Genomic DNA, 127,964 nt, shown 5'->3' with positions numbered 1-127,964 from the left:
AAAAAAAAAACAGCCATCATTCTTTCCGGGCTGGTTGCTTTGGAAACAAGCTCACAAAAGGGAGTCGGCACACAGGAGGTCAAAGTTCAGGGGGGTCGGGGTGGAACGGTGACAGCGCATACGTGGTTGGGGGGCGGGGGACGTTTGCAAGGAAATTGGTCCCAAATGGAAAAATCTATAGAAAACGTGTCCTAGAAATGAAGAGGTCGTGCATTTGGGGAAAAAAAATGACCTCGTCTCTGCATGCACGACAGCGAAACACTGGTGTCACTGTGCAAAAATCAGGTGCCTGCTGAGCGTCTGTGAGCAGATGTTGCGCACAACAAAAACTAAAGAGCTCATAAACCGAAATGTCAGACCTTCACGTGCGATTTGAGCAGGCCGTCGAGCTTCTGTCACAGCACACCTACCTACCTACCTACCTCGCTGCAACAACAGGACGAGGCGCCAAGCAAATATTCTTAGCTGAACGCTCACATTCCCAGAAACATCAACACCCCCTCTGCGCGCCGCCTTTTGCGCAAATGAGGTGACAGCTCGCGCGCCGGGCAGCAGCCCGTCTCCGAAACACTGCGTGCCATTGTTTGAGGCTGCAGGTCACTTATTAGTCCTGTTATTTTCATTCAGGCCGAAAGCAATTCAGCGACTGTGGGTGGTGCGTTTGGCGCCTTGGGTTAAGTTGCTAGATGATAGACGACTAAACATGTTGTGTTTACATGGTGTGTAAAGTTAGGGGGAAACAGTAGACTTAGTCAAACACTTGACACTTCACATTAAATGAAACTAGTGGTAATGACGTATCTTTCTGAAGAAGAAGCTATTAATGTCACAGCTGTTTTTAAACATCCGAGGTGTTTCTTTTTGCAGCTGCACAGGTTCTTGTTTCTTTTCAGCCTAGGCCCTGCGCTGTCCGATACGTCTCAAACGCTGGTTCCAGAGGGAAACCCGAGTTCTCTGTCCACCAATGTATGAAACCCCCTTCTTTTCTCTCCCCAATCCGTCTATTATCAGTCATCCGTGTCGACCAGAAGAGGGGGTATTTTACGGTAAGCCTGGGCCCCCCTGTCTTGACAGGGGTAGTAAATTGATAGCAGGACTAGTGGAGCTGAGTCAACAAGCAGAGAGATGAGGGAGAAGGAGCTTTTTTTTTTTTTTGAAGGGGGGAGGTTTGCCTGAGGACCGCGCGCTACTCCTCTGGGCTGCTGGGAAGCATAAAGGAAATCCTGGCAGCTGTACTCTTTACTGGAAGATGTAGCTGTGACCTCTTCGCCGCGTGTGCGTCAGAGTAAGAGAGAAGCTGCATTCGACGGACATCACTTCCTCCCAGCCAAATATTCGCCCCTCCAAAAGCTACGTGTGAGGGGGGAAAGGGGAAAAGAAAAGCCTTGTGGGTAATGGAGTGAAAGAGTGGAAATGAGCGGCGAGAGAAAGTCTCGTCGATATGGGAGATTGCAGTGAAGAGTGTGTGGTGTTAAGGAAGGAAACGGGTGGAGGCAATGAAGGAAAACGGCAATGTGATTCATTTTGTGCGCAATTTCTCCTTTCCTCTCTCATTCCACCTTGGTCTACTTCCGTGTGCCGGGCATCTGCACGTTACTGCGTTCGTCATTAAAAAAATAAAACAAAAAAAAAAGAAACAGTTTTCCACTGTTGATTCATGGCTTCTTAGAATTGCCTTCTTCACTATATGTTTTGCCTCAGCAGACCGGTTTGCTCAGTTTCACAATAGGGCCCAGGCTCAACGGCTGGCAGGCGCACAAAGGCTCTGCCTCTTTACTAGGGGCTGCAAAGAAACTGAAGGAGGGTATTGTTGAGATGCAGCACGCCCCTGCATTACGTCAGCCCAGACATGCATGCATGCATGCAAAAAAAAAAGAGTTTGTGCAAAATGAGCCTGCAGACTCACGTGTTGCACTTATATCACAATAACAGCCACTTATGCATCTATGCGAGCTGGTATTTTTTCCTCTTTCCCTCTATTGCACTGTTGCACACACGCACAAGCATGCAACAGAAACAATGACAGATGAATCCCTGCTAAACTGGGTCACCAAACCTATTTATGTGGCCCTGTTTGTCGCGTGCCTTCACTTCCTGATAAGAGTGGATGGGACTTTTTATACCCCCAATGATTAATAGATGAAGGGAAGTTTTACAGCTTTTCCTCTGGAGACTTCGTAGTCCACATTTTGAATTGTGTGCTGCCTTGACTTGTATGGAAAAACACCGGCGGTATTTGTCTGGTCTCCCAGTGACTTTTCATTTGTGCTTCCAGAGGAACGTGTTTAAACCACTCCTTAGAGTTTTCAGTTCAAGGGCTACGACACAACATCGAATGCTGTGCATCATGGTGTGTCATGCGAAATGAGGAGACTTGTCGCACACAAGGAGCCTGTCTGCCGTTGTCAACATAAACACAGAGCCACTGTGAGCCCTCGCGGCTAAAACATAACCTCCATTCTGCACTATTCACTGAGTGGCAGTAATAAGTAGTAGCTGGAACGGACAACACCCTTGAACCACAAAGTAAGTCTATTTTTCCTTGGATGAATATGGTCGAGATAACCTCAGATTTCCCACTAAGCTGGGACTATTTCAGTGTTTCCTTTTATGTAGCTAATGTAGGCAAATATGTGGTTTTGTAGTGAAGGGAGCCACTGTGTTTGATGCGGCTTTGTGAAATCACCCATCTGCACTCCGTGTACAGTATCACCTCTCAGCCTGAGGCTGGTTCACCGAGACACGTCTTTTCTTCGAGTCGACAGGCCTGACAATGCAAAGCATGCAGGTCTCATGTTGTATACACAACTCTTGCAGGGATATTTTTTTTCCACCACCACTCTGAAGTGAAGTCTTCTTTCATTTTGTCAGACGGTGCATCAGGGACTCCAACGAGACATTGCACCTCCATGCTACTGACTTAAAGAGTTCTGTGCATGATTTAGTACCCTGACTTCATGATTTGAAGTTTAATTTAAATTTTGTGCAAAAAAAAAAAAAAAAAAAAATGCCATCCTCTTCTTCAGCTCATCCATTGAAATTCCTCTCCCTTAGTTTAGCCCGTGAATGAGGCATTCTCCATATCCATGGCGACCACACTCCAGACTCTCTGGAGTTTGCATAGAAATGAGAAGTATTAATGAAAGAACACACACACACTTCTCTCTTTCTCTTTCTCTCTCGTTCTCTCTCCGTCCAGTGTGCCAGAAAGCGCAAACATTCCCACGTGATGATGGAGTTTGCTCCCTCCCTCAGCGCGCGCACAATAGCGCACGCCAGCGCACCTCCTCGCGTCTAAACTCGGTCAAGACTCAGGTCTAGTCTCAGTCCACACGCAACGCGCAGCTTTGGAAGGAGCTCCGAGGAACACGGCGGCCACTTTTTATTTGCCCGTTTCCACACCGGGAAAGGAGTTGCCCCCACAGCTTTTCTTTTTGTACTCCCCCCCGTTTCAAATGGGATTTACATGCGCCCGCGGAACTTTGGCTCACTTTTCTCCTCTGTGACTTTATCGGACCCAGTTTCGCTGTCAACATGCCGGAGCGACTCAGCATTTCGGACTTTGTGGTCTTGACAAACGAGGATTTAACTTCGCCGGGGACGTCAAGCTTTCAGTCGAAAATGAGCGACTGCCGGAGCACGGTTTCAACCGTGGAGGAGGTGAGAGGGGCGGCGGAGCGGTGCACCTTTGTCTGGGTTTACCTGTCCATGCTGCGCCTGTGTAGCTGTGGCGCTGGCAAAAAAAAAAAAAAAAAAAAAGAGAAACGCCTTGCTTTACACTCACCTAGATATGACCTTGTTGTATTTCTTAGAGCTTTTCTAGCACTTTAAAGAGGAACCATAACTCGTTTTCATTAAACTGTGCATCACTGTTTACATTCACACATCTGTAAGAGCCAATGCAAACGTCAGCAGAACGTATGTACAGTACACTGAGCAAAAACAGGTGTTGTGCTACGCACATAAATGCATCCAGATGCATTGCCCTGATTTTTGGGGTGTCATGCTGTAGATGCTTTTAACACATAAGGGTTAACATAGTTCATAACTTAGTCACTGTATAGGAGTTTTTTTTTCACCACTGTTATAAAATTGTTTGCATCTGTCACTAAGCGCTCGTACAATCTTCAGGATGGGCCTGATGTTAGCAGTCATAGTGAGTTTGCCTGATGAAGCAGAAAAGTCAAGGTTATGTGAGGTAATGTGGCACAGGCAGAGTTTTCTTGGCCTCGTCTTCAGTCTCACGGGAGTCAATCTGAGGCAGGATGCAAACAGAATACACACACGGGACAGCGGACTTGCCAAAAAGAAGTACGACCCTGTGACTGATGACCGGGGTGGGATTTGTGTGTGAGTGTAAGCAGAGGCACACATGTTTGCCCGTGTTTACAGTCAGGTTCAGCGAAGGCCAGTTTGTGCCTTTTTGTGTTTGAACTGGCACCTAGGCCCAAGGCTTGTTTGAGGACTCCGTGTGTGTGCGCACTTGTGTTTGTTTGAAATCTCACAAAGCTCCTCAGGCAGAGGAGGAAACGCACAGAGGCTTCCATGAACCCTGCCATAAAACAAATAATTCAAGCGTGCACAACAAGTCAATCCTTTCTTGTCTGTCTTCCTTGTGACACAACATTATGGATCAGTGTTCCGCTGTGGCCCAGATGGATTTCTGTTTTGGGTTAGAGTCTCAGCGGTTTCACTCACCGTGGAATTTTCTGTTACAAATTGGAAACCATGGAAAATCTTTGCTGGAATGAGGTACATCATGTTGGAAATGATTTCTGATCTGACATTTCGAGGGAAATAATTTATGGAAAAAAACTGAAAGTAATTCATGCTCTAGTCCTGATCCCAGTCTGGATCCAGTGTACTGAATAGTGCAATTGATGCCTTATTCATGGAAGGTCTTTACAGAGGATCGGGGAGAGGTGAAGGAACTTACCTGGCTAAAAACTATATGGAGAATGCAAAAGCCAGACTTTGATAAAGGCAGCTGTCTGATGCATCCATCTTAAGCTTAGGCTTATATCCTTGTTTACCGGCATGACACACTGGAAAATACATAGCTGGAATTGCTATTTAGGGAGGGTCATGCTGGAATCCTGCACATGTGCACACAGACAAATGTAAGCGCAACAATTTCTTCATACATAGATGGACGCGGTTATTATGTTTAGTCTGCTCTGCGAGGGCTAGCTTGATTAATGGCCAGGGTACCGTGTGGGCATCTGTGCTTCTTAGAGAGACAGGGGCACTTTTTACAACTTCACACACTCAGCTGCTTGTTACTTATTTCTCCTAATTAGAGGCTATGATAAAGGAAGGAAGACAGACATAAGGATTGGGTCTTGCAATTTTTTTTTTTTTTAGAACATGGCCAATCCTTAATGTTTAGTTTAATATGTCGACATGGGATAGTGCAGGTTTCTTCTGGCGGGGAGGGAGGGTGCCATAATCATGCCTAGTTTGTCTGGCAAATACGGATCACATATCAGTTCGCTGTGAAACATAAAACGGCAGGCAGGAGTTGCGCACACACACCCTTGGAGCCGGCATGCAGGCACAAAAAGCACCGTAAGAGACACTGTTGTTTCTCAAGCACACTTATGGGTGGAGCTCTTTATCCTCTCCACAAGGGATGATGGCATTGTTCTCTGACAGTTTGTCTCGACCGATTGCGTTTATTTCTGTTTGTGTGCGTGTCGCCGAGCCTTGATTAATTCAGTATTCGACAAACGCAACCTGTTTCACTGACCTGCACCGTCTTGTTTACGCTGCCACTGTCTGCCAACCGTCGTAGGAGGAAGCGGAGGAAACTGCAGCAGCAGCAGCAGCATCCATGGGGAACTCCCAAATCCAGTCTCAATTAAACCACTTTCTCATTCGCTGAGTACAGTGCGACATTACTCAACACCCACACCTCTTTTTAATTAATGAACTAACACTCAGGGGGTGGATTGGACCGGAAAGGGCTGGTGTGTATAAACAACACAGCGTAACAAGGCAGAGTCTCTCTTAAGTCCAGATTACTGGCTTGTTAAAACTATTTTTGGTGACGTATAGGTGGGGTGAAGCATGTCTCGTTTGCTGAAACACGTGCCGGCGTGAGAACAATAAACGGGATGTACAGTAGTTTCAAACCTTGTTGGTTTGTGTGACTGCATCGCGTCCACTTTGCGTTTCATATTTCTTCCCGTCGAGTGTTACCGCAATTTGTTGTCAGTGTGTTGAAAGTTTTGATTAAGCCTGGGAAGAGACAACTGCAATCAATGCCGTGACATAATTCAGGGATGTACGTGACGCTGCAAGTCGTCTGGGTAAACGCTTACACACCCATTAGTCACACACCGTGAGAAAAGCATCTGACGCAGTTTGTCAGTTGAATTTCTTGAAAAAGTAGTTGCAATGCACCCGTGTGAGTTTTCTCAACACCAGTGACATTTTCCTTTGACTGCCGAGGCTAAGTTGGTCTCCATAGTTTCAATGCCATTTCGGTTTCCTTTCATCGCTGGAGCTGACTTCTGGTTGACTCCCCAACCAATGCTGAAGATGTCCATTGGCGAGCAGTGGGGAGCTCATATTTGCGGCAAATAATCCCCCCAGCAAAGCTTGAGTGACTGTAATATCATGCAGCGTGCTAGTGGCGTGTAGTGTGTGCGGGCTTGTACGTCTTCCTGAAGCCATCAGCGTCTTCCAGGCGGGAGTAGGCCGAGGCACAATGTTTAAGATGTGCAGCTATTTTAACACCTCACTGCCACCGTGACAGCAACACGTCTCTGAGCCAAAAGATCCTCGTTAACAGCAAACTAATCTGCCTACCTTCTTCGTCTTTTTGAATTTTATGTCCCGCTGTCAGGTGCATGCAAAGCTAGCGCTGGTTACATATTGTAAACCCTGCATATTATGGACGTAAAGTAGTATATCAGAATCAGAATCTCTTTATTTGCCGAATGTACAGTGCACACAGGAATTTGGTGTGTAGCAGCACCGCATAACATTAAATAATAAGTAATCTTAGCAAGAAAAAAAGGAAAAAGGCAATATGTACAATTTAGACAAACTGGAGATATACAGTGATGTGATGACCGTAATATATCCAGGCAAGAAGTGGCTGTTGCTGTGAATGGTACATGCGGAAATGTGGTGCGTGTACTGTTTTAAGTGTGTTTGGGAATGATGGAGGTTGAGGTCTGGGAGGGTTTGTCCAGGAGAGAGATGGTCAAAAACTGTTCAGATGCCTGGTGGTCCTGATGGTCCTGACGGACCTGAACCTGATTGTAGTAGAAGTGCTATCGTGTGTTCTTGTCCTGAAGATATTTTTACAAAAAAAAACCCATACGCAGCCTCAAGACATTCCTCTTTCCCTCCTGATTTTAAATGTCACACTCTTATCTTTGTCTCTGTCCCGATGCAGTCCCTGGAGATGGACCACACAACTCTGCAGAAGATGAAGAAGATGATCAAAGCGATACACACGTCTGGACTCTGTAAGTGTCGACATATCACATTCATGCAGCTAGCTAGGGGCTGCACCCTAACCCTAACCCTAACCCTAACCCTAGCTAACCATGGCAAACTGTATCACCTGTCCAAACACACTGCATTAACACATTACAACCTTACACGTTCTGTCAGCAAATTGATAGCACCAGTACTCCTCCAAATCTATGAAGCGTGACATCCCCTGCAAGTGATGTACGTTAGCTTGCTGGCTGGTGATTTCAGACAAAGGTCAGCCTCTATTATGGCTTGATGAGCTCTCCATAAGGGAGCCTCCGCATAATTCATTGTACAAGCCTGGTTCAGATGACATCATCATGCTTGTGAGGGCAGTGTTTATTAGTGAGGCCCCTTGTTATGGGACCCGCTGCGCGTGGGACGGCGGTGATTGCGTTTATGTAAAATACACACTCACACTTTTGTGGCGCATGCATGTGTCCGGTTAAGGTAAATGGCATGTGCGGTTTCGGCAACAACAAGCTGCTCCGTCCAGAAACCTAAAAATCCTCCTAAGTGACTATTTCCTGAGTTTCGGTGTCATGTAGCTCCACGTCATCGCAACTGGCCACGGATCCGTCAGATGTGATCACGCGTAAGATGTGTGTGTTCGCCTCAAAAATGCAGTAGAGAAACAGAGGCGCCGCGTAACATATCCTGAAGTTGTTTTCTTGAACTCGCTAAGAAGCCTGCTTCTCATTTTGAGCCATCAACTCATGGTTTTTAGTAAAAGTGAGTCAGCGAGGGAAGCTGCCCAGAATTAGGCAACCAGATGCAGTCAGCAGTGCTATAGCATCTGAGGCGAAGTCCTCCCTTTGTTTTTGTGTTATCTAAGTAGAATCATATGGGTTGGTTCCAGTAATGCTGCCACCCCCTCCGACTTTCACTCATTATATTTTGCCGAACCCCTTAATCAGTCCTGATGTTAATCATGGAACGGCAGTCTGACTCAGAGTTGTCCTCCCACTCCTCCCCCATGCTGGTCCGATGAGCTCTTTACTATGCTGTGCCACACAAGCATAAAAAAACAACAAAAAACAAATACACGAGAAAAGAAGAAAGTGCAGGGAGATATTCCCTGTTCCCGTAAGCGCTGAGTACCAGTTTTCTGGCAAAGACGCTGTTGCTTCCAAGTCTGTGTGTGTTCTGGCAGAGCAGTGAGAGGACAGAGCTGCACTGGTGGAATATGGCAGCTAAAGGTCAGCTGTAAAATCACACTCTTAGCCACTCTGTGACTCAGCTGTTTTGCTTTGCTGTTGGCGACAACATATATGTTGTAATGCTTTTTTTTTTTTTAATGACAGCGCAGTCGTAGCAGCTCACTTCTCCTTGGATTTCGTGTTTTCTGTCCTGCAGTGCGTCTGCTTTTCATCCTCAGTCAACAGTTCCGCCGTCGCACAAAATGTTCCGTGTTTGCTTTTCAGCCATTTTGAACCGGGGTGTCAGTCTGCCTCTAAACTTTACCGTTGCTAGGTCTTGGAGCGGAAGCAGGAGTGGAATGCACAGACTTAGTTTTGCCTCCGCAGATACCTGCTCCGTGTATTTCAACTTTTAAGTGTAGAAGTTTGTTGATTGAGATCATGAATTCCATTTCTTTAAAACCAACGTGGTGCTCATTTGTTCCCCATCATCCCTTTCCCATATAAACTTATCCCACCGAGAGCCCACTAAGGTCACGACCCTTCAGATCGGGGGCCTATGATCCCAGGAGGAACATGGCTCTCCGTGTGTTTGCCTGTCTCCTGCTTCAGGATGGGTGTAAACCGGTACTAATTTATCCCACATGCTTGTCTTGTTAAAGTTTTCCCAAGGCAACAGGGCATGTCTGCATCTATGCTCGCTCACTCTGCGCGTGTTGTTTTTTCTTTTTTAGCACACGTGGACAACAAGGAGCAGTATATCGAGGTGCTGGAGAACCTGGGGAACAGTCACCTAACCCAGGACAACAACGAGGTCTCCACGGGCTTTCTTAACTTGGCCGTGTTTACCAGAGAGGTCACGGCCCTCTTCAAGAACCTGGTGAGTAAAAAGCGAAAAAAGTGTGAGGAAACTTTCCTTAATGTGACTCAAATGAATATATTTAAGGGTGAAGTCAGGAAAAAATCTGGTTTATTTATTCAGTACCGCAGCAGGTGGAAGACTCCGCATAAGATGTTAAGTCTATGTGTGCATTCAGAGCCTACGGCGTGTATGCACACATACATGATGCATGGAGGAAGAGGGGTTTTCAACAGCTGCATGCTCTGCGCCTTCTGGCTGCAGATCCCTCCCACTGATAGTTTCTATGGTGACGATAATTCGTCCCAGACCTCCACGTGTGAGTCAGCTCGCGCACATTCGCGTCTCGCGCACTCCTTCACAAGTGTCAGCTAGAGAGTGAGGACCTTACAAATATGGAAAGGAAATGAGTCCAAAACAACCAAGAAGCGGGGCGGTTTATGGTGCTGCACCGCGCAATCAGCCTGAGCACACCTCTTAAGCCAATATATGTAATTGCATACTTGTCCTGTTCAGCGTGCATTGATCCGTGTCCCCCTGCGCGCGTGTTGACACTGGCTGCGAGTATTTTCCTTATGTCAGTCTCTGTATTATCTATTATTTACCTCAGCTTTTGGATGCCAACCAAAACAATCCTTCCACCGCGCAGGCCTCTACGTCAATATATCAAGGTTAACTTTGCAGTCAGCTCACGGAAGTGGCTGCACGTTATTTATGTTAAGAGCTCGGTTGTAATTCCCCCAGAAACCGTTGGAAAGGCTGCAGTGACATTTACAGTACAAACAGACTTTGTGAATTTGGACAATGGTCAGCCGACGACCTGCAGCCTTTATGAATAATGCATGTGGTGGCCAAGCTGCATGCCAATATAATGAAGTTATCCGTTCATATGGTGAATGTAAGCGGTAGCAGTGTGTTACTGTAAAGTTCGACCTGATGAGATTCAGATGGTTGGTTGTGATTCACTCTTCCTGCAGCCACAACTGAGTTATTCAGACCGGAAATTAATCTCAATTTGCATGTTGGAAACACTTCATTTAAGTCATTTCATCAGACTCCCACTTGGAGAGATTCTAGTGGTGTTCGTGTTTTCATTTGATGACTCATCAGTACAAAATGAATGCATCACTGTGTTTTTGAATGACCTACTCAGATTCCCAGAAAGGCCATACAGCAGATACAGTAGAAGTCCATGGTCCTCTATGTGTGTGTGTGTGTGTGTGCGTGCGTGTGTGTGTTGTTGCCTTCCCACAGATTATCAGTGGCTAGATAAGGGCCACCTGTGATGTTACACATAGTGTTTGAACTTTATTCACTTATTTTGTCGTTCTCTTTCGTTTTTTCAGGTGCAAAACCTCAACAACATCATGGCGTTTCCTCTGGAAAATGTGCTGAAGTCAGAACTCAGAGACAGCAGATTAGTGAGTCTGGGTTTCGTTTTTACCATTTTACAACTAAACACAATTTCAACCGTCGCAGGCCGGAACGGTTCACATCGCGGCTGACGTGTTTGAGGGCGGCGAATGATCAAAATATCACAACGTAATATCATTTGTTTTGGGTGGATTCCGTCTGTAAGTCGATAATGCGGTCTGTCTGTGTTGTAGTCACTGCTGAGCCCACTGAGATCTTGGATAATATGAGGTTATTTGCGCAGATTAAGGCGTAAGGCCGATCTACGCTCCGGAGCTGAAGTTGTCTGTCTTACCCAGTATTTGGCCTTTTGATTTGTCATGCCAACAGACTATTGAGTAATAACAGGCTAATGCTGCTGTGAGCTCCCGTCACTGCCCTGTCTTTTAAACAGCTGATTCGACAGCTGAACATTTCTTCATTATAACTCTGAAGCCCTGCCAGATATCATAAGAGTTGGTATAATATGAGTAATCATGTGTTTATGCATTCACTGTCTGACTCTGCCCACATAAGAAGGCAGCATGAAGTGCAGTGTCATTCGTTTTTTATTATATGTGTTATTAATGAGGAACTTTCTCTTCTCTTCTCTTCTCTTCTCTTCTCTTCTCTTCTCTTCTCTTCTCTTCTCTTCTCTTCTCTTCTCTTCTCTTCTCTTCCCTTCCCTTCCCTTCCCTTCCCTTCCCTTCCCACAGGAGCTCAAGAAACACATGGAGAAGAGCTGGAAGGATTACGACACGAAAATGTAATTAACCTCACACACTTGTTTTGCTCACCTTTGTAACCGTGTCCTTCGTTTGCTGTGAGCCGTCTTTGAGAAAAGTACCTGAACTATTCAACATGTTGGATGTCTTCAGGAGAACCCGCGTTACACGTCCTCTCCTAATTTGCTCGGTCACAGTCTCTCAGTTAGAGTAGCAGCGTAGGTTAAGAGGATAATAGGTCTCCTCCTTGGGCATTTGCAATTACATTACAGTAAAACAAAACTAAGGCACTTTGCAGCCATAATTTAATCTCATTCTGACTGTGGTTTAAAGTGCTTTATAATATTGTAAAGAGATCACACCTCTCCCTTATTGCGTCTCATCTCAACGTCCTCACTTTTGAGAAGAAGAATGAGTTACTGAAAGTGTGTGGAGCAGGCAGATTTAAAAAACTTGGACAAGCTTGTAAAGCGAGTGTTTTTTTGTTTTGTCTCTCATTCTTTTTTTCTTTCTTTCCCTCCCTGCCCCCATCAGAGGGAAGCTGGAGAAGGAGAGGAAGGAGAAGACCAGGCAGCTGGGGCTGATCAGGACGGAAGGATCAGATGGAGGGGAGGACATGGAAAGGGAGAGAAGGAGCTTCCAGCTACAGATGTGTGAGGTGGGGGGGAGCAGTGCCAGTCAAAATACCAAACCCCAGACACCTTTCGCATACCTGAGTTTGGCTCTGTTTAGTTCACACGGGTGGTCTGACATGTGGATCCCTTATTCTGTCCACGGCTGACTGGAATCCCAAGTTTATTCACTTTTGTGTCCAGTGATTCCAAGATGGATGGAAAAACATCTTGGAAAGTTATACATGAGCTTAATTCGCTGAGCCTTGTGCAGCTGGGTCATTAAATTTAAAACAAAAAACAAAAAAAAAACAAATGGAAATTTGAAAAGCAGAGATCCATGACCTGTTGCTGATTGGGCTGGATGCATGAGAACGGCGCTGGCAGTCGTTTTACATACAGGTGGTTCGGTCTCAGCTGGGTACACCAGTGCACATGCAGCAGGAGAGACCCACTGAGGGGGGAAAAAAGGGTCTAATCTCGCCTGAGAGCAGCTGCTGAGACAAATAGGAGCGGCAGGGAAAATGGAATTTCCACTTGTTGCAGTCCGCACCAAACCATCCGTCTCTCTCGCTTTCTTTCCCCCCGCATGCACTCAAATGGTCGGAAAATCGCGGATACACACAGAACAAGAACTCTTTGCTGAGCCTCGTCTGCTACACAGAGAGAGACTGGGGTTTTATGGAAGACGACGTAGTCACTCCTTCCACAAAGAGCTAAATCTCCTTAACCCCTTTTCCTGCCTTTTAGAATACAGAAGACGTGATGGACATTGTGCACAAAATGCCCGCGCCACATTTTTGCGTGTTTTGTTTTTGCAGTGAAGACTCTTTCCAGATTCACTTCACAGGGTTTAATTACTGACAAGTGTCCTGAATTGAGGCCATGACCTTTGAAACAACATAAAACACACTCAGCCACAAAACGAAACACACGATCTTAAGTAGAGTAGAACGAAATGAAATCACAGGTACTGAAAAAGTCTTCTTCATGGCTTCATGTTTTTGTGGACCCGTCGTGCCTTTCTTTGCACAGCTGCTTTTTTTAAGAGACGCCTCTGAATGTCTGTGTTTATTCTTCCAGTATCTTTTGAAGATCCAGGACCTGAAGGTTCGTCAGGGCCCCGATCTTCTCCAAAGCCTCATTAAATATTTCCAGGCCCAGCTCAGGTTAGTCTCAACTAAAACTTAACTTTTTTTGTCTCCTACCTGTGAAATAAGAATCTGAAGAATCTCACTTCCTTTTGCACATGCTCGTTACTGTTAACCATTTACTCTGTTTCCTCGTACCGAGGGTTATATGTGGGGACGGAGCTGTTTTTACAGCTTCAGCATGTGATATTATGGTTGCTGCCAACTAGGATGTTTGAACTGTTGTACCATACTGACTGAGCATATCTTCCTTTTCTGTTCTCAGTTTCTTTCAGGATGGCCTGAAGGCTGCAGAGAATCTTGCTCCCTTTATCGAGAAGCTTGCTTCTTCTATCCACACGGTAAACTTAGCAGCTGTCTACCTGCATTATGTATTTACTTTAACCCAGCTTTGCTATCATTTCAGAGAAACATTTTCCATGATTAAGACCTCGAATGTCGTCATGAGTGTCTCAACACGATGTTATCACAGAATAGCCACACAGTCATATGCCTTACACAATGATGTTATCATGCCACCAGTCCACCCAACTTCCCGCCCCCCCACACACACTGTTCTTCTAAACTCAGCTTGTCCTCTCTCAGAGATGAATAAACAAGAAGACCCTTACAGTGAACTCCGTTCCCATGCTTCAGTACCTTCTCATATAACAACTTTTTTTTTCAATGTTCCAGCCAAAACCTCAGCCTTCTGTAACCTTCCCCCAGCTGAACCCACAGGCAAAGCCTGTTATTGGAGTGTGCTCCAAAAGGTGAAACTGAAAGTATCGCCCATTTTCATAGTTTCCTTCAGTGCACACAGACCCGTTAAAACATGCCAGACCTCAGCCTTAAGCAGGAACTTCAGATAGCGTCTGTGCTCTGATTCCCAGGAAAAAAATATTAAAATATTTCGGTGGAACGGTTAAACGGTTAAACGGCCCGATTGCGCTTGCGAGGCCAGTCGCTCTGGTCGTAAATACAAAAAAGCAAACCCTCCACGGAGACTACACGCCCAAGTGTGAAGCTCTGCTCTGCGTCGTTGAGGACATTTCTCAAAGCTCACATGTATTGCCATTCCACACCCGAAAAGAACAACAAAAACTATTGTATATGACCTAATGAACATGGAGGAGCACAAAAACGGCTGTTCTTCTAGAAACAAATGATACATTTCTTTGTTGCAATTTGCTGAGACCGTCTCTATTATGTGTGCTGTAGGTGCGCCAGGACCAGGACGAGGAGGTGAAACAACTCACTCAGTTGAGGGATTCTCTCAGATTATTCCTGCAAGTGGAGGGGAAAGAGGTATGCTTACGTACAGCTAGACAAACTCACTTTGGCACGTGTGTCATATTATTTCAAACAAAAAAAAAAAGTCCAGCAGCTTAGATTTCTAGCTGAGCGTATTACTTTGTCGCGCCGCTATTGTTCTTCTGCGTTGTTTGTAATTTGCACGATTGGCGGAACTGACCTCTCAAATCTCTGTTTGTCTCTCAGGAGTACATGAACAGGAAGAACTCTGGCAACGGGTACAGCATCCACCAGCCACAGGGAAACAAGAAGTATGGGACGGAGAAGTCTGGCTTCCTGCTCAAGAAGAGCGACGGGTGTGTAAAAGTGTTAGGTAGCCTTAAGTGTCCGGTCATAATAAGCCGTTGCGAGTGTGAGTATTCCCCCACGCTGTTGATAATAAGAAGAAAATGTGTATTAACCGTGACATGTGATGTAAATAATCGCTGTTTAATGGCTCCTAGCACATTCACAGGAGAGACTTTTTTTTTTAAACTTGGAGGCTTGCTTACATTTCTCCCCGTTAATTTTCAAAGTGATAAACGCAGCGTACGAACAGTGCGACCAGAGGTGCGTTAAGTGTAAGTAACTACTTGAGGGAGCTATAACAGCTAGCAGTTGTCTGCTCCAGCTGGTCTTCATTATTGCGAGATGAAGATTCAAGCAGGGGCCCCTCCTCTGGAACTTATTGGCAGACCGGCTAACTGAGCAGATCCAGCATTTGCGTCATCCACACACACACGTACACACACGTACACACACACTCAGAGAGAGGGAGAGACACTTATAAGAAGAGGGGATGTGGTTCAGTAGGGCGAATGGGAGACGGGAGGAGAGCAAACGTTCCCCGGGCCTCTGACACAAACCAGAACACGCTCTCGGCCGTTTTACCCGATTCAGTCAAGATGATGAAAACAGGCAGCGTGAACAGGAATAAACTGGGTCAGCAGAATGTTTCGATTATCATTACTCAAGAGAAAGGGTTAACACTGCTTTCGCTTAATGCAGCGCCAATGTGAGCGTCCACATTCTGTCTTGCAGGATCAGGAAAGTCTGGCAGAAGAGGAAGTGCGGCGTCAAATTTGGCTGCCTGACGATATCCCACAGCACGGTGAGAGCTAATAAGTGACGCTGCGCTCTACGGACGATGTGTGGCGGCAAGCGTGCGGATCGAACCGCGTCTGTCAGCTGAATTCTGTCCTGTTTGTCTTCAGATCAATCGACCTCCAGCCAAGCTGAACCTGCTGACCTGTCAGGTGCGACCGAACCCGGAGGACAGGAAGACCTTTGACCTGGTCACTCGTACGTTCATTCTTAACTTTTGACCCTTCAACTTTCCCCTCGACAAATCATCATTAAAGACTCCGAAGAGGCATCTGCAGCACAGCTGTGTGAAAGCGTGCGTCTTCGGCCCCCCCCACCCAACCCCACCCCACATTTGATTTTGCCATAAACGCCATCCGTTCCCTGTGATTAATATAAACTATGAGGCTAAAAGAGGGGGTGGTTGTGTACGTCATGCTGTTTTATGTCCTTTTAAGTCACACAGACTTCATTTCCACCATCCCATCATCTATAAAACCCTCTTCACTTCATCCCCATTACTAAGGGAATTTATTGACAGTTTTTAACGACCGTTTTTCTCTCTTCGCAGATAACCGAACATATCATTTCATGGCAGAGGACGAGCAGGAATGTGTGATGTAAGCATCCCTGCTTCTGTAGGCAGTGTAATTCCCTTAAATTCCCTGTGCAGGTTGTTACACGTCACGTCTCATAGTTTAGCTTCGACCTGTGACAGAGAGTTAAGAAAGGTCACTTAGAAAAAGCTACAGTCGCACTAAGAAAGACAAAAAAAAATAGTCCCGAAAGAGGGGAATTTAACATCTTTAAGTTAAATTTGAATTTGTTGATGTAAGCGGGGAAACACAGGCAATACTGAGAATGTACAAAAAGGGAGAGGAACTGAAGGACACAGAAAGAAAAAGATCTCCTTTCAGTGCACCCTTCCCCAGCTGGTTCTGGGTGGGACTTTTCTTTCTAGAAGCAGTCAGCAAGCAAGGGAGCTTTGTGTGTTCTTATGTGGCTTTCAGATGGGGGTTGCTTATGGAGCTTTTGTCCCCTGCCCTTCCCTTGTGTGTGGGCCTCCGGGCAGCTTCTTTGATGTAGTGTGCTGTCAGTTTAGGGACAAAATGAAATGGAGGGAAATGTCCCCGAGCTTCCGAAATGAAAGGTTCAGTTTGAATCTAGGGGGTAGTGAAACTGTGAGAATGATGATGACTTGACAAGTTACCAAAAAAAAACAACAAAAAAAAAGAAAAAACACAGACATAGTTTAGTACTTTTGATCTGTTCAGAAAGAAACCAAGAAAAGAAATTCTCTTGTGGCACAAACTCAAACGTCCTATTTAAGCCATTACTGAACGCCAAAGTTGGATAATGGTTTTCGTGGATGTGCTTGTTTCTCCTCTTTAGTTGGGTGTCAGTGCTGCAGAATAGCAAAGAGGAGGCCCTGAACACGGCGTTGGGAGGAGATCAGCTTCACCTCCAGGACAGCGGGCTCCAAGAACTGTCCCGATCCATTATCGCCGAGCTTCGACAAATGCCTGGCAATGAGGCCTGCGCTGACTGCGGAGCTCCAGGTCAGCTCATTGCTGTTAATGATTGAATGTAAAAATCCATCAGGGGATTTTTTTATGTTTAATTTAGGTACGGAAGCCCTAAGCGGCGTTCATACATATTATTTCCTCCGTTTTCCCGTGATAATGAGTTAATATCCTCTGTCTTCTCGAGATCTCAAGTTATTTATCTTAGAAAACAGAGCTCGTTTTCCCGAGATAAAGGCAATTAACTCGTTATCATAGGAAAACGGAAGAAATATGTGAACACATGGCCGCTTAGGGCTTCCGTACTTATGACAATAATTGATCACTATCAATATTAACAGGTGGAGCTGCGGTTTTATAGGTTTGTTTGTTGACCTTTTTTTTTCTTTGTTTCCGTGTATCTTCAGATCCAACGTGGCTTTCGACCAACCTCGGCATCCTGACCTGTATCGAGTGCTCCGGCATCCACAGAGAGCTGGGTGTCCACTACTCTAGGATCCAGTCTCTCACTCTGGACCTGTTGAGTACATCTGAACTACTGGTATTTAACACACGCACACTGTGCACATGGTTCCTGGGCGGTTTTTTACTTTGCCTTCGTGTCACATATCTGTGGTTGCATTGTCTTGTCTTTCCAGTTGGCAGTCAGTATTGGAAACACCAGATTCAATGACATCATGGAGGCAGGCCTTCCGAATGACATGGTCAAACCACTGCCGCAAAGTGACATGTGAGCACTGGATTTCTTTTGAAGTGTCATCTAAGACAAATAGCTTTTCATAAATATTGGTTTCATTGACACATCTCTCCCTAACAACCAGGAATGCCAGGAAGGAGTACATTGTGGCAAAGTACGCTGAACGCCGGTACGTCCTGCGCAGAGGAGAGGAATCAAACCCCGGCCGGCTGTATGATGCCGTGAAGAGCCGCGACCTCACTTTGCTTCTGCAGCTCTACGCCGAGGGAGCTGACCTGGTCAAACCCCTCCCACTTCCCGAAGGACAGGTGAATGTATAGTAACTCACTCCTATGAGTGGATTTCCACCACGCCTCCCTTTCTTCTAGAAAAATGTCCCGTTAGGGCGTGAAGGCTCATTTAACAAGCCCGCAGATGTCGTGCGTCTTGTTTGAATGACAGCCACTTCTCAGCGTGGCCGCCCAGCCGTTTTGCATAGACCTCCACGCACATTTGTTGTGATCTGAGGACCGTGGCTGAAATACTTTAAAATAAGAATAAAACCCTGCTAAGGTCACACCGTGCTGCATGCAAGAACCGTGTGGATAGTTACAGTATGGTTTATGTGGGCGTGTAGTCAGACTCTCCCACACTCTCCCACATCTTTTGGCCTCTAATCCATTCTTTCCCTCCCATGTGTTTTTTTCCCCCCTCATCCTCTCATCTTGTTTTTCCCCTCCCCTCCAACGCCTCGTCTTCTCGCCTTTAATGGCGTTCCACCCCGCCGCCGTGCGCTCTCCAGTCAAGCTTTAGCCGCTTGACTTCCCCGTGCGTGCCCATAAGTGTTCTTGTTTGTTTGTGTTGGTTGAGTTTCATTTATTATTTCAGCTTTTGGGTCAGAGCTCACGTCTCAAGAGTGCAAATGGGACAGGCTCATTGAATTACGTGTCCACTTCTGTCTTTTCCCCCTGCCCCTCCTTCTGCACTCCACATAAACTGCTGAAGCGTCGAGAATGTTTTTGCTTTTTAACACACACGAGGTGCTGCGCAATCAACCTCTGACATGAGACCCATATGGTTACATGTGTTTAGGCCCGAGTTTCAGACACGGGGTGCTGTCGTGTCAGGCCGTCAACTGACTGTACAAGTGCACAAGTTGGAAAGGAAAACATATTTTTTAGAGATGAATATCTCTTTTAAGGTAAAGAATTTGATCTCATTTGTCCACTCTTCTTCCTGTTTCAGGGGATCAAAGAGACAGCGCTTCATCTCGCTGTCCGTCTGGAAGAAAGAAGCTCTCTGGGGCTGGTGGACTTTCTCTGTCAGAACAGGTCGGACCAGTTGTATGATTCACTTCTACTTGGAAATATCATGAGGCTTTCTTGGGATCTTTTGCACCGTTTGCTTGCTTGGTCTAGTTTTTTTTTGTTTTGTTTTGTTTTGTTTTCCGCAGTGTTTTTATAGCTCTTCCACAATAAACAAAATGTGTAGTGTTTACAACTGTGGTTCCACCAACACAACACAAAATTGCTTCGTCTGCTTTCGTAAAGTTTGACACCATTCGTCTATAATTTTCTCTTGTCTATTCGTAAAAAAAAAATCGTTTTTTGCACAACTGCTATTGCTTTTTATTTATTTTCATTTCTATTTTACATCTTACACACGTTTTTCTTTTACTGGCGGTCACTTATTTTTATTTTATTTTATTTGCTTGGTCACAGTAGCTCAGTTGCACATTTTTTATATTTTTTTCCAACCCCCCCACAAATTTAAATTTCTTTAAAAACACATTAACATGAATCCAACATATTTTAGTAAATGGATGAGGTATAGCTTAATATTGAATGTAAAATGATGATAATAATAATGTATAAATAGCACTAGGCCGTGTTTAATATAGAACACATATATTAGGTGGGGGTTGAAGACCCCTGATGTGGTGGATGATAAAGTCTCTGTGAGTCTAATCTAATATATGTTCATTCTGCAGCAACTGTCTGGAGAAGAGGACGACAGAAGGGAACACGGCTCTTCACTACAGTGTCCTGCATCACAAGCCTGAATCTCTTAAGTTGCTGCTCAAAGCGAAAGCTTCCCTTCACACAGGTCTGTTCTGTTCCTTATATCTCCCATTCACTTATTGCAATGAGTAGCATCAATCCCTTTCTTTCTCCTGCAGTGAACTCGGGAGGAGAGACCGCGCTGGATATTGCCAAGAGGCTGCAGCACGCAGAATGCGTGGAGCTGGTGAGACCACACGTTCCCTTTTGAAGCCTGTAAAGTTTTGATCCAAATACCCCACAAAGCACACAATGTCAGCTCAATTGAGGACTCAAATTGCAACATTAAAATACCTACCAGAGAGACAGCTCCAGAAACAAAACAGCACAACTTCCACAGCTGGAAATACTACCTTAAAACAACTCCCTGTGCAGCAGAGCAAAGCTAAGGACTCGCTCCCAGGACAAGGAATCCTATCCTCACAAACTCCCGGAGTGTAACATCTATAAAGTGGTTTTATTTTCTTACCGGCCATCTGCCCTGCTGAATCAGACCTGCCTTGTGTAATATCCTGTGTGATTGTGGACAACTTTATTTCACTGGACTGTTGTAAGGAAATTGAAAATAAAATTACGCCAGTTGTTACACACTTAGCCCATTTCCTGATTGGCGCTAGCAATTTTAGCTCACACTGAGGCAACAGTTTATCTAAGAGCTGCTTTTAGCTGTTTACTTCCTGAAATATGCGCTGACCTCAGGATCACACTTCCACTTTTTCCACAAATACCCACAAATAAGATTGATTTTACTCATGAATTCCTTTGTATTCATCTTAACAGCTCAAACGGAAATATTTATCTGCGCCTAAAATACTTACGTTTCACAGAACCAAATGGGTTTAATTGTATCTCAAACTGCTTTTGTGTGTCTGTTTTAGCTGGAGCTGGCCCAGAGTGGGAAATTTAACTCTCAGATCCATGTGGAGTTCACGTGGGAAACTCAGTCTCAGGAGTTCTATGACAGCGAGGATGACCTGGATGAGAGGGTAAACAACACACACACACACACACTGTGCCAGTCCCATTATTGATTTTGTGTTTTAGCCAAAACAAAGGCGGTGGAAAGTTTGGAATCGTGAGTTATAGGGGTTTTCATTTCCACTCCTCCTCTGTCAGAGGCTTGTTTTCATGCGCGTGATATTTTAGTGTTTGCACTCGTTCTAAACCTAAAGTGTGTGTGTTCCTGAAAACTGTGGTGAAAACTCCAGCTGAGGTGCATCTCCTGCTCAATACGCATGTAAAAAGAATTCTCCTTAAACCTAAAATTGGCATATTGCACACATGACCCATGTCAAATTCATATTTAAAATGTGTGTAAATGTATTTTATATTAAACTACAGTGTTTTTTAAAATTTTTATTTAATGTACCACTGAGCTACTGTGACCATGCAGTGTCCCTTGTGGATCAATAAAGTCCAAATCCTAACATTTGAATAATTTCCCCCTTCTCTTAGGTGAGTCCATTATCCAAACAACGTTCCCCCCTGTCTCCGAGTCCAAATGGAGGCAGCAGCTCTTCCTTTGCTCGCCTGACTGGGAGTAATGGTGCCAGCGCTGGTAAAAGTGGCAGGCCCTGTCAAACCTACGAGAATCTAGAATTCCTGTATAAAAATCCTCCATTCAATAGCGCCCCCTCTGGAGCATCAATGCCGCCGCCGCCACTTCCAGTAAAATGCATCCAAAGAGGTGAGCCACCTTCGTAAACAAATCAGCTATAATTTTCATTTAACCAGTGCAGAGTACCAGTTCAGTCGTCAGATTTAAGTAGTCAGTGTGTGTGTGTTTTTTTTAATTATTAAATGGCTTGATTAATGTCTGATATAAAAATACTGACTCATTCTCTTCGTCTAATCCTTAACATCCACAGGTCGCTCAGACCCCCAGATTTCAGTGACGGTGAAGGAGGGGAACCCCCTTCCACGACGCTCGTCTAATATAGTCGTCCATTCATCCAGCCCCCAGACGCAGGCGAGGCACAGTCCTCCGTCACCCAATACAGAGAACCAAGGCCAAAGCGGGAGACCCCCTAAGTCTCCCAATGGACAAGGAGGTCTGTTCAAGGCCCAGAGGCAGAGCTGGGACGGCCAACCTGGTACCAGTCCAGGGTCTCAGAGCGGTGTCCCAGTCAGGTGAGGAAAAACTATTCAGTTCACGCCGTGTCTTGAGATGAAAATTTAAATACACTCATTACTGCAAACGACAAAATTTCATTTTACTCCTGTGTCATTTTTCCAGTTCAGAGAAAACCACATCGTACCGTCGCACCAGCAGCGGAGGAAGCAGCCAGGGGAAGGGCAGCGTTTTGTCTCCGAGCTGTGTCGGCAGCCAGGAGGAGCTATACTGCAGCTTAGTCGGGAATAATGCGGGCCTTGCTCCGTCTCCCGCTCCCACTCCAGCCCCTGCTCCTGCTCCAGCTCCAGCTCCGACTCCAACTCCAGCTCCAGCTCCGGGCCCCTCATCTTCACCTACCGTGACCTGCGCCCCACGACCCCGTCGGAACGCTATGGTACAACCACACAGAAAGCGCTTTGTGTTTCATTCAGTGGTTGTGGTTTAGAGTTGTCCAGCTCGGTCTTCGTCTGCAGTGCTTTTTTTTTCTGTGGAAAAGTTTTCACAGTCAATACACATTTGCCGTTGGCTCACTGTCAGTTCCCTCCGTGTCTCCTCCAGGTTTCCGGCAGCAGACCACATCAAAAGCGTGTCAAGGCTTTAGTGGACTGCCGAGCGGTCAGTTCGGAGCATCTTGCCTTTTACAAAGATGAAGTCATTGTGGTCACAGCCACTAATGACCCCCACTGGTGGGTAAGTGTAACTGCAGATTCTTGGTTTCATAACTATTTCTTAAATAGAAATATATAAAACAAATTGTGCCTAAAATCACCCCCTTGTTTAATGATAAAGTATTTTTATATTATGGACCCTCAACAGTTTACTGAATAGTGAGCAGGAACTGAACATTTCCGGTTCGCTTATCACAGTCATCGTTTTCACTGCCTTTTATTGTTCTGTAGGATTGTTTGCAGAAAGTAGCACACATATTTTTTTTTTCTTCCAGTGTTGAATGTTTTAGGGCATTGTACATTTAAAAAAAAACTCGGCACAATAGCAGAAACAGGGTCGTTTCTCTCACGGTCGTGCCCTTTCCTTATGTGAACGTCGTACTTTTGCTCGTCCCAACAGGTCGGTCACATAGAAGGGGAACCGTCCAGGAGCGGGACGTTTCCCGTCAACTACGTCCACAAACTTACAGAATGAAGGAGACGCACTTCATGATAGAGAAACGGATGTGTCACCAAGTGGAACTTATCTACAGTATTCTTTCCATGGATTCAACTCAGACTAGTGGGTTTGCAAACATTTCCTCCTGAGGATATACTGGCCAAGGGATATCCGAAGATGCAAATGACTGTTTTAGGGCTTTATACTCTTTTAACATGTATTCATACTAGGAAAAAACAAAGAAACCGAATGCTTACACTGCCCTGTAAAGCATTATGTTTGTTGTCACTATTGAAAGGTACAAGTAAAGCATTTGGTGTTGGAATAGAATAACGTCCATTTAACCATTAATCCACCATTTGTATAGCAGTCGATACTGATCCAGGTTGTACATAGAGACAAAAATCACCTGCAGGGCAAAACCCTTTAAGGCACTTTAAACCAGAAGGAATCTTGGCAGAACTGTAAATGTGTACATAGCTAGCTCATGAATAGGGATTTAGCTGCTTTTTGTTTTGAACGGAAACTGTCTAGTCTTTTAAATCACAGTATACTAAGACTTGGATGTGAGGTTCAAACCTGCCCAGCATCCGCCGCAGCCTGCCCAGGGACCTGCCTGCCAGTCTGTCTCCGACATAACGGCGGGCGTCCGGGCAGCCCAAAGGACACATATGAAACTTAAGCTCAGCCGTCTTGACTCTGGGCATAGCTCTCTGGCTGCACGGAGAGTGGAGGATCCAGTTTCTTCTGGCACCGTGCATCGGTCTCTGGAGAATCCTGATTAACGTCGGTGTGTTAGGGAAGAAAAAAAAAAGAAGAAAAAAGACTCTACGCCCTACCAGGAAATGGCACTTAAAGAGAGCTTGTTAGTAGCAGCACCTCCACTCACTGCAATAATTTGTTCCTTTTGAACATAGTCTTACTTACTGTAACCAAGTGTCTCATTTTAGATATTCACAAGCACACTTGCACTTAATGCACACGCATGGTAGCTTCCAGGATTCAGAAACTTTAAGGGAGGAAATCACATCTGGGAGTGGGAGAGGTGTCACTGCTCCACTTGTTATACCAGAAACAAAAGCCAAAATCCAGATCTAGCACATTTCACAGAAATTCCAACATGTACATACTTGTCTCTTAAGACTGTAACATATTAATCGATGGTACACATGACATATTTCTACCCCCGTTATATATTTCTAAGTACTGTCAATGCAGATAGTGTTACTTCTTGAAAAAAATTCATTTTTTTTTTGTTTTTTGTTTTTTTTTAGTCTTTTAAAGTGATGTGTAAAAAGGGATACGATAGTTTTGCCTAGAAAGGATCCTCTCGCACTGACACCAGACAGCAGTGGAGAGAGGTTCAACAGTTTCACTTCCTTGTTTCGCTCTTCTCATGTTGATGATTAAGCAAAGAAATCATGAGACAACCAGGTCACCAGCCGTGGACGGCTGCATTAGGCCACAACTGTAAGAGGGAAACGCTTAAACCGTAGAAGATTAGTTCATTTTAGTGAGCGTATTTGTAACATACTCATTAAACATGGTTTAATAAATGCCAAGCTGTCTTTCGTACTGTTGATTTTTTTTCATTAGGGGTACTTCGCATGAATGCACAAAGCAAAGGTACTAAGTCCTTTTAGGCTCCGTACAAACACATTGAGTCTGGGTGTGGGCGCGTATAAACCTACATCCTAGAACTTCGACGCAATGTTTTTAACTCACTGTGACAAGGGGTTTAGAAGCCATTACAACCTTTTGCACAACTACAGTGCGGAGTACTGTTAAATTTATTAACACACCAGTTTGAACTTAATTAATTCTATTCTTTCCCCTCTTTCAAACGTAGAGTATTTGCCTTCGCGTACCTAAACCCCTACCAGCACATCTCTCTTGGCAGTTTTCCCTGCAGCTCTCTGTCCTTCCAGGCTCATTTTTGCCTCCATCCGGATGTCACTTAGCCCTGACCCTCCGTCCCAGAGATGATGAAATTCCAACCTGTCACTTACATAAGTAGTCTCCTCAACCACGACCAGGATGATAACGCAGCGTGTCACAACCTATTCTGTTCTGCACACGTCTCCTCGCATTTGGTCCGTCTGCTAGTAGCGATAAACGCGGTGTACACAGAAACACTCAACCCAAATATTACCTCTCAGGCATCCATTCACTTACGCACGTTTGTGCATTTATGATTTATTTATGCGCGCATATAATTTAATGTAATGTACACTCTGTGGAATTTATTAATAATCCACGAAATGCAGAGTAAAGCTTTCACTAATCTCTGAATCTATTTGATTCCTGGGTGGAAGAGAAGAGTGGCTTGATCTTTTCCTGTGAATGAAGTTTGCAAATGGGTCTCTAATCTCTCTTTACCATTCCAATAACCAAGATACTGAGAGTCCTATAACCCCTTACCGCCACTTAATGCTTTTTTATTATGGGAGTAGCAGCGAAAACATCAGTTTAACAAATCCTTGCAACTTGGAAGTGGGGGTGAATTTCCAGTAATTCCGCGCTTTTTATTGGAACGCCGGGTTATCTAACTTCCATTTAAATGAATAACCAGCTCAGAAGGAGTTCAAATGGACTAGCAAATGACTATAGGCCATTATGACCGGAAGCAAAGTAAGGCATGCTACAGTAAATCTCTGTACAGTTTGTTCCTTTCTGGCCTGCAGCTTCTCTTGACGTCAAAAAGCAGGTTTTGTGCTGATTAGGCCCTGCTGCTGTTGTGGGTTGCTGCAAGGTGACCCCAACAGACTTCTCATGTATCTGCAACACATATAAAATCTGAGCACTCCCACCTCATATATAAGAACTTTATGATGGCATTTTCCAGAAAAATTGCACATTTGGATTATCCAAAAAAATTTTGCAACATTTGTTTGATTTATTCCATTTATTCTAATAATTAAGCATATCTTACAAAACCTGATGTTTAAAATCAAATGTTTACTCGTCTTGCACACCGTAGCTCTGTGTTCAAGTAAACAATAGTGTCAAGAAAACTCTATAAGTGGTAGCAAATATAAGCATAAAACAGGGCATAAACATTCATTATTTTTCACTTCGCAGCAGAAAGCACAAGCCTCTTTCACAAACGGTGACAGTACATCAGAGTCCGGGGGTTAGCCGACAGCTGACCTTTTCTGTAATTAGCGCATCGGCTGAAAGTAAGTCATCATCAAACCCATCATTAAGCATTACACTTTGTAACATTTGACTTAACATTCGTACTAGAGTAGAATAGCCATAAATAAAGGTATTAAACAACCTGTTTCAGGAAAACTAAATGTTGTGTTCATGACAGACACCTATCATACCACAAACACAAAATAGCAACACATTCAGAGGATAAATAAATATCAGAGGTGTTTCTTTTTTTTTTTTTTTGGACCTGTGGTTGACCAGTATTTGTGTCCGTAAAGGGTGTGAGACGTCCCCCTGTACTTAAATTCGAGGGGTATTAAATACATAAAAGATCTTTTTTTGCCAACCACAGGTTCAAACATAATGTATGTGATTATACTGTATAGTCAGCAATAAGGGGAAAAAAATGCAACAACAACAAAAAAACATATAAATTGTAATTAACATTACATTCATTCTGCGTGTGGGCCCAGAGATCTTTGGGATTTTTTTTTTATTAACAGAAAACACAAAGGTGCAGTCCCACATCAGTGCATGACTAGATTGTTCTTTTCCAGCTGAGATATAAATGTTTCTGTATGAGGTCTATGAGGGTCACCAGTTTATCAACGTCTAAATCGTCACTGTCGTTGTTCATGATTGCCAATGCACAAATACTGCATAAGGCATATTAAAAGCAATATATAGGCCAGCTGTATATTCAGGTATAACTTTAAGCTATATACATAGGACCATGACTACATCTTTAAGGCCTACGAGACCCCTTTATTCTGCAAAAGCTTAGCAACTATCTTAGCTGAACATGGTTTGGTATTGATGTGCAAGATGGCAAGCAGTAGTGACCTCGGCTATGTGGAATGCTTTTACAGAGTTGGTCAACATTCGATGCTAAGGTCTTTATGGCTATGAGCTGCACAACGCTTACATTGAACCTACAACATTTTTCTTTGTTTTTTCTTTTTTGCTTGTATGGGTACTTACATAAAGTTTGGAATAGGTATCATTGGACCCTATATTCTCTTAAATGGTTTACTTTGTAACATTTGAAATTTTACGAGCCTCTGTGCCTCCGCCTTGGTGCTTCCTGAGTCACAGACGACATTATTCAGCTGCTTTCACAGGCTAAGTGGTACTCTCCATGAGCTGAACTCCGTGAATTCACTTCAAAATTATGTGTGCCCCTTTAATTGTGCTCCCAGTGGCCATGGACAAACAAATCATTTAAGCCCTTAAAGTCAAAATTACAGAAAACCAACAACTATGTGGCCTCATTCTCACAGATTTGCATCAATTACATTTTTTACCACATGCTTTTAGTTTTCCCATGCGCTTTATATTTTTTTTTCTCACTTTGCCTGCAGGGTCTCTGATACAGGCAGCTCGGCCTCAGAGCAATTCATCTTTTGCCATTCTTGACTTGACAGAGACAAAGAGGTGCTTCTATATAATCTCAAATTATGCAGTAATATTTCTCTATCGCGTGCTATCTTTGCAGCAAGGGAACAACCAGATCGCCTAAGTGCACACAAGGATTTTATGGAAACCTACAGTAGGCAATTATACAATCAAATCATGTGCGTCTTTTGTAAACAGCCTTGCTCTTTTGTTCTTCAGGGAGATCAATTATTATAAGAAAAAGCAAACAAAGCACCACAGAGGATTGTGCATGTGCAAAAATCCCCCTTCATTCTCTTGGAAAGCAGCACACATGGATGGAAAACCAACACGCACGCCTGTCTCCGTGCATGCATTTTTGCAACAAATGCTGCGATTGCTGAGATTGAATCTTTGCCTTTCTGGCCTAAACTACAACTGCCAAAAATAGATATCCCCCTGGGTAGTGGCTGTGCATTCTACGCACACAAATACAGCAGTGAGGCAAAAGGATTTGTGAAACACATACGTGAATACATGGTCATTGCTTAATCCTAAGAGAAGAGAAGAGAAGAGAAGAGAACTGGCTGAGACGGAACTGAGAACTAGGCCGAGACAATGAAAGTGAAATGTACTTAAAAAATTAGGTCATCGTCTGCATATGGGAAAAGATCTTTCTATGCATGGAGTGGGGGAGAAATTTAAAATATCTTCACATATTTCACACGAACAAATACTCAATGAACACAATTCAGGTCGAGTGATAGCAGTGTTGTTGTGCACACTATATACTTGTTGTACCTTTACATAGCTTGCTATTGTCACACACAACACCGAGACACAGTCTGCGAATAGTGACAGCCTACCCTAGCTTACCTAGCCTGCATGCATGAGTTAAATCAAGCTCAGCCCCTAGTCATCAAATAAATGGGGCAGCATTCATAACAAGCTCCTATCAGTAATATTTGCAGCTAGCTCTAATAGATTTTTAAATAAATGCAGTAGCTCCTAAATCCTTCAGGAAAATCCTTCGCCCATCTCACAGCGATGTAATTACAGCACTCCACTGGATACATTCTGGACATTTGTGGAAGAGGATTTAGGACACAGGGATGAAAGGTTGCTAGGTGACTGGACAAAAAGAGGCCACAGGTGGAATTGTCCCAGATGAATCTCTCTCCTGCTGCCTTGCTTTTACTTGTTCACACTGCTGAAAACAGGTGCTGTGTTAGTGTATGCGTGGTGTCAGACAAGCCAAGGCACGTTTCCTTTCTGTGTGGCAGCCTGCTACATTTCATAGTTTGTGCATTTTCTTTCTGTCACACTCTTCCCTACTGCTGTATCCTTGGTTTTACATAACAGTGCAGTAATATTTAGCGTGACATCTAATTTCGTTTGTCGACCATTCCTCTTTAAATGCGATGAAGTGGCAATGCTTTCATTTAACGTACACCCACTCACTCAAAAGTAACATTACATAATCCTCCTTGGCTCTTTGTACATTGCTGCATAAGTTAAGCACAGCAGAGCTCTCAAGGTGTCACAGGCCAGTCTGAACCTCTCTTCCCACATCACCTGAAAATGACTCATCCATGCACCATGGATGCTATCTGAATCTCTCCGACCACACCAAACTGCATGCAGCATAGTATCTGTGAGAACAATGAAATCACACTGACATTCTGTACACATTGCACTAGTACAACCTTCACTGGTTTTCTAACCAGATAATTTCCTCAGAACACACTGAACAGGAAGCTCCTTTGTTAGCATCAGTGATTATTGTAGGCACTCTAAAAGCCCTTGAGGACCAGCCTCAGGATACAAGAGCAGAACGGTGGAAACTGGAGAGCAGCCATATCAGTATGTGGTAACCATAGAACGGAAGTCTGTCCTTCCAGTTATGTAAAGCACATGTTAAAGGATGGATGGAATGCAAGCCTCTGTTGTCCTATTTGAGCTTCACGGGCCACGGGAGGCACGTGCGAAGTCCAAGCATGGAGGAAAAAACGATGGTGGGTCGATGCTTCTTGAACTTGAGGCCTTTCTTCAGCCGCTGGCTGTTCTCCGCCACGTACAGCTCCCCCTGCTGGGCTGTACTAGATATCCGAGACACCAGCTCCCCGTGAACCACCACCTCCTGCTCCGATCGCACAAACACCTCCCGAAGTTCTTCCAGCCGTCGCTCCATCTCCCTGATGACACGCTGACGCTCCTCCACCTCCAGGAGGCGCCTCCGGGCTGCTTCGAACTCCATGCTGGAGCTGGGGGTGACAAGTTTAGAGGAGGGGGCCGTGGCAGATGTTGACGGGGGTTCTGAACCACCCAGGAGCGCCCCTGTCACCCTCCGGAAGTCTCCCATGGAAATGGAGCGCCTGGTTGCTGGAGATGCCAGTGCCAGGAGGGCAGAGGCAGATGCTGAAGGTGGCATGTCTAATGGAGGAAGAGGGGAAGAAGGTGGTGATGGAGATGAGGAGTCCGGCTGGTGGAAATCCGGATGCGGGTACGTGCTTTCAATAGCTGCTGCCATTTCCTCAGTGGTGTCCTCATCATGGGTTTCTGTGTTGCCTTGCCGTCCATTCATAGCCAGTGTCTAACCGTGCTGCCGCTGTCCTTACTGTCAGTGTTGATGTTTTCCTTCCCGCTTTCCCGTACCAGAGTCAGGAGCCGCCGAGCAGAGAGTGCAGAGATGTGCAGGGATGCAGCCTTGGAACAGCTCCATTCATTAATAAGAAATCTGAGCTGGGCTTGTGCTCTCTCTGCGTCTGAGTGGTTGTGATGGGGAGGGCGCCTGCTGGCATTTCATTGGCTGCCGAACTCCTGAGCATGTCAGCTGATGATTGGGCAGCCTGCCTCTCTGCTGCTGCTGATGCTGGCAGGCTGTCGTGTCCTCCGCATGCCTGTTTTGCCTCATCTGGATCTCTGCTTTGATCAGCTCTGCTCAGTCGAGTGAGACAGAGGGAGGAAAGACATGCAGATGTACCAGGTCCCCCTTTTTGAAGTGATGCTATTTTACTGGCTTCAGTGTATCCGCTACCCTCTGTCTTGCCAGCTGGACTCTCCATTTTCCCTCTTTCTCAGGCTCGTATGGTTGCCCCTGGCAACGCTGCCTCGAGATCAAATGGCAAAAGCAGGAGGGAGGGAGGGAGGGGTGATGTTCTAGTTTTTATCTCCCTTCATCACCTTGCTGCTTGGTATTATCTCCCCTTCCCGGTACTCCTGTCTCATGTTCCCTCTCTCATTTTCCCTATTTGGTGGGACATTGTTGCAAACCGTGGAGTACATCCAAAATCATAAACGGCAGAAGGTTGTCGGTGGAGGAATGACTCACCGATGGTTTCCAAAGCAACCGTATTTTCTGGCATAAGAGTATTTAGAATTTTGAATTCAGCTAGCAGGTTTCTGGCACGACACACAAGGCATGTGTAATAGTGGTACCAAGATATAACCACAAATACTACGGCGTGTAACTAAGAAACACATTCATTTACAACACAGATATTACCTCAATCTTTATGCATTAGTTACTAAAGAGAACATCTTAACCGAGAACTTTAAATTAGCTAAACAGCTTTCCAGGGAGTATTGATTTGGACTTTAGAATTTTTCAGCAGATTTAAACTTTTAGCTGGCTTTAGCAAACAGGAAACCTGAGATCTTTTTCAGTCCATGTTTCTTGGTGAATTAACACAGCTAGAGGAAGAGGAACTGACTTTGGTCCAGACAGAAGTCATCTATAAAAAGTTGCAGGGTTGTAAATATTTCTCCTTTTACGGGAAAATTCTGTGTTCTGATTACAGGTACTTCATCACCCCTTTACTTAGGTTTGAGCGCATTGCTGCAGTTTTCTATTTCCCGCTGAATAAGATCGATCTGTGTACCAGCATGCTGAAAAATGACACCGTACTCTGTTCTGTTCTGCATGGTTTCGGAAAATCTTTTAATTTCCAGAGCTGCCACCAGAGGATCTAAATTAACGGGTCTACGTAAAACATTTAGAAATACTCGAAAAATGATTTCTCCAATAACCTGATATTCTCTGACAAGTCTAGAACGTAACGACCTAGTCTGCCATCATCATAACATAATAGCTAGACTTTTTGACTCTTGCTGTATTATCTCATTTGAAGCTCCGCTTACCCTTGACTTCCCAGACAAGTATTGACTGGTTCTGCAGTGAGTGGGTAACATGATCGAGATGAATGCAATTAAATGCACCGAAAAATACCCACATGCACTAAAAGTCCAAAAGGGTAGCACTGGTGCTTTCGGAGCTCTAAGTAGGCATGCTTTAAATAACCCCCTTCTGCCAGAGTGAATCAAAACAATCAAAGCTTTTAGCAGGTCAGAGGTGGGGGTGCATGTATGTACTTGCATATCTGAGTGTTCACTTAGCTCTTTGCTTTTATCTCTGGATTGGCATTGCATTAGCGGTGGCACAGGCTGTTCTCTCCCTGCTTTTAGCTTTACTGATCTCCAGGGAGGAGAGGGAGAAACGCAGGAAGTTACAGGAAGAGAAGCAAGAGGACGAGATTGGACTTTAGGAAGAACAGATGACAGAAAGCCCTAAAGACGCACATCGGATCTTTGTTTAGAAATCTGGGGCAGGGTAAAAGACCTTTGAAATACAAAGATGGCTTGTGTTGAACAGCATGAAATTAGAATTCAAAGGTTGTCCACATATAAACTTGCATAACGACGCGTCATTTGACTTCTTGAGTAAGTACAGATTTTAGGGATCAACTCAAGATGCTTCAGAGGAGTGTTTCTTTCAACGTGATTCCCATTTTTGGAAGACTATTTGTTGCGCAACATCTCGTACTTTTACAACCACTCCGGCGCTCTAATCCCACATGGTGCCTTCAGCGGAGTTCACACGGAACGCTATCATCACTGGCAACCACCGAACAGCAAGAACAGCAAACTCGAGGACGCTTGAACAAAAAGTAGAGCCCCACGCACCCATGGGTTGTGTTTAAGTGCGTTATCCTCCCAACACACAATTATCTCTCATCCCATTCCTTAAATCTCTCTCCTCTCCCTTTATAGCTAAAATTGTGCTGAAAGCCCGTTCTCAATCTCTCATACTGAACCCTCTGTTGCAGATTACATTAATCTGCGTGGTGTGTTTGCATTTTGCGTGCGCACATGTGGAGGAACGAGAGCATCTGTTTGCCTTCACATTATCCTTGTGCTATCTGTTTCGGGTTAAAATGGAGCTGGGGAAACCTGCTGCAGCTCACGTAAGTCAGTCTGTGCGACCAAACAATATCTTTTCTGACATTTCCCAGTTTATAAAACATTCGTTACAGAAAATCTGACCATGGTGTAGTTTACTGGAAACAAGCGTATTTGAATTAGCAGGAGATAAAATTGACCATCTTGTGTCAATTCAGTGCTCTGCTAGGAATCTTTTTGACCTGGATGTTACTTAGATATTTACCACCCAACTAGACCAGACCACCACCCCCACCCCATGAAGGCAGCAGACATCTTCAGCATGATGTAGCCTGACAGAAGCACAAAGACAATGGAAAACGGTTTAGAAATAACTCAAAACACATGAAAAACTGCAGAAAAGGTGCTGACCTGGCGTCCAACTCCCTAAATACTAAACCGATCAAATAACTGTGGGATGATCCACAGAGGCCCCTGCGCTCAAACCATCCCTCAACAATATCCTGTTACCAGACACCACAGGACACCCTCAGAAGTCGCATGTCCATTCTCTGATATCACAACTGTTTTGAAGGTACCAGAGAGACCAACACACTATTAGGTCATAATGTTATGCCTGGTCGGTGTATCACAGACACTAAGCCTAAACATAAATTGTGTGGGTAGAAAAAGTAGCATTGTTTGTGCATGCGTAGGAGTGAATGAATAATGGGATGCTATTGTCTGTTAATGTACACTCCACTGCAGAGAGGGGATATTAAGTGGTGTTAATATCAGGTTTTATTAGCAGTTCATGAGAACCACAGGAGACGCCATAAACATCAGCCAACATTAACACGATCGACCGGAGAGAAGAGAGAAACTTCCACTAAAATATTAAATCCCAGACAGTGTCTCTTCTACAGCCAAGATCAGAAAAGGGATCCACTCTCACACACACACCCACACAGGCACCCGCTGTTGTAATAAACCAAGGACAATTCAGCATTTGACCAGAGCTGGCCCAGCTGGCAGCTGCAGTAGGCCGAGGAGAAAAGGACCAGCGTAAAAAAAGACTGCAGCACTTTCTTCTGTTCTGAGACAGAGGACAGTGATGATGCCGTCTTTCCACCGTTCTGTAATCAATATGAGTAGCCTCTTTCTGCTGCCGCTGCAGGCTGGGTCAGTCAATGTGTGCGCTTGTAAAAAAAAAAAAAGGCAGGAAACCATTTGCTGCATTGTCAATTACTGGCTCTATGACGTCAAAGGGCAGAGAATTAAAGCCCATTTAAAAATAATTAAATACATTTCAATAAAGCATGCACGTCTGATGTCTGCATTTAATTAATGACATGGCGGTGCACATCTTTCAGCCGGCACCGCCTGTGAGACTGCTGTTATGTAATAGAGTGCAGGTGCCTGAAGAGGCAGGTAACAGGAGGTAGAAATATGCGGCGATACTATGAGTTGACACTCACTGTAGGGCAGAATTTGCTGTAAAGCTCGAGGGTGTTAGCGGGCTGGAAGAAAGAGCATGAGGATGCTTCGGGATGACACATAACACTACATTCAGACGGAGACATATAGAGGGGCATTAAAATACACAGCTGTCCCCAGCATGAGAGTATAAATATAAATAGCTATAATTAACGTGGGATTTATGTGATTGCGTGTGTAGACCGACTGCTCCATTAATAAATAGTTTTAAAGGCAGTGTTGTGATTGAATGAAAAACAAATTAGGGACTGCGTCGTTTGTCTTAGTCAGAGCTGAGTTTGTTGACAGAAAAGCATTTAAATAGATGGATGGGTTACACTCATGCGTGAAAAAAAAAAAAAAAAAGAAGCTTGCACTCTATCTCCCTCCTGTGACCGACTGTGGAAAGGCGCCACACTGTGGAGCCAGAGGAAGACAGGAAGGAGCTGAAGGTCAGATGAGGAGCACGGCGATGATGCACCGACCCATCGTTGTCCCTCTGACACTTATTTTAATACCGCATCTTGGGGTATATGTGGTGTCAAGTTTAACTCATTCATAAAGGCACTGAAGCAGGGGTCTTCAACGTTCTTCAGGCCAAGGACCCCCCAACTAATGGAGAGATTAAGTAGGGACCCCTGACCTACTACGTGTTCTATAAAATGTTAATTATAATTAAATAATTAAATAAATAAATAAATAACATAAATCAATGTTAAGCTATTCAAAAAGAACACACTGTACTGTGTACAGGAGGCTTAGATTGACAGGTCTTGGCTAGTGTGGTGCTCTGTGTGAAACGCTGTTGAGACATCTCCTGTATCACTGAATGAGTGAAGTGCTGACTGAAAGGTTCCTCCATTTATCCCTTTACTACAATATGTTGGATTCATGTTAACGTGTGTTTAAATAAATTTAAAATTTGTCTGGGAAAATGAAAAAAAAAAAGGCGGTCGCGGACCCCCCGCTGAAGACCCCTGCATTAAAGTAAGGTAGAATTATGGGAGAATGCACCGTTAATAACAGATTAACACCGAGTTAAAGACGCGTGTCAAAAAAGGAACAGGACACAGTTTGTCATAGCAACTCAATTTTTAATATTGTAAGATATAAAAATCTTTATCTTTATCATACAATAACATCTTACCATAAATTTAGTCAAAGGAGGGAGGAGTTTTTGCCACCAAACAAGAATTATAATATAACTTTGATCCCTTTTGAGGTAAGACAGCTGGTTCAGAGATTATTCAGCCACACAGGTCTTTCCTTCTACACATGTACAGTATATTCTGGCTGTGTTTTTTTTTGTTTGTTTGTTTGTTTTTTTGGTCGTGTTATCCATGCAAGACATTCTGCCTCACCTTGTAGGCCTAGGCACTGAGCTGAAAGCAGGACCTACCCTATGAAGCGACTTACAACGAGACACATGGATTTCTCTTCAAGAGGTTTTAAAGTCGATAAAATGTAAACAAGTCGCGTAACCAACGGGATCAACGGAACTCGGATATCCTGAATGAAGGAGATAGCCCACAGTCAGGGCGTGGGATATCACCAACCAGTGATTCGACAGAGATTTTAAGGAGTGCTCAATTCCATACAGTCAGCCCTGACGCCCATTTACATTTCTAAAACGGAAGAAGAGACCTGTACAGCGTCGAGTCCACAGGCTGGGGTGTGCTCAGCATGTCTTTCACTATTTTATGTCACCACTTTCTTTGGACAAAAAGAAAAGAAAAGAAAAAAAAAACTAAACAAAACGACCAACAACAAAAGCAGCCAACACAGGAAACGGCATTCAATATGCATTATCCAAGAAACACGGTGGGAAGAAACCGAGAAAACAAAGCAAATACAGAATTTTAACATGCCACATTGTTCCTTGGGCAGGTTTTCTTTCACAGAAAGCCACCTATTTTACTATTTTCTGCAGTAATAAAAAATAATAGACATCTGAAACGGTTGCCAGCAGAGTGACCAAGCGGGAGAGGGGGGAAAAAAAGGGGGAGAGGAGCGAGACGAAGAAGCCACAGAACACCATCACGTCACCGGACCATGCACATGACTCTGCAGCATCCCCGCAAAACAGTACAGACACACACTGCAAGTCATGCAACACGCACACACACACGCACACACACACACGCTGTAAAACAAAATACAAGCAATAGATTGACATTAACCGAAAAAACATTGACATTTCCCAGAATTCCACATATTCTGGCTGTACTAAAGCCAAAGAGGCATATATGGCAGAAATGTTTAATATTCATATTAATAACGCTCTCTGAAAAAAAAAAAAAAAAAAAAAAACACTTAACAGCAGTTGGACAGTACTGTGACGTTGTGCTGTCGGCACAGTTTGATTTGGCAGCACAACCGGTAATATAAAGCTCATCAACTCTACAAATAAAAAAAGGAAAAAAAAGATAAGAAGAAGAAGAACAGGAAGACGGAACACAAAACAGGCAGAAGGAAAAGGCGTGCAGCAAGAATGACAACCAATTACAGCAATGATGAGGAGGGGGAGGAGCAGGAGAGGAGACTTTCATTGTCACTATCAAAACCACGGCCACGTCGACTCTGTGGCAGGTCATGCACGGACACGCTCACGCACTCACACACACACGCACACATACACGCCACTAATACATTTGCCAAAATCCTGCAACCATTTTTATTTATTCATTTATTTATTCCACCCCCCTCCCCCCCCTTCGCCATGCCCATCCGACTTCATGATCTTTTCACCAGTCCGAGGAGGTCGGCTAACAGCGGCCGACGAGCCAACACGAGGAAAATAATAGCAAGAGCAGGACAATCGACGTCACAAGATGGGGGCAGGACCACAGTCAGTGTTCCTTGGCTGGTATTGGCGGGAGGACGCTAAGTCAACCCGAGCAAGCTGACTGGGTGGTTTGGAGCCAGGAGGTGTGATTTTTGATCAGACTGTTTCCGTGAGCTGATCGGCTGTTTTTGAGTCTCTACAGGGAGGTTGAGGGAAGCTTCTTGACACGCCTCTGAGCAAGGAAGGAGCTCTCGATGGGCTTGAGCTCTGGAGTGGGTTGGGAATTCTTCAGGGCGGAATAGGTGGCGGCCATTGCACCCTGCACGCAGACAATATAGGTTTTATGTGTTGTTTTTTTACTCTGTTGAGGTTTTAATAAAGCATGCACTGCACTCTGACTAATGTCTCTGCAATCTCAGAAAATGCTTGTTTTGCTACTTTGAATGAAATCACTACAGATCATCCTATAAAGTCAGTTTTGCATTTAGAGAATGCACTCTGTTACCTTGACCAGTTTGGGGTCCTGGTGTGGGAGCTGGCTGTTGGGTAGTTTGTCCCTCTGAACGATCCAGGGGTGCCTGAGAACCTGCTTAGCGGTCAGTCTCTGATGGGGGTCCACATGTAGCATCTTGGACACGAGTTCCTAGAAAGCAAAAAAATAAATTAAAATAAATATCGTGGCAGTAAGAGACCAATAGCACCTCTAAGGCATAGGTCTTCAACAGGGGTCTGAGACCCCTAGGGGCACTGCAGAGGTACTGCAGGGTGGTCGCAAAAGCTTTGTTTGATAAAATTATAATTAAATTATATTTATAATTAAATAATAACTACACATATACACACACACATATATATGCATACGTGTGTATATGTATATATGTGTGTGTGTGTGTGTATATATACACATTTTTATATATATATATACACATTTTTATATATATACACACACCCATATATATATATATAATTATAATTTAATTTCTTTAAATATACATATAATATGAATCCAACATACCAACCAACAGCGCACCTTCACATAGAGTCACACTAGACATGTCAATCTAAGCTTCCTGTACACAGTAGGCCCCGCCCCTACTGTTGCTGAGCCAATCACAAGGTTGCATATTACACACTGAAAAATCTGAACCTGTGTATTATTTGAATAACTTAATATTGAATGCAACAGGGTGATAATAATGTGTATATATAAATGCTGAGTATAATATAGAACACATATAGTTGGTGGGGGGGGGGGGGTCTCTTCAAAATCTCTCCATCATTTTGGGGTCCTGCTCTAAAGAAGTGGAACAAAGGAGCTAAGTGAGATAAATCTGGAGCTTTACCTTGGCAGCATCAGACACAGTGTCCCAGTTTCCTCCAGTCAGACTGAAGTGTCCGTTGCCTATCCTGTTCAGGATCTCATTTGGGGTATCCTCAGGACCGTTGGCAAATGGAGTAAAACTATTGGGGAGAAAGTAGACAGGCAAGAAAGTGAATACAAAGAACAACAACAGTTGTAACAATAGTGTTTAACAATAGTTAAACAAAGGAGTTCAAGTGTTGCTATTCACCCAGCCAGCATAGTGTACAGTAGGACGCCCAGACTCCAGATGTCGCATCCTTCATCGTAGCCCTGACGCTTCAACACCTAGAGGAGCACACGTTTTATTTTATGTTTAACCTATGTCTGATTTTAAAAAGACAGGTGTGACTGGCTGCATGCGACTTGCTAACCTCAGGAGCTACGAAGTTAGCAGTGTAGCACGGGGTCATCAGCAGACCGTTGTTGGCGCGCAGCTGCTTAGCGAAGCCGAAGTCACAGATCCTGATCGACTCAGGATTCCCAGACTCATCGACGTAGAGGATGTTGCTGGGCTTCAGGTCTCTGTGCACCACCTGAAAAGCAAGAGGATACGGGGAGGAGAAATTAAAGAAAGATATTCATAAAGCTAATTGAATATTATTAAATTATTTAGGATTTTAACAGAGCGGGTTGACTTAAGATTTCACTCTTTTCATGTCCCCATACCCCCCAAAAGTGTCTTGCAATATGGCCTGCACCCCCGAGTAAATACTAAAAATATCAATATACTTTTTAATACAGTGTGCTATAATGATTATTGCATTTTCAACCCCACCCTTTGCCCAATCCAAGGGATAAAAATGGAAAATATGATCCATTAGAGAACAGGTATTTGAGTCAGAGAACCGCATGGATTAACTCCACAAATGATGAGTTGCCCTCATAAAACAATAATTGTTCCAGTTAATTAATACAATTACTGTTGGAAATTGATTTTACATAGAAGTTTACACCTGTTTCTACTCTGGGATGACAATAAGCAGACAGGACTAAACACCCTAACAGTTGCTGTGTGTTCGTTTGTGCTCACCCCCTGCGAGTGCAGGTACTCCACAGTCTTGGTGATGGTGTGGAGCACGGCGCTGGCCTCCCTCTCTGAAAAGAACTTCTGCTTGAGGATCCGATCCAGCAGCTCTCCCCCGCGCATCAGCTCCGTCACCAGGAACACCTGCTTGCCGTTGTCGTACACCTGAGGCAGAAACACAAGCGTTGTGGCGCCGCCGACAGATTGCCGCGTATAGAGAAGTGGAACAGTGAATGCAGACTCACATCCTTCAGGGTTATGATGTTGGGGTGCTGTCCATATCTGAGCAAAATCTCGATCTCCTCAGAGGGGTCTGTACTGGTCTTGTCAATCATCTGGATGTCGCAAAAGCAAAAGCGTTTTTTAAGTTTTCAAAAGAAATTAATAAAGACTTTAATTCAGTTGTTGGGTATGAGTGTAAGCAATCATTCACCTTGACGGCGTACTCGGTGTTGGTGGCTTTGTGGACGCATCGTTTACAGACCGAGAATGAGCCCATGCCGATGTCTTCCTTCAGGACGTAGCCGTCGCTGAACAGCAGGTTCTTCCCGTGTAACTGCTGCAGAGGAAAAGTCGATATATGAAGAGAGGCGGCGGAGGTGTGACGGACTGACAGCGTCGACGAGGAAGAGGGACGCTGATGGTCTCAGGGAAGCGGCGGCGTCTATTTCTAGAAGCACTTCCTCCAGTGTCTCCGTCAAACTGCCTCTTTCAATCTACCACAGGCAGTTAATTAGTGCTTCCGCCTGCCGTGGAACAGGATCAGGAGCCGTGTTCCTCTCTTAAACGCTTTTCCTTCTCCTCTTGTTCCTGTCTGACTAACTCACGCATCAGTAGTAGTAGTAGTCAGAACTGTTTCAAACCACACTGAGATGTAACCTCATTTTAAGAACCCGTCGAACCGATGTACCTCACAGTGTATCAACATGTCCGACTCATATATTTATTTTTTTTATTTAAGGAAAAAAAAATGTCCGAACTAACAGCTGACCTGGACAACTGGGTGCGGAGGCTGCGCTGGCTCCTCTGAACCTTCATCCTCCAGCATAGTCGATGCAACAAAGCTGAAGCCTCTGAAGAGCTGGTGAGCCCCGGCACTGGGGGGAACCCCGGGGGAGTCTGTAAAACAAGAACAGAACATTGATATCTATGCCTAGGAAGAGATGAGTCTGAGAAAAAAACACTTGAAACCAAACTTATGCATTTTTAAGAGCATGGCTGGAAGGAAATTTGATTGCACCTTAAAGGTGATCACCACTGTGTCCTGCATCGATCCATTTTTAAGCTAAGGGAGGAAAGTACTTATACTACTTGTACTTATACTACACAGACTGAGTCAATGATTCCAACAGAAGCAGGAAAACTTTCAGCATTGACCTCTGACCTTTAGGTGTGCGGGAAGTGAACTCGGAGTCAAAGTAGAAGGTGTCGTCCGGACGTGCTACCGCTGGTCTGAATGGAGGCTTCACTTCTCTTCTGAAGAGTTTCTAGAAAAAAAAAATAATAAAAAGAACCTTTGCTCTCATGTTTTATGTACAACCTTTTTCATTATTGTTATTGTTTTTTTTTCTTTTTAACTTTAAATATCCCCAACAGCCAGACACTTACATTCCAGTCTATGGTGGAGAAGAAACCGTGTCGCTTAATCTCCTCTGCACCATCAGGGCCGGATCCTATAAGCAAAACATCAACATTTAGCAGCATCAATCACAATTAGTGACAAATATCACCTGTTAACCTTCCCCATAAAACCGTGTCAGTCATGTCCCTGAGCTGATACCAACCCAGTCTGTTGGCAGGGTTCCTCTTGAACAGAGCCCGGAGCAGAGACTGGGCCTCTGAACTTAGGAACTGTGGCATTCCTAGACGTGCCCTGCAGGGAGAGACAGACGGCACACAGATTTAATTATTATGATGGATATTGTGGTTTTTATAATAGCTAGAATATGCGCCGAAAAGCCTTTGTGTTGAACTGTTCGTGGACCGGGATGACACTCACTTCAGAATCAGATTCATAGTCTCCTTACGGTCCTTCCCTTGAAATGGCAGCGCTCCTGTCAGCATCTCAAACTGGGAGACAAAACAAACATCTTAATGCCCAAACACAGTAGCGAAGTAATATATTTACGATAAAAGTGCTGCTTATCGTACAGAAACGAAATCATCAATTTCATTTGCTATTCTTACCATCAGTACCCCAAATGACCACCAGTCGGCGCTGTGGATGTGCCCCTGTCTGTTCACAACCTCCGGTGCCATGTACTCCACGGTACCACAGAAGGAATAAGCTTTCTTCTCATGATCAATGGCTTCTTTACACAAGCCAAAATCTGGAAAACACATCACAGAACAGAACATGAAGCTACTTTTAATGTGATGAACATCCCAACTATCTCTCGACTATATCTTGCGACTTTTAATCACTGCCTGTCCCCCTGACTTGTACTGCATCCTAAGGTCACCTTTGGTGCAATGGCAGCAGGTCCCGGGGGTAAATAAATGGGGACTATCATGGATGACGATAAGATAAAGTATAATAATTAACTTGGGGAACATATACGGGCCCATATTCAGATATCTGGAGCCAGGTAGATAAGGCTGTCACCAAGCTGTGAATAATGAAGGTCAACGGGGTGGAGGAGAGGGAAGGGCGTGTGTCCCATGGAAAGGAAGGAGCAGGAGACTCACCTGTGAGTTTGATATGTCCCTCCTCATCCAGGAGAATGCTAGAAGGAAACCGTGTTAAATGTTAGAATGATCAAAGAGGATGTGGACATTTAACTCATCGAGACATCACACGCTGTATAGGCCTAAATTCACGTTATCTGTGCCATGTTTCACTCTGCTGTAGTCCAACAGGAAAAGAAAAAAAACAACTCATTGCACCAGTTTAAATAGAGGGAACTTCTGTGAGCGATGCAGGGTTCATCATCTAAGGAGGGTCGCAAAATAAGGTACTGATGTCTCAGTGCGTAGCTAGTGCAACTTAAAACCCCTGTAGGGGTTTGAGAAACTGTTTATTTAATATCAAGACTAAGCCGATCAGGCATAACATTATGACCATGTGCCTAATATTGTGTAGACTTCCCTTTTGGGTAGTGAATTTGGAGGCCAATTTAACACCTTGTCCTGTGCATTTATTCTACCTGGATCTGAATTCTGCTACTTTTAAAGAATGTTCCTACTTCAAATTGTCTATATTATATATTTTCTTTCTTGGGCGCAAGCTCAATGTTTGCTGCAGTGGTGCAAACACTGAACAGTTCTGTTTTAATGCTTACTTTTCAGGTTTCAGGTCCCTGTAAATAATGCCCAGGCTATGGAGGTGGTCCAGTCCGAGGGCCAACTCTGCTAGATAAAACTTCACATCCTCCTCTGTGAACATCACCTGGGAGGCATAAGATACACACAGAGAGGAGAGGTGAGAGGGGGGAAAACACAGAGTAACGTAATGAGAAAGAACAGGATATCAGAAATAAGACCAATACTTCTCAGGAAGCCAGATAAATGACTTGACTCGCGCTTGTGAAAAAGATAGAAGCCTCAGGCTATCCAGGCAACACAATCTAATGAAAGGCCCTCACCTCTTTAGAGAGTCTGGTGAAAAGATCTCCTCCTCTGAGGAAGTCCAGGATCAAGTACAGCTTCCCTTCGGTCTGAAATGCTACAAGTACACACAGGTTTCATTCACATGTGTTTAAACTGGGAGTCAGGAAGCAGGAATAAGGCAAAAAAATAAAAATAAAAGCATGAGATTCAATACCACGGACAGCATCTAGATTTGGGAAGTAAAGTGATAGAAGAGCATCAGGTTGACTCACCGTAGTGCAGTTTGACAACAAATGGGTGGTTGACGTCAGCCAGGATGTCTCTCTCCATCTTCGTCCTCACACGATCTCTGACTGAAGGGTGCAGAAGACTAGTTCAGCGTGCATGTATACATCTCTAACACGCACTGCGCTTGAAAAAGAGTGTCATGAACCATGTGTAATGCTTTTTTATTAGGAATGAATTCAATTTTAGAAAAGCGGCCTGACAAAAACTTCACTTAACCCGCTGCGGCCGAGCAATGGAGCGCAAGTATTGTGTTGGAAAAATAAATGAGCGGTACTTGGCTGATTCATAATTGTAGAGCGTGAAAGGCCACGCTGGGTTTCAGAGTGGTGTTTCTGTAGTAATTCATTTTTGGTGGCTGACTAAAAGCTCCAGTGTGGGGGTTTTTACATATAAATGAACATCTGCCAGATACAAGCCCCAGCAAAATGAGTTTGTGCGATGTTGATTGAGCTAATAAGCAGCTGTTAAATCTAGTGAACCGCTGTTTCAGAACGGCTTACAGCGGCGACATTAGGCGCACGGCTAACCATGCATTCTATATCAACTACAAGTGATTAGTGTGCCAGTGCAAGCAAAGAGCTGAAAAAGGGCAACAAAGATGACTTCACCAAGTAGGAGTATGGTGGAGCTGACAGATTAGTAAGAGCTAGGAATGAAACAGAACTAAAGAAAAGTTTCTGATATTTTAGATAGAAAATAAAACTTGTTTGAAGGAAAGATTACACTCTTTTTCTTAGTGATGAGTTCTGAAAGCAGAGAAAGGATCATGCATACTGTATGTCAAATGCGCCGACAGTGTAATTACCTTCTCTGCCAAGAGGGGGAGGCAAATGTGATGAATGGAAGCTTTAAGTTCTTGATCATTTATTTGGTTTTGCTGTTGCACTTTGCACAAACTAAATCCACGGCATAACACACTGATGAATCCGTGAATTTAATAATAAAATCCTCCTAAAATAACAAAGCAGAGCATTCTTGGAGACTGTGAGAAGAGAAACTGATGTCTCTCTGTGTTTGTTAACGCGATGAGACCACACCAGCTTTTGTCAAGAATGAAAAACCCACTGAAAGCACCGGTGGTCGTAGCATGCTCACATACTACTGTATGTATTTGTGTTTGAGTAACAGGTACAGGAAGAACATACACCCTCTTATAGGAAACTGGGTGCACCACCACTTGAAAAAAAGAAGAAAACAAACAATGAAAGCACCAAAAAGCAAAAGAGAAAGCTTCTTGAAATGACTGAAATTAGAGCTGTAAAGCCACATCTCTACAAAGAACAATCATATCTTAAAGTTCATGCATAACCCACAAGAGAAAACTACTTATTTTTCCCCATTTTAAAACAGAGAAAATCATCTTTTTTTTTTTTTTTTTTTTTTTTTTAATTGGGGGACTTTTGTCATTTTATTTGCAAACTGTATTAGATCTGCTATAGGGACACTCTTCTGACCCTGACCCTGTTATACTGCGCCACTGTGGTCATGTCATTCAAGCACATCTCTTCTTTCTGTACCTTTGAGCGTGGCCTTCTTGAGGACCTTCATGGCATAGAGCTGGTTGGCATCGGGAGGCGTCACCTTTCGCACCAGGAACACCTGCAAATAAAACACCAATGGCATATTTGCAGCTCGGGGGGCTAGAGGAGCAACAAAGGCTCAGGAAAAGAGATACACAAGAGCAGACAAAGAAGAGGCCGAAAGCTCAATAGTGGGTCTGTGTTACCTTCCCGAAAGATCCCTGCCCCAACACTTTGAGCAGCTCAAACTGAGAGGCATCGGCCTTCTCTGAGCCCTCCTTGACCACATGGGTGATGTTGATCTCCTTGATGTCACCATCTTCCTAAAGAGGGGAAAATGAAGGAGAGGAGGTATAATCAAGCAGCCAGTGATCACACAACCATGGCAATTTTTTTTGTGAAGGTTTTGCAAAGGGCAGAGAATGTGTTGTGTAAAGAGCAGCTGTTTCACACGGGTGTGCCCTGCTCCACATAGCACTATAGCAAAATACTAATTCAGAAAGAGGAAGTACAATCAAATATATGCATGTATGTATGAGTTATTAAACACAGTGAGTATGCGCTGTTTTGCTTTTTGTTTTTTTTAACACTGTTTCTGGAAATGATGCCAAATGCAACATTAAATGGAAATGAATCGCTAGAACAGCAAACCACAAGTGCATTCTTAGAAAAGATTAAAAATTATCAAGTGATTCATGCAGTTTTTTTGTTCTTCTTTATGTTTCTGAAAAGGAGCTGAAGCCTCATCAAGAGACTTCACAGGCTCCTCACAGGGTGGAGCACCCTCAGCACAGCGAACGCTCACTGCTGACCTGGTGTCGCCCTCACCCGCAAGTCATCAACACCCAGGAGAAAAACATCAAACTGTCAACAATGAGCCTCTTTCTAGAGGCTGGCTTTTTCAGTTTCAAAGAGGACCACGATGAGGCTCGGTGTTTATATTTGCCCTGGAAAGGAAACACAGTTTTTTCACTTCCACCTGAAGAAGTTCAGAGCTCCTCACAGTGCTAGGTTTCAAAGTTCTTTGCTAGAAAGGTCCATCCTCACGTTTTAACCTTTAAATTTGTGCTCAACAGGCAACTGATGTAGGCCTTTATCACCTGCAGCAAGGGTGCTGCCTGACATAGTGCTTTTCTTTTCATAAGAAATTTCTATGCAATAAAAAAAGGAGAAACATTTATTGATAGAGTTATTTATAGGTTATTATGTTATTATCTTACTGGTTAGGCCTGCTACAGATCTAATTGGGCAGCATGTGGCCTGAACTAAAATTAATTTGCCACACTTGACTGGGGAAAAACATCTCCTGATCAGCTGTGCCTCAAAAAAAAAATACAAAATAAATATATAAATAAATAATAATAATAATTTAAAAAATGAATAAAAAAATACATTATGTGATGTATTAACTATTCAAAATAATCAATTTAACTCAGTCATCGTTGTTTCTTTTCTGAATGACTGAATGATATGAATGATTTAAAAGGATCACTTTAGGCTTCAGTGATAAACTTCTCAACTATGTCAAACATTTAGCTGATTGATCGATCAGTCGACAAAAATCTTTTTTCGTTTAACTCTTGTGGATACCAAACAAACAAACAAAGAACATGTTTTAAACGTTATCTGGTTTTTAGCTTCTGAGAACAGTTTCAGCTAAAGAGCCATGACCACAGCCCAACACAGCCTGGGACTTTATTTGACAACAGGAAACCAGAGCTGGTTGAGCATGCGGGGGTTCAGCTGCACCTTCGTTAAACAACCGACGATAACAACGCTTACAGCGCCTCACCTGCACCGTTAATAAAACCAGCTGCTCGACCGAAACTGACTAATCCCGATGACATAAACAGCTGCTTAGAGGCTGACTACTCGAGATGTCAACATTCAGAGGCGTCAACGTTACCGTCCAGTGGTTCCTCTGTGCAGGTGAAGTGTCGGTGTCAGAGTCGGTGTCGTTGCCTGTTGCCGACGTCGATGACTCGCAGCTGTTCAGCTGACCAGGGCTGCCGGTCAAGGTTTTGTTCTTTCTGGACAGGTAGACCAACAGCATTCGGCCCAGGTTGAACTTTCTCTTGCTCTTCTCCATCGCGGCAAACTGTTTTATCGCCCTACCCACGTCCATAACGAGGCAAACGCCGTGCTACCTCACATAAGTCATCTCAAAACCTCACCTCATCACACCACAAGCACACTTTAAACTCATCTGTGCACTCATGTTAGGATACGTCCAGTGGACTGCAGGTAAATATGGAAAAATCTCTCCGCCTCGGCCCGTTATCTTTCCTCCTGCAGGGGCCTCCTGCTATAACTTTTATGAATGCTTCATCTTCGTTTTCTCTTCCATTATATGTCCTGTCCTCCCTTTCTGTCTGTGCCCGTCTGATTACACCAGTGTGTGTGTGTCCTCGGTGACTGACTTCAGCTGAAGTGAACTGGAACTGAAGCAAGCAGGAAGGAAGAGCCTGCACTAATTCTCACAGTCCTGCACCCAACACACACCCTCACAAACACATCTGTGGCTAGGAGAGCGAGAATTACCCTAAAGAGCGACGGGGAGAGAGAGAGAGAGACGGAGACAGAGAGACGGCGAGAGAGAGAGAGACGGGGACGGAGAGAGTGAGACAAACTAAAAGAGAAATAACACAAATAGGTGGAATCAGTGACTGAAGAATAAAGCAAAAGCGACTTTGTTTCTCTCTGATTACAAAATCATCTCGACTTCGCGTGTTAGGTTTATCAGCAACTGCCCAGACTCAAAACTCCTTTACCCACAATCCAACAGAGTGGAAGCCAGAGGAAAAGAGAAGGACGCATGGGGAGAGAGAGGATGATGCATCCCGTCGCCGTGTCAACACAGCAGAGACGATTCGCTGCCTGTGGATGACGGAGGCTTTCCTGTCTGTGTCCAGGCATGTTCTTCTCTTCACTCTCATAATAGTCTATTTCTGCTTCTCCCGTCCCCTTCTAACCGTGGCCTCCTTTTCTTTCTTCCATCCCTCCCCTTATTGCTCTTCATACAGTAAAGAGCATAAGCACTACTGAGCTATCAGCAGACCTGCTTTAAGCAAGCAACTGATTTAGATCTGTAATAATAATAATAATAATAATAATAATAATAATAATAATAATAATAATAAAAGGTAGGCTTTTAATAATTTTTTCGTCAATGAATCAAATTTCCAGAGGGTTAAAGGCGTGTGTCAGTCTGAAGTGGATGAAATGCAGTAGTAATGTTTGCTTAGCCAGCGAAGAGCTGCACATTGACTGATGTAAAGCAGCTGTACAAGTGGTGAGAGCTTACCTGGTTTCTAACATTGGCAAAGTCCTTCTCTATCCAGGTGATTTGAGATTCATTCTAGAAGACGTTTGAATAGGTTTCAGAGAATTGTTATGCAATCATTCATTTAAATTCTTTTCAGAGTAACACACATGTACTGGATACCCTTGCAGGTACACAAACAAACAGTCAGAAGTGGGGTAGCGGAGGGTGAAATGGTGATGGTTACCACACAAGTGGCAGGAAACCTCTTTTCCCTCCCTGTACTCACTACTTCCTCTTTTCTTGAGTCGATCTCACTTCCTTCCTGCTTGTTAACTCCAACATGCTAGCTGAGTTTCCCAGCAGAAACGGCTGGTAAACACTTTCTGAAGTTAACCGCACGGATTCGGATTCGCACAAAGGTGCCCAGAAATCCAGAAATGAACCGGAACATGTGGTCAGTCGACCGTGTTCGGCTGAAATGAGTCAGTGTTATTTTATGACCTCAGCATGGCGGTGACACCTCTGCTGACCAGTTTCATTTTTATTTTGTCAGAGCAGTACGACTGCTTTGTGCAGAAATTAACAGAATGAAACACGAAGCGCATAATTGCGTTTGCACTGCGTCACAAATCTATTGATCATGTAGAAAGATAAAAGTTCCAGTAAACCAGCAAAACTAACTTTTGACAATTTAGAGTGAGAGGAGGCGATAGATCCTCAACTCACGTCCTCCTCGCGTTTCCTCTCACTTGACAGCCGGCAACCATCACATCCACCCTCGCAGAGGTATCCCCTTCCTCTCTTCCTAAAAATGTCCTCAAATAGCCCACACACACAGCTGCCTGATGCTATGGGCAATCCCCCATTAGCCAGTTCAACAAAAAAAAAAAAAAAAAAAGCAGACACTTGCCTCCCGTATGCGAGGTTTGGTGCGGAATATGAACCTCCACATGTCCAGATATTTCCATGTCACCGATGCTGTCACTGGTGTCAGTAAGTCTTTGACACAGTCCCTGTCTGTGTCAGTTAGGCAACTCCTTCTGTATGCAACACCACAGGCAGTGACTAAGATACAATCTGCATGCACGCACTAAAATAGGAAGTTATAAAAATTGACACGGGCAGCAGAGTGATTTGTGCGGAGAAGGTGTCGGAGGAAAAGGTCCCACAGCAGCAGGAGGAGGCTCTTGGGAAGCGTCTTTTCCTTCTTTTCGACTAGGAAAAGGGATGAGGGTCAGGGAGGGCTGAAGCGACAGAGAACACGCTCAAAAGAAAGATTAACATGCAAAAAGAGAACTGAATTAAGTGAATTCACTCAGTTGTTACTTAATCTCTTATTCAGTTTTTTTCTCATTCAGGATAATTGTTGTTTTTGTTTTTGTATGAAGATGTTATTTGTCTATTTATATGAATTTGTTCATTTTATCTGCACTATAATTGTGGCTATGTAAGCGTACTTTAAAATGACCCCAGGAAGAATAGTTGCTGCTGATGCAGTGACTAATGGGGATCAGAAATAAAGAGAGCTACTTTCATGCTCAGGCAATCTATAATAATCTCTGAGAGAAAATGAGAGAAGTGCCCTCACACACTTGCCTTGAACAGGGAAATTCTAGAGAAAATCACAATCATGTTTGTGGTTTTCCTGTAACCGGCATGTAACCGACCTCCACAACCTGCAGAAATGCTGAACAATAAAACTTTTGCTTCAAGATTTAGACACATCTGTGGCGTTTAGAAGTTCACTTCGACTGAAAACGCGGACCTTTTAGTGGCTTGCGTTGCGGCAGGCCAAGTGTAATGCTCTTCGGTAAACACAAGGGGCCAGTACAGGTCTTCAGCCGACCCAGTGGACAGTGCTCAAAGAAGAGTGTTCAAACAGGGGAGGCTTAGCCAAGTAAGGGCATGCTCTGACATCAATTGCAGTGAGGGGAGAAATAACAAGAGTGAGGAGGTGGGAGGCGACACGGGCTGGAGTGGTGCCCCAAAACTGTCCAGTCACCGCAGCAAAGGTCACGCAGCTTTAAACTCGACAGCAGCCATGAATTTATCAGAGGGCCTCAAATACAAAATAAAATAAAAAGACAGTAAAACTCTAACTCGCTCTTTGTGATGGTTAACATTTAGAGAAGTGAGTCATAAAAAAAGACAAACTGGATGTGGTGAAGGAGAAGGAGAAGTTCATTCACAATGTGAGCCAATGCATGTGGACGAAAAACGCGCGATAGTTTCAGTACTCGTCTCCGTGTCCCTCGCTCCCCTTTCCCGGAAAATGGCGCCCGAAGCACCTGCACGTTTTCAAACGTCTGACAGCCCCCGACTGCTGGCGCAAAGAGTAGAAGAAAAAGAGACAAAGTCCAGAGTGGGAGACGGCATAAATGTTGAGTGTAGGTGGACGGAGACAGGGCAGTCTAAACACTTGTCCAACGAACCGTGGCTCAGTCTCATCACTGTGAAAACAAATATCCCGCACCAGACTTAGCCAGCGGGAGCGCACATAACACACACACATACGCACGTTCTCCAGACTGTAAGGACACCTGATCGGATCATGCATTGATTACTCTTTTCTTTTGCTGGACCCCACACTGCGACTATACCAAGTGGCTGCGGTCCCCGCAACATAACAAAGATAAACACACACACACACAGGCAGATGAATTAAATCCACTACATAAGTAACCGCACGGGGCTACTTTCACCGATGACGCAATTCCAGCTGAAAAGCAGAAGTACTGTCACGTTTTTGAAAAACAACATGTTAAATAATTCAGGCCATAAATTACTTTTGTACAAACTTTTCGGATTATAGATAAGATATAGAACTGTGGAGTCGGTGTATACGGGTGATATCATTACAATAGCTCATAACAGCTATACATTTCCCCATTCTTATAATGGGGAAATAATGTGTTTAATTATATGTTTAAATCAGTCATTATCTAATAAAATGAGGGCGGATAACTTTACCCCAGCTGGAAGGATGTTATGGGAGCAAAATATGTAGTTCACGAGTACATTAAAATGTATTGTGTCCCCTTAAGAGAGTGAATTTTTTTCTTCTGACTCATCCTTTTCTTTTGAGAGAGAATGATGGTAGAAACTGTGACTTGTATACATATATATATATATATATATATACCTCTACACCGGGACCCATACATGTTCACTGAAGTCGGAATTTTAAGTGATCCAAAAGTGTCTATCCAGACATGTCTCCAGAAAGGCGCCCAAATCTGTCAGGTGGGAGACAGGAACGTCTCTCTCAGTTATTGTCACCCCGAACCTCTCGTCTCCTCTCCCATAATATCTGCGAGTGTCACCGTCTTTTGGATGGCAGGGCCGATCCACCGAACTGCCTGTTCTTCCGTTCGGTGATCTTATTTCCTCTCTTTCTGATGAGCAGACAACGGCCTTTCCATCCATGTGCTCCTTCATTTTGTCCTGTCCCACGTCCCATTAGTTCCCTCACCATGTCCTCTTTTTGTCCTTTCCCAGCACTTGCTGTTACAGTCATGACTGACGGGTATGTATGAAAACGCCTCAAAAAGGAGGAAGGAAGTGGGGGAAAAAAGGCAGAGGAATGCTGCAGATGAAATCCTCGGACAACCCGTTGAGGTTCTTTAATGCCAGCGTGGCCTGGGGCGGGCGGTGGGAGAACAGTTTTCAAGGACATCATAAAAGAAGATCCAAACAGACGAAGAGTCCAGGTTCAAGCAGGCGGACTAAACCAAAGGCTCACGGAGAATTAGCAGAATATCAAAGAGTTATGGTCTTAATCCTTGGCTGCTTAGCGTGATTATCTCTGCATTTACCAGAGAAACCTGAAGACAAGGAAGTTTCGAATGCAAAAGTACATTAAAGAATATTTCAGACTTTTGCTTCATCGTGAACAATATATACAGTACATATATTTTTTTGATCAGTGCAATTCACAACAACATGAAACAAGACATAAATGCATATAAGAAAGGGAAGTGTGACGAAGCGGTTGGGTGGTTTGCAACTACCGGAATGTTTTGACCCTTGATCCGTCAGTGAAGGGCACCTCTGGGGTTAATACCCACCCTCTACCAGACTGTGCCATCTGTCCCATCTGCTCACACAACAAAAACACATATGCACACAGCCCCTTCTGTAACTTTGAAACCAGTTTAATGATGCACAGACGTACAAGAGCAAATTTCTGGCGAGTAAACCACCTCGACTGGCACGGATGCAACTTCTCTGCTAACCACACAAAAAAAAAAAAGTAGAAGGTGGAAAGCACAGGAAATGTACAGGAGGTGGAACAGGATTAGCACAAATGCTACAGGAAATCCTGTGTCGGCATTTGTAATATTAATAGCAGGCAGAGAGGATAGTGGTAAGATGATCGGCAGTTCAGCGCCGGGCCAAATGACAAGAGGCCATATAATGGCCTTGTGTAACATCCACAGCGGCAGCCATGGTCAATAAAGAAATAAAAGAAGAACAGAGATGGCTGGAAGGAGCTCGAGAGGACAAAACAGAGGGATAAATGAGAGGGATAGAAGAGACAGAGGGAAAGAAGAAAGAGAGGATGGCGCTAACGTACACATTGAGGTCATTGGAGTTAAATCACAGCTTGCTGACTGCAGAGGAAACGTATAGCTCTCTGCAGACTGTTGCGGTACCATTGAAGAAATACAGAGAAACACATGTACATTCACAGCGAGTACAACCCACAAACACGCACAGCCCTCGTTTCTCGTCGCTCATCCCCGATTTCTGCGTCGTCACGTTTCCACTCGTTCTCACAGTTCAATCTGTTTCGCACCAGTCACGGCAGTCTAAAATAGCAACTTTGCAATACTTCCTGCTTCCTCCCTCTCCTCCTCTTTCTTTAAATATCCGCTGGCCCGCCCACCAAAAACAACAAACAAACACTGGCTCATGCATCTTTCATGATGTTGCCTATTGACGATCTCACTCCTTGTTCCACAACACGTCCAGGAACCACTCCAGTTCGTATCTCGAATCCATCGGCCAGCGCAGTGACGATAAGAGGAAAGCTGCGAGCAGCCACGTCCGCGCTGTTCTCCGCTGTGGCCTGATAAATGTCAGCAATAATACATGCCATTTCACATGATGCAATTGTTTATGCAGTTATGCATGTACCGGTGAAAGATGCAGATGGCATTTAATGATAATATGGCTTTAAATTTAAAACACAGGGTTCTACAAGGAGCTATGGATCAAGACCAGATCTCTGAAAAACTCTCATATTATAGAAAAGTAAATATGGAGGTAGTTTCGATCCGCCAGTGGATTCTGATTGCTAATTATGAGTATTAAATTAAAATACATTTTAAGTTTACGTGTAACTACAGTGTATTATCCCAAATCATCCAAGAGACAGCGTATTAATTTATATCAATGCTGCACTGATCCCTTTTCCCCCCACTTGGTGGAAGCAGACCGAGCTGTAAACTAATCATCAGCAGCCTGCCAATATTCAATCTCATTAGCTCTGTTCTGGTCTCCCTGGTGGGAGGTATCAGGCTCACGATCTATTCACTAATCATTCTGTCTGCTGCTGATGGGTCTGATCAGGTAGTGCAGAGAGGGTTCATCAGGCTTTTCAGTTGCAAACAGCTGCCTTGCAGCCATTCATGAGACCACTCAAAATGGCGCTCCTTCTAGAGCTCACTGTTGTGTTTGAATATGCAAAGAACAAATAGGTGAAAACTTTAATAAATTAATAATTTAATAAATGCTGATCTGCGAAAATTCAAACCCTGACATTGTTCAACTGTTTGTGCACATTCTGCAGTTTAAGTTGTTGATTTATTCAAACTCATAATTGCAATCAACAATGATTTGTTTTCTTTCGTTCGTCTTTGTTGTGTGTGTGTGTGTGTGTGTGTGTGTGTTGGCGGTACTAAGCTGTCCTTTTCCATTTGCCTTCAAGCCAAAAATGTGAATACAGTGGTGATGCAACAAAATCCTTTACACTGTTTTCAACAGATTCACATCAAAACCCCCCCAAATTAGCAGATATGTGACCCAAGATTGCCCTAATTCTCCCCTCGGGGGCCATTAAACAACAGCATAAGAATGGGGCGCATCAAGAATATGTCAGTAAAAAAAATTTTCCTGTTTACAATGAGATTATATAAAAAAAAATTAAAAAAAGATACAAAAAGTGAAATCCTGCACGGCATCATCTGATGGATAAACGGATTTGTGGCTTGACCGCCTCACTGGTGGACTATGGACTATAACTTTGAATTTCCTGAATTGCATATGACACCGTTGTCGTGGCAACAAAGGTCAAAGGTTACATGCTCCTGGGTGCAACATTTGAAAGTGCTGAGAAACAAGAAGTGAAGGGCGGTTAGAAAAAGGAGAAAGCGGACAGAGGAACACACAGTTGCATGACTCTGAAAAAGATAAACCAACACCATGGAGGAAAAGAAAATACATCTGAGGTTTTATTAAATCAAGAGAAAATGAAAGAAAGCGCAGAAAAAAAACACGGTCAGCATCCATATTAATGAGTATTATAAAGGATGAGAGGAACTGGTCGGAACACTTTCCTTAATCGACCCTCAGAGGGAGAAGCGTGAAACTATGGCAACTGTGTTTTCTCTGTATCCATCTCCCAGCATCCTCTTTGTTAGAGGTGGTACACAAGAGGCAAGGCCACGCTTCCAGGTAACATTTGCCAGCCTCCATTTTCACAAACAGAGCACTGCTGTGGCTTTATACTCTACTTCAATATCCAATTTGACGCCAGCAGAACCCTCTCCTCCACATCAACCATGCTGGCATGAGAAGGGACTCTTTGACGTTCACTCTGAAGGTAATACATTATGATGGCCTTTAAAGGTTGGCGATGTAGCCCTTACATCACAGACCTCTCCGAGTACACAGACTTATCTATAACACAATGCGCACACACCACATGATTAATGGGGCTGACTTTCTGTCAGAGCTTCCCAGTGTAATCACCACCATAACCCCGTCTGCGTACAGTATGTTTGAGTGTACGTGTGCATATATACGTTTTAAGGCCAATGGATTTATGAATGAAAATCCCTATTAGCATACCCCTGAGGATTTATGAGAACTGTGTGTGTTTGTGTGCATCTGCCCCTGCATGTCTATGCATTATAAACCTTTCTTCCCTTTGCAATCAGGGCTTAGCGACGCCGAGGGCACAGTAACCATGACAACTAGGCCAATAGCAGCCATGAATGGATGGAGGAGGAGATGAAGTGAGTAGATGGATGGATGATACGTTTGATGGGCATCTGGTTCAAGTGTAGTATTCAGACACATGATGAACCTAAAGCACAGGTCTGCGGGAGTACTGCAAGGGGGGTTCGCAAAATCTTTGGTTGATTAGACATTTTTTATATATATTATTTTTTAAGTTTTCCCCATTATTTTCCTCCACAAATTTAATGAATGCAAAATGATAATAATAATGTTCATTTACAAATAGCACTAGGTCGTGCTAACAGGTAACAGGTAGGGGGTCCAACCGCTCCATCAGTTTGGGGTTCCTTAGTCTGAAAAACGTTGAAGACCCCTGACCTAAAGGACAGCCAAAATGATGTGAAAGAAGCAACCATGGTAAATGACAACATTACTTTCCCATAGACTAATGCTCAAAAGTGAAGCCAAAGAAAGTAGAGCTCCCCCTGGTGACTGACTGCAGTACTGGTTGTAAGCGCCACCTCGTCCATGTTAATGGATGGACTTTTTTCAAATTTCAAATGTCAAATTTTATATATCTATAGTATAGTTTCAGTCACTTTAGGTAGTTCATATAATACTGGTGCATATTCAAGAGTCAGTTTTTCTGAGAAAAGTAATTTTAGTCAGTTATGTGATGCCATAGAAACAGGATGTGACATGCTGATCACTACAAGTTGCCATGCCGACCTTTCTGTGAAGCGGTCCCATAGGACCATGACAGCTGAATTTTTTTTTTTTAAAAAAAATACATACAGCCTATAATCAAACACTTCCTTGCAACTAGTGACAGTAGGGGAGAGCACAGCATTACTCAAACGGAAACGCGAACGAGCCCGGCTATACTGTGGGCGGGTGATCAATAGCGTGGCTCCACTCTCGAACCGTACTGCACAGACTCTGACCCCGGCATCACTGGGAAAAAAAGAGCCAGTTTGGCCAGTGCAACGAAGTGGGGACAGATTGTCCGATTTTACATCCAGTCTGATGATCTTTTTCACACTGGACTTCTTTGTATCAACGTTGCTCTGTATCCAGATCTCATTTCTCTGATGAGCAGTGTTATCATAGAGGAAGATACAGATATTTGACTTCAATAAAACCGCATCTTTCTTTAATGACTGCTTGTCTTCCAAATTAATCCTTTGAAATGATCCAAGGAAACTGTTCAGAGATAAAAAGATTAGTGAGATGAGAGAATAACAGATGTGTACAATAGAATCCAAAGATTTAAGACACCCTCCTATCACAAGGCAGGCTAGGTAATTGAGCTGTAAACCATTTCTTCCACCCCGTGTTTAAAAGCGTGTGTGCACCCAACAGCACCCCGAGCCACTGAAACTGCTACCAAGCATTGACATCAGGCTTCTGTTGATGACGAACCCAGATAAGAGGACATCAGCTTGACAGAGACTCAAACCGCACACGCATGCACGCATGCACACACACACACAAACACACACACACGCACACCAACAAACTGAACGGAAACCTCACCAACCATCCCTGATTTACTTCCTCCTAGTCTCGCTGCACACACACATAAAAATGCACTCACGCTGCACACATGCCTCCTGGGCCTGCAGAGGCAATCATAACAAGGTCTGTTAGCTACTGCAAAGAATAAGGAGCCATTTTAATTTGTGTTAAAACCTTCTGGAGTAGCTCAATTAACCTGGTGCATAAACACAACTCCATGACTCACACTCGATAAGACGCGAACGATGGTGTGTGTGCGCACGTTCGCCTGCGTGCGCCTGCATGAGGACAAGGCTTAGTAATAGATTTTTAGCTTTTTATTGTAGCTAAATGATTGCGCGCGGTTTGTGCACGTGTGTGTGTGTGTGTATGTGTGTGTCGACTCAAAGTCCGGCTTGCGTAATAAGGCCGATTTTCCATTCCACGCTCTCGTTAACTGACTAACTTGCCGCGTAGGAGAAGGAACACTGAGAGTTGTTTATACATAACAGATGAACCAAACACGGCTCCGACTATTCGCTGAAAGCTATCGATTTGCCCGACGTCATTAAATCAGGCGCCACAATGTCAAACATCCTTTTTGGCGGAAATCTCGTTAGAAAGACAAAGAAAAAATAAATAAATAAACCAGCATTCACAACAAAAGTCTTCCAGTCAAAATTGATTTTTAACTCCGGCTTTGTTGTTTTATTTTTTTCGATGATGAAGAAGTTTGGCTCCAAAAGTTTGCAAGAACAAAAGCAAGAAGGAAGAAACTGAACGGAACACAGTCAAGGACACGGGCTTAACAAATCGTTAAATAGCCGGGCTTTATCTGGAGCACAAGACATAATGATGAATTAGACGTTAAGGAGGAGCGCTGAGGAGCAGTGATGGAATATGGAGGGCGGGGAAGAGACGAGGAGGATGATGTACTGGAATGTCCGGAGTGAAATGATGAGAGGGAGGGAGGGAGGGCGAGAGAGAGAGAGGGCATCTTCAAGCCTCGGTGCCTTTTCTCATTTAGGAGTTGCAGCGTGTGTGTACGCGTGTCCATGTGCGTATGTGTGTGCGTCATCAGGGTTCCCTTCCTGCCGTCATCCTAAGTGCTGCTGGAACACCAGAGTCCATCCGCAGTAACAGAAACCAGAGACCAATTCCACTTGCTATAATCAGCAGGATTTTTATCGCCCGCTCGAACAAGAATTAAAGGCATAAGGTGGCGGGTCTGGTTGCTCGATAATCAAATGAGCCAGGCCTTCACTGGCTCACAAAATGACGCATTCAATTCCATTATAACGCGTGGTGCAAGGCGGCATGGGGGCAAAGATGGAGGAAAGAGACGTAAACCGGGCCGGGTTTCGCCACAGAGAGCTGCAGCCTCATAATATCTTCACGGCCCGCTCTTAAACAGTTAATCGAAACGACGATGGCTGACGCTGTGGGAAAAAAAAAAAAAAAGAATCTTGCTTAAACACTGATAACCGGTAAGGCAGTCATAAATCAGACCGCATTATCGCCAGCCACTTGGGGAGACGTTTCCACACAGTTTAAATGTCTTCTACTGCAGAACATATGCTGTGAAGAAGGAATATAATTAGCTTTGAGAGAAGCAACACACTTCAGATAAACAGTAACGGTTCTCCACACAGCAGTCATGCAAAAGACAAAAAAAAAAAAAAAAAAAGATTTGTTGGTTGGCATTTTATGAGTGGGCCTGTATCAGATCTGTCTTCAACAAGCACGACCACAACGTATCTGCTGCTCGTGGTTCCAACGCACTCTACTTGTGTATAGCCTTCTTTAACGGCACTAGCGTGTCACACTAGCGTAGCAGTTGTCGCGGCACTTCAAGAAAGGGAAATAAAACTTGGAAAGGGAATGAAAGAGGGAGACAAAAAAATAAAGCACAGAGACGCCTTTCACTTACTATTCCTTGCATTTTCATTCCATAATCGTCACTTATTCAACTCCTCTTTTCTCGTAAAGGTCACTCGCTCTGAAAGAAGTGACACTTCAACTCCTTGCTCTGACTCTCAAAGCCATGAAATGGTTTATTAACACACACAAACAAAAAGCACCGCTTTTTAATACTGTATCACACGTCAAGATCAACTTTCAGGAAGTGGCTTTCTTGCGCAATGCTCTGAGAGCATCGGCTAAAAGTCGATAACGAGAAACATCAACCATTATATCAGGCACGGGGAACGCTATCTTCGGCGCAAGGTTGATGACCCAAGTTTATTTCACATCAAGCGGCACCTGAAACACAAGCGTGATTACTTGAATTTGTGCGCATTCATCTCCATGGGGGGCCCTTTCAACAAGCACCCATTCAGCTCTGAAACCACCTTCGCACACATGACTAAACCAGAATTAAGTTGAATGCAAGTCGTTTTGTGCGTTTGTATTTCGACAACCCACACGAATCAACACAACATTGAGAGCAGTAGCATGAAAAAAAAAAAAATCTTTGTCAGCACTTTTACAAAGACAGCAGGAGCCGCATTAACATTCCTGGCTTATTTGATTAGAAGCATCACGACCATTAATTAGCATTTCAATTCATTCAAATGATATCGTGCGAGAGCAGAGAGGACAGCTGGTCCTATCAAAAGGACGCTAGGACGAGCAAAGCCGAATGTGCAGAAAACAGTAGTATGTTTAGTTCGGATTCGCTTACAAACAAACACACAAAAAGAATTTGTCGCGTATACGGTCTCCCAAATAAGTCTTACATGCGATGAAGTAAAGAGAATGGGTAATTGTTTCCCTGTCCAGTGCCATACAGTATGCTGAGCTACATAAGGTCTCAGATGTATATAGCACAGTGCCAATTACAGCAACCGGCCATTATAAAGACTCATAATGTGTAGTCATGCATAGTCACTGGGAGTTACAAAACCCTGGCTGCTCAGTGCTGTTTCAGCACCACGCCAAAGCTACATGGCAGCAGGCTTGGCTTTTTTTGGGACCATGTTGATTTTCTGGCTGACGGCAGGAACAGAAAAGAACACCGTATGTGACGCCTCGATCCCAACGCAGTATCTCTCAAAGCTGTAATTTCTTTTCCGAGACAAACGAAAACTAACATTTAGAAATACCACACTCTTCTGGAGCCGAGAACCAGCGAGTTTTCTCTCCGTCGGCCGCCCCAAAGACATTTTCCTCCAGTGGAAGTGGCTCTCTTAACGCAGCCCGACACGACCGCAGCCCACCTGTGGCTTCAAGAGACAATCAGCTAGTGGTTTTTCCCAGCAATCACTATGTGACTCGAAATGACCGGGAAAGGTGTCTTGGACAGGCTCCATCTCATTTTAACGTTTCTTAAAACTGATCTAATTGGATGATACCCATTTTCTATCATTTCCACAGGCAGATGATGGGGTGTGGGGATCACATTTATGTGCAAATCAGGTTAAACTGAAGTGTGCTGTGGTTAATCATTTGCGTGGGCACTGGGCTTGTGCTCACTTATAGTGGAAGTGGAAAGCAGGGGCATCATGTGACTGGTGTGTATCCTGTGCATTTCAATTTTGAACTATAATGGAGACGAGACATCAAGGGTTAAAACAAACCGTCAAGGAAAAATAAATGATAAGTGGATCATAGCAGAACTGCAAAGAACAATAAGCTCCGTCAGCTCTGAGGCCAGCACATACTCCTGCTGCAGAGGCTTGCTAACCGTCTGAGTCATGAATGAACACGAGGAAAAGTGTAATCTAACGCATCAAGGAGCGAGAAATGATGAGCAGTCCAAGAGAAACAAACAAAAAGAAGGAAACATTCTTGTTTCTGTGCTATATCTGGTCTGTGTGCATGGCTGTGTGTGTGTCTGTGTCTGTCCTGTCACAAAGTATGATCCAAAGAAAAGTTCCTAAGCCACTGAATGCTAGAAGGACAGAAAGAAAAAAAAAAAAAACAATGCTATAAAAACACAAACCCTGGAGCTCAGTCAGTCACCAATAGCTCAGTCACTCACCCCCGTTGTGTATCTGTGTGTTTGCGTCTGTGTCCCAGAGTCACATCTGTGATGGGCGCCACCAGTGTCACCTCTGAGCCTGTGCCACAACGCTGCCATCAGCAACTTCCTTGACTAAAAGTGGATTGAGTATTTTATAATTTTCCCCCACGGATGCACCCTGTTCAGTCAAAGTCACTTTTTGGGAGGAAAGGTACACAGAAACAGCCACAGTTTACCCAGCACGACAACGGTTAGCATTAAAGCAACCCAGGCAGCATGTTAGGGGATTTTTTGCAAAAGGAAGAAGAAACGGTGTTCATGCTACATTTTAATAGATGCAAATTTCTACAAATTTAACCCATTTGAGGACTGACGTCATCACACATGTAACACAGCGGCATGTGGAAACTGACTGGACGATAGGCGGTAATAAGTGAATTTCAGGCTACCTCCTGAAACCCAAAGTAATGTCATCAGATACAGGCTCTGCTCTATTCACTCCCCCTCTCCTCTGTTTAATAACCCCTCCCTCTAACCCTGCAGTGGAATGTGAAGTGTTTAGCTCCGCGGAGCTCCAAGGCGTGTCCAAACCTTGTTAACACAGGCCTCCGCACACTAGGAATCGCAGCCAAGCAGTTGCTAGCGCGATGCACAGCTCTTCTGGCAAGATTTCATGCTCTTTTAGGAGCGCAGCAAGATGGTGGTCATATTTTCTAAGAACTGTTTGGCACTTCCTGCTTCGTGCTCTGAACACGAAGAAACAACAAATCGATGGTTCGGGCTGGAGGCGCAGCTCAACAGCTGTCCTGTGTCCACATCATCATTCCTTCTGTGAAGTTTTATTGTATTTGTTTAGCATTTATTATGCTCGGGATACCCAGTTGAGCATTCATGCCCTTGTTCAGTAATAACGTGTTGCACAGTTACAGACATTGACGGCTTGGAGGCGCCTTGCGCAAACATCAATCTTTTGCTCTCGAATGCAATTTGGGGAAACAGAATTGCTGGTGGCTGAACCTCACGAACAAGGGTTTTGGGGGCAAGTTTTTAATGAAAGAGGAAGTTTCATAACCTGACAACACACCATTGGGATTTCATCATCTTCAACCCATACAGAAACAGAGACAAAAACAAAAACACACATACCAATTAGATGGTCCTCCAACCTACCATAATCATTTGGTTGTTGGCAGTCAGGCAAAGTGTATGAATATAGGCCTGTTCAGACCTTGCATTAAGATTCAATCTGGGTGATCTGATCTTGTAAAAGACAGGTGTGAACACCCCCGGGATGCAATGAGATCGCTTTTGTGAATCACATGTGTCTAGGTGTGTGTTTGCTGAATGGCACTAGTATTGTCAGACCCTACGTCACTGTTACTCGTCTGTCCATCCCAGCCTGACCGAAGTATCTGATTGGCCCAGTAGACTTACATCAGCGTGAAAATGGAAACCAACTTGTTCCACCCACAAATCTTATTTAGTTTTGGGAAATGAAGTAAATGAGTCCCCCATTACAGGTTTGTTGATATGATCACATCATGGTAATATTTGTAAATAATTGTTGGCATTTATTGTAACTTGGCAAACCGGAGCACATGGAACAGATGGTCGAGGAGTGGTATTAAGACAGTGTCAGGTTATTTATTGTATACGGGAAAACTGTGCTCCATGTGCAAACTTCAGCTTTCTGGCACTCCATGTAGGCTGACAAACATATTCTCAAAACATTCTGGTGTGAATATAAGCTTTAGAAGTAGCTCAAGGGGAAATCTCCACTCCTCTCCTGCAAAACTGCCCTATGCATTTTTTTTTTTTTTTTTTTTTGCATAAATCATGGTAACCAAACCTGGAAGGGGCAAAGAAGCGGAGCAGTTTAAAATGATAAGATGCATCTCATCACAACACAAACATCCCCTGCAGGTAGGCACGCCAAGAGAAAAGGAGACATCTGAAGTAGGAGGAGGAGACTAGAAAAGCAACTGAGAATGTAGAGAAGGAATGATTTTGCTTTTCTTTCTCCTCTGCCTTTAAACCCCCCCGGTTCTCTGAGGAGAGTTCAGTGAATTCATCATATTAAGAGCCCTCAACGGAGCAATACATGCAGCATGCCCACTATGGATAAAGCTCCCTTTAACAGATAGAGAGAGCGGCTTGGAAACTACGTTCATAGATATATTTGGTTTAATGACACAAGTTTGATCAATCTCCTATCTCTTGCGTGAAAATTAAGCAATAACCAGTAGATGGTTAGCTTAGCTTAGCATAAAGACCGGTCAACATTTAGCTAGTCTCTGCCTACAGCTTCAAATACAATCATACGTTTCTTTTTTCCAAGCCATCGCCTTGTGATGACTCAGGTTTGCCATTGACTTCGTCCTGAATCTTTATGCTAAATGAAGTCGCTAGCGGCAACGAACACTGAGTGGGATGTCGTTCATATCAGATGGAGAGGAGATATAAAACAAGAGCAAGAGCTTTCTGCGTCTGACCTTTGAACTTTATCATTTTGCTCGCTTCTGTCCTTTCTGCTTCTTTTTAGGTGCGCCGATTCGTGGAACTCAACAGCCAATCAGAGAGATCTCATCGGCGATAACTCATTCCGCTGCCAGTTCAACATGCTGAGTCGGCTGAAAAGCCGCCACAGAGGTAAAACTAGTGCCAAGTGTGCTAGTTTTTCTGATGAAAACATATTCTCCTAAAAGCTTTTAAAAGTGAGTTCTCCCCGACAGCCTGACACAGAAAAATGGGTGACCGTTGCTTCGGGGTGTCATGGCTTTTAGAGACGAATTAATGACTATACTGCCTAGTTACCTTAAACTATTAGAATACTTACTACCAGCAGTTAACAAAAACCTAGATATTATTAAAAAAAAAAGGTCATGTTTATAGGTCTGAAACAACATTTAGAAGCACTTCTCCCAATGGATGCAAAAATCTTTCCTTTTTTCGTTTTCTATATTTCATTATGTTTCCCGTTTTCTATTTCCCCTCTTTTCTCTAGCCCAAATCTATCTCCAACTTCTATCTATCTCAAGCAGATGTGTCCGGGCATTTGAGGGGAGTTCTGCTCAAGGTTACTTCTTTTTAAAAGGAATTATTCCCATTGCCGTTGTCGCCTCACTGCTTGCACTGGAAGTTTCAGGCTGATTTGGAGACTATTTTGATTCTTTTTTTGCCGCAAGAAAAATAAAACTGAACTGGAAGTCCTGATTATTTCTGCAGAGCATATATGTCTGTAGTTAAGTGTGTCCGTCGGGGCCTAGGCAACGCCACATCAATGCACAGTTGCTCTGTCTACGACATGCATATGTAAACACAGGGGCTTACACTTGCACACATGCCACAAGGCTACAAGGCTTCAAAGCTCTCGACTCGGCAGCTCTGCAACTCTCTACGACAGCCCAGAGGTCAAAAAGCTCATCACATAAACTGCAATCCCTTCCCACACACACTCGCTCACTCCACAGCTAAATATTTAATCTGTAGTGGGAAAAACAATCAACACTATTGCGGCAACGAGCACTTCTTCTGATAAACACACACATGAAGACAAATATTGCACACATGCAGGTCTGCGACTGTTGACTTGACCACATGAGCGCAGTGGCCCCCGGATCTGCACACGCTTCACACACATCTTGCCTAATAGACCCAGAGCATCTGTTTGAAATGTTATTCTGCCACTTCCTCCTTTTTGGGCGAGGCTTTCTTCAGTCACAAAGCTTTAAACAGTGTGACTGCGTCCATAACCGACTGACCTAGGGATAGCTATGCAGGAGCAGCCTCTGTTTTCTCTTCCTCCCCCCGTGTGCTCCACTTCTGCAGTCCTCCTGTGCCGTTCACTCCCTCCTCCCTCTATTCCCCCTCTACTCACGCTCCGCTGTGCCCTCTTGTCACTTGGCCACTGAAGCACAAGACACCTTCACGGAGCGGCGGTAAAGTGCTATTATGTGCATTATGGACTACCAAAAAAAAAAAAAAAAAAAAAAAAAAAAATGTCACGCGCACCAACGGAAAAGGCATCACCCCCTTCTGCTTTCTGCCCTCAGACTTTGTGGGTATCAGGCAGGCATATGGACGCACAAAAGTAAAAGAACATGCACATTGAGCTTTGTAGATTTCATAGGAAAGAAAATCACATCATAGATAATGTTCAAAAACACTACGAATGTAGAGTAGGGGTGGGTATTAGCAAGGACTTCATGATACGATACGTATCACGATGCTTGAGTAACGATGCGATACATTATTGCAAAATTATGATATTTCGATATATTGCAATATTTTACATAGTTCACTGAGAATTTTTAAAAGCAGCTTAAAATACACATTGCATATATGTACATCATATGACAGTGACAATTCAATCGACAAACTGAGTTAAAAAACAATATTAATCCAAATGGCCCATTTCTGACTTCTTCTTTTAAAATCGATACTAAGACGTTCAAAATCGATGCTGTATCATTTTTCCCACCCCTAATGTATAGGCATAAGGAATCAGTCAAAATATGACAAAAGTGCCCAACACAGTCCCCTAAAGGCCTAAACACTAATCTTAATTGATACCAACCTTATAAACATTTAAAAATAACTAAAGTAATAAGCAAATTGTATTCATTCTGTTATTGAATTTGATTTTAGTTGATTGAATGAGTAATAGTCAAATTTTGAGCAAAAAAGGACACATCCCATCTCAATCCCTGCCGAGCTGATAATTTCATCCAGTCACCGTGACATCCCACCATGCTCCATCCAGAGACATCATTTCTTTTGTGTCCCAGGTTGGTGCGCGCGTGTACATGCAGTTCTCCTCCATTTCTTCCTCTCCATTTTCTCTCATCTCAGCTCCTTTGCCGTTTTTCGGCTTCCAGTTAATAACACCTCGCTTCTAGAGACTGCCCTGCGCTGCCCTGCGCTGCCCCCTTTGTGTCTACGGTAACGGCACAAGCCGCGTTCTCGGGATGTCTCCGCCATTTACAGAAACAAGGAAAATCATGAATTATCCAATTATAAACCCCGCTTGCTTTCGCCGGCTGTCAGTTGCTTTGATGAAACCATGACAACCAAATTCTCCTCACAGCGAGGGAGGCTCACAACTTCTTGAGGGTTAGACGACTGCAACATCCACTGTTGCAGTCGGCGGCAATCAAGCGCAAGGGAGGATCTCGACGCAACTTCTTTAATTGCAGGCCGCTGTTAATCAGCCGCAGCTAATTCAGTGCTTTCATGACGGGAGAGATTTGTGACGGACGATTTAGTAGAGTATGAAAAGTAAAATACGGTTTTTAGTTTTAGTTTGATTATAAGTTTTGCTATGGAGACGACACCCAGTTAATTAACATCCACACTGGAGGGGACACTTATCGCTCTCCACTGAAAATGCATTATGTAAAGATGCACTTGTCACTTATATCTGTACCGAAAAATGCCTTAAAGCTGTTGAGTGACGACAGCTAAGTCTTTATAAAATGCTGAACAAAAAAAAAGAGCATTTAGTAGACATAAAAAGGGGGTATAAAGGTGCTAAGATGTGAGGCATAGAGGGAAGAATCATGACACTTGTACATCAAATATCATCTAATATATCCAAATATCACATTTAAGCTACTGTATTTCATTAGGTTTGGTTACAGATTTTCTAAGATTTGGTTGAGATTAATCAAATCCACTGTCATGTACACCTTCCTGCACTAGTCAGGAGCAGGCTTCTGTGGGTTGTTTTTGGATCAAAACGCATCCACGCAGTCCTGATAAAGCCAATATCTCAATTTGAAAGGAATAAACTCTCTCTCTGTCACACACACACACACACACACACACACACACACACACACACACACACACACACACACACACACACACACACACACACACACACACACACACACAAACAGGTGTACGAGTAAAGATTTCTCAGCCTCACTAATAATCTACTGATAATGAGTGACTCTTGCTACTTCATTTGGACTATCCATTAGTAGGCCAGGCTAATGTATGCAGATGGTTAAATTACAACAGGCTGAATGAATTAGCTCCCGGAAGGTGCGAGCAGATTCGCACTTTATGTCGGTTTTGCCGGGTCACAGAGTTTTCGGTTTGGAGGTGCAATGAAATGACTTAAAATGTTTCATTATCGGCTCTGTGAGTGAAAGTGAAGGGTTTCCTTTCTCACTGATGAATGTGCGCAACATCGCGCGTTAGGTTCGGAGCCGGTCCATTCATTTTCATTCCCCTTCAGAAATAATGTCACACTTTGCCTCACGAGCTCTGCTACTCCCCTGAGGGACCGTTGACTAACAATTGTCTCATCAGTTCTTGTGGAGAAGATCAATGAGACATATAATTTGCGAAGTCGGACACCGCAGGTTCACAGATTCAAAGACCCTTCAAATGTGTCGCTTTCTCAAATATTAAGTTAATAATTTCACGGTCTTTTCTGGCCATTGCATAGCCAATTTTCTGCCAATTGCCAACAGCAGAAACAATACAAATTAAATACCGCCTTGCTCCATTCCCCGTAGATCTTATGTGAGGTCACACTTCCCTACTAGGCTAATTCATTTCCTCTTGACAGTACTCTGGCTGACAGCTGACCTCTCACCACATATAATATGTGATGGATTATTTTTCCAAATCACCTCACTGCAGCATTTTTTTTGTTTGTTTTTTTTACAGACAAGATCAACACATGCCTTGTTTCATGTTTTTGAGAGTCTCCCTCCCAGAAACCCTCAGGGGGAATGAGGTAGACGTGATCCGCTGCTAGAAATAAGCCAAATGCCTCACTTTTGTGGGAGCAGATCAGTGAGAGCCTGGCTCTCTGCCAGGGAGTAAATTGCTGGGTAATATCATCCCCCTGCGACGAGACAGATCAGTTGAGCACCCTGCGAGGTGACTGCGCACTGCTGTGCGATCACCCCGTCAACGCACCACACCAGCACACTAGAGTCTTCATTTTTCAGTGCGAATAGTCTTTTTTTTTTTTTTTTTTTTTTTATAAATACTTCAGCATAGATTACTAGTTTTTAAATTATTTAGCTGAATAATCATTAGCGCAACAAAAAGAAACTTTATAAGAAATTATTCAAGTCTTTTATGTCACAGAGGCTCCTAACAATATTTGTTTCAAGCTATTTGTGTCTAGACATAAGGATGTTATGTGTCTGAAGGAGACATTTTATGCTTTCTCAGCTTGTGACTGATTTTCAATACATTTTCAGACTGAAGCTGTCTCTTTGCAAACCTTTGTTGCTTGTGGACCCTTTCCATAAAGGCACTTCCAGACCAAGAGCTCCCCCAAGAGCTACACATCTCAAAGGCACCACCAGTCACTAGCTGGCAAATGGTTTAACAAAGTTATCTAGTTCAGTAAAACAATGCTGCATGCAGCCTTGATAAAACATGGACTTCATGGTCACATTGTTCCTCAGTGGTTCGTTAAATGCAGTTAAATGCAGATAAATGTTTTACCAATGAACGACTAATTGCAGTCGTCTGTGCTGCATTCTTTGAACTGAACAATCAATGTACACTTGAGCCCTGGATGCATCACAAAAGAAACTTAAGAACTACAATTGTTCAAAGTTGCTGCAGTGTGAACGCACAAAGTACAGAGTACACTGCTCATGTTACGAGAGCTATGAAAGTTATTTCTGTTTGAAAGCATCTACTGAAGCAGTATTGTCTTGAAATCTCATGACCATGCTTGACCCAGGTCTATAAATGGCGAGCCATTTTATTGAATACAAAACCACCATTCTCAGATAATTTAATCTGAACATATTTGTAGAAGATAATAACATTGAAATATGGAAATCAGTGAATGGAGAAAATGGGTTTGGCTCTCAGCAAAACAGCCAGATAAAAAAAAAAAAAAAACAGGCTGCAACAAAAATCTGGGCTAAAATCATAAGCTGCCAGTGTGCCTTAGCCCCCGCAGCCACCCGTAGCATCATGTCAATGGATCCAAATAAAAATATCAAAAGACAAAAGCCGAATTACCGGCCAAAAAATACGGCTTGACTTTTACAACACAGAAAGCCAGAGAGAGAGGAGAAGGTAGAGGGCTCATTAGCGCCTTGGTGGTTTTCCCCAGGGGCAGAAGCTGATTTAACCTCACTACCACCTAATACAAACACCCAATTACATACACACCATCATGGGGACCATAACGTCACTGCTTTAAAGCTTGTGTCATGATTTTATAGAGTTTGACCAGCAAGGACCGGTACTCTCCTTCCCTCCGTTCCCTGTCGCTGCCTCAATTTTCTACCTCTGACCCCTCCCCCTCATCTACCACCCTCCATTCTTCCCATTAGTTCTGCTGGAGCCAGGTAACTCCCATGGCTAGAGTAGATAACAACAGCCATTATCAGATTCCCAGCATTTAAACTGTGGCTCAGTATTGATCGCTCTAGCGCCTGGTTACAGCTGCCCTGTCTGCGCGGTGCCACAACGGTCTGGGGCCGAGGTCTACAAGGTAACATGAGGTAATATTTGAAAAAATGTATTGAATTATTCACACCAGATTCAAGTCAAAATCCATTATCTCACAATCTGCATCCATACGAGAAAGCCAACACCATCACAGGATAATCCATATAATATCCAGCAGCTTGTGTGGAGAACATCCTAATTAAAAGCATTACATAAATGATCAAATTACTGCAATGCTTTCAAATCAATTATCACAACATGTACAATCGAAGCTCTGTCCTGGCCTCAGTCATATTTTGATTATACAATTAGGGATGTAGCAATCCATTACGCTGCCTCGGTAGCCTTGACCTTATGAGGATCTGCAGAGATGTCACCAATCCAGTTTCTTTTTCGGTGTCAGGGTTTCTGTTACCAGCTATCTTTGTTCTGACATGACAGGCCGCTAACTGTTTTAGTGACACAGCAATCTCTGGGCGCAAGTTATCTTACATAAAGATGATTGAATGGCAGGGAGGTGGACAGATATTAGATTTCGGGAAAACAGAGAACTGGTATTGGATTTGGAAGCGATGAGCTCATCGCGCCATGCGACATTTTCTCCTGTCCAAGACGCTTTTGCATGGATACGTCGTTAACACAGGACGCCTTTGTCCTTTTCTTGCCGTCAAATTTTTTAATGACTTTCGACCCGCGTGCCACTTGTGTGCCAACTCCTTTAACCGAGACACCAGCACACTCAGCTCCCCCTCAGTCACAGCACATTGTTCCGAACTGAAAGAGAAGACGGCAGGCTCTTTAGAGATTCTTCCCCTTGAGAGCGAGGGCAGAGAGCGAGAGAGAGAGAAAAAAAGGAGGCTAGGAGAGGAGGAACCTTTCCTTGTCCTCTGCTACATAATCAGACAGTAATAGTGTACAGGGAGAAACTGGATCACGTTTCAGGGCTGGACAATAAAGAGCAGAGGCCTAACAGGAGGAGAAAAAAAAAAGGGCTGACTCAGTGAGCTTAAGTGTGTTTCTGTACGTGCCAGCTTGCCTGCATTGGTTCCTGTACAATGTGTTACCTTGTAGGCAGACCAGATGAGGACATGCACTATGTGTAAAAAAAAACACTATGACCTTATTCTATTGGCACTGCACGCAGCAGCCAGACACTCGCTCAACAGCCCCACTCAGACAGTACCCAACACATTAGACTGCACCCGGCCATTACCCTCGGAGGGCTGTCATTGCAATTGCAAAACGACACACACACACACATGTCCAAGGGCCGGACGCGTAAGAGGTCACCGGCGCTTTCTTTTCCAACAGTCTCCAAATTAAGATTCTTCAGAGGAAAGATGAAATAAAACCAAAGAATCCTAATCTAATTTATTAGACTGAACACTGAGCCACATTTGTGCGTTCGTGAGCGTGCGTCATTGTCCCCGAGATGCCACGTACCTTGACAGAAGTTGTGTCTCCATCCTCGGCAGTGCTCTGGCCATTCTGTCAAGAAAGCAGATGTGACAAACAGTCAGCGTGCGTGAAAGTACATGCATAACAAGTGGCTGTGCGAGGGAGAAAGAAAGGCAGAGAAGCAGGGGGAGATACAAGAGAATATTCTTAAAGACCGTGTGGGTGGGATACAGTCCACTGTATCCAGCACTTTGCTCCTCTGCTGGCAGAACTAATAATCTCAGGCTGACACACAAATGTACATCCTTTGTCGGATCTCCAGAAGGTAACTCTTATTGGAAAGTGTAATCATAGTCATTTGGAAAACAACTGCATGCCCATGGCTGGCAAAAGTGGGCGGCTACCTTTTATCGTAAAGTGCCTCATTGTGTTCACAAAGGCAGAACGAGGGAAATGGTTAAGTACTGGACGGGGATGACTTTGTGATACAACTGTGGTGTAATTTTTAAAAAGCGGGGACCATTACAGTGTCAAGTTGTGTTAGCATCACTTGTCATTACCTATTTAAAGTCCACAGAGGCCAAACAGCCACTGCTGCGGAAACAAATAAGACAGATTCTCTAGCTGACTCATTGCATTTAGACATGTAGTAACACTACAGACGTGTGGATCACATTTTGGAAACACAACACCTTTACTAGTTTTCCTTTTTTTTCCCAGTTTTGCCCTTGGATCCTAAAGGCCAATTATACTGAGAGTACAACTAATGCTAATGCTCAAAGTCCAGAGATCCAAGGCCGAGTGCATTACAAACAAATAGGGATAAAGAAATGAAATGAATAATGTTATCAGTTACCTATGTGAAAACATGCGTCATTGCATCTCGGCACTGACACACAGCTATTTATCAAATACTAAACTAAATACTGCAGTACTTAACGAAACCTCCATATTCACAGTTTCCATTTTCAAGGAGAAGAAGCAATTTGACAACTCAACGCGATCCATACAGGACAGAAATGGTCAATGAGTGCAACCGGGCAGAATCGCCGTTCGTCACAGGCTGCTTCATGGGAACGGAGCCCGTGATAAAGTCTTTCATATCCTTGTACTTTGTGCCAAGAAAAGGGGTGCTTAATATTTGAGTGATGCTGAAGTGGCGTCTCAGCAATTTAGTCTTGCACTTACACACATATGGATAAGGGAGGATTTCACACTGCAACCTCTGCGCCTGAGAAAAATCGTGCTAAAAAGTCTCAAAATTGCAGTTCCGCAAACGGCCACTTGAGGCGCACACAAAAAGCAAGTCAATTCCCACAGACCTGCTTAAATTGCTCAAAATCATGCATTGTTAATAGTGTGGCCCTCTTGAGCGGCCACTCACACTTGGGCAAAGGCAGACACTGGTGATAGCTGGAGACGCCACACTGTGTTTTAAAACTGCTCTTCAGGGAACCTGTGGGTGACCTCATGGACAGTTCATCCATCTCTGAACACAGTCAGTGCTGCAGCTACAGAAACGCTTGATTCTCAGCTTCACAAAATACCGAATGGTGTCTTGGCCTTTTCATGAGAAATAATGGTGTAGCACATTAAATAAATAACTGATCAAAACCGAAACCAGTGATCAAGGAAACATTACTTGGCTAATGGTGAGAACAAACTAAGTACCCTCCCTGTCGCCTTTCCGCTTTTTTCTTTGTTTTTCCATTACAGAGGGCCGGTCTTGGCCACTTCCTCCATGCCCTGTTCCTCTTCCCTCAGAAGGCACAGAATAAGACAGGCAGTCGACACAATGACAGGCAATGGCCTTAACAATCAAACACTAAGCAGAGGGGGCGCAGGGTTTGCAGGCAGCGACGACACGGCCACTTTGCTAAGCTATTGTGTGCTGAAGGAAACGAGACCCTCTGAACAGAAAGTATACAAACTCAAATCTAGTTTACGGCGCAATTCTTCGCCGCTCTCAAGACTGCACGTACGTCCCTATTCTCTGCTTTTCTGCGACGAGCGGCAACAACAAAGTGGATGGTTGCGCTACAAATGCAGGCACGTTTACAGACACACAGTTCATCTGGTTGGACTTTAATCGAGATCTCATGGGAGGGAATTTAATTTAGCCAAGCTGAGCCAGTCATAAAGGTTGCAAGAGTCATAATGTGACATGGCATTGGAGAAATGGAAGCAATTTAGCGGCGAGGTGGAGTCTGAAGTCGACCGCAGATGTGTTTAAGGAATGATAATAAAACAAAACAAGAGGAAATGTGTGTTGTAAATGGACTTTTTTTTCATCTCACTTTTTTTTTTTTTTTTTTAAATTTAGCCATCTATGGTTAGCCCTGATTAACCCCGTAGGTTAAAATCCTGTGGCAGGAATCCTAAGAATGCAAGTGTAACCGAGTTTGGGAGTGTGGTCAGCATTGTTTTCTTGGCATTGCTGCTCAACACATTTTCAACCTCATTAGCTCTGCATGGCTGATCCAAGTGGCCCAGTTAATGGTGCCTTCCGTCCCCTGGGCTCCCTCAATGAGAGCGCAGGAAAGCGCGCGCACACATACACGCACAAGTCAAAAACATTCACAAACTAATGTGACTTCCAAGTAAAGTGAACATACATATGCATGTACAACGAAACAATCAATATGCGCAAATTCAACTGCGGATATCTGCAGGCTGAAAGCATGCCGTGAACAAATTTACACTCCGTCCTATTAAGCGAGCCCGGCAGCAGAACTTAAGGATTTCTCTCAGGACTCCCATATGATTGGGCACAGTACACAATGCCTGATGATTGGTGTGTGTTTGACAGATAGGTTCTTAACAGCGTGATTATAGCAGTGACGCCCTGTAACTAGGCAACTAAGACATACAAAAACCATTCTTTTCATTTTTTCCTATCTCCGGGTGCCTGTAACACGATCTGACCACATTTCTCGTAATCTCATCAGCCAAGCGAGTGCTAACAGCTCCATCACAAAGACAGAAAAAGAGCAAGAGCCGCTTCTACTGTTTTTTTTATTTATTTTTTTTATTATTATTATTATTATTTTTTAGCGTGAATCTCTCAAACAGTCACAGAGAGGAGAAAGTGCACCACATCTCACAGTCTTGGCTTTAGTGACTGATTAACTTTTCAAAGTCAAGAGGAACGAGAACTCACTTTCCCGAGGCACGTATCATGAAAAGGGTTGTGTTATCACATGCCCACCCAGCACTCCCTTCACTCCCACACCAGTGCTCAGGTGTTCCGTGGGTCACACCCAGATTATCTGCAGCTAAATCCACGAGCACTAACACACACACACACACACACACAACAAAGCATGAGTGTTAGCTAACTCGCAAACCCACACACACTTGCAGCCACTTAAAAAACAGTGTGTTGCAGACCACGCCTGCCTAGCAAACATGGCACACATTCCATCTATTAACCCTGCTTCTTTCTGTCTCCTTGGCTTAGGCAACCCTGCTCATAAGCTGTGGCTTGCACCCTCCTGGTCTGTATATATATACAGTACATTCCCTTTTACTTTTCATCTAATGGTTGAAAGGTAAAAGAGTAAATTAAGTTCGGGCCTATTTGGGACCACAACTGGACTGAAATACCACTGACTCCAGAGTGAGAAGTACATTTTAATTGGAGGGAATTCTGTCAACTTTTAATACATTGCGGATCACCTCACCTGTCAAGTTTCCGACGCCAACAGGCACAAAGTGGGCATATCCACTACACAGTGAAAGGAAATGCTGACAGTTGGTTCTTAAGGGAGTATGGAATCATTCTGCACATGAATATTTGCAGGCAAGGAAGAAGATTTTGGGGCGCCGGGAGAGTGAAAGCCCCGTCATGTCCAGTTGGAAAGACGTTTCTCGTGAAAACACCTTAAACAAAGCAACTGTAGTGGTTTTAAACTGGCAACTAAGTGCAAACTGTCTGGTCACAGTTGCCGAACCTCATCTTTGACTCTATTCTCACAACTCAAGTGGCTCCCACGACTGAAACGAAGGAACAGGAAGTATTGGCCAGATATCTGTTATCTGTTATTTGGATATGCACTGGCCACATGGAAATCCCCAAAACATCTGCAGTGGCCCCCCCACAGGCCAAATCATGTGACGACAGCCGACGGGTTCCTAGACTGACCTGTATGCAAGGAAACCGTTTGTGAAGCGTGTCAAATGCCATCAAAGAATATAGGTCTATATAAACCCAAATCTCATATTTGAGTGCCCCGGCATACACCACAATATTTTATGATTTCCCGAAGCAATTAAAAGAACAAATTAAGTACGCAGCTGCTTTTGGCCACCCACTTTTGTGATTTTATTCTCTTGCTCCTGATTTTTACGTACCGCTCTTCGCCTTCCTAATTGCCCCTCAGGGATAAATATTTTTCCGGTTCTGATGCTGATAAGTAACATCTATGTTTCAGGATCTGTACTTACGAATTTGCTCCACATAGCACACCTGTACTAGATATGCACAATACATAAAATCGGACATAAGCATGATTCAGAAGTTTTGAAGGACCTGCCTTAACCAAGGTAGTAACAGTGGCCGATTCAGGTGTTTGTGACTCAGATGTGACAGGATAAGCATATTTGCTTTAGTGCCTTTTTATCGGAGATGATTCACCAATGATAAGTTCATTCACAACAGATGAGGAATCAAATGGCTCAATCAATTTGTTATTTCACTCGGCACATTTCATTCTTTGTGGTTTTGCTGCAGAATCAAGCACAAACGCTGATTTACTGATCTCTGTTCGTGACACCTTCTTGGCTCGCAAACACAAGCACTCACATAATGAGCGACGGAATTCTCGTGAGCTGGTGTATGCACGGCACGAGTTGGGCTTTTTAATCTCCCGAATGCTCCCGAATCTCCCAGTCCAACCAAAGAGAGAGTGCCTCTGTCCGTCCCATCTGTCCCCTACGACTGTGGACAGAGTCTGTTTCTCCATTTTTTATTTTCCCATCTCCCCAACATGTTCACTCGCACGGCCCACAGTCTCACTCACACTTTGTGCACAATCAATCTGAACCCTGAGGCGTCTCTCACTGCCATCAGGAACCAAAGTGTGCAGCTGGGTGGTAGGCTGGTGACAGAGATAAATGGCTAAGATCCCAATCTGACTGGCACTGATCTGTGTGATCCAAATCGTTACATATACAGGATTTCGCCGGATGATGCTGGAACGTAGAGGCTAGGATATGTGACAGGCCATGCTATATTTTTATCGAAAATCTGACAAATTTGCTTCACAGTGTTGTGACTATTACACGGACCAAAGGCCATGTATTTTCACAGAAGCAAACTTAGCGCTCTTCGCAGGCTCCGCACCACCATCTGTTCGGCTGCGATATGCTACTCAGCCAACTCACACGCTGCCGAATACTGTAAATAGTGGAGTCTGCTGAGCAAACTATGTCCTAAATGACCTAAAGTTCTCCTCTGTGTATGCCGGGCAGGTTTTTTAATTAATCACACGTGCCACTAATTTTATCCCGCGCAACTAGTGTACCAAGTGAGTAATCAGACATCTCTGTATCCTTGAACGTAGTGGTGCTCTTCGCGTTGACGGTTTCAAGACCCATGCGCTCAGTTTAAGGAGCAAATTTGGGTTCTGAATGCAAAACCCCTACCATTTTCCCACTTTAACCTTTCAAAGTTCAGCCTCCACTCCCACCTAATCAGAATGATTACACGGGACGAGGAATAGGAAAATTAGCCTAATGTTTAACAATCACGCTGATCCCTTTCGAAGCTGATGGATGGCATTGTTAAACACTGTGCTCAGAGTTATTCATTAGCAAAATCGGCTACGCAAAACACATGGATATCGCGTGCTCGCTTCACCTGATTAATTGGCACACAGATTCAAATGAGCCAATTTGTACACAGCCTTGAAGCAAGGGATGGGGGGTGTGGTGGGGGGCGCCACTGGTTGCTTCCACTATCATATGTATACACTCATCAGAAGCATAATGTCGCATGTTGCATATTCATGAGGAGGGAACCAGTCTGCGGCTCAAGGAGCAACTGAAGTGTTCATGAATACATTACAATCGAGAGGGGTCTGGGCACAAACGTCCCTCTCATTTTTACTATAAATGTACGATCTCTGAAGGGCTTCGAGATCTTTCATTAAAGTCCGTACTGGAGAGTGTCCCCCCTCTAACAGCTGAGGCATCAACAAACATCTCAGGGAAGTTAGTGGGAATAAAACAGCCTTATGCAACAGATGACAGCGGGAAGAAGATGCAGTGACAACATTTAAGGTAATCAAATTCAGACACATCACACTTTACCTGATCAGGATATGGGTTGTGAGCTTTATATGATCTATTTCTTACCCTTGTTTTTGTCTTATCCTTAGAAACCACTTCACAGGTGAGAAATGGAGTTTCAATCTGGCGACAGGTTATTAAACCTCTCTTCTTCCAGAGCCAATTGAGGGCTCTCAAATGAATAAGTAATAGTGGAACATGTCCCTGTTGGTGGAGACTGCTAAATCATAGCCTGGATTTGGCCCTGGCAGGATTGTTTCCAGGAACAGACAATCAGTGAGGGCTGAAAAGGGAAACTCACATGCCTTCTGGGAAAATGGACAATCCGTCCATCCCACTTTTATTTATAATTCAAAGCTCAGTTATATCATTAATTCAAACGGCATGCACACATGTGTGCTGCCAACAAGCGCCTGCTGTTTCAAACGACTTCACTCTTCACTTTGACTTCTGAACAGCCGCTGTGGGCACGCTGCTTTCACGCACACGCACGCACACACACTCACACACACACATACGCACACGCACACACGCACAAAATACAATTTTAATTGTTCCTGACGGGGGTGAAAAACCGACTTGACAAACATGCACGTATCGTTACCTCCGTTTCCAGTTGCACCAGTTCCATCGTGGGCCATGGCTCCGCGATTTGTGCAAGAGGCATTTTCGCAGGATTTTTTCAGTTTCCCCCCTCAGCTGCTCGAGTAAAGAATTCTCTCTTCAGATTTCTCGGTAACGCTCCTGTCAAGTGCAGTTCCGAGAAGCTTCTCGCTCTGGTCCCAAGTCCGGTAAGAACAGATTTATCAGCACTTCGCTCTCCGCACACAGAGGAAGACGCGCAAGATAAGAGCCTTACAAACACTCCCTCGGTTTGATTTCGTCGTAAACTGCCCACTCGTGCAAAAAAAAAAAAAAAAAAAAAAAATGTAATCCTGGTTGGGGAAACACCGCAAACACCCAAACACGAGTGTTCTCCCAGGTAAGCGCGTTGGCTGCACTGGATTTGGGTTTGACAAGCGGGAGGGAAGAGCGCAGGGGCCAAGAGTGTGATCCAAGCTCCTTTAATAGGGCTGTGCAGGAGTCTAATTCCACCTGAAGGAATTAGCCAGAGTCCGTGCTATCTTTGCAATCGACGTCGTATCAGATTTGTGCGCCTTCCCCCATTTGAGCTTGTGATTTCTCCCGGTCGGAACGGGAAGACTTCCCTCTGTCAGCCAGCCTCCCCGACGGTGTGCGATACGCGCAGAGACCTCGGTGTGGCTCTGTAGTACGAGCAGGCTCCAACTCGAGCTGTTATTGGCAGACTCCAGCAGGATTTTAATCCGGCCCCCTTTTTTCCACTCGGGTCTCGTCGCGCCATCGCCTGGCGGAGAGGCGAACTGCAAATACGTAATGCATCGCTGGAGCCTGCTGTTTAATGAACGGGCCTGCTTTCTTTGATGCTTTTTGGTGCAGCAGGAAAAAAAAAGAAAAAAGTTCATATCCTCTGCCTTCAAACAGAAACCTGGAAGTCACCGGCTGTTAAAAGCAGAGGAGAATCACTGGGTTACATCATGTCTGATGCAAACTGATCACAACATATGAACGAGCAGGGCAGTGCAGAGAGCAACAGACCTTCTCAGTCATGGAGTGGAACGGGTTTACCCCAAACTGTTGATATCATGCAAGTACACACCACTTCCTCCAGGTTTAAAAATGCCACACACTGTTGGAAAATTACATAACATTTTTTTTTTTTTTTGGTTACACAATGTAACGAATTCAAGAGAAGAGAAGAGAATAGGCTGGTTCGTATTAGAATGCAGGTCGTGACCGATGCTGTTTGATTCGGTCCGGACAGCGCTCTGATGCAGCTCTCTTTCCATTGACAACAGCTCTCACGAAGGTCCTTGTAATCTTCAGTAATATAATGCACCTCTAACACTTCTCTGCTCCATTCACCGCCGAGTGGATTTTGCTCTTGGCCAGCTTTGGTTACTATTGGCAACTGGAGGGCATACAACTGCCTTGCTTTGTGGATCCGATAAATATTTGATTCAAATTAAGATGAGCAAGGCATTTCACGGGAACAAAAAAAAAATTTTAAATGATGAATTAAGTGGAATGGGGAACGGCTTATGTTTTGGCGCCTGTCTTTTGATGAATGTGAAATGCTGCTGGTGCGCTGATAAAAGCCCAGTTAGCATGACAACCTGCCATTGCACGGCCTGAGCTTTGTGACAGGTTAAACACGCAGATGCAGGTTCAGAGGGGGACACGCTTTCATTTCTGTTTAACTGCTTTTTTTTTTTTTTTTTTTTTTTGGATTTTGTATCTGTGCCAGTAGAATGCAAGATCTCGTCTGCTGACGCAAGGCTGCTCCATTCATTCATTCCCTGATTCATTCATGTCTGAACGTTTACTGCGACCCTTTATTCATATATTTCCTGAATTAAGAATACATGTACGTACACGTGTCTGCTCACACGGGGATTGCAGCCAGAGGAAAAACGGGACATATTTATTCCCTTTTCTCTTTAAAGACCTTAGTGTCGACGTGCAATTTATTTTTCTAACAAATCCATACTGTCAAAGGGTGGTCAGAGGATGATATCAACCCTCCTGAGTTGAAGATAATCCATCATGCTCTCACTGTGCGTAATATACTAAGTCGCCGCTATCCCATCGATTTATTTCCACGATGGGCAAGCAGCTGCTAAGGGAAAGCTCATGGCACCTCATAATGCTTTATTGGTGTTTGTTACTCGCAGCCACTCGACGCGTCGTCCTTCTTCTCTTTTCTTTTCATCATCCCTCATTCTCTCCTGTGCCATTTTTTCTCGTCTATAATGCGCAGGGTAAACTGCCGTCCTCTCCTCTCACACCCTCTCCAAGGATAGCAGGGGATGGATGCCAACATTTCTCACTGTTTATGGGTCCTCCTATATGATATGATGCGACGCCAGACTTCCAGCATGAGGTCACGTTGACGGTGATTGGTGTAATAAAGGTAATTTACAGGAAGAACAGAACAGGAGATCTTCCACAAGGACAGCAAGGTATGCCAAGCGGCCTTAGAGTTTTGGAGGGCTCTTTTGAACGTTTCCGACCAATAATCAATAATCACCATTACTATTTCCACTGCAAGGGTCCTCTTCTCCTTTTTCTTGACGCTTCAGCGACGTCACAGGCGACTCAGATGACTCAGAGGTGTCTCCCATCCAGTGGCACCAGGGATACCCTACCACCCCCCCCCCCCCCCCCCCCCCCCCCCCCCCCACCCCCCTCCGCTGGAAACGAAGCGTCGCGGGAACCGTGACGCTTCGTTTCACGGCACCCTTGACATGGCACCCTTGACATGCAAGTACAGCTGAACAAGGCTCCGCCCTGACTCGTTTGTGCGCTGACGACGTTGACACGTGTTTGCTGGTTTGACATTAGCTGACCCGCGGAAGAGCAGACGGCTCCCAACACGAACAGGGTGAAAACGAGATGAACCGACGCGACGATGACACGGATGCTGTGGGGAAAGGGGGAGCGTGACGTGCAGAGGGAGGGCCAGTGAAACATGGCATGCAGCCCCCTGTACTGCTGCAGAGGGTGCAATCAAATGCAAATACGTGCGCTCTGAAGATGTGAAGTGGCAGTCGAGGTTGAAATAATAAGAAAATAAAAGCACAGTCTTCTTATTTCCTAATTTTGTATTAGAAAATGGAACAGTTTCCTTCATGGCGTGGTGACTGAACTGGGTGAAAGTAAATTCATTTAAACTGTGGAAAACTGTGTAAGAGATGAGATTAAATATGCCTTTAGTGATCCCCCTGCAGAGGAAATAAATTCATGTGACACGGTTGCCATATAATAAGAGAAAATCAGAAAATACACTGTACAATACAATACACTAATCGGGCATAACATTATGACCTAGGTCTCTGCTGTGCCTCCAAACTAGTTGTGACTCATCAGAGGGTGGAAGTGGGCCTTCTGAGTGGGCCTTCTGAATATGTCCTGTGGTGACTGGTAACAGGATGTTGTTGGTGGTGGTGGCAGTGGGGGATAAAAATAATGTAATGTGTATGTGTTCATACATGAACCTTTATATCAAATGTGTGCACACTAAATTGTTATCGTAAAGGCCCCGAAGCACCAACCAATTGTGAACTGTTCTGGGAAAAAATATAAGCTTTAGATGATTGCTCAGCGTTATATTGCCTTTCCAACATCGTGAAACATTAAATGCATCTCAAGCAGATTAAAATTCAGTTAATGCATGAAGCAAAAATTTTTAGTTAATCGTTGATACAACAGAGGCACCAGCAGGCGAGTCCACTTAAAGACGAGAACATCCTCGCGTTAAAGCGACGAGATACAGCAGGCATAGATTCACTGGCTAATGGACATGGTATTCCCAATAACAATATGTCTTATAGAGTAAATTTCATCTTCGTGTGCTTAATTTCATTTCTGACTGTGATGCTCGGGGTGTGTCAGGTTTCAGTAGAAGCACTTTAAGGCCTTTGGTGATCATTTATTTTTAAGTGAGCAGGGGCTGCCGCATGTCTGGGGCACAAGGAGAGCGGCGGCAAACAAATTAATTAGCTGCTCCGTAGTGGAGCAAGGGTAATTAGACTATCTCTGACGACTGAGTGTATAGCCGGAGAAGATGACAGTGTAATGGCTCAAAATCCACTCTGGCTGTGGGCCATCCAGAGATGATGAGCGAATGGCGTTATTGTATTTCAAACATCAGTGGAATTATCATCTGAAGCATCAGTGGAAATAAAGAGAGGAAATAAAGAGAGAAAGCAAAGCGGGCAATTGTTTTACGTCGCCGAACACATTTTTCGATTGTCGCTCGTTGATACAGTTTTGTTCCTCTTTGTCGCCAGGGTTATACTATGAAGTAACAGCCCTGCTACGTAATCTTGTAACTGCAAAAATGGGTGTGCTGTGGAGCGCAAACATCATGTTGAGGCATGAATTTGTTCCTCAGGTATTTGGGCTGCGCCTAAAAAGCAGGCCGAGCTGAGTGTCTTTCCAGGAAAGCGAGAGCAAGGTCAACACAAACACATCTGTTCGCTGATTTTTCACTGATTCAATCCACCAGAACATAATGGAACGTTTCATGCCAAGAGGTTGTATACGGCTGTTAGATTCTTTTACAGGCAGGAAAACGGAGAAAGCGAAGCATCGATGAGACGACAAATAAATGCGCTATCACATCACCAGAATAGAAACCACATTGCTGTACTGCACAAAATGAAAGGGGCAGTTTTTCAACCCACTGCTTTTCTATTATCCAGAATTCAGCGTGATTTGCCAGGCTAGTGAGAGTGATGTCTCACACGAGGATGCACGAGTACTTTCTCTCACTATTTCGGGAGGGGACATCTAGAAAATCAATAGTGATTTAGTCAGAGTCGATAATGTTATTACTCCAGTCTATAGTGCAGCTGCAGTCAGAGGGATTTACAGCGGAAGGCCTTTTTGTTTTTTTTCACTATATGAAATGATGTTATGTGATATGAGGGATGAAACAGATGTTAATCAGTCAGTCAGAAGACATTTTATTTTCAAAATCAAATGGCATGACGCATATATGCAGCGTGCACTGGGGGACATGGGGCCATTTTCTCCTGCTGACTTAGAAATTTTATTTTACCCCTGCCGCTGCCTCTTTCTCTTGCTTCAAAGAGAATGACAGCAGGGGGTGCCAGATATCAGAGGGCAGCTCTTTCATGATTGTAGCCTTTTCATCAGGCGCTGCCCTTTACTGCTGGGGAGCATTCAGCAGCAGCGTTTGTTGTGAATTGTTGTGAAAATGGAGAGCATCTGGAGTAGCTCACAGAAAGATGCAAGATTCATTCATAAAACACCAGAGTATGAATGGAGATCACACTGAATCAAAATGTGAGTGCTCTGACTCACGGTAACAAGTGGAGCATGATATTGATTTTAATAGAAGTAATAATTCAACACAATGGGAACTTTGCACCACAGAACCAGTGAGTGATTGACTATTTCTTTACCATAATGCTAAACGCTTGTGGAGAATGAGTAACAATAAGTTACAAAGTCTCATGGGGATTTTATTCTCCAAGAGGCAATATAGAAAAAAAAAGTCCATCCATTAAAATAATACGTATGTTCTTATTTTAGGTAAACTACCAATTCTCCCAGCATCTGTCTTGTACACACTATAAAAAATTCAGCTAGTAGAAATATTTTGACTCATTGCAAACTGTTCTGGGCACGAGCTAACTTGTAAACTAATGATCGAAGGCAATGTTTTCTCATTCTGCTTAAAGCTTAAAGGATGAAGTGGGAAACATTTCTGCAACGATTCGCAGCAGAGAGGGCTAATCAGTAAACTCGGAAGAGAGGATTAAGTCTGCTGCTGTGTTAACAAGTTACATTTTCTACATGTGGTGGTGACTTTTGGACTTAAAAGGGAATGGCGAGATGTTGACATCCGTAATGGTGGTAGTGAGTTAGGGGTTCACAGCCACGACAAAAGTCAGTGGGAGAAGGATGGGAGAGCATTGTGAGGGTGTTTATTGGATTGCAGTGAACGTGTGTTCCCTCCAAACTCTGGTGCGTAAAATTACGGCAGCCCTGCGCGTTCTCGTGGCGCGCATGACGCGCCTCGTGAATGAGCGAAAAAAAAATTATGAGGAAAGTTATGAAGCCTTAAAGCTGCAGCGGATTTAATACATACTATTCCTTCAGGTAAGGAGGGGGCGGAGGGGATCGGAGGGAGGGGTCTTTGCTCCTGGTACGATTCCGCACTATTGGCTGACAGCAGGGGGACTCTTACCTGTACCTGAGCGAAGGAGTGCCCTTCGTCATCGTCCGACGCCGAATCATAATCGACTTTTTCTTGTTCCAGCAGCCCGGAGAAGTAAAACTCGGCCAGGACGGCTTGGAGCTGAACGAGCGACTGTAGCAGGACTCCGAGCATGGAGCCTATAACGTCGTGGAGTGAGGAGAGAGTCAGCCGGTGGCTCCAAGGTGAGGAACATGTTGCGCCTTTTTCTGTCTCTCGCCGTGACGCCTTGATCGCTTCACAGGTACTTTGGCTCGGAGGGCCAAGTCAGAAATAGAAGCGCCGCACAAATCCCCTTGGAAGTGAAAGGTGGAGGAGGTGGAATGAGGAAGTGGCCCGCGCTGAGAGAGGAGCCAGTGCAGCAGCCGTATAGTTCTGATCAGTGTCAACAACTGAAGTAGTGTCTCACAAACAGTCTGCGCGGCTGCTTGTTTTCTACTTCTGCGACGATGTTGAGCTATCTGGAGGGTTTGTTTTGATTTTTCAAGAGGATCAGTCACAGAGCAGGGATTAAGGCTTTACAGCGCTGTCATAATGTGTTAGAGTGAGCTGGTGGAAAACAACAAGGTGCAGTCACTCATACTTTTAGGCATTGTGTTTATCCACCAGTTGGAAGTTAACACACAGGTTGGGACAATAGATTAGATCAGTGTGTAAATCCTGACGCCTTGTTACAGATACAACTAACAGTGTATAAATAATAGCTGAAACTAGTTCCACCTCAAACCTTATTCCATTTCACATACGCTACATGTTAATTCATAATTATTATAGGGGATATAATATTTGAAGACTGACAAGGCTCTGACTATTTTTTTAGATGTGTATTGTACAGTGTTCATTTTACTAAAGTAAATCATTTTGATACTTCTTCCACTTCAGGCATTACGTATACGCCTTATAGCACATTTGACGCTGTTATTTTCCCCTCGTGTGCTTTTATTTTGAAGTAGCTTGGAGTCAGTTAAGAGACATATTTTATGTTTTGCTTGCGTTTCGCTGTCACGTCTTTACTTTTCCTCCCCAAACCTAATTACTCAACCTGTAGCAGAACACGAGAAGCAATTTTCTCATGCCCGTACACGCATGTGACTCTGAGGCTGCATGGGATTTCTATTAATACTTGTGCCCTTCCGTGCGGTCAAAGCTTACACGTTTTCGCTTTCTTTTTCATCCCAGGTCTGGACGCCCCCCTGCACCAGTACCCGGTCTCGGAGTGGAATTTGTCCGGCCTGGAGCTGCTCCAGTTGACGTCTCAGGAGCTGGAGAAGTTGGGAGTCACCAAGATTGGACACCAGGAGCTCATACTGGAGGCCGTGGAGAAACTCTGCTGTCTGGTGAGGGAGGCAGAACAATGTGTGTTTGTTTACATGCGGCGTTGTGGATATTAAGTCATCTTTTTATCCAAATGTGGTGTGTGTTTTGATACCGCAGCACAGATATACTGTTTTTTTTTTTGTAGTTTTTTTTCCATCTTAACAGCGTTTTCAGAACGCTGCTGTTGTTTTCCCGGTGGAACCAGCCGCCGATGAGTTTTTACAGTTCCGGCCAGAATACACAAACAATGCTGTTTCTTCCATATAAGTCCTGCTCCACAGAAACAGTCAGAGCCATTAGCAACATGTAGCGCACACATGCTCTCACTTGTACTTTATTTTTTGTTCCCTTCAACAAACATGTCATAGCAGAATTTTTTTTTTTCTAGGCAACATCAAAAGCATGGTCATGCTTTTACAGCTGTTTTACACGCAAATCTATAAGAAAGTTTGCAATTACCGTAAAAAATCTACCACCACTCTGTATCCCATTTTTTGTCTACCCCATAATTAATTCCACTCCCTGTCTCAATTTTGAGAGGGAGTTTTGGGGGACTTATGTAGTCATGTTGGTGTGCGTGGGTGCGTGTTTGTGTGTTCTCCAAATGGCCTTTGTTTCAGTGGAGGGACTAATTGAAAAGTACAGTGCCAGGCAGCGTTCCAACTCTGGTGGCGTAACAGCGTGTAAACATCAGGGCTGCAGCTCAGGCTGCTTAAACTCCTTGTTGTAGAATTGTTGAAATAACTCTAAAGCTGATTGAATTAGTAATTACAACAATAACAGTTTAACTCTGTGCCTGCACGAATGCGTGTAGTCTCACTGTGGTGAATCCTTTTCGCTTTGTGTGCATGTGTCCGTCGGCCTTCCTCTCCTCCCTGTCTCACTTGATCCCGCGGGGAGCAAGGATAACACTGCGCTCATTCATAAAAACACCCATCAGATGCTCACATGGAACAGACCGGACACGTTCAAGTACACGGTTACATAATTAACAACTGCAGTGTTGAAAAGACCATGAATTTTTCATGGCCACTTGTTGACGGGCTCTTTGTTGCTGCTGGTTGATGTGCACTAACAAAGCCTGACGAGACCAAACCTCTTGACCGCTGACGAGTAGGTCACGACAGGAAAATGTTCCTTCTTCAGCGGCTTTGGAGCTCCATTGTCACTGGACAGAAAACTGTGATGACCGGCATATGACAGAGAGACACAAAACTCATCATCAGGATTAGCAATTTAGTTCAGTTGCAATTTATATAAAAAATACAGATCATATTCATTAACTCTAAATTGCAAAATTTACATCCTTACATTTTATATTAGTTATTATCATTTTGACTATTTTTAAGTCCTTGTTTGCACTTAGGACACATTCTCCTAGCTTCATAAATGTACTCTCCATTTTTCCAACAACAGTGACTTCAATGAAAAAAACGCCGGCTTAGATGATATCTTCGGGTAAACTCGGAAATTCTATATTCCAACTCAGAGATTTCAGACTTTGGATATCACGTTACGTTTATTGTCACCGTTAGCTGAACATTAAAATAAGTGCAGCAGCTATTTTTTATTTTTGAAAGCAGTTTAACTACTCAGAGCTCATTTTTTCCCAAGTTGTCTTGAATGCAGCATCAGCTGCAGCTGGATCTCAACCAAACTTTCCAAGACCCACCCCCCCCACTTCTGATGGAAGCTGCTTTACTCTCATTCCACTGGTGGACGAACTCAACTGACTCGAGCCTGACAGTATCCCACATCAACATTTCTTTTTCTTAATGTTGATCTTTTTTTTTTTTTTATCGCGACGGAATGCCACACGCTTAAAATCTGACACGTGCCAGAGATATTTTTAAAACCTGCATTGTGCATGAAGGCAAACACAATACTGGTTAAAAACTGGTGAAACAGGTGGAAACCCGACGGTGAGCTCAGATCAGACAAGTTTTGGCGCGCGCCCTGTGATCTCTTGCTGCACCCCTTGGTGGGGCGCTGACCCCAGGTTGGGAACCACTATTGAACCCCATACCAGTCGATATCAATATTGAGGCATTCATCGTTCAAAATGTACTTTATATACTACGACATGGTTTGTTTGCTTTTAATATCTCTGAGGGTATTAGACACATCTGTGTAATGTTGCAGGTGATTTATGGCATATAATTTTAGTGGAATAAATTTATCCTAGAAGAGAAAACAACACAAGTTTCTGTCCTAACAGTAGAACAAATTGCTGGATATCAACAATGATTAATGTTCTCTTAGTGGCAATAAAGGGGAAAAAAATGTCTCTGAAAGTAAATTTGCAAAATCCGAAGTTACTGTACGTTGAAATCATAGACGGAGGAATGTTTTTTTAAGGATTCCAGGGGCATTTCTGGCTTTATTCAAAAGTAGGCAGAAGAGAATTGACAGGAAATGAATAGGAATCTGGAGTCCATGTGCTAGCACCTTCTTTTTGCATTAACTATTTAGGGGCAGTATGTCAGAAGAGAGGCCTTGATTCCAATCCGTAATTCGTTCATTTAGCAGTATCATAACCAGTTCCATGTGTATGTGTGTGTGCTGTCTCTAGACCTATGGTATAGGCGGCGAGAACCTCCGCAGCCTGACAGAGAAGTTGCACGCGGTCGCCGGCAGCTTACAGAAGAACATCCAGGGCCGCTGGTGTGTCAACGGCTACAACGGACGGAGCACTGTGAAGCTGCCCGTCTCCATTCTGCAGACTGTAGTGGAGCTTGTCACCTCTGCCAAAGGCCTCTTCTCTTTACTAAACAGGTCTGTAAGGAGTGGGTTATCTAACTGTTATGTATGTAGCACTCGAAATACTGATTTAGACTGCCGTTATTTATAGCAAAGGCGCACTTTGCTGTGTATATTTGTGGTTATAGCTTTCTATTGCTGTGGATTTAGATCAGTTTGAGGTTATTGCATCGGTGTACGACAATGCGCACCTCTTCCCTCAAACCATAGGACCCAGCTGTCAACATTGCGTTGTCAGACACCATAGGACGCCCTCAGAAAGACCATGTCCATCCTCTGATGAGTCACAACAATTGAGACCGACATGATATTAGAATGGTGGTCATAATGTTATGCCTGATCGGCGTGGGTGTGTCATCATTTAAGTCCATTCCTTCCTGTTTGCTTTTCGTTTTGTGTGACGTGCCACTAATTAATTCACTTTACTTACCAGTGTGAAATTAAATCAGTGCTCTTAACCGCAGTGACCTCCTTTCTTTCACTTCTTTAACCAAATTTACTTGAAATGTAATCCCTGTCCTTTCAGATACCAGTTTTCCCAGCACAGTGGATACACCACCTGCAAGAACATATTCGGTTACTGCAAAGCTCTTGGAGACATTGTGCACCAGGTACGTCGATTCCATTCATTATAGTTCATATAGGTCTTGCACTTCCGGTCATACACACTTCTATTGTGCAAGTCTGCAAACTCATCAACTCAAAACATTGTACAACACATTTTTATTTTTTTTTGTACTTTTATCTTAAGAGGAACCACACACAAGTGAGTCATGCTTCTCGTGGCAACGTCATGCACACTAAACTTCCGAGGAGGAACCACAACCTATTGTGTGATTTCTTTTTAAACGCAGCAAGAAAAACAGAAGCACCAACACGCTCCCTGTCCCTCAGCCTGACCTGACTAATGCATTTTTTATCTTCTTTACATTCCTGGCATATTTTTTGCTCCTCTACCTTGAAGACGCCTTGGTTGAAAGGAATGCCTGAAACAAAAACAAAAACAAAAAATAAATAGTGGTTTGGACTTTGTGTTTGTGTTTCCTGGCATCTCGGTGTTAGAAAATGTTTCCATGAAAGTGGACGAGAGGCAGAGGGAATATTCAGAGCAGGATTATATGTGAGGAGTTCACAGGTAGGTAAGAGAGGCAGGCCTGGATATGTTGCAGCGCCTGGAGGCGGGAGGTGGGGAGGGCAGAGTAGGAAGCAAAGGGGATGGGAGGGCAAGGAGGAGGAGACTAGACTGAGAGAGAGGGATTGCACCGGCGCTGTTAAATGACTTCTAGCTCCTGGGCGGGTGTGTGTGTGTGTTGCTGAGTGCACGGCAGAGAGCAACAGGCAGAGAGAAACTATTGACCATGGAACAGCATTCGTGTGGTGACATTTGTGAACAACCTGACAGAAGTTAAAAGAGAAGAAGAAATAAAGAAGGAGAGACAGTAGCTGTAGGAGAAAAGGTTGGCTCAGTGTTTGGAGGATTTCATATATAGCGTTCTGTAGCCAGTTTTGGACGCCTGCCCAGCACGACAGGTACAGCTTTCACTTCTCTGATTGGATAAGGTGATGCTTTTGGTTTTGCTGCTTAAAATGGCTCAAGTCCACATATGAATGTCATGCAAGTGTCTTTTCTGCTTCGTTAAAAGCCACTCACTTCCTTCGAAGGATTAAAAAACAGGTCATTTGAGATCAGCAAAGTCTGCAGGGATTTTGTGTCGCAGCTTCTGCGAACAGTGACATTATTCTAATGGACTGGCAGTAACAAAGGGGGAGGAAGGAAGTATGGATTTCACAGCGGTTGAGCTCGTTGCCTGCGATGTGAAGACTTTTGCCGCCACGAAGTGAATCAGACTCGGCCCCCGTCGTTTCCATTCATTCTCGGCGCCGCGTGCCACAGCGGCAGGGCGCCAGGCGAGCGGCCAGCCAACGAAAATGTGTTGTTTTCGGCCCCCCTCGGAAGGTTGATCAGCATTGTTGACGACAGGCTATTGTTTGCTTCGTTCCTGTTGTTGAACTTTGAGTGTGCAGGTGTTGGAAAGGTAAGAATCAGCGTGCATAAGTGGCGCTGAGAGCATTTCGTCGAGCTCAGAGTTCTGTTTGCGATGCATGTGATTGATCGCTGAAGTAAAAGCAGGTCGTTTTGTCCAGCCTTTAACTTTAAACGAGTAGATAATTTCATTCATAAAACAGCAATAGAAATGTATAAGGTTATTCCACCTCCATGTGATGTTATCGTGGAATCCGATGAGGTCAGTTTGTGAAGTTTAGCTAACGAGAGGAGCATGAAAGGTCCTTATGCGCACGCGCTCATCTTTTTAAGTTTTTCACCATAGCAAGAAAAACCTGCAGACACACTGGAAAAGCACGTTGATTCACATTCACTTGTAGCGTGTACTGCACAGCTGACTCACATCATACAGTGTGTATAATCATGTGTGTCACTATAGTGTCAGCAGTGTATGATCACCATAACAGTCACACAGACTAGCATGTTGACCGCTTAAAGTTTCCTCCCGGCTAATTGAGCTCCTGTGACGTCCAGCGGGGCCTCAGGAGGCCACAGCTTAATCATGACTTGAAGCGCAACCACAGCCGTCGTGGCAGTGAAAGGACTCTTATTTCCTCTTTGTATGTGTGTTTCCGAGTGTTTTATCTCGCGCCCTCGGGGCGTCCGTGGGTCAGCAGTCAGCTGGGGAAGTTGTCAAGTCGGTAGTTTCACAGTCGCTCAGGCTCAGTTTGCCTTGAACCAGCCAAGCAGCACAATCCTAGAGAGATTCACAAAAGAAAGAGCGAGTGCCCTGTGAGCCGGATCGGATTTGAAAGGCATGAATTGGGAAACATTACATAAAGGTATGTGAGCTGGAGGGGGTGATTCTAAAAAGTGTCTTTTTTATTTTATTTTATTTTTTTTAATGGCAAAACAAACTTCAAGGTAACGAGGTTTGAATGTTTAACCTTCATCTGAAGAACGGCTTTTGCTTTTAAAACACATTCACGACTTCTCCTTTGTTTAACATGTGATGTGTTGATCGCTTCATGTTAATTGCGGCGCAAGTATGCGGCACATATATAAAAAACTGCTTTGTGTTTGAGCGGCTACTGAGTGACATATTAAAAGGGCAAAGAGGAGAGATTTGTGAGTGGCTCAGATCAGGACAGGGCTCACTCTCAGGAGGGAAAATGGGATGAAGGAGACGTGACAAAAAAAAAAAAGCTCTGAAGTTTTCTTTTTACATACTTTATAAATGGTTACTTTAGTTGGACACCTTGTTATTATACCTCTTTCGTAACCGACACCTTCTTTTCAGAGATTTGACCTCACAGGTATGAGCTTTTGTCATGAGATATTTGGCAGCGATCTCTCTCGGGTCCATTATGAAACTCTGAAAAGGATCACATGTCGTATTTATGGGGTCAGGTGAGATGGGCCAATGACTGCAAATAACAGCAGAAATACTGCTGCTAAAACGCGTTTGAGTGTTTCACCTTCTGCCGGGCGACTCGTCAGAAGGGCAAGGAAGAGAAAATGGCCGGAGACTGAAATCCAGACAGATCACAGACAGATCGGCAAATGGAAAAGGCAATGCCCTCGTGAGATCTCGGGCCATAATTTCTATCATGTATGTGGCTTAAAAAGAGACAGCAGGTGAAATACAGGGATGAGCAGATCAGAAACAAACAGCAAGTGGAAGGGGCGGGTAAGATCGGGGTCGCCAGAAGATCAGCAGGTGTGAAATAGATCTGATGCGTTATGACTCCCAGTCTTTTTATACCAAGTATGTGGACCTGTCAGCAAATAGGAAGTATCTGCTGCGGAGGTCCAAGAATGTAAACACACAGGCAGACAGAGCCGGAAGGAGGGGTTGAGTAGACAAAACTTTTGATTAAATATTTGATTTACAGTGCCTGCAGTTGCGAACGGAAAGATTTTGAAATCACCTCAGCTGCGAAACTGCACGACCGTTCGGGCCTGCTTTTCAACACGCACGCGTGTCGTGTTCGTGTTTCGCGTGGCACCATCGGCCTCTTTGTGCACGGGCGTCCTGCGCACATTCTTGTCTTCTTCTACTCCCACATAATGGCGCGTCTTTGTTTCCTAGACAACTGTAGAGGGAACGGCTTTCAGGCACAGGATGTTTGCTGCAAAGTTAGCTCACCACCTGATCGAACCGCACAGAACGCTCAACGCACAACACGGCGCACACAAGAGGACACTGTATTGCTGCAAGTCACAGAAGCAGGGATATGCATGTCATTTGACACAGTTTTAATAAGATATCTAAAACCTTATCGCCTTATCACCTCTCTCAGATGGGTTTGTCTACTATTTATGGACGCCTACAGTGGAGTTGTGGCTAATCTGTAACTATGATAGTTTGAGGTGTTTTCAAGGTCAGACTTTCAGCACAGTTCTGTTTACAGAGTCCATATAATCCTGCCTTTCTGTTAATGGGAGTGAATGCTGTGTTTTGCTGCCATTGATTATATTGGGGTGACTAGAGCTGCATTGAACGTTTCAGTTTTGTGGACCTCTTGTTCTCTAGTTGCTGGAGAACTAAGAGCAATTTTGAGGAGCTATTCAAGTGCATGTTGCAGTTGTTTTCAAGTGTGGTTCCCTTTTTTTTATTAATATCTTATTTAGGGCAGAATAAATAGAAGGGATGAATGCAAGTGGCGCCTCAACATGCTGGAGGTTGTTTAGGGTGTTTTTAGAGTACAGCTCGCCCCCCTCCCCTCTCCTCTTGTGTCTTTTCTCTCCTCTTCTTCTTCAAAAGTTCTCATTCAATTCAGTGAGAAGGTGTGTCCGAAGCTTTGCCTGGGAGTGCATTTTGTCCAAGAGCGATGCTTTGTGAAAAACTGGAAATTCCTCACGCAAAATGACACCATTTGCGACAGTTGTTTTTGATTAATCCGCTAATTATTTTCTGAATAATCGATTGACCACTTAATAATAACCACAACTTATGCGATTACTCTTTAAACCAGGGGTGGTCAACGTTTGTGATGGAGAGATTAAGTAGGGACCCCCACCTACTATATGTGTTCTATATTAAACGCGGCCCTGTGTCTATAAATATACATTATTATTATCATTTTGCATTTAATATTAAGCTATTCAGATAATACACAGGCTCAAATATCCATGCAGCTGCCTTAAACGTAAACATAACTGACATAAACATACACATATATATCATGCACTGTTAGCTTCTCGTCTGCCAATACTGCAGCGTGCGTCTGGGATTTCACCAATTGCGGGGAAGCTGACAGAGTCAGCGTGTAATATGTGCAAAACCTGGTTAAGATTTGCAAGTGCACTGGACACAAATGGCAATGATAGCATTGGCTAACAGAATGAGCACAGACTCTAATAAACCTGCTAGTGCAACTGACGTCATTGGTTATGCTGACACATATTTGCAGCGCTAGGTCTTATATTATATAAACTAGTGCAGACTTTCTTTGGTCCATTGGATGATAATGCTGAATTGTTTTTTGTTTTTGGTGATGACTTCTGCAGAAGACGCAGATCAGTACGTTGGGGGGAAACCAGAGGGATGAATTTTCAACTTTAAGGACCTAATTTGCAGTTGGAAGTAATACATCACAATAAACTGCAACACTCAGCATGTTGTTTAATGCTGTGTACCCAAGTTCACGAAAGTAACGTATCGTGTCTTGGGTCCTCTTTGGATTTCCACTCCTCATACAGATCCGGTGTCTGCGTTTCATTCCTAATGTGGAACCAGCAGTGAGAAGTGTGTGCTTGTCTGTGAGCTTTCTGTTTTCCCACCACACCCAGCTGACATTACATCAGTTTCAGGACAGAACTCTACCTGTTACTTACCTACCCCAGGCGCACGTGTCACTTCCTGTTCTCAAAGAGCTAGAAAGAAATGCTGTACAGGTTGTGTGAAAATCTAGTGTGACGTGGCTATAAATAGTACAGCGCAGGGTGTGAATTTTTTTTTTGCGCAATGACCATATTTTTACAAAGCATTGATGAGAGACGCAGGAAATAAAGAGGCGTTAGAAGATAGATTGAGGTTAAAGTGATAGATAAGAGGTAGGGGGTGGCAGCAGCTTAAAAGCAGCTTGGACACTTGGGTGGGTGACTTGCGATAGAGTTTCTATCCTGGGTTTGAGGCCTTGTTGCCACGTTCTAAAGTAAACACTGAATCATACCCACATTTAGCTTTCCCCTGACCTGGTTAGACCGCTTTTATTTACACACATCAGACAGGGTTTTTTTTCTGTCCTCAGTCCAAATGGCATCACTTGAACACCCTATAGAGAGAATAAAGCTTGGTGATTGATATATGCAAATGCTGCGTTATAAACTACAGTAGCCTGTACGCTGTTGTAAGCATTTCTAAATGTGCACTGGTGTGACAGCATTGTTCAGTCATCACGCGGGTGATTGTGCAGTTTCTTGGTGTACGTCAAACAGTGGTGGCAAGACCTGAATGTATCATGTCAGTGAGGTAACAAATGAAAGAAAAGACGGTGTGTGTGTGTGTGTGTGGGGGGGGGTGAAGGCTGAACTGAACTGAACAGGCTACACTCTGACTTCTCCCCTGGCGTCACTCCAAGTTTGACGTACCTGAACAACTAATGACATTCCCATCAGTTTCAATCACGTTTTGGTGCCGATAGCAACGCGATAAACAGAGATCACGAAGAACTGTTCCCACATACAGTGTCACAGGCCCGTTAGCATGGCTATGGCGTTACCTCCTTTTTAAACCCTGTCTTGTGATGTCTTTCTTGTGGCCTTGTGGTACATGAAAGGTTCCCTTAAGTGCCCTGAATTAGCCCCAGATCTATCTTCCAGTGCATTTGTCCAAGTCTGTTTACCCTAATAACATGCTTTGGTTAACATCCGACTCCCGGGAGCTGCAGCATCTTTTAGTGTTGCATCTATTTAAAATCAGGTTTTAAGTTTCTTTTCTGTACGCTGTGAGCCGAGACTGACGATTGAAGTGGTTTGCTCTGGCTTCAAAACAAAAGAACACGACAGGACTGCTTTGCTCAGATAGGTAGGGATCAATATAAAGAACCTAACATCTCTTTGCGTGTTTATGCACAGCGTTGAGTGGTTTATTTTGGTGTAAATATGTGCCGTGTATTGCCGGTCAAGTGTCCACACTCGGACAAATCCAAGAGGGAAAGAGCAACACAAACACGCACGACACAAACACAAGTGAACAAGTTGAACTGGCCAGTAATCACGTCGTACCCCTCCCTGCATTTGTGTCACAGCCTTTAATTAGCCCTGTAGTCCAACCGCGGTCACTGCTGATCCCTTGTTACATTTCACAGGAATTAGCCTCTCCTCACAGTCCATTATGTAACTCATCACATCCTCAGACATGGCTAAATTAGCTCGAGGCGATAAAGGTATGTGGGATTAGTCTGCACAGTGAGCACTGCGTGCTGCGTAAACATTCTATTTTAACCTCTCGACATCCTCTTTTGTTCAATACCTCATCAGTTCTTGTACTCCAAGGCTGAGTCAGGCCTTTGAGAGCATGATCAAATCCTATTTCCTAGAAACCAAAGACTAAGCAGTCCCAATCACTGTCAGGAGATCTGAGCCAATTAAGGCATTTTCACAATGATCGTATTGGATCAGATTGAGCACATAGTCAAGTTCAATCTTTGTATTTCGTTTTCCTCCGCCGTCAAACCAAAACCAAACGTTGAAGGTGTGACAAGGTCTAGAACTACTTTACAGAACTGAGAACTGGGCGATGTTTAGAGGTTAGGTTGGACCCAAATGCAGACACAGGAGGAGCAGGAAACAGAAGTACTGTAACAACACTTATCAAACAGAAACAAAAGGTGCATAACCCTCAGGTCAGGGAAAATCCAAATCACAGTACAAGCAAAAGAAATCCGAATAAAACCAACACAAAGAGCTCCAAAGGTGAAAGTCCACGAGGAGCGGAAGCTACGAGGGAACAGGCAAGAGATCACAGAAAGGCCGACTGTATTTGATGAGTAGATTTAGATCAGGTGTGTCTGTGTCTGTCGGAAACCAGGAAGTCAAGCCCAGTCACTCTGACAGACAGGCCTACTGTTAGGGAGGCCAGAGCACAGGGAAAACAGGTCCGGAGGCCAAACACAGAACAAACAGATATGTTTAACCAGTATTGTGATTGAGCATTTTGTTGTGACAGCATGAATGTTCAAATTAAGATATACCACAGAGCTGTTTATTAGTATTAGTGTTTTAGCTAAGTGTTTACCTTTTTCAAAACCATTCTACTGTGACTTGGACTACAGGCTGCCTGTATCTAAGTCTGTGCATGCTGCACTGTATGTGTGCTTTTGGATACAGCTGATAAAGTGGATTGTATATGCTAGTGGAAATTAGTGTCAATCGTTTGATTTGGTCCTTTAGTGATTTGGATTTGTAACTGGAGCATAGTTAGCTAAACCGTACTGGAGGTGTGGGTTAGAGCTCCATTGACATTGACTAAATAGTTTTCTATGTATATGAAACATTTGCTCATGTAAATACAAGGAATTGTGAACACACACCACCATATACAAATCATACCGACATGGAGAAATACGAAGCAATAAAAAACCTCTCTGCACACCTGACAATAGACGGCTAGCTCCTAGCCCCAAAACAGCACTACTCTGTGGAGTGTTTTGTGGACTGGCGGGACATAAAATGAGATGTTTGGAAAGAACTGTAAAACTGAACCAGAATGAAGATGTGATCCCAATCTACAGCTGCCTTGCTGCCTCTAGGCCAGGACAGCTTGAAATGATTGAGAGGAAAATATAATGCTCAAGGTATTTTACAGAACAACGTCAGTGTTGCCGTGCAGATACTGAAGCAGAGCTGTGTGGTGCAGCATCAAAACAAAGTGACTACAGAATGATTCCAAAATGTATTTTATGCGCTGACCCGGTCAATTGGCAGCACAGTCATCCTCAAGCAAGAATAATGGTCCAGAAACCCCCCTGAACGTCACGCAGGTCTGACCCGCATCTACCCAAAGCACATGCCTGTTTGTCTCCATGTGTTACTTAGGCGTAGAACTGATATATTGATTAATTTCCTCACAAATAGCGGAGTTATAAAAGCCGCTAAAGCACCAATAAAGATCGGAAGTAATGCTCCTCTTGCCTCTGGAAACCCGGGGCCTTTCACTTCCTGACTCATGCTGCGAAGAGGAAATAGAACACTGGTTTTGAGTCAGATTGTCCCATTTCCACAAATCAATAGCATCAGTGGCGTCATTTTGAAAATCTGCTCACGACATGTTGTTTCACTCTTCCCACAGGACACCACCGTCTATGAGAAGGAAAAGGACATTATCTCCGTCGTAAGTTTCTCAGTTATTTCCCTGTTTTTCCATTTTAGTGATTTAATTTAACCATGAGCTGAATGCTCTTGCTAGCATGTGACACGTTGTCAAGCTTCTCTTGTGTGTGCTTTCGTCCCGCAGTGCCGACAGCTGGTGGCGGTTTGCGATGAGATCCTGAACTCCAGCCCCGAAACGCTCCTTACCCATACTGCTCAGCTGGAGAGTGTTGACCTGGTGCCCGTGTCACCTGGTGATCACCTGGTAAAGACTTCCTACTCTGAATATTTCTATTTTAAGCTTGTTAAGATACAGATACTAACACGTGTCCTGGATACGGTAAATAACGCACATGTACATACATACACATATACTCTAATGAGCTGAAATCATACAATTTTAGAAAAAGTTTATAAAATGAGACCTGGGACGTTCAGTAGCTGGACCCTGAACACCTTTACTTAAATTTTAATCTCTTAATATTGAATTGGTTAATGAAATTACACAAAAATGTAACACTAAACTAAAAATTTACTTTTATCTCTATGCACATGTGCGTGTTTCTACCAAAATAAGATGTTTTTATAATGTTTTTATAAAGCTGTGATGTTAAATGATAATCAAAGCTCTGCTATGCCGCCTCCAACCTTCTCCTTCTCCTTTAGTTTTTCTGCACGACATCGTAACCATCCCACTAACCGTCTCCTTAAATTCTTACCACACTCTGTGGCTCGTCTGGTCTCACTGTGTCTTATCTTCTCTGTCATTTTCAGTTTATAATTTCTGTCTTCGTCTCTGCCTGGAGGTTTCTGTCATCACTTGGTTCCACACATCACTTCTTTCATCCAATCCAAGGTTCTCCTTACACCTGCCTTTATTATATTTCCTTTCTCGGAAAACCTTGTGTCCTGATGTTCTTTTTGCACCACTTGGCACAGTTAGTACTACAATAATAGCTCCCTTCTTTGCTTCTTATCTACACAATCTGATGTCCTTTTAGTTTTCATCTCTAAAGAGCAGTTTTCTTGGATACGTTTGCCCAATTTCTCTGTTGTGGACTCGGGCCATTAAGTCAAAATCTCTCTTATTAGAAAGCAGGCCCATTTCCTCGCTCTCGCTCACCTGTTTACTTCCCGATTGTGTCATGTGCGCCGTCTTTGGAGCAAATAAATGCAAGTGTTCCAGCAGTATTTCATTACCTCTGTCTGTCACATACTAGACAAGCATAGATCTCGTTTCTGCGTGCAGCCATGAATGTGCGCTTGCGTGTGGCCGCGAGGAGAGTGCGTTCATTTGAAAGTTATGTTGTCCAAATTCTCCAAGAACCAGATAGTTTTTTTTTTTTTTTTTACAAAAGTGCTCAACGACTAGCGAACTTAACAAACAGGAATTGATCGGAGCACGTCGGCAATAATGAGGTCTGCCTCCCACTCGATTAAGAGTAATGGGAACTTTAGATAAAAGGAAGGGGAAGTGAAAGGCAGGAAGAATTCTGATTTGTACACACGTGTACAAAACATGACGTTAACACGTAAAACCACATAAATCATACATTTTGTTTTCAAACTAACTCAAAACCTTCCTCCTGCGTGTTGCCAGTGTTAACCACTAGACAGGAAACCAAACCAACTCTATAGTGGAATTGGCATTTATTTGTACTTAAGCAAAATGAAAAAAAATTAAACAGGTGATGTAGGGCCTATTACATAATCAGGTTTTGGAGTCTTATTTAACAAATACCACAGAGATTCTTTACATTAGCATTTAAAAGCTGGAAATGGATCAATAATGAAGCTACAAAGGACATTTGTATAATATTATTAATATATTGTCATTTATGTATCTATATGCCCACCAGCGTCCACATTTGGTTTGTATCTACCATTCATTAAATGTCAATATCCACCGGTCAGCCACAACATTAAAACCACAGACAGGAGAAGTGAGCAACGTTGACCATCTTGTGACATTTAAATGTTCTGCTTGGAAACTTTCGGACCTGGCTTCTGTGTGGATTTTATTTAGACATGTAACACCCACCTAGACCAGACCAGGCACCCCCACCCCATAGCAATAATACCCCTTGGGTGGAACAGAGCCCCCTCCCCTCAACCCATATGAGCCAAAGTCCCCCACTAACAACATTCTGTTACCAGACACCACAGGACAGACACTCAGAAGGCCCATGTCCATTCTCTCATGAGTCAGACTCTTTTTATAGGCACAAGGGGCAAAATATCAGGCAGGTGGTCATAATGTTATGCCTGACCAGTGTAACGTGTATTTATTAAGGCATCACATTCACTCTCTTGTAGAACCGAAAGGTCAACTATGGGTAGGATTCTATGTCTTTATGATCTTTTCAGTGAGGAAAGGACACGATTCAAATCCATTCACGTTGCCCGCGGCCATGTGCATGTATTGATTATGTGATCTGGGCTTCCTGGGGTGCGATTAGTTTGTTCCCCCCGCGGCCATTACAACTCGCTAAAATGATCAATCACGGTGGGCTGACGGGTGATTACATGCGGAGACGCACGTCGATACTTCCACAGAATCCTGCAGCGAAGACGGTAACAAGACGGAGCGATGTTTACGTGTCCATTAGCTTGAAGCAATTTGACTTGGTGATTCCTAACACAAGCAAGTGTCTCTGACATTTCTTTCTTTGTTTCTCTATCTCTCAGGGCATCGAGATAACATCCACCAGTTCCAGTAACCACTACGTGACCGGAACTGCAGCTGAGGTCAGACTTGCTCATTTATTTTCCTCCCTTTGCTGTTGACTAAGCCAGTGAACCACACAGAGCTAACCATAAGTCACCAGACCTTTGAATGACTCAAACCTCTGCTCCTCTTGAACTTTGATCCGACAGTTTAACTTCAAATACTAACTAGTCTCTTTACTAAAGCCACACGCAGAGAGCAGTGGGTTACATCTAAAACCACCTTTTCAGTGTTTCCTTCCTTAACCTCCTCTCCTCTGTTTAAAATAGCACAGTTGGGAACTAAACTGGACGGAACCACATCGAAATCTGGTACATTCGTTTTCTGCGTTAAGGGTGGTGGATTTCCTTATCAAGCTGAACTTGTTAACTTTACTTAACCGGTGACAAGCTGCAAATCTGTGGCTCCGGCCTGTCACATATTTTTTCCCCGAGATAACAGTTCGGCACCAATTCACACTTCTCCTATTGAAAGGATTTGTTCTCCTAAACACAGACCTTGACGCCGTCTGTCTGAGAGATGCATCTAGAAGGAAGTGGAAGTATATTTCAAGTAGAAAGAGAATTCGAACCCCAAAAAAAAAATCCCCTTTGAGGTGGTTTGACGTTGCAGGGGAATCGGTAAACATTGGCGCCTTTTTCCTGCGCTGTGCCCATTTCAAGTGTGAAATTTTGATTTTGATTCATATGTTATGGAACAACGAGCTCTGTGTTGGCCAGAAATCCCCTTGGAAGTACTTTTGTGTGACACATTATTTTTAGCTGTTGGCTTATCTTTCTCCGCTTGGCTGCTTTGAAACTGAAGCCGAGCATAGCACTTGCGCTGCAGACACTTTGTAAATATCTACAAAGTGCTGCTTCTAAATGCTGCATGTAAACAAGGAGCTTACATTGCATCACAGCAGTGTCTGTGTATGTGTATTAGATATATTCATCTTGTAAAAAACGCCGGCTGTATCCGACTGTCTAGCCGTATAGAACGACGGCGACATTTAGCATGTGCGGTTCATTGCATTAACCTTAATTTGATTCTGCGTTTGGTATGGATAAAAGCTTCTCAAAAGCTTCTCTGAGAGAAATAAAATCACCCCGTAGACACGGGCTCATGATTTTCTGAGAAAGCCGACGCAATGCGAGGACAGAGGAGTGTTTATCAGCGCGAGTGAGGAGGGCTTATAAAAGGAGTGCAAGGGTTGCTCTCCCGTGGGACGGGAAGAAGAAGATGTTATTTTTCCATGATGTCAACAACATAGAACCCGTAACTCCCCAGCTACTGCAGCAACGTTTCTGTGGCTGACTGATGATAAGAGATATGACCACTATCCGCAAAACGCAGCGCATGAAAACGGGAAGGATCCTCGACCTGGACTCTGTCAGCGGGCATTCGCAGCCCTTGTTTGATTTCATGTTCCATTTACTGTCACGCACAGGCTTCAGTCATATTACGAGATCGCTGCAGTGTCCACAGATGTCCTTGGCTGTATCGTCTGGGTATTTTTAAAGTTTCCCAAGTCATAACCACTGTCAGATGGTAGGGCGGTCACATATCAGAGCAGTTATTTGATATTCTGTGGTGACATATTCATAATAAGCATAATAATCTGCTTCTAGATTTAATCCTTTATTTTTATGTGTCTTTTGTTGATGTTTTAAATGTGTGATATCGTTAATCGCGTTTTGTATTTGCTGCTCCCTTGAAAACAGAGGTTCTTAATCTCGATGGGATGTTCCTTGTGGAATAAAGGTTAAATAAGAAAAAAATAATTTTTGTAGCCAAGCCCATTGACTAACATGGGGTTAGTAATAATAACACGTGTCAGCACAACACAATGCAGCCTCCAAAATGAAAACACAGCTGTCTTCAAAACACATGCTGAATACTATAACCTTCATGAAGCTGTGATTTAATGTAGATTTAATCTAAATTAGATTAGTGTACCTAATGAACTGGTGTGTGAGCTGCAACTACTTTATTATCTATTTAATACATTTAAGATGGGATGCCACATATTAATACTGTGCACTGTACTCCATAGTTTTCTTGGTTGACTGTAGTTCTTGTCCGTGCTCTTGCAGCCATCCGCTGATGTCTTCGTGAAGATCTTGGCAGGCGATGAAGTGGTTCAAGTCAATGACCAGATAGTGGTGAGTGATGCCGCATATAGAGCGTGTGTTTTTGGCACTTACCTCTGCACCTACTGAAGTGAATCGTCTGTGTTGTCACGTCAGGTGGGATGGAGCAGAGCTAACCTTGTGAAGAAGCTGCAGGAGAATCCCAACGGAGTGACCCTGGTCTTGAAGAAGATCCCTGGATCCGTGCGAATCAGAGACTCAACTCTGCCCTCCCCCTCAGAGGTCAAGATCATCGAAGAGGTTTGCAGACGCTCAAGTTTGAATATTTCTATTGTTTTAACTGACCGAGTGTTTACAAAAGGTGGTTTAGATATATTGACGGTCTTCAAAGGGCTTAAAATAAAGATAGTGCTCCTGCCATCACACATACATAAACAGATTCCCTTACTTTCCATTTTGGACCCACAAAGCTTTAGTTTTGCATAAATTTACAATCTTCACTCAGCACTTTAATGGTAATAGACCAAAGGAAAAAGTATGCTCTTATCACTCTTATTATTTCATGCCAGTATTTTAAACGAAACACTTTGAACCCACAGGGACTGAAACACTTCTTAGTAATGGCATTTTTTTCTTATTTCGTCTCGCCTATACTTTCCTTTCAAATGTTCTAATCATTTGTGAAGCCATTAGAATGCACCCGATGCCAAGAGCATTATTGTTATATCATTTTAATTGTCTTCTGCTGACGTTCAGTTTAGTGCAATTCCATCCAGGGGTAAAAGTCGAGCATAAAAACCATCCCTCAGATTGTTTACACATTTTTATGTCAGGGGAACCTGAACAGTACTTCCAGGAGAATGCCCTCTACGATTTCCGCCTCACGCCACATGGGATCCGTTTCCATAAGCACTCTCACACACACACTCCCTGTAGTCTCTATGCCGACTGTTGTCTGGCTTTGAACTACACACTGGGCTGCGCACGGCGTCTGAGACAGGCACAGCGTATTTCACACCCCCTTGTGACTATTACCATGTTAATCTCGGATCAAGCTGGCGGCGCAGGGTGAGAGAACGCATGAGGAGATGTGAGTCAGCTGGGTGCACTGGCTCCATATTGCCCTCACGAGAAGCCCTGCTTTTAGCAGGAGTTTCACACGTTGTGTGCGTACATTTTGTGTGTGAGTTACGTTGCTTCGTCTGTTACGCCGCAGATGGAGATGAGGAGAGGGCTGCCGTTACGGTCCACATGACGCCTGACCTTTTTAGCCCTCTGCTAGCTCCTATAGACATAAACACACACACACACACACAGGTGAGTGTACTCTACTCTAACATACATGTATGTACCTCTGATTCCAGAAGGAGGAAGAGAATAGCGAAGAAAGACCAGAGGAGGAAGACGAAAAGGACGAGGAGGAGAATCCAAGGCACTCCATATTTGAGAGGCTGTCCTATTCTTTTAGGTGAGCCCATTATTTAGCTTCAAATAAGCCGCTGCTCCTTTTAATAAATAATCTGGATATTTAATTCAGCTGTCTAGGCCTGCACAGAAATTACTGTCCACTTGCATTTGTGCTTTTAATTATCTACTTTTCCGTTTTAGCTCAGGATAATATTAGAGTTCTACAGTGGGCCTCAGTTTTACGTATTCTTCTCTTCAGCCTCTCTCTTTTACTACTCTACTCTTTTATATACCAACAGGGCGCAGTTATGCCTGTAGATTCGTGTGCTTGGACAGGCTAAATGTTGGAAAAAAATAAGGTTTTGAGCTCACAAACATGGTTTGAAGCAATTTATTTGCCAAGCAAATACATTCAACAGGGATTTGGATTTCAGAGATACACACAGTTTGTTTTGGTGGGACACAGAAGTTAATGTGTTTAGAACAGAGCTCAAGAATTTTGAATTTCTAGATAACCAAAATGATCAAGTGTCTTGAAATGTCGGAATTAGCGAGTCTCCTCAAAGGCGTAATACTTTGCGTATGTGTCAGCAGCGCAGTCAGAGCAGGTTGGACATGACTCTGGTTCACTAAATTATCAAGGATTTACTCAATAGAGCTGAACCTCCCACGAACCCCTTTGACCTTGTTAATCTGTCCGTGGGTTCAGCTCAGCTGCGCACACCCACAGCCTGACTGGAAGTGGGAGAAAAAGAAGGAGATGAGGAGAGGTTTGGGAAAGATGGAGGAAGACTCAAACTACAAGGGGGTGAAAGGAAAAAATGAAAGAGGGCGATGGGAGGAAAAAGACTGATGGAGCAGCAGAAAGAGGCAACGAGAGCTAATGCGGAGCAGGCGGACTCAGACAAATGGAGGGAGTGGGCGGAGGTGGTGCGTTATGATTGTAAATAATTCTGTCACATCCTGACACAGCTACAGTCTAATAAGAGAAATAACAAAAAGAAACTTCTGCCTACTGACATTTAATGTCATATTACATCTATTTAAAGAGCCCATAAAGGGGTTTTTAATGTTTCAGGTTAGTGTTAGCTTTTTGATCTTTCCTTCACCTTGAGGTAAGGTGCTTTTATGGATACGTTCTTTTTATTTATGTCTTTTATTTTCGTTGCAGGCGCGCTATTCATGGCCCGGATGAAAATAAGCAGCCTATGGGACAGGAAGAATCCGAGTTACACACTGAAAAAGGAAGTCTAACCTCATTTCAAAACCAACAGGGGAGGCTGTCACCTGCCCCAGGCTCCGGTACGAGACTTTTGCCGTATGATTTGTGCTCCTCTGAGCCCCCAGTATGTTGATGTTGTAGCTGTTCGTTAAAGCAGGATGGAGAACATAGATGTACTTGCGCAGATGGTACACGAAATACGACACTTGAACTAATTCTGCAGAAAAACACTTTCTCAGTTCTCTCGGTGGCTTTGCTGGTTTTCATTCTGTGACGTGAGAGGGGGACTTCAAACCACAACTTCACAAGAATACCAAACCACCGATTTGCCTTATTGGTTCAGAGTAATAGTTTATGGAGACTAAAAGCTTAGTCTCCATAAACGTATCTGCATTTGAATATGCAAAAAGCGAGGGCAATGATTTTGACACCAGACGCTTTCTGGTTTCAGTTTGTAGTTTGAGTGGTGTTGAGTGAGACATTGGGGAGGCTGGCTTTGAATGCATGCAGGCAAACAGCCTGTGTGAAGAGCAACAGAGGTATAATACATTACAATTGTCAAGTAGACACTTCAGACAAACCCAGTAAAACCGAGCGTATTGCTGTCTAGTTCTAGTCGTCGTCATTCAACTCAAAGTCCGTGTTTAAAGTTGTGGGTCAGATTGTAACCGCTGGCTGGCGCATGAAACAGGAAGCTTTTGCTTGGATATCTGTTGCCTGTTATCTGGATGTGAGCCGGCTTCACTCGAACCCCTGAAAGACTTCTGGTGGTAGCTAATGGATCCTCCTAGGTGACAATGCTTCAGTCTGCGCCGCCGTTGACAGACACAGGCTTACTTGTGTTTCTCCGCAGACTCTGAGGGTTCAGTGCGTCCAAGGCTCTCCCCGAATCTTCAGAGGACGCGGTCGCCCTCTCCCAGAAGCCTTTCGCCCTTCAGAGTGGGGTCATTCAGAAGTCCTTCGCCTCTGGGAGTCAACCAGGAAACGGCGAGCATCAGCTCCTGCCCCGAAATGGTGGGAAACACGGTGAGAGAAAAAGAAGCACATCCGCCGCCAGACACTGGGAAGTGGGTTGAATTAAATTACATTTATGAACAAAATTCAAAGGGTGACTGTCTTGTTGTGTTTTCAGGGGAACAAGGACACTAAGAAATTCTCCACGAAAGGTGAGATTTTGCTAACATACAGTACACTCAGGGCGACCAAGTACGTGAGGTCAAAATCAATTCCGAAATCAGATCAAGAAGACATAAAGGACAGGCTTGAAAGGGTTCGATCAAGACCAAGAGCTGAGGCAGCAAGCAAATAATGATTGTTATAGTCTTTAAGAAGTGGTTTCACCAAGGTTGGGGTCTCTGAGGCCTGAGGACAAGGCATGAGGTGCATAAGGAGACAACACAACTAGGACCAGATACACTTCATTCTTTATCTCTCAAGAATGGACGAAAACAGTAAAAGGCTCACATAAAACGTGATAAAATTAAGCTTTTGACGTCTCCACTGGGCACATCATTGCACTAATAAGCTTGCATAGTGCCCGAGACCAGTTCCATTGAGGTGAGCGAGGTATCAGCAGGATCTCAGAGTGTTTATTCAATTGCGTACGAGAGTAACGAGATTCAAAATGCGAGGAAACGTGCGGATGTTTGGCAGCCTTAACAGCAGAGCTTTATAAATGAGCCTCACGAGGTGAATATCTCCCCTTGTTTGTGAGGAAACTCTGCTCGGCAGTGTGACACAGAGAACGCCGACGAGCATGAAATTTCCAATTAGCGATAAAATCATAATGCTCTGCGACGAACGGGGTTCGGCCGCCGACTGCGCAACAGTGTCAGGGTTTAAAGGAAGCAGCTTTTAATTCTCGCAAGCATCTAATGAATGTTGGCTCAGGTCTCATTTCTATAAAAGGCTTTTTACACGCATGAAAAGGCGATTATCGGCATCGGTCTACTTTCTGAAATAAAACAAGACGTATGCAGGAAAAAGGAAACTTCCTGTGTTTCTTTAGTTGTGCTCGATTATTAGTTCCGATAGAACTAAGAGACACGAGAAACTTTATTCACTCAACCCTTTGAACCCGCAGGCATGACAACGGCTCTGAGTCGGCGTCGCGTGTCCTGCCGTGAGTTGGGTCACCCGGACTGCGACGGCTGGCTGTGGAAGAAAAGGAAGGAGAGCAGCGTCTTCATCGCCCAGAAGTGGCAGCGCTTCTGGTTCGTCCTCAAGGGGCCTTGCCTCTACTGGTACATGAGTCAGCAGGTGGGCAAAAACTGATATCACCATCGTCAGTGTTATGACTTTAGTACGGGCCTTAACATGGCACTTTTCAAAACTGCATTATTGAGTCTCTCCCCAGGGAGCGCACACGGTTTGAATGATACGGCTATTGCTCTTACATCTCAGCTTTCTTGAATTGCCCTATATGTGTTTGTTTCTCCAGGATGAGAAGGCGGAGGGCCTGGTCAACATAGCCAGCTACAGCATCGAGAGCGCCGGAGAACACAAGAGGAAATAGTAAGAATGAAGTTAGCCTACAATCGTGTTAACAGCCTTATTCAATCTAAGAATATGTGGGACTTTGCAGCTTGTATATGTAATAAAAGATATGATGTCGTAATTAAAAAAAAAAAAAAGCCATTTTAGTCCTTTAGATTGAAACAGAAGCTTTATTGTCTCTGAGCACAGTGGAGGATCTGTCCAGGCTCCATGCAAACCCACAGTGTAAGTGGTGCAGGAAACTGAGCATTTAAGAGAAGGAAAAAAAAATCCCCTTATTTCTATTTTCATGCGTCATGCAGTATATTACTAAAGATTTCTTATTGTGGGAAAAAAAAATCATCACTAGACATGGGCGAGAAGAGGAGATTCCTTGTCTGCCTTCCTTGTGATTTGTGCGCTTTAATTTATCTGTGATTCACTTCATGTTTGTGACTCCCTCTTCCCGCCAGCGTGTTCCAAATGTGCCACAGGAAATTTCAGAACTTCTTCTTCGCTGCCGATCACGTCAGCGACATGAGCAAGTAAGTTTAATGACATGTGAATCAAAAGAATGACTAATTTCCTGAAGGTATAATACTATACTAAGGGCTGTAAAATAGAAGGACGGGGTAGACAGGGTAGTAGGTTGGTGCACCTGCTTCTATATAATGTTGCAGTATGTTAAAGGCACTAAATCACACTAACAGCTGCTAGTCTACACTGCCCCCTGCAGATCATGTTTTTACACTGGGAAGTAATTACTTCTAAAACTTTAAGATGTGGTTTCCTAATCCTACCTGAGCAGAGATTAAACTGCTCCTAATGCTTATTTGTATCTGTTCTGTCATGAGGCATCACTTTGTTGTTTTTTCCCCCCCAGGTGGATTAATTGTCTTATGGCAGCCATACAGAAGCACAAGAAGTTCCACAAAGGCCCAGATAGCGAAGAAGGTGGGGGAACTATTTTCATTCTTTATGTTTCCTGTCTGTCTGTCCATACATTCCCTCTTTCTTGGATATGCATTCATGGAATTCCTTAAACTTTGGCACAAATGCTCACATGGATTTCAAAATAAACGTAAATGTCTAATAGGATGAAGGCATAATGGGTAAAACTAAACCCATTCTATTAACATACGATCAATATCTACCTAACTATGATATTATTAAATTCTTTCCATGACTTCACTGCATACACGAGTCTGCAACTGTACACTGCAACCTGACTGTTTGGTGGAGACGTACTGTACAACCAAGTGGTAGTGGTTCTAGTTCTTAAACTTTTACCTGGACCACCCAAACATATGCACATAAAATATGGTTCGTGGCACGTCTAATTTTGTAACTGTGTTACTACCGAGCTCAACCAAAATTGTGCCGACTTTCTCATAACACTAAAGGTCACACACACACACACACACACACACACACACACACACACTGAAAGCACCTGTAGTTGCTGTCAGCTCACCCAAAATACCCCCAATCTGAAAAAAAGGCCGATGAATTCTTGCCATCACATTTTTAGAAGTTCTCATTTCCGGTTAAACCGTTCCACTTCTCCACCTGAGAGGCTGAACATCTAAATAAGTAGACCTCAGCTAGTCTTTCTAGACGGCTTTCCCAGGCAACACCTGTACGCTTTCTACACCAGAGAAAAACCTGAACCGTGAACCTTGAAGGGAAAAAAAAAAAAACATCTACTGCAAGTAAAGCTTTGGAAAAAAGAAACTCAAAAAGATATCCTGGATGTGCCCACGTTTATGTTATGACCCATGTTACAAAAATAAGGGTGTATTTCATTGTGACTTTTTAAGGTCATTAAGCACAAGCTGGAGACGCTTGCACGGCCACTGCAAAGCCAGTAAAGGTGCAGGAGGGCGTAATAACTGGAATTATTTATTTACTTTTATTGGCGGCTTCATAATTATGCATATTCTGTGTAATGAAGCACAACTACAGTCGCTATGGTAACCTCCTAGACTATAAAAGTTCGAGGTCATCTCATTAACCCGACTCCCGTGTTAACATCTGAACAGAATGCTACAGTGAGACGGAATCAGAGAGCGAATCGTCTCCTTCGACCCGCAGGAGAAACAAGGCAAGTGGAGTTACACGTTCATGTGCACATCCAATACACACAAATGTTCACCATTCAGATTTACATCGTGTTTTTTTTTTTTTCTCTCTCTCTCTCCGTTTCGTCTCTCAGAAGGTGCAGTCGAACACTCTGCCTCGCGCTAAGGGGAAGACGAACAAGGTGTCGTCACCGAGTCCTTCAACAGAGGGCAGCAAAGGTACAAGTATGAATTTTGCGTCTCTCTCAGCTCTTTTCTGCTCCTCAGTAAATAATTCCTTTAATCTGCTCCTTTATCGGGCTGAGTCCCTCTGAAAGATGGTTTAATAATCAATGAATGGGCTTTGTAATGGGAGTCGTATTCATTGTGGCATTTTGTTTTCGTGACTTTACCCCTATGAATGTTTAGTGCAGTCAGCTGTCAACAGATATATGATGCTGTCGGCCAGGCCTCGTACTGTATTTGAAACCTTTCATGTGCCGCTGTGGGATAAATTAAAGGATTATCTGATCTGATCCTTGTTTTTCTCTTCCCGTCTGCTTCTCCGTTCACAAGGCGGCCAAGTTGATGAGATGGGCATGATGTTAAACAACATAAAGGAAGGAGGAGTCTCCCTGATCGGGCAAGAGCAGCCGTTTACGCACGACCAGTTCAGGAAATCGTTCATTCGACGCAACAAGAACCCCGTGATCAATGAGAAGGCGCACCTACTCCGCACTCTACAAAGCACCTTGAAGGTGAGAGCTTCTAAGTTGAACTGAGCCTTAAAGCACGGTCACATTTCATCAGGTTCAAGAGAATGAAATCAACTTGATAGAGCTTCTTGTGCAGACCTGTCGTTTATTTTGTGTGCATCGGCGCAGTCACTGAAGCTCTTTTGCCTCGCAGGCCAAAGAAGCGGAGCTGCAGCAGATCAGCAAGATCCTCGACGACCCGGAGCTGACGCCCTCGAAGTACCGTAACTGGAGGGAGCAGAACGAGGAACTAGTTCAAGACATTGAGAAGCTGGCTGCACTCAAGGCCTCCGAAGCAGGGCACGTTGCAGCGGCGCAGGACACACCCACTGAGACGGTTGCCCCGGAAACGGTCGCCAAGGAAACAGCCGCCGCAGAGAAAGAGGGTGCGTTCAGAATAAGCCTGAGCGACGGGGAGCAGCTAGTTGACGCGGAGCCGTCTGATGTTCACCTGGAGATCGAGCAGGCGTCTCAGACGCCGGAGACCAGTCCAGTATTAGAACTCTCCCTGGGTTCGCTGCAGGAGTCGATAAACAAACAGCTGAGTGAAATGGCGCAGAGCGGGGACGGCGCCGAGAACTACTTCTACATTTAGGGCCACGCTGGAACAGTCGCAGAAGCTGCTGTGTTTACCGAAATCAGACTTTTCCCCGCTGGCATTCGCCTAAAAAAAAGGATGAATCAAAGCTGGCACTAAATCAGCACTCCAATCAAGTATATAAGAGCAGACTTGTTAGTTTGTCTTCTTCAAAATGTAGACGTACGACAAGTTTACAGCAAACAGAACAATTTGCCAAGTGTCAATCATGGAGTTCTGAGGTTAACTTGTTCTTCTTGTGATGAAAATATCAAGTAGGACAATTCTTAGAATTCAAAGAGATTTTTTTAATGTAAGTCATGTCTCACGTTATATGTAAATACAGTTTTACTATAAATACTGTATGTATTTGTTTATTGACATTACCTTAATAAAGGTACAATGGAAAAACGTTTGCACTGAACATTCACTTTGAAAACATTGTTATTGCGTGAATTGGCTCCCATAAACAGGAGAGTGAAGGCTGCACCAGAGCCGAGACACCTGATGTGGCCCTGTTCTGTTTCATCTCAATTGACTCAATTAACGGGGGAGCATGGGGCTCACTGAAACGTGTCACAAATCATGTTCCTGTTGTGCGTCGAGATCAAGGCGATGGAGAGGGGAACAATTGACAAGCCCGGGTAAAGCAGGAGTGCTGCAGATGTCCGCGTCTGTCCTCGGTGCGTGTATTTCAACCTGACGAGTCCTCTTTCAGGTGCAGATTGAAGGTCGCTTCACGGAAAAGACGAAATCTTTCATTGCTTCAGACAGACCAGACAAAAAGCGAGCCTTTTATTTGGAAAAAGGGGACGTGTGGGAGCATCAGTTATGATTCAAACGGCTCACTGATCTGTTGACGATAGTGTAATTTTATCATTTAGTATATTTTCCAAAAGTCTCAACCTGCCGCCTACATTCACTGTCCTTTATTTTCTCAACAAAGACACACACACAGCACTAATGGCTTAAACTTGTTAGTTCCCCGCTGAAAGTATTTGTTTGCCGCCAACTGCAAAGCTGAACGGCTCATTCTCTCATCGGGTCACGATCTCGGCTTCAATCTCGTCTAGCATCTGCCCGCATAATGAGCCTGGGTTCTTGCAAATTCACCCGGTTTGACTGCAGCGACCTTGTCTGCTGCGTGTCGGCTGAGAGGTATCCTTCTGCCTCTGCCGAGACAACGGATGCGAATGCCTCTCCATCACTCAGAGAGCATTTGGAAAGCAAACGTGTACAGATTTAACGCAATTAGTGGTGAGTTACGAGAGCAAAGTCAGCCAGTTGGGTGATTTCGGTTCAATATTTTCTACATTAGTGATCTCTAACCGCTAATGAAGCAAAAGAAAAATAAGATACAGCACGCAGTGATATATCCTTGAAACGTTTTATTCAATGCAGAATGCATCACGAGTATGTACGCACTAAACTAACTTAACACCAACAAATGATTTACAGGGAACAGACAAACACCTCGTTGTACATCCTCCTACTCACTGCTCCAAGTCAATAATGTCACATCGAGACTAAAGGCTCCTTCATGACGGCATCATACAAAAGACAGACTAGCTAAGAAATTGGTCAATTATGCAACAGGTTCACATCGATCTGACATCAAAAACGGTCCTTTTTCACAATTTTACTGTGACTGAATCCTACAAATATTAAAAGCAGATTTTTTTTGTTCTTTCAGAGAGGGATCTAAGATGATTCAAAGCTAACATCACTTAGGGAACTCCTCTACTCTCTACAAAATGTATCACAATTATTTTTTTTACATATCACAGTTTTGTTCAGGCCCACAAATTTTTTTTATTGACAGGTGGTATAGGCTCCGGCAACAGTACAAATGACCACAATGTGAACAAGGCAACATTTGAGCCGTGTGTCACTACATGTTGCAGCTGAAGGCAGCGGGAACTTGAATCTTTTTCTGCTGTAACATTCATCACTTGATATTTACACCTCTGTCGAGAGGGCGCTACATCCGTCAGGCTCACACCTGCATTAAAGAGTGTATTGATCAGTAGAAGCAGAGTGGTGCGCTTATGAATTGAATCAGTAACTTCTTATCTTACTCCTTGGCTGATTTGTTTTGCTGATAAGACAGAAGTCGATGTTACAGGCGTTTTCCTAAAATCCTAACAGCTGACTTCGTAAACATCCATGTCTGTCCTGTTGGTAATTTCCGGACACGAGCGGCACGCGGGGCAGGCGGGCAGCTCCGGGCGGGATGGGCAGGTTGGGCATTTCGGGCGTTTGAAGCTGAACAGCAAAGCGCTGCCTCCCAGCACCTGTAAACACGAACCCAGCCACCCGAAGTAGAGCGAGCCAGCGGGGTGCAAGCTGAGGTGAGGGAACCGCGGGTTGCTGATCCCTTGGCTCGGACCCATCCCAAGTCTTCTGAGGTTGTGGGTGTACACCCCTAACGCAGTCAGGCTCAGCAGCCCCGCCATCACCACCAGGAGCCCCCCTGAGGCTGCCACCCCTCTCAGAGGCAAGTCGGTCCAGCATCGGACCCCGATGCAAGCCAGAACGATGCCGGTGCCGCACAGGAACAAGGAGGTGAGCACCAGGCCCTGCGCCAGGCGGACCCTCGGGTCCCTCTGGTACGGACCAGACACAGGCCAGCACTGCTTCAGCTCAGAGTGCTCCACCTGCAGGCAGCTCTCCCACAGTCCGTCAGAGCGCAGCAAGAGCAGCGCCTCCACCGACCCAGACTTGAACCCGATGCCTTGACCTTTCGCCCCAGACCGGAAGAGAGCCCCCGGGCCCGCCATGTTCAGACGTGCCTGCCCCTCTCGCCACTGAGGGGTGATGGCAGCAGTGAAAACGAGGACCAGTCCCAAGGGGGCAAAGACGATCCCCATCACCATGGAGGCTGGCGTGTGCATGGCTGGCGTCACAGCGCTCTCAAGAAATGCAGAAATGAAGACGGGTAACCGCGGTTCTTAGTCCACGCAGGGATGCAGCTTCGGTCAAATACTGGTGCGGTGGGACTCGGCAGAAATGTGTGGCTCAAATCTGAAAAAGAAAAACATAGAAAAAGACGATATTTACTGGGTTCTAGTGTCTCCTCTACTACTGATTTCAATGTGTCTGTGCCCGAGAGCTTAAAACTTAACGTAAAAATCAACTTGTAGCAAAAGCAAAAGACGATCAGAACAATATAGTTATAAAAAAAACAATTAACAGAAGCTCACCCAGTACCTCCTCGTGGAAACTCTCCTCTCCTTCAGCTGCAGACTCCTCATAGTGGCTGTCTGGGCGAATGAGGAAGATTCAGTCTGAAAGCGAGGCAGAGCACGTCAAATCAAAGTGATGGAGCGAGGGAGACAAACACAGACAAAAACACAGCAGAGGCGCGAAGTGGAGTGAAAGACGAGCGCACGAGCAGCCGGAGAAAGCAGAAGGAGGTTTGGCTTCACTGCTCCTGCGCCGGACAGGGGGAGAAAAAAAAAAAAACATATACGTAACGGTCGATGCCAGTCTCTGTTGCTAGGATACAATAACCTGGCCACTCTCAACGTGACTGCGTGTGTGTGTGTGCATGTGTAGACCGAGTTAGACTTCTCATCGAGTCTCTAATTGTCTTGTTTATGCAAATGTTGGAAGAGTTCAGGGACGTGTGTGTGCATATATCGCTGAGTGTCCTGGGTGCCTCGTGGTCGGCTCTGACCTTGGAAGAATTCACGAGTAATAACGTCAGTCTGAACGCAGAGTGGGTCCAGTTCCTGTGTCTCAGCACCAAGGAGGAAGGAAGAAGAAGAAGACGAAGAATGCCCTCGGGGACAAGGACAAGTCAAGTTGAAGACGAGCTTGAGTCACGTAGACGCGGCAGCTGCAATCAATACACATTTCTGTCAAACATACGCCCTCAACAGAGAGATCATGAGAACATCCCTGTGGGAACGGAGGCTTTTGTACGAAAACATTTTACCTTTGAACTGTATTTGTGCACGGGCGGAGTCCGCATCGCTTAAAATGAAAGTGCATTTAAAAGGGATTTCTTAGTGACCAGTATGGACACGTAAGAGCTGTTTGAGAAATCATACAGGCAACTGACTCTTGTTATTTTAAAAAAATAAATAAATAAAAAACCTAGCCCTAGATGGAAAATCCCACACCACTAAATTCCTTCTATAGCCAGTCCAGATGTTACAGACGTAGTGGAGTTCATTCATTTAAGAGCAAACAATGAAATGTGAGGGATGATTAGCGATAAATAAAATTAATCCACAAGTAAAAAGCCAAAACGAGAGAATAGTAGGGGGATTATACGTCTCTCAACTTTACCTTACATTCTGATTGACCCCTTACCCAATGAACGGTCGGTTTACAATTGATTATTACTGTTAAGAAGAGGAAATTATAGATCGAAATTCCAATTTCATTGATTTTCTACAGCCATGTGTCCTCTGGAAGGTGGCTGAAACCACTTGTTGTTGGGTGGGAGCTGGGGTACACCATGGACATGCCATGCTCACACATGCACACCTACAGTGAATTTAGACTCACATAAAGCTCGAGGAACCAAACAGGCAGAAAGGCTCCAGTCGAGTGATGGATTTGAACAGCCTTCTTGCTGCAGCGCCTACAGTGTGTGAAGTGAACCTCCGCGACTGATATTTCATATTAAAAAGTGTCACCACACAGCTGATGGCATTTCGCTCCTTGAACTGAATGCTTCAGATTGAATTCTTTGAAGTCGAGCCAGTGTCTGACAATGTCTAACAACATCTGGCAGAACACGCAAGAAAACAAAAAAACAAAACAAACTATGCACGAGTGGATGCTGACAAGATGGAAGCGAGCGGAGAGACTTCATCAACACATACCTGTTGTTATATGTGATCTTTGCCGAACATTGTTTCCTGTTTTGCTGCTTCACTGACGAGATGGGAACTGAGAAGATGAAAAACAAAGGTTTAAAAATCAGCTGCATCATAACCACAGGTATTGATAATGCTATTTGCACAGGTAGCACCACTACTGCACTCTTGTTGCAGTGATATCTTCCCCTATAAAATCTGAGCTGCTTACATCTTTAAAAACATTTAACCTGACAGGTGCGTTAACTGTAACGATCACAATGCAGTCACTCACCAAGGTGCGTGATTTGTTTTGCTGCAAAATCGACAGGAGGAAAGATACGGAAACAGAAAAGCGACAGAGAACAGAGAGAGAGAGAGGTCATGAATTGAAGATGCTGAATACACCGCAGGCTGTTATTACTAGAGCAAACATTTTCTCTCATACATGCACGTTTGGGGGCGAATGCAGACGCTTGCACGCACACAGACACAGCCCATACAGCCACGGTCACTTACCATTCAGGAGGGGTTGTGTGTATCTCACTGCAGATCGCTGGCTGGCTCTGCCTCGCTCTCATCTGAATGGCTGACATGCTCTTTCTCTTTGGCAGCAGATGGTGTAACCACCTCTTCATTATCCCTGCTCCCTCTTCTCATCTATCCTCGTTTCAACAGTTTCCCCAGCTGCCTCTCCCGCCTAATATCCTCCATGCTTCTGTCCTTGCGTCTGTGCCCCGTTTCCCCCCGTCATTTGTCTGTGCCCGTGCCTCTCTCTTTGACTTGCTGGAGAACGTCTGTGCATATATCTACAACAGAGTGCCCCCCTTAACTTGAAGCAGGGAGTTTTCAATTTTAATTTTTATGTGCTGCCTCTTATTTTATTATTTTTTTTAAACAAAGAGCTGGTAATCGACCAAAATGAGAATACTTTAGTTTGACCTGATGATGGAGCAGTCTGCAGTTTTTCCCAATATGCACTTCTTCTCCAAAGGCTAATTGTAATAGTGCACAGACACACAGGAAACATCTCTCGTCCTAATCTTTTCTTTGTTGCCACGATAATCCATCCAGATAAAGCACTGAATCAGAATAACCAAGACAGGCACAAAACCTTGTTATGCACTTTTTTTTATTTTCTTACAAAAGTTGCAACATAGGACTAATAAAACCGGAATTGCCATCATATGATAATGAAATAACGCAGGGATACATGTTCGCTTTGAAATGATGCGTATAAGAAAAAAAGAAAAAAAAAAAAAAGTCTCACACACATATATACACGCATACCATAAAAGTCCTTTGGCTGACCTCAGGGCTTTAAGGAACCGACTCCACTGTGGTTACACCAAACGGGCAGGAAATGTCCACAGCTTTGGGGGAAAATGATGGCCAATACTTAGTTTTGTGTGGTTTAAAGGGTGGAAATGTCTGACTAGGTTCTTAATGCGCCCTAGTATCTGGTGAAACTAGAAGGAACCTACAGGAAGATGCTCCTTGCGGTGACTGTGTGTAAAGCAAACGCACCAATGGCTTTTCTAGGAGAAATGATGAATACACTGAAAGCAGCGAGAGTAGCAAAAAAAAAAAATTTAAAAAAATGCTGGAAATATGAATATCCTGTACGCAAATTATGCACAGACCTCTCTGAAGTAAAAAATTAAAAATAAAAAGATAAAAAAATATTGAAATACATAGCAAATTGTGGAAAATGGATTGCAACATGCACATGGTTAGTTCATAAAACACTGTCATATTAAAACCTATTTACATTAGATATTTACACGCTGGTGATCATAATTGCTCTTACGTTACAATATTAAATTCAAATAATACGATCAAGGGGTGGAGTGGTATTTACAAAAATAGGAAACGGTGTAACATTATAATTTTCTTTTTTTAATCTGAAATCAGAAAAACTGGAGAGGTCCGCTCAGTCCAGTTCTCTTCTTGGCTTTGGCAACCACCGCTTACATTGTCTCTGTTGGGGCAGTGCTTTAAGAAGATGGTTTTTAACTGGCAGCTATGTCTCTTCATCCTTCAATGGCAGCTTTCTTCTTCTTCGTCTTCTCCTCCTCCTCCTCATACTTCAGTGAGAGTGACTTGGAACTGACCGTTGACCACCTCGGACATCTCAATGAGGAAGGCCGACTGGTTGGTGTAGTGTTCAACGATGTTGTCGTCCATATTGACGTAAATCCTGATGGGAAGAAAAGCAAAAAGGGTGAGCTTAGGGGATTGAGGAGAAAGAAAGATCTAGCAGATGATGAACACACATGTTAACCTGGTGGAAGCTAAGTCTTATCTCAAAAGTGTGCAAAAAATGCGTTGCATGTCACTGTAGTGTGACACGCTATCTCTTCTGCATCAGTAGTGGCTAATCAGGTCACCGTCTTTCTTCTCCACAACACTAACACTAACCTTCTTAAAGGCTTTAATGACTGAGCTAACCACTGGCTCATGCATTCTGCCTGCAGCGACAGGGTTGATTGAAAAGCACAAGAGGAGGGAGGGAACTGCGGGGAGAATGTAACCCAACCTGTTAGCTTAGCTGCTCCCCCTGCAGTGATGGTTGCCAGCAAGCAGCAGGAAGAAAAAAAATAAATAAAAAAAATCGCCCAAAAGGTGTTTCAGCTACTGTCAGGAGGTCTCCAGAAACTGCTTCTAATCTCCCTTGTTATCATACATCAAGAGGCCCAGACAAGTATTTACTCAGTTAACTATACTTTCAAGCCTTTTAGGTAAAAGACAATGGCCGTTTGTAATTGCAGCTAACGACGCCCTTTGCTTCTCCTGCTTGTTGTGAGCACTCCCCAACTATAATAATTATTTTGCAAGTGGTGAATCATCGGGTGGACATTTTATTAATACTGCTAACTGCTCTGATTTAATGGAATTCCTTTTATAAGCAGAAGAAGAAGAATAATCCAGAGTGCACCTCTCACACTCATCTGACCTCCGCCACTGCTCAGTCGGTATACATGGAAAATGTGACCGTTCGGAACTTGCCACGCAACCTTTAGCTTGTGACGATAAACCTTGTGGCCTTTATCAAATCAGGCATCTCTTTGAACGGCGCTTCCTTGTGTTCTGAATAGATGAGGTTACGAAAACATAAATAAGAACAATTGCCGGTGACTCATCTGCAGGACTTCTGAAATCTTTTCATCCCTTTCTCAGTCTTTCTTTTGGGGGAGCTGTAATTAAGACATTCCAGAGGGCCGAGCCAACTAACCTACCAACCCGGTCCGTCGACATGAGCTTCCTCCGAGCAGGATGAGATTTAAAGCACAAACTAAGCCCTACTTTTATGCAAAGCACCTGTGTCAGATGCTCTCCTTTAATTGTACTTCTGGTATACAAAAACGTAGCGGTGAAACAAGGGGATACTCACCCTCTCTTGCACTTTTTGTAGATTTTCCCAATGGTGTCTTTTTGCATACCGTACTTTTCTGAAATCTGAGGAAGGAGAGGAATATGAGATGACAGTTAGCTGCTGAAAGACAGGTGATACACTTCAGGGACGAGATACAGTTTAAAAAAAAAATAAAAGCTGTTCACGTGATACTCACAGCTTCTCGTAGGCCCGACAGTGTTGGCGAGTTGAGCATGAGCGCATCAAACACCTCTTCAGTGCTTGTCCTCAGGTAAAGTAGAACTAATGGAAAGCAAAAAATATATATGTATATATTAGCACCAAAAAGCTAAAAGAAAAACTAATTTATTTATTTATCTTAATTGGCACTTGTCGCCTCCTACCTCTTTGTGGGTCTTCTCTGCGGGCTTGTTTGCTTGGAGGAGAACTATTTTGTTCTCTGTCTGGGTACAACCTCTTCAGAGAACTCCTGGCGGCACAAACAATCACATTAGGGAAATGCAGCTACGACAACAAAAAACAAAAATCCTGACAGAGGCAGCCAACTGTTAATGTGTTTACGGCCTGCGCTTACCTATCGTTCTCGTCAGTGGGAGGGGCCTGGAGGGACAGAGGATAAGAGAAGAAGACCAGAGATCTGATTAGACACAACTCGGCAGATAAAAACGCATTGCTTAATGTCCCCCCTTCCCACAACTGACTGTGCATAATGAAAAAAGAAAGAATGTTATCGTCCCTTTAAGACTGCAATTCCCATAACCTCTACTCAGGGTGGACACTGATGGAGAGGCACAGATAGGCCCATTGTATGCTTAATCAGACAGTTCAATCAACACAAAGTGGGACATAACTTGGATATTTTTGTGCTCCCTTTTCAACTTTCAGTGACTATACACACTGGAACTCAAATATACATATATATTTTCTTTTTATTGCGCTGCTGTGTCTTTGCTTACACACGCTCTCCCACACTACACTTCCCCCTACACTCCATAGTGTGGGAAAACTGACCTGTCTGAACAGGGCTCTCACCGCACTGTTATTGCAAATGTGTCTGCGCAAAAGAAACAGACTATGAGGGTGGCGTGCCGTGCGTGTCCCGTTGCGCCAGGTGTGTGTGCGTGCGTGCGTGGTTTCGTGTAAGCCCCCATAGCTTAATCTCTGTGTCAGTAGCTGTAGCGGCTTGTACCTGTGCCTGGTTTCGACACCAATTAGCTCCTCTCAACTCAGGTTTGCCTCACTTTCACTGGCAACCTCAACCTCCCCCACCCACCCACCCTCCCCCCAGTTCCCAGCCCACTTTTCCCACTGCATACTTTCCCACAGTTTTTTCCAGCTTCGCTCGTGCCTGTCCTTGTAGCCCACGGGGAAAGATGGGAAACTAAGGAAAAGAAGAGAGTGGAGCAACCTACCATGCGCTGTAAACTGGAGAGGTGTGTCTCTGGGATGAAGAGAACAGGCTGGGTGATGTGGTCATCCAGGGTCTGGAAAAAGGTACACTCGGTGCTCACGGAGCTGCTCACTAAAGACTTGTTAGCTGCAAACAAGGCGCGTTTTTCACATTAGACTGAGCCCTCTTGGACAGGAAATGACTATTAAGAAGTTCCAATTTATTTGCAGTACTCACTGTTGGCATCGCTGGTGTTCTTCCCCCTCCTCTTGGATCTCTTCCTCTCCTCGTCTCTCATTTTCCTCTCTGCACCCTGAACGCACACAATCACACACGTTACATAAACCGACAATACCGCTATAAATAGCTGCTTAAGTTTGTGCACTACGTGCGAGAATTGGGGAAAGTTGGCGTACCTTATCGCAGAAAATCTTGACCTGGCAGGCAGCTCTGTGGATCAGCTGATTGGTGCCCGAGCTGAAATCGTAAGTGTCGATCTGTAGGTTGAGCGGCAGACCTTTCACCCCTTTCTGAGAAGAGAAGTCGGTGCTCAGGGAGTTGATCCCAATGTATACCTAGAGAATTGAAAGAAACGCCATATATCACGCTGACATCATTTAAGCTAAGTCATGCATTTATGGTTCATGTGTCCCAGTGAAAACAAATGGAGAATCTGAGGGCATGAGCGAGACCGAGTCAGTTTGATATAAAAATAGGCAATCACGCATTGTTGGTTTAAAAATCAGGTAACACCTGTTGCCCTGTGTGTCAATCCATCCTTCACTCCTTCCTTCTGCCCTCACGTTTACTGGAGACTCCCCCACCCCCCCCTCTCTCTTCCTACTTCTCTCCATCCACAGCAGGTTTGGTGGCCCCACCCTACCACCTTTGGGCCACAGAGAAACATAAGCTGTCGTGGCGTTCGCCCGCTGAGGTGACAGGCGCCTCGGGGCCAAACACATTCATAGGATTCTTCCGCCTCCCTCTGCAGCCACTCCTTCCTTCTCTCATCCCCCCTCCACCTCCTTGTTCTACCTTTCCTCTCTTTTCCTTTATAAGTTCCACCTGTTTCGTTGCTCTTCTTTTCCAGAGCCATCACGGAGCAATGGTATATAAAGTACTATTTATGCGATACTGTATGACAGCAATGGACGTGTGGGCTTACCTTGGCCTCCTCATTGGGGTTCCACACGAAGGAGAGAGCATTGAAGGCCACCTCCTCTATGTTGCCAATCCCGCTGAATACTTCTTTGTAGTCCGCTGTTTAAGAGAAAAAAATTAATTATCAAATGATCTGGAAAGTAGATATATATATGTCGTTGTGTTTGTGGTGGTGTGCATGCGAAGGTTGACTGTGCATATATTAAAAAACATACCGATGTCAATAACCCTCTGCTTGGCGGTTGGCTGGCGTGCATGCCAGTGATTCCAGAAGCGGAGCTGCATCTCTGGGCTCTTGTCATTCTCGAACACGGCCATCACCACTGTCTGAAGTGGAAAAACAGTTGAGACAAAATTAGAAAATTAGCCTCCTTCGTGAGTCTGGCCCTTTGCAAGTCATACACCTGCCCACGCTACCAAGAATGACCCAGGTCTTCTCTAAAGCCCGTCAAGGTTTCATTCGTCACTCCAAATCCCTCCATTCTCCAAAATTGTCATCGGCTATTTGCAGTGAGCTAGCGCATATTTGCGTATATTCTTATCCTCTGATTCCTTGACAAAGAACAGGGCTGTAAACCGCACCACACCTCCCCCTCTCCACCTTGTCCGCTCCTATTTTTTTTTCTTTTTCCTCCTCGTCAGACAGCTGAGCCGTGCTCTGCTGCACTCTGGCCTCATTACACCGCCGGAGGAATAAATTAAATAGGGCTGTCGATCTGATGGTACCAGCCCAGTGTTTGTTAGTCACAGAAGGAGCAGTCTGTGAGGTGGAACAGATATTTGGAAAGGGGTGGCATGGTGGCATGCAAAGAATCTATGTATTATTAGGCCCATGATGGATGTAACAATAGCTTTACATAATAGGACACTCGAAAACAAATGTGGCAAAAACAAATAGTCCCAATGACACATCCTCATGACTCACCTTCACCTTGGTGGCAGTAATGTAGGCATTACTGTCCACTCCCTGGAGAGTGATGGGATAGAACTGTCCCTTGTTCAGGTACACCATGGGTAGCTCACTGGACTTGTAAGAGGAGGCTGCGGGAGCGCCGAGGGTAAACTGGAACTCACTCCTGAACCTCTCCGGTGGGGAGCTGGCGTAGGAGCCTGAGTAGACAGGGCTGGAGTGGTTTTCAGTGAAGGGTTCGCTGTAGGGGAGAGTCTGAAATCCACACAGGGACATGCATTAGTAAAAGAAACAGGTAGGGGACTGAAGAGGAGCTGGCTGCACGGGAAACAGGGCTGGAGCTCACCTCAGTGCTGGGGTCAGGGAAAGCACTGGTCTCCGGCCACTTCTGAAGCAGCGAGTCAAAGATGTTGTTGAGGTCCTGCTTGTCGTAAGTGTCTGGTACAACACTGGTCAGGGTGGCGTATGTGTCGGAGGGGGTGGGGACAGACATGGACAGGGGGGCGTTCTGCTTAGATCCCAGAACTTCCTGTGGGTGAGTGGTGGGGATGCTCTCAGAGAGAATCTTCATGACGTTGGCGGGCGTCTCCAGCGAAACAAGCTCATTTGGGATGGGTAGGCACCTGGCAATGGGGAGGAAGAAATGGAAAGAGATTACCTCCAACAGAAGAGCCATCTTTGTGAGGCATCAACAGAACAAGGAAAGCATTGCTGCTGACGTGGAGCACCTTAAATGTTACAGAAGCCCAAAGGAAGCCTGTGCAAACGTACACCTGTCAGTAAAAACCACTTGATGCGTCTCACACGACTACTGCGCGGGGAACTCGTAGAAAGATGGGGCTTTAGTCTGGGTGGGAACTATTTGTCCCCTAATCCAGCTCTTTTTTCTTCTCAGTGTTTGAGTTTCTCTGTTGTGCGTGTGTTTGTGTGGTGGGGGACAACACTGCGCCCACTACAATGGCCCTTTCCACCCACTGGACAAGAAGTAGGAGCAGGGAGGACAGCAGGAGGGAAAAACAATCATTTGTCTTCATGTTGTGAAACTCTTTAGGCAAGGCAGAGATGAGAAAGGAGAGAATGGGAGAGCTGAAGGGGCAGACAATAATCCCTCTAACTCTGTTTGACTAGCGGATTACCCACTCATCAGTTTGCAACCTCCCGAAGCCTCGCCTTTCTCATTCCGTGTTATTACACCAATAAATTAAATTCGGTGACAAGCGAGAATAAACTTGATTTAACTACCAGATCACGCAGCCAGCCGTAAAAAAAAAAAAAAAAAATGATTGCAGTAATGATTTAGCTGGGAATTTCATGTGTTCGCCACTTGGCAAATGTGGGGGTCGAATATAGTTGCAATTAATATGCAAAATGAACGTCACAGCCACAGCAGTTTGGTGAGCAAATGGATTTTGCGTCCGTTCCTTACCTCTCTGTTGGTTTGCAGACATTCCGGTTGCAGGCAGAATTTTTCTGTTCTTTCTGGCTCTGGAATTAAATACATAAAAATGATGAGCAAAAGTGAGAAAACTTGCGTCAAAAGCTAAAGCTCGGTGAGCTCGCTTCCCCCTGAAGTACTAATTCTACATGATCCACATACCCTGCACTGCTCATAAAGCATCGTTAAGGCTGCAAGGTCGTCTCCTGGGTGGAGTCTGGGCTTGGAGTGGTTCACCTCAGGCACGGTGCCCTCCAGGTAGGGCCAGGAGTCCATGATGTAGTTCGTGTGTTGGTTATAGTTGAAAATCTCGTTCTGAACGACCAGTCCCAGAGTCCTAAAGTGAGAGATAAAAGAGTTGACAGTGAGCAATCAGATCGTCTGTGATAAACAAATCAAAATGCACTCTCAAAACCTTTCTTCAAAGATTGTTGATATCCATACGCACGGAATAAATGTTAACCTATGCTTGTTTGACAAACGGGGCCTGACAGAGCAAGATTAAGCAGGTGTTTAGCGGTACCTTAGCCTCGGAGCACTGCACATACTTGCCCTTTAGCATGAATGGTTTCGATTGCAAAACAGAGCTGAGTAACATCCCTCAAAGGAGCGGGTGTCAGAAATGTTTTTTGTCAAGGGCCCCCGGTAAACACAAACACGCAAGCAGCAGCGTTCAGTGGTTTCCAGTGTTGTGAAAGAAGAAGACGCTACATTCCTGAAACCTGTATAAACTGTCTTATTTGCATAGACCTTAGAAAGAAAAGAAAAAAACAGCGGTCAAGATTTTCTTATCCTGTAAATAGAAACCCACAACCGCCAACCTGAGGTGAGACTCGGTTTTCCATTTCATTGCCAAGAAAAAATTCAGCCTGGAATTCTCAGGATTGCATTTGTTTGGACAGTGACAGTGGTTTGTAAGCATCAAGCCCGACTAGATAATCCTCCTTTGGTGTTTGATTGAAGTGGCTAATGAACAAATAGCTGCAGTTTAGCTTGGATAAACAGCTAATCAAATGTGCTGACAGAGAGGTAAAGACCACAGGTGTAGGCAACTACAGCTGAATCAAAACTCCGGGAAGAATCCCGACTTTTCTCACAAGGATTAATGGAGGGGTATTTGCGTTTTAACAGGACGGCGCCTGGAGATGTTACAGCGTGGAAAGCGGTTGCAACTTATTTTGACACCCGAACGCGGCACTAGTTTAAGCTTGTTTCTCTAATGTTAAACCCGCACACCTGTTCAAAAGGTGCACCTGCCCCCTCACGCTCGGCAGCCTCGGAAACAAATGAACACAACTCTCCGAGTTATTCTCCATTTTACACAGACAGCAGAAACGGAACGGGGAGGGGGGGCTCGTGTCTAAGGTTTCTCCATTATGTAATTCAATGCACTACATGCTTTCATTGCCCCCCTGTCCCCGTCCAACACCTCAAGAGGAGATTCTTATTTCCCGGTCTCCTTTTGTGCTCGGTGGCCCCTAGGTGAGTGACGACACGAGCTGAAACAGACTCACTACTACAACCACGTTCTCAACTTTATGTGTGTGCGTTCAGACTATCCGTATCAGTTTCCCGTGTAAAACACCACCCCCTTTTAAAAACGGATTTTTCACATGGGGGTCCCATTGCAAAAAAAAAAAACAAAAAAAAACAAGGGGGGGTTCTGTCCCTTACACTGGAATCCTGTATAAACCGTTCAGCGTATTACAATAAATATTTTCTTTTAACAAAAATCACACACACAAAAGCCTGATGAGTGACACATGTCGATAAATAAAAATCCTCAGAAGAACTTACTCGGTCTCTTTGGTCATGTCTCCAGTACAAGTCCGCCTGAATAGGTTCCTTTAATTTCAACTCTCCGCCGTTTGTCTGTCTATCTGTGTCAGTGTAGCAAGGGAAGAGCAGTGACACACAGATGAGTCAAGTGTTGTGATTTCTCTCTGTGCAGGCCCTCAGATTTATTTCATGCCCACACAGAGTTTTCCCTCTCTGCTCTGATTGGCTGAGGGCTCTGGAACAGGTGTCTGATAGGACAGGTGTAGGATCATTAACTCTTCCCTGGCCGGAGGGAAACTCGCTCGCATGTGTATGAGTGTGTGCAACCGGGGCGGCACTTTGCATCACAATCCAAGGCAGGGGTGCCCCGGGTCTCATTAACGTACCGGACAAAAGAGCGAGATTGGGGATCCCGGAGGTGTGAAATGTTCGGTAACGATTTAGAGAAAGGCAAGGGAAGCCGAGAAGTCAGCTTTAACATGTTAATAGTTCTTCAGTATCATTTTTCACTCTCACCACTGATTTCCATGTCATCCACGGGTTTTGGTTTCTTTGCTTTCTTTGATGCAAAGGAGCAAAGATATGGGATTAAAGGCTTACAGGGGACAGTTTTTTAATTAAGATTTTAGCACAAAAAAACTGTAAAGCCCCTTAAATTGTGAATAACAAATTGCAAACTTAAGACATAGACTTAGATAAGTAAGCAATTTCCCCCTGGGATCAATAAAGTAATTCTGAAAGAGTGTATTGATTCAGTTTATTGAGGGGAAATTGCTTGAAACTTTGCTCATAAAGGAAAAAAATTAAATAAAGTATAATAAAAAGCACGTTTGAAAACTGCCAGTAAAAAAATAATAAATGTAAGACGGTTAAACAACAGAACAAAAACAAAAGTAAAAGTAAAAAAGTAAAAGTTTAATAAATTAAAATGAAATGAAATACCTTTACTAAACACAGATTTTTATTCAAGACCATTACTCCAAATTAGATAAGATATAGCAACAAGAATAAATAAATAAATATATTTGAGTTAAACGTATTTTTCGCGTAAGTGACATGTTTGCTCTCTATATTATTAAATGGGACACAGGGATAATAAGGAAGAAACGAAGGTGGCTAAGCTGTTACATACAGCACCAGATATAGTTTGTGTGTAAATGTAAGCAGGATTAATAAGTATATGTAGTATTTCTACATGCATGTGGCATGGTTTACAGTGAGGCATTTGTGCATTTACACGGAATACATGTATTGTGCATTTGCAATAAGTAAAAATCAAGTCAAATCCATTCCCACAGCACAGCCGTGCATCAAACACAGTATAGTGGAATAAAAGCTGTATTGTGCAGGAGCTGTGTAAAATCAGAATGTTTGCTGAGATGATGTAACTTCTTCCTTTGAAACGTTAAGATCCAGGTGAGGGGAGGTGGGAATAAGTGCAAGCTGATTTTGCAATGGTGTAAACTGTAGACTGTGGAAATCCCATTGAGAAGAAACGTTAGCTGTCACAATGTCCTTACAATAAAACACACATTTTCTTCAGCAGAGAGGTCTTTATGTCTGTCAGGAATGTTACACCCACTCTCTTCTACACACACACACACACACACACACACACACACAGAGTTTATGATGGTATTAAGCTGCTTATATGTATTTGTGTATACATTCATGTGTGTGTGTACTTCTTGCCGCTGACACCTGAGGGAATCTGGCGTGGTAACGGCTGCGTGCTGTGCAGCTTGCCCACACACTCACACACGCCTTCACAACATAACATACACATACACGCAGAGCCCACAGGGCAACTTGGCACTTAATCAAAATAGAAAGAGAAAGAAATAGATTTTCTGTGAAGGACACGCCTTCGTCACTCCACCGTGCATTTGTCCTGAAAGTTCATGATAATAATTAAAACGCGTAGTTATGCGAGCCCATCCCCGAGGTCTGTGTGCATATGTGCTTCACCAAAGAACCCGGCGAGTGAATGACAGAATGTCAAAGTCTTAAAGGAGGCATAAAAAGTGGGGAAAGTCGTGATGACATGTCTCTTTTCCACATTCTCTCGATTCGTTAAGGGTGTGAACTATTTGCTCTCAGTCTCTTCTTTCTCTCTCACACTGTCTTTGTTATGATTGTCCCTCATTAGTGCTGTGAAAGTAACACATCAAAATGTTTTATCTTCCCTGGTTCCCCTCTCCTCTGTAGCCATGAGAAAAATCCCTAACATCCACCCTTTTATGCCGGATGTTTGCGCTGTAAAGTAAGGGAACATTTACTATAAATGTGGCTTAAAGAACCAGGGAGATCAGCTCAATCGAGAATGAGGGATTTCAAAATCACTGTAATCGAGATGCAAGTCCACGATTTTAAAAGCATTCCCTAACAATTTTCAAGAAAGTTGAAAGGAAGTTTCCATTAAAGAGAGTCTGTGTAATTCAATGCTACTCTCTTTGTACACTCTCCATTCACACACTAACAACAAAAATATTTTAGTTTTTCTCAAAAGAGCAAAATATCTGTGATATTAAAGGCTAGTTGAGTGACAGTCCTTCCGCTTCTCTTTTATTAGTCTAATTCGCAGAAGTGCGTATTTAAACAAAATGTTTTGAGTAAAAAGAAAGTGCGTTTTTGTGCAAAGTCACTCCGTTGCGTTTGAAAGT

General features: G+C 44.0%; 6 protein-coding genes across 17 annotated transcripts; 2 read left to right on the top strand and 4 right to left on the bottom strand.

Moving 5' to 3' along the window:
* The first annotated feature begins 3,001 nt into the window (after positions 1–3,001).
* asap3 (ArfGAP with SH3 domain, ankyrin repeat and PH domain 3) lies at positions 3,002–24,777 on the top strand. The gene is made up of 26 exons (XM_047610650.1): positions 3,002–3,660; positions 7,409–7,481; positions 9,365–9,510; positions 10,836–10,910; positions 11,598–11,647; positions 12,141–12,264; positions 13,301–13,386; positions 13,634–13,709; positions 14,569–14,655; positions 14,848–14,957; positions 15,682–15,751; positions 15,855–15,942; positions 16,295–16,343; positions 17,116–17,282; positions 17,654–17,787; positions 17,885–17,976; positions 18,068–18,251; positions 19,168–19,253; positions 19,913–20,028; positions 20,102–20,169; positions 20,861–20,968; positions 21,438–21,669; positions 21,851–22,112; positions 22,219–22,489; positions 22,654–22,785; positions 23,164–24,777. The coding sequence occupies exons 1-26, from the start codon at positions 3,535–3,537 to the stop codon at positions 23,236–23,238; spliced, it is 3,087 nt and encodes a 1,028-aa protein (XP_047466606.1). The 5' UTR covers positions 3,002–3,534; the 3' UTR covers positions 23,239–24,777.
* A 1,801-nt stretch (positions 24,778–26,578) lies between these two features.
* LOC125023411 (TMF-regulated nuclear protein 1-like) lies at positions 26,579–30,776 on the bottom strand. The gene has a single exon (XM_047610651.1). The coding sequence runs from the start codon at positions 30,314–30,316 to the stop codon at positions 29,684–29,686; it is 633 nt and encodes a 210-aa protein (XP_047466607.1). The 5' UTR covers positions 30,317–30,776; the 3' UTR covers positions 26,579–29,683.
* A 4,662-nt stretch (positions 30,777–35,438) lies between these two features.
* rps6ka1 (ribosomal protein S6 kinase a, polypeptide 1) lies at positions 35,439–83,879 on the bottom strand. Of its 4 annotated transcripts, none has more exons than XM_047611942.1 (22): positions 83,736–83,879; positions 70,691–70,735; positions 45,101–45,217; positions 44,892–44,973; positions 43,359–43,439; positions 43,122–43,201; positions 42,819–42,925; positions 42,226–42,263; positions 41,725–41,867; positions 41,537–41,607; positions 41,322–41,410; positions 41,146–41,210; positions 40,922–41,024; positions 40,529–40,656; positions 39,971–40,096; positions 39,783–39,872; positions 39,544–39,702; positions 38,885–39,046; positions 38,722–38,798; positions 38,494–38,611; positions 37,656–37,793; positions 35,439–37,469 (listed from the first exon to the last, which is right to left on the bottom strand). In XM_047611942.1, exons 1-22 carry the CDS (start codon positions 83,877–83,879, stop codon positions 37,347–37,349), a joined length of 2,286 nt encoding a protein of 761 aa, XP_047467898.1. In that variant the 3' UTR covers positions 35,439–37,346. The 4 variants fall into 4 exon arrangements, with proteins under 4 accessions (XP_047467898.1, XP_047467899.1, XP_047467900.1 ...); XM_047611943.1 differs by lacking the exon at positions 83,736–83,879 and adding an exon at positions 77,541–78,206; XM_047611944.1 differs by lacking the exons at positions 70,691–70,735; positions 83,736–83,879 and adding exons at positions 48,199–48,252; positions 49,070–49,258.
* cnksr1 (connector enhancer of kinase suppressor of Ras 1) lies at positions 83,811–110,863 on the top strand. Its single transcript, XM_047611940.1, has 21 exons — positions 83,811–83,929; positions 84,924–85,081; positions 87,634–87,836; positions 88,348–88,432; positions 97,124–97,165; positions 97,289–97,408; positions 99,832–99,891; positions 101,947–102,015; positions 102,100–102,243; positions 103,308–103,411; positions 104,522–104,652; positions 105,426–105,598; positions 105,705–105,738; positions 106,656–106,831; positions 107,013–107,086; positions 107,521–107,592; positions 107,931–108,001; positions 109,090–109,151; positions 109,263–109,347; positions 109,684–109,865; positions 110,017–110,863. The coding sequence occupies exons 1-21, from the start codon at positions 83,878–83,880 to the stop codon at positions 110,455–110,457; spliced, it is 2,538 nt and encodes an 845-aa protein (XP_047467896.1). The 5' UTR covers positions 83,811–83,877; the 3' UTR covers positions 110,458–110,863.
* Positions 110,864–111,812: 949 nt separating this feature from the next.
* Positions 111,813–116,038, bottom strand: cldn23l (claudin 23-like). Of its 9 annotated transcripts, none has more exons than XM_047611196.1 (6): positions 115,770–116,038; positions 115,546–115,566; positions 115,278–115,344; positions 114,119–114,280; positions 113,650–113,726; positions 111,813–113,463 (listed from the first exon to the last, which is right to left on the bottom strand). In XM_047611196.1, exon 6 carries the CDS (start codon positions 113,331–113,333, stop codon positions 112,581–112,583), a length of 753 nt encoding a protein of 250 aa, XP_047467152.1. In that variant the 5' UTR covers positions 113,334–113,463; positions 113,650–113,726; positions 114,119–114,280; positions 115,278–115,344; positions 115,546–115,566; positions 115,770–116,038; the 3' UTR covers positions 111,813–112,580. The 9 variants fall into 9 exon arrangements, with proteins under 9 accessions (XP_047467152.1, XP_047467148.1, XP_047467154.1 ...); XM_047611192.1 differs by having other exon boundaries at positions 113,643–113,726; positions 115,770–116,037; XM_047611198.1 differs by lacking the exon at positions 114,119–114,280.
* A 327-nt stretch (positions 116,039–116,365) lies between these two features.
* On the bottom strand, positions 116,366–125,475 carry grhl3 (grainyhead-like transcription factor 3). Its single transcript, XM_047612025.1, has 15 exons — positions 125,320–125,475; positions 123,685–123,859; positions 123,514–123,572; positions 122,434–122,710; positions 122,103–122,342; positions 121,393–121,504; positions 121,182–121,276; positions 120,433–120,591; positions 120,254–120,329; positions 120,039–120,163; positions 119,201–119,226; positions 119,010–119,095; positions 118,823–118,908; positions 118,645–118,709; positions 116,366–117,450 (listed from the first exon to the last, which is right to left on the bottom strand). Exons 1-15 carry the CDS (start codon positions 125,334–125,336, stop codon positions 117,333–117,335), a joined length of 1,716 nt encoding a protein of 571 aa, XP_047467981.1. The 5' UTR covers positions 125,337–125,475; the 3' UTR covers positions 116,366–117,332.
* Positions 125,476–127,964: the final 2,489 nt, after the last annotated feature.

This window comes from Mugil cephalus, chromosome 17 (genome assembly GCF_022458985.1).
Source record: "Mugil cephalus isolate CIBA_MC_2020 chromosome 17, CIBA_Mcephalus_1.1, whole genome shotgun sequence".
Taxonomy (NCBI): Eukaryota; Metazoa; Chordata; class Actinopteri; order Mugiliformes; family Mugilidae; genus Mugil; species Mugil cephalus.
The sequence above is the reverse complement of the archived record's forward strand: the minus strand, read 5'-3'. Positions and strand labels throughout refer to the sequence as shown.

Excerpts from the sequence above, each read along its gene's own strand:
- asap3 (XM_047610650.1), top strand. The coding sequence starts at position 3,535 with ATGCCGGAGCGACTCAGCATTTCGGACTTTGTGGTCTTGACAAACGAG. Across the intron at positions 17,977-18,067 it reads CCACTGCCGCAAAGTGACAT|GAATGCCAGGAAGGAGTACA; the intron begins GTGAGCACTGGA and ends CCTAACAACCAG. Across the intron at positions 20,029-20,101 it reads GAAAGCTTCCCTTCACACAG|TGAACTCGGGAGGAGAGACC; the intron begins GTCTGTTCTGTT and ends TTTCTCCTGCAG.
- LOC125023411 (XM_047610651.1), bottom strand. The coding sequence starts at position 30,316 with ATGAATGGACGGCAAGGCAACACAGAAACCCATGATGAGGACACCACT.
- rps6ka1 (XM_047611941.1), bottom strand. The coding sequence starts at position 47,019 with ATGGACGTGGGTAGGGCGATAAAACAGTTTGCCGCGATGGAGAAGAGC. Across the intron at positions 43,440-44,891 it reads CAAGAAGGCCACGCTCAAAG|TCAGAGATCGTGTGAGGACG; the intron begins GTACAGAAAGAA and ends TGCACCCTTCAG. Across the intron at positions 41,411-41,536 it reads ACTATGAATCTGATTCTGAA|GGCACGTCTAGGAATGCCAC; the intron begins GTGAGTGTCATC and ends CTCTCCCTGCAG.
- cnksr1 (XM_047611940.1), top strand. The coding sequence starts at position 83,878 with ATGGAGCCTATAACGTCGTGGAGTGAGGAGAGAGTCAGCCGGTGGCTC. Across the intron at positions 88,433-97,123 it reads TTGGAGACATTGTGCACCAG|GACACCACCGTCTATGAGAA; the intron begins GTACGTCGATTC and ends CTCTTCCCACAG. Across the intron at positions 99,892-101,946 it reads TGACCGGAACTGCAGCTGAG|CCATCCGCTGATGTCTTCGT; the intron begins GTCAGACTTGCT and ends GTGCTCTTGCAG.
- cldn23l (XM_047611196.1), bottom strand. The coding sequence starts at position 113,333 with ATGCACACGCCAGCCTCCATGGTGATGGGGATCGTCTTTGCCCCCTTG.
- grhl3 (XM_047612025.1), bottom strand. Across the intron at positions 119,227-120,038 it reads TCTCCAGTTTACAGCGCATG|GCCCCTCCCACTGACGAGAA; the intron begins GTAGGTTGCTCC and ends CTGTCCCTCCAG. Across the intron at positions 119,096-119,200 it reads CCCACTGACGAGAACGATAG|GAGTTCTCTGAAGAGGTTGT; the intron begins GTAAGCGCAGGC and ends TTGTGCCGCCAG.